This window comes from Taudactylus pleione, unplaced genomic scaffold (assembly GCF_031769625.1).
Source record: "Taudactylus pleione unplaced genomic scaffold, aTauple2 ptg000703l, whole genome shotgun sequence".
NCBI classification, from domain to species: Eukaryota; Metazoa; Chordata; class Amphibia; order Anura; family Myobatrachidae; genus Taudactylus; species Taudactylus pleione.
Genome location: NW_028285105.1, coordinates 2,858,575 through 3,002,753, shown reverse-complemented (window position 1 = coordinate 3,002,753; position 144,179 = coordinate 2,858,575). Strand labels below are relative to the sequence as shown.

General features: G+C 43.2%; 1 protein-coding gene across 1 annotated transcript; it reads right to left on the bottom strand.

Moving 5' to 3' along the window:
• Positions 1 to 26,295: 26,295 nt before the first annotated feature.
• Positions 26,296 to 132,221, bottom strand: ELOVL6 (ELOVL fatty acid elongase 6). Its single transcript, XM_088456400.1, has 4 exons — positions 131,938 to 132,221; positions 51,887 to 52,018; positions 36,236 to 36,387; positions 26,296 to 28,451 (listed from the first exon to the last, which is right to left on the bottom strand). The coding sequence occupies exons 1-4, from the start codon at positions 132,024 to 132,026 to the stop codon at positions 28,027 to 28,029; spliced, it is 798 nt and encodes a 265-aa protein (XP_088312526.1). The 5' UTR covers positions 132,027 to 132,221; the 3' UTR covers positions 26,296 to 28,026.
• Between the last annotated feature and the right edge of the window lie 11,958 nt (positions 132,222 to 144,179).

The window sequence follows — 144,179 nt, the reverse complement described above, 5'->3', positions numbered from 1 at the left end:
CTGGCAGGATGTGATGTCATATGTATATTTATACATATCACTAAGATGTCCTGCACTCACACCAATTTAATATGTTTAAAATGGGGGTGTCTCCAAGATCTTTGAGGATCGCATACTGTATATTTATCTTCATCCAACAGCATGGACTGGGGCTCTCACCACCCAATATTCAAAAATGTTGAAGCAGAAATAGCTTTATTATTGAAAAGAAACATTAATTTGCCAAAATTCCAAGTCGATAATTTGGTTCATGTCAAACCTTATCAAGAGTGGCTTACAAATATCAGCATTTGCAGTTTAGGCGACAAACAACATCTGTGGATAGAGATGAAAAACATGATGTGAGATAAATATATATTGTGACAAGAATCACATAGACTGGGTAATATCCATCAGTAGCTTTTATTGCTCACCACAGGCAGGTACAAAGGATATGGCAATTTCACGGGCAAGATGTCATACAAAGTCTTCCAATACAGCAATATTTCTTCAGTGAACTCGCAGGTCCAGAAACCCTAACACTAGTCACCCCCATGTCTATAAGCTGGGCGACTATTTCACCATCAGGCTCAGTTTCCCCAGTGTCTCTGCAGTTCTTAAACCAGCTTCTCACAGGTGTCTGTAATCAGCTGCCTTCCAGGCACTGATTGAGGCAACCCCTGAACTGGACATTTACACAATCTTCATGCCTTTGCTGTGCCAACCCTGGGAGATTTGGATATTCCACATTTACTTCATGTGGAATTATGCTGACCCTGTCACACTCCTCCCGCCTTACCTTCAACCACCCTGGTGAAGCTAAAACACTTTCAGGCAACTTATCTGCCTCGCCCACATCTATTTGTGCCATCCGTCTGGGTACACAGCTCTCTGCCATTTTACACAGTTCACCATCCTCACCCTTTTCCTCCTCCTCCTCTAGCTTCACCATAGGGTTGCTTGGAGGATCGGGCCCAACAAACTTCCTGGAAGGGGCATCAGCATTGAGGTGCTGTTTCCTCGGACGATGCTGCACCTCAAATTTAAATGGCTGCAAAGACAAAAACAAGAGAGTTACACGAGCATTCACTTCTTTGTTTGTGTGCATCCATTGTAAAGGGGCATGATCTGTAACCAACACAAACTCCCACTCCAACAAATAATATTTGAATGAGTCAACTGCCCACTTGATTGCCAAGCACTCTTGACCACAGTGGAGTACTTGCGCTCCATGGGCAGCAATTTCCGACTGAGGTAGAGGATGGGTTCCTCTGGAGTCGGTATGAAATACCGCCGGCCGCATGGCAGTGCCTGGCCGACAAAAGCAGAGTTCCTGGCAGCAGAAGCCTGACAGTGCTGGAAATCCTGATCATCGCTAAGGTAAATATAAACTAACCTAGCCTAACCCCCTAACCCTCCTTAGAAGTGCCTAACCCTAACCTCCCCCCCAAGTGCCTAACCCTAATCCCCCCTCTAAGTGCCTAAACCTAACCCCCCCCTTCCCTGCTGCCTAAACCCTAAGTCCCCCTGGGGGTGCCTAACCCTGACCCTCCCTCCCCAGCCTAACCCTAACCCTCCCGGGGGGGTGCCTAGCCCTAATTCCCCCCCAGGTGCCCTAAACCTAACCCTCCCCCCCCGCGGCTGTCCGCTTGCGGCGGCCGGCATCCGATCGATCGGGATGCCGGGCGACGGTCTCCCGGCATCGGGGAAATGTCAGGCGTCTACATCTAGATGCCCGGCATTTCACCCTCGCCGGAATATGACAGTCGGGAAGCCGACTGTCGGTATTAAAGCAGCCGGTTTCCCGATTGTATACCATTTCTCTTCCCCTTCTACCTCTCGGGAAAGTACTGCCCCCAATCTTGCACCTGAGGCATCTGTCTGCAATATAAACTGCTTTTTAAAGGTAGGAGCCTGCAAAACAGGTTCTGCACACAAGGCATGCCTTAAATCCTGCCATGCAGCTTCTGCTGCTCTAGACCACAGTATCTTGTCTGGTGACTGTTTTTTAAGACACTCAGATAATGATGCTGCCCTAGTGGCGAAATCACAAATGAATCTGTGGTAGTAACCCACTAGGCCAAGGAATGTTCTGAGCTGGGATTTACATTTGGGTTTAGGCCATGTGAGGACCGCCTCCACCTTACTGGGCTGAGGTTTTACCTGCCCTCTGCCTACAATATAGCCCAAATATTTTGCCTCCACCATTCCAATGGCACGCTTCTCAGGATTAGCAGTAAACCCATGTGCCCATAAAGATTGCAACACTGCTTCTACTCTTGGTAGGTGTGACTCCCAGTCGGGGCTAAAGATGACTATGTCATCTAGATATGCAGCAGCATATTCCTTGTAAGGTCACAGCAACCTGTTCATAGACCTCTGGAAGGTTGCCGAAGCCCCATGCAGACCAAACGGCAGCATTTTATACTGAAACAAACCTTCTGGGATAGAGAAGGCTGTTTTGGCCTTAGCTGCCTCTGTTAAAGGAATCTGCCAATACCCTTTTGTCAAATCTAGGGTGGTGAGATAATGACTGTTTGCGAAATTCTCCACTAGCTCGTCCACCCGAAGCATCGGATAGGAATCAAACTGTGACACTTTATTTCATTTGCGAAAATCATTGTAGAATCTTAAAGCACCTGAAGGCTTAGGCACTAAAACTATGGGATTATTCCATTTGCTATTTGATTCCTCTATGACCCCTAGGCACAGCATTTCCTCTACTTCCTATTTAACCGCTGCCTGCTTTGCCTCGTGTATACAGTATGGCCTCTGTTTTATTACCACCCTGGGAGGAGTAACTATATCATGCTGGATAATTTGGGATTTTCCCGGAATGGCAGAGAACAGAGAACACATCATGGTGCCGTGCTACTAAACTCACCACATCCTGTTTCTGACGGGGATTAAGGGTAACTTCAATGGTTCCCTGACATTCTGGGGTTTTCTTGACAACCAAAGAGGGCTGACCAGTGCTCTCTTTCCAGAGTTTTAACAGGTTTACATGGTAGATTTGCACTTCTTTCCTTCTATCCTCCTGTCGAACCTTATCATTAACAGGTCCAACTGTCTCTGTAATTTCATAATGACCTCGCCACTGGGCATACATTTTGCTTTCAGTGGCGGGTACCAGAACCAGTACTTTGGCCCTCATTCAGAGGCGGTCGGAGGATGCAAGCGGTCGCTCAGGAACTGGGCGGCCGCTTGCATCCTGACCGCCCGCCTCTGTTTCGGTCGTTAGGCTGTGGGTTTACACCCACAGCTCTAACAACTGCTAGGGTGATGGTCGCGATGGTCATAGACCATCGCGACCATCGGGGCTTATGACAAGACCCTAGGGTAGGGTCTCACTTGTCGTAAGTCCCGGAGAGCTTCTGGCTCTGTCAGAGCTGGAAGCTCTCCATTGACATCACTAGTGATGTCAGTGGGGCCTCCCCCAAATGGCAGGCGTTCCCATGGGAATGCCTCCGTTTGGCCTGCCACCTCCCTGGCCCGCCTTCCAAACGGGGCGAGCTGTCAATCAACATCAACAGCTCGCCCCCTTTGGAAAGAGACCTGCGACGACCGGCGCTGTCGGTTGTAGCGGGTCTCACGCATGCGCACGAAGGAGCCGGCTCCCTCGTGCGCATGCGCACCGGACAAACATCGAGGCGGCCGTGCGATCGTAGACCGTACGGCCGCCTCTGAATGAAGCCCTTTGTCTCCCGGTTTAAAAGACTGATTAACTGCGGTCACGTCATATCGATGTTTTTGCCGCTGTTGTGCCCTATCCATGTGCTTGTTCACAAGTGCCACAATTTGCCTTAAATGGCCATACAATTGGGTCACAAACTGAACAATGTTAGGCTCTTGGCATGACTGTTGTTCCCATCCTTCTTTCAACAGATCTAAAATCCCTCTAGGTTGCCTCCCATAGAGGAGTTCAAAGGGATTAAGGACCTCATTCAGAGCCGGTTGCACAGAGCGTGCGGTCGGTCTGAATGAGGGGAGGACCTCTTGAATTTTCAAGACGTCCTCCTTTGCGGTGGTAAGGCTGTAGGTTAACACCCACAGCCTTACGACTGCCTAAGGTGATGGTCGCGATGGTCAAGACCATCGCGACCATCGGGCTTACGACGAGACCCTAGGGTAGGGTCTCCCTTGTCGTAAGCCCCGGAGAGCTTTCGGCTCTGTCTGAGCCGGGAAGCTCTCCACTGACATCACTAGTGATGTCAGTGGGGCCACCCCCAAACATCACTGCCACCCCCCCGGCCCGCCTTCCAAACGGGGCGAGCTGTCAATCAACATCGACAGCTCGCCCACTTTGGATCGAGACCCGCTACGACCGGTGCTGTCGGTCACAGTGGGTCTCACGCATGCGCACGACGGCGCCATCACCGTCGTGCGCATGCTCTTTGGGGGGCCATCGACCCGGTCCGAGCGCATCGGCGCTAACGACCGGGTCTGAATGACCCCCTAAGGCCCTCATTCAGAGTCGATCGCTAGATACAAGCGGTCGCTCTGAATGACGGCGGCCGCTTGTGGTGTGAAGTGCGGCCTCCTGGTCGCTAGCTAAGCTGTGGGTTACCACCCACAGCTCTAGCGTGCGACCAGGTTGATGGCCGCGATGGTCAGGACCATCAGGGCTTGCGACGAGACCCTAAGGTTGGGTCTCGGCAAGCGCAAGCCCCAGAGAGCTTCCTTCCCTGAACAAGCAGTAAGCTCCCCACTGACATCATTGCTGATGTCAGTGGGGCCGCCCCCACTGCCCCAGCCACCTCTCCTGTCCGCCTCCCAAATGGGGCAAGCTGTCAATCACCATCGACAGCTCGCCCCCTTTGGTGCGAGACCCATAGCGACGGAGCACCCGTCGCTAGCCGGGTCTCGCGAATGCGCACGAATGAGGACGAATATATCCACTATCTTACCCGAGACTCAAGCCATGTCAGAGTATATCAAGGAAAATTTAAGTAAAGGCTTCAATCGATCTTCCACATCTCCAGCTGGGGCTGAATTTTTCTTCGCAAAAAAGAAAGATGGTGGCCTACGCCAATGTATCGATTATCGAGGTTTTAATGACATAACCATTAAGAATCGCTACCCCTTCGTCTTATAACCGAATTGTTTGATAGGGTTAAAGGAGCCAGAGTTTTCACCAAGTTCGACTTAAGAGGAGCCTATAATTTGATCCGCATTTGCCCCGGATACAAATGTTAAACAGCCTTCAACACCAGGGATGAGCATTACGAATATCTCGTTATGCCCTTTGGCCTCTGCAATGCCCCAGCTGTGTTCCAATTCTTTGTCAACTAAATTTTTTGAGATCTCCTACAAGTGTGTGGTCGTCTACTTGGACAACATCTTGATTTTTCCTCAGGACCAGAAGAGTCATTGGGATCAGGTAAAAGAAGTCTTTCTGAGAATATGGTCCAACCAACTTTTCTGCAAGCTGGAAAAAATGTCTATTCGAAGTCTCAAGTGTACCATTCTTGGGGTAAATCATCTCCGGAACAGGTCTTCAAATGGATCCCTCAAAACTACAAGCCATTCTTGATTGATCTCTCCCTTCATCCCTGAAATCCATACAGCGTTTCTTAGGCTTCGCCAACTATTATCGCAAGTTCGTGAAGGGTTTTTTCAATGTTGGTAGCACCTATCACAGCCCTCACCTGCAAAGGTGCAGATCCAACTAAATGGTCCGTCGAAGCTACTTCCGCATTTCAACTCCTTAAACAAGCATTCATCTCTGCTCCCATCTTAAAGCAACCGGATTCAACTCAGCCATTCATCCTGGAAGTGGATGCCTCCTCTGAAGGTGTCGGAGCAGTTCTCTCCCAATGATTTGAAGATGAAAAGCTTCATCCCTGCGGATTCATTTCCTGGAAGTTCTTGCCAGCAGAGAAGAACTATTCTATCGGTAACCAAGAGCTGCTCGCCATAAAACCTATGCTCGAAAGAATGGCAATATCTTTTAGAGGGGGTTTCAATTTCCAATCACTAGTTATACAGACCTGTTGGGAAAACTTTCATTGCTTCTAATCTCTGTAAGAAGTTACTTCAATGGGCACATGCTTCCTACTACTCTGGATATTTAGGTATGGATAAAACTCTTGAGTTCACCCAGCTGTCTTATTGGTGGCCTACAATGAACGCGGACGTAAGGACCTATGTCTCTTCGTGTGTCAAATGTGCTCAAAACAAGGTACCCCGACAGGCTCCTCCAGGATAACTCCAACCAATAGCCATTCCGATACAGCCATGGACGCACTTATCTATGGACTTCATTACCGACCTTCCTCCATCTCATGGTCATAATGCAATTTGGGTCATCGTGGACAAATTCTCTAAAATGGCACATTTTATACCTCTCTCTGGATTACCATCTACACCATTACTTGCTCAATTCTTCATAAAAGAAAAGTTCAGGTTACATGGCCTACCCCAAGAAATCATTTCTTACAGAGGGGTGCAATTCGTGGCAAAGTTTTGGAGGTCAAAACTAATATATTCCACTGCATACCATCCTCAAACCAATGGACAGACCGAAAGGGTCAATCAAGACCAAGAGCAATTCCTTCGCACTTCCATCTCCTCCTCTCAGGATGACTGGATTGAGCTTATCCCATGGGCTGAATTCACTCATAACAATCATTACCATACTTCCACTAAATCAACTCCTTTTTCACAGTGTTTGGTCATCATCCCCAAGTTCCAGAGTTCCCTCTACTTCCAGTTCTTGATGTGCCTGCTGCCAAGGTATCTCTCCAACAGTTCTCTAACATTTGGGAAAAAGTTTGTTTCACCATGACCAAAGCCTCAGCCCCATACAAAAGATTTGCTGATCGCAAAAGATGTGCTGTTCCAAGTTTTCAATCTGGAGATATGGTCTGGCTCTTAACTCGAAATCTCAGACTCTGAGTCCCCTCAATGAAACTGGCTCCACGTTACATTGGTCTATTTCCGATAATCAGGGTTCTAAATCCAGTTGCCTACAAGTTGAAACTGCCACCATTTCTCCATATTCCCAATTCCTTTCATATTTCTCTTCTGAAGCCACTGATCAAAAACAGATTCTCAAAGCTTCTAGTGTACAAACTCAATGAGGAGCAGAATTTGAAGTTGAAAGAAAACTAGACTCCCGTTGTCATTACAGTCCCTCATCGATTGGAAAGGATATGGTTTGGAGGAAAGAATTTGGATAAACTCTTCCGAGGTTCATGCTCCTTGCCTAGTCAAGGCGTTTCATAAACCAAGAAAGTGTCCAGTGGCCACTCATGGAAAAGGGGGTACTGTCACAGCCCACCTAAGAGACCTCAGAACCAGACGCCGCCACTTACCTCTACGGGCGCTGACTCGCTGCGCTCACCGGCTCCCATGCTGTGCTGCGGCAGCTCTGTCAGGTCCCACTGACCTTACTTCTTCACGCCGGTGCCTGCACTCTTCCTGCTGTAGCGGGGCCAGTGTTCCATGAAGTCTGGCAGCTGCTCTCCAGGGAAGATGGGCGCAGCCATCTTGGATTTGCCCATGTGACACCGCCTCCTCCAATGAAACTGCTCCTACACAGTTCTCGGCAAATCAGCTTCCTGCAGCCTCTATAAAAGGATTCCTGCTGCAGTAACAGGTGGCCAGTGCAACAGGACTCATAGCTTGCTGTGCGTGCTTCTCTCAAGTGTATTGCTGTTTCCTGAGTTAGCTTCCCTTGAGTGTTACCAGCCATCCTCCAGTCACCTGGCGTCCAGTTACCTCCCAGTCCTAATCAGAGTACCAGCTGTCCTCCATTCACCTGGACTCCAGTTACCTCCCAGTCCTAATTAGAGTACCAGCCATCCTCCATTCACCTGGAGTCCAGTTACCTCCCGGTCCTAACCGGAATTCAGTTTCCACTCGTAGGTCTCTTCTGCTAATATAGTCCTTTATGCGCAGGAACTTCATCAAACCCAGTCTCCTCCAGAGTACATCCGAGTCTAACAAAACAGATCCAAGACCCAGCCCGGAAACACAGCCTCAAATCCCTTCGACTGTGGGACATTAAATAGGGTAGGAGTAAGTCCCAATCTCGCTTTTCCTCAAACACCGCCCTTTTTATCATTTGTTTAAGGGTCTGGTTAAAGCGTTCAACAAGCCCATCTGTTTGCAGGTGGTAAACTGAGGTAGTAATCCCATCCACCTTTAACAGTAAGCACATATCTTTCATTAATTTAGAGACAAAAGGGCTACCTTGGTCCGTTAATACCTCCTTTGGTATTCCCAAGCGGGTATATAGAATCAACAATGCCCGGGCAATAGTGTTAGATTTCATGTTACGTAGTGGGATGGCCTCCGGGTACCTTGTGGCATAATCTACCACCACTAATACGTATTGATGCCCATGAGCAGATTTTTCCACCAGCCCTATCAGATCCATACCAATTCTCTCAAAAGGTACAGAAATGGCAGGGAGGGGAACCAAGTGTGTCCTAAACCCTGGCCGGGTGCTGTCTTCTGACACACTAGACATTCCTAACAATACCTTTTTACTGCTGCATGAATGCCGGGCCAGAAGAATCTTAACAGAATACGGTGGAGAGTTTTCTCCTCCCTCAAATGGGTTTTTCCAGCACTACAGTCCATCGGCTTGCCCTGCTTTGGGCAGTGCCAGCACAAATGACCGGGCTCGCCGCAGTCAAAACACACAACTGGAGGTGGGCTGTTGGCTTTAACAACTGGGACCTGGGTTCTAGGCTTGGGAACTGGCTGGAATTCCTGTTTGGCTCTGTTTAACTTCCCAAGAGTCAGGTACCATTCAATCACTACCGCTAACTCCTCAAACATTTGAGGATCTGCCTGTAGAGCCCACTGTTGCACCTCATGGTCTAGTACCAGCACAGCATGGTCCAAAGTCACCATCTCTACTAAACGCTGAGCAGAGTTCTTTTCCAGCTGCAACCACACCTTACTCAGCCTGGCTAATTTGGCCAGCTGGACCCTTGGAGCTTCAGACAAATTTAACTGCCATTCCTGAAACTCCTGAGCTTTGCTAGGTCTAGTCACTCCAATTCTGCTTAATATGGCCTTTTTCAAGTGCGGATAGAAGTTTGCCTCAGTCACGTTTAAATCAAAATATGCTCTCTGAGGTTCCCCTGTGAGACAGGGAGCAAGTCTGGCAGCCCACTCTTCCTCAGGCCATTTTAAACATGCAGCAGTACACTCAAAGGTGACCAGAAAAGCTCCAATGTATTCAGATGGAGTAAGCTTCTGTAACACCTCTTGCTCATGCCACCTTTCCTTATTTCAGTTAACTCTGCAAGTAATAACTGAATTTGAGTTTGTTGTCCTTGCATCTGTGCTTGATGCCCTGCTCCCAGAGCTTGTTGCTCTTGCATTTGTGCTTGATGCGCTGCTGCCAGAGCTTGTTGACCTGCAGCTATTTCAGCAAAACTTTTCAAAAGTTCCTCCATTTTAAACTGCTTTATCCCTTTATGGACAAACTTAGGAGGCTTTATAAATTCTCTTTTGGAAGCCAGATTCTCAACAAACTATATCAGTTGGCTTCTCTTAAAACTGCACCACATTCCCTGGCCATTGACCAATATACAGGAAATAAGCAGTTTTTATATATTGTGCACAATTTGCATATATACAGACATATTATCACTGTGAACAACTGCTGTTTTATGGCTGGCCTGCCACACTCACCCACCCAGCTGCTAATAAAGTGACTTACTCACCAAGCTGCTGCGTAGTGGGTAGCCTCCTGCAAAGCAACTCACTGCCGCTGTGGGTGGATCTGGTCACTGTGTCTGGGCTCTTGCTGCATAGCAGTATCCAGCAAGGGTCCCTGTTCGGGTGCCAAATGTGACAAGAATCAGTAGCTTTTATTGCTCACCACAGGCAGATATGGCAGTTTGACAGGCAAGATGTCATACAAAGTCTTCCAATACAGCAATATTTCTTCAGTGGATTCACATGTCCAGGAACTCTAATAGTAGTCACCCCCAGGGCTATAAGCTGGGCGACTATTTCACCATCAGGCTCAGTTTCCCCAGTGTCTCTGCAGTTCTTAAACCAGCTTTTCACAGGTGTCTGTAATCAGCTTCCTTTTCAGGCACTGACTGAGGCAACACCTGAATTGGACATTTAAACAATCCTAATGCCTTTGCTGTGCCAAACCTGGGAGCCAGCACACCATTTAAGAAATAAACATCACTTTTAATATCCCATTCAAGGGTGAAAAGCCATCATGAAAAACACTGATAAGGAAAAAAGTACTTAGCATTAGATTTCCATGCACACATAAGGGAGCCAAGCTCTGAATCCCGCCAAATAGAAGCCCCAACAGCTGTTTCGGGGAAAGCCCCAACTTCCTCAGGGGACTGCTGTGAACTGACATTCACAGAAACCAGCTAATATACCCATAGCACTTAGCATAATTAGACACACATGAGTGCTAAACTCACCTATCAACCGCGTCACCCGGCACACTCAGGGGCAGCTTTCAAAGGCAGCACAAGCCATACACAGCAGCCGCTCAACACCATGCTCCACGCTGGTGGGTGGAACTACTGTGAACATACCAGTGCTTCGGGGAAGACATCAAAGTTCCCAGTCACCAGAAGTGACGCGGCGCTGCTGTCATGTGCAAATAAACAAACTCCGTGAAACATGTAAAGCATACACAATAAAAGATACAATAGTATACCCTACATTAATCATCATATGAATAGTGAATGAAGCTAAGCTTCATGCATGACACCAAAAATATATGTATACTGGTTAGAAGAGTTAGCCTGGCTAATCACGTTTCCACAGGATACTGAATCTGTTGTCATAAAACCAAGGCAACCATCTAAACGTAATGCTAAGCCAGGATAAACACATGGATTGGTTTCTAAGCAACCGATAGTCACCATAAGGAACCTCAAATAATCAGTGTATAGATATTCATGCATTGCTTAAACGTAGGGTCATGCACATATTTCTAGAACAATTTACATAAACGAATAACAACAAGACAAAGCAGACATATTATGGAATCGGTGGAGATAATATAGGAGGCTGGGTGGACAACAGCAAATATTAATCTCTAGAGGTTTCTCAAAGTGGCCTAGCTGAACCTTAAGGTGAATAAGTATCCACAAATGAGTAAAGACAAATGAGTTCATAGGAATGGACTGAGTAAGAACTCCTCAATCAGCCCATGGGGCACCATGGTTCTGAGATGATGAATCCATCTGCACTCCTGTTGTAGGAGAAGATTGTGCCTATCACCTCCCCTTCTCATTGGGGGTACGTGATCTATAGGCATAAAGAGAAAATCCTTGATACTGTGACCATGCAGCTTAAAGTGTCTGGCGACTGGCGGTGTGTTTGGTTCAATTTTGAAAGCAGCCTTTTTAATTGTGGTAGTTTTGCCGACGTACAGCTTTTTACAAGGGCAAATGATATATGTTACAAACCGCATTTCACAGCACATCCTGTGCTTAAGATGAAATAACGTACCGTTCACTGGGTGCGTAAATGTCTTTCCTGTCTGCATGAATTTACAGTTTACGCAGCCTGCACATTTGAATGCACCACTTTGTAGCTGCAACCAATTGCTGGTTTTATTGACTCTGGGACTAATGTCCGAGCAACTAATCAGTTCTTTTAGGTTACGGCTCCTTCTGTAGCAAAACACTGGTGACTGTGCACAAAAATCTTTAAGGATCGGATCGGTTTGAACTATGTGCCAGTGCTTAAGGATGGCTTTTCTTAGAACCCCCGATGTAATAGAATAAGTGATTGCAAATACCAGTCTGGTATCGACATCCTCTTTTGAAGTTGGTCTCAATAGATCTTCTCTATTCAATCCCAGACATCTCTTATTGGAATTTTTCACTTCTCTGGGGTAAATAACCCCTATCTAGGAATTTTTGTTCCACCTGTTCAAGTGTCATCGGCAACTTATTCTTGTTGGAAGTGATCCTTACCACTCGAATAAGTTGGGAGTATGGCAAACCTCATTTAAGAGGTTGTGGATGGAAGCTCGTTGCTGACAGTAGTGTGTTCTTGTCTGTAGGTTTCCTAAAGATCTCTGTACTGAAGCCTTCCTGTCCAATCTTAATACACACATCAAGGAACTCAATTTTCTAAGTATTGCAAGTGCAAGTGAATCTAATAGATCCAGATACTTCATTCAAACCTTTAACAAATGTATTTAGTGATGCCACCCCACCAGTCCAAAGCATAAAAAGGTCATCAATGTATCTTACATAAAACTGTATAAATTTGAATTATTTGGAATCTGCCATGATGTACCTTTTTTAATAAACATACATATAAAGGTTTGCATAAGAGGGGGCCATTTTTGACCCCATTGCTGTCCCCTTTAACTGTAAATAAAAGGTGTTATTAAACATAAAATATTTTTTATGCAAAATCGATTCCATCAAAGATAAGAATTCAGTGGGTGGGCCTATATACTTTGGACTGGTGCTGACAGCATCACGTACAGCTAGCAGTCCTCCCTCATGTTCAATATTAGTGTATAAACTGGTCACGTCAAGTGTGACCGGTAGACAATCTGCAATTGGTTGACCAATTGATGACAGCTTGACCAAAAAATCTGAAGTATCCCTAATAAAGTAAGGAATGTCTTGTACTACCGGTTGTAGGTAGTAGTCTAAATATTGGGACACGCTCTGACTCAATGATCCCCTGAAGGATATAATAGGCCTACCGGGGGTTTGGGTCAGGGATTTTTGGTAAATGTACAATAGAGGAACTCTTGGGTGATCCTGCATCAGAAAACATGCCGTATGATCATCGATCCATGAGTTGGTCAACCCTAATTGGATCAATGTATCAATTTCTCTTTTAAATTGGTCAGTAGGGGCGTGAGATAATTTCTGGTAACATGTAGGGTCAGACAGCTGTCTATTAACCTCACCAATATAGTCACTATGGTCCAGGATGACTATTGCCCCACCTTTATTGGCAGGCCAAATAACAATTTCAGAATTGTCACGTAATTTACAAATGGCCATATTTTCTGATTTAGTTAAAATAGAATGGGTAATCTTAGTTTTCTGCACAACAGGAAGTGCATCTGACTTAACTAAACGAATAAACGTTTCAATAGAGGCATTGTGGTTCAGGGGATCAAACATACTTTTGATCTTAAAGGGACTTGGGTTCAGGTCCTTATTATCCTTTCTGGCAAAGAAATCTTTTAGCCTCAATTGCCTATGTAAATTTATCTGATGTCCAGGTAACACTACTATGGTCAGGAAACACGTGATGACAATGTGTTTTGGATTTTAATCCAAGGGATGATATTCACTTGAAAATACCTTAAAAAGAGGACTACATGAAGCAGTGAAATGGCATGGCATGCTGATGGCTGATATATATATATATATAAATAATGTTTGTATATGTTACTACTTGAAACCACTGATCTTCTCTTCTTCTGGACAGTTAATTCAGTCTTCAGAGGTTTCATGGCTGGTGATGTATAAACCATTAATACACCCTTGATCAGCTCCAGCATAAGATTACGTCATCCCTCCCATCCCAACACACACATCATAATTGCCTACTCTCCAGCAACAACTCCCAAATCTCAGGTGGCTCTCCCTGACTCTAGGAAGAGTCAGCAAGTCACACAGTTCCTTGCTGTCTGCCCCTGCTCACTTTCCAAGTGCAGTGGGCAGTTGAGCGATGCGATTCGCTCTGAATGGGGTCATGGTGGCCCTGCCCCCGCTTTACAATGTGAGAAATGACTTTGTATAATAGAGTTGGGGCTACAATGATGTAAGCACCGTATCATCAAATGATAGTTCAGCACGGATGGAGGTGGATGACATACAGGCTCCTTAGGCCCCACCAGGCCCAAGGCGGCTGCCTGTACTGCTTACTTCATAACCTAGCCTTGAGTATAGGTATAGCCATAGATATACAGTAGATATATATATATTAATATAGATACTAAATATACAGTATGGTGATAGAAGTGAGCTATTATACCACTTTATGATATACATGTTTTCTCCTCCTCTACCTATATCTCACTACTTGGTGATCAATCATGACAATCAAATTTGTTTCAATGCTGAAGCCATAGTGGCTGCGTTATTTACATACTGTAGGTCTTAGTGCATTTTGGTCTCCACAAAACTCAGTTGGTGATGGAGATACACGGTAACATGTAAATTATTATTCTTTAAACTATTGCTCTGGCAAATCTTTACTTCACAACTTCTCATCAGAATGAACAAACCTGGACTTCTAGTCATATGCCACAGACTGATACTTTACTGTTACAGCCATATTTCTGCATACTAGGAAACCATATAGTAGCACAAGGCTGTGGGTCCAGTGCTTATATACAGGCCATGGAAAGAAATCTGAGGTATGCAGAATAGATTACAGTAGTAGGAGCATTAGTCCTTATAATACACTAGTGCTCCTAATGAACACTGAAATGTTCCCACCATTTAAAATGTAAGAAATAACTTCAGAAATCAGAAATAAATATATATGTTTATTATTAGCATATTAGAAGCTACAGAGGTGTCCAGTGACCTGAAGCCTCAACTTTTAAAATAATCACACTCTAAACAAGTTTATTGTATGATGTGCTTCTCATATCTTTTGTTTTTTCCTTTGGAATACTTCACTATGCACCAAATATAAGGATATACTATATAAAAATGTATTAATATGTTAAAATCACTTGTAATAGATACATAAAATGGTCATTATTTACTATCAAAGTAAACAGATGACTGCAGGTCACTTGCTTTTATATCAAGTCATGGAATATCTTTAATTGGCCTAATCCCCGGGGAGCAGGCAGTGCAGGAAATCTGTTTCTCGAGACACATAATTCTAGCTTCCTCATAAACCGCAGCTATTCACTTTCCTGGTATTCCCTGGCCTGCACACTGAAAGTGCTGTCTTGGCACATCACTCTGCCTGCCAGGATCAGACAGCAAGTTGCCATTAATGATGGTGGGTAGGTGGTAAAAACATAGACAGTGTCATGGTTTTGTTCTCCTGCAAAAACTTCCCATCAATTACACTCAGATAGAAGTGTTGCAGGAAGTCACTTGTTGTGGGGGAATTGGAGTTCTCTCAATATGATTTGCTCAAGACTGAACAACTGGACATGGCTGGAACGTGTTAGAACATAAATCCAGCAGCTGCTCAACACTTGGAGGACATCATGTCTCCACCTGATGGGGATCAAATGAGTAACTTGTATAAGGAAAGTGTTGCAACTTCTGATAGAAAGTAGTATATAAACATACTGTAAATAGCCAGCAAACTGTTTACAGACAGGCTACAGAACATGGAACACAGATTGTTAATGCACCTTACCTAATGCACCTTACCTAGCCCCATACGGGTATGCTCATCCCCAACCTCCTCCTTCAGAAAGACTGGAAAATCCCAATGAACCACTTTTTCGTAATTTGCCTTAATCTATTAATTTTACTTATATTTGTTTGTTTTCTTGATAATATATTTCACATTACTTTTTACTTGAAAAAATCTTTTGTTAACCTTTAAAAATTTAATATGTAATCCAAAAACAAAGTGTAACACACTTCTATTTGGTTTTAGCTGTTGTACATGGGCAGTTTAATGTCAACAAACACGTTCTAATTTTTCAATACTATAACAAAAAAAAACATTTAAAGCAACAAAGATGAAAGTTTGGCCATTATTGAAGCCCTAATTTGTTCTGCACTTGCAGTATGGTCACCCAAATAGGCATCAGGATCAAGTGCAGGATAGATACATTCTGAGTCCTCTACTGCCCACTTCGGTAGGAATTCCTCCCTCCGAAACTCACATAGATTATGTAGGATACAGCATGCAGCCACAACGTTAGGCATAATCAAAAGGTCGACATCATTATGCTTCAAAAGACAATGCAAACGTCCTTTCAAGCATCCGAACGCATTTTCCACAACCATTCTTGCAGAGCTTAGGGTGTGAGTGTACGTAATTTGATTTTGGGACAGCTGGACGTGTTGCGTATAGCCCTTCATCAACCATCTTCTTAAAGGGTAGGCTGCATCACCAATTATATGGACCGGTACTTCCACTCCATCAACTGTTTTAGATTGAAATTTTAAAAAGAGAAAAATTGCATTCAGAATAGGACCACAATCGTCCATGAGGGGCAGACTGGTGGGCACATAAGGGGTGTTGTTGTTTGCAGGTATGGAATTTTTGTGTGCAATGGTCACTGAATCACATTCTTTAGGAAAGTTTACCTGCTGTATAAATGCTCATGATGACAGGTTACAAAAATATATGCATGAACAACAGGGCCTGCATTATAAAAAAGATTAATTAATATTTACTTACCTTTGTTGGGAAAGGCCAGCCACCTTGCTTGTCCTCTGCTAGCCCGAACATTTGGGAATTGGTACTCGAGCATCATGTGCCCGTCCAGGCCACCCTATAAAAATTGGTTTTAAGAAAGAGGCTGCCAAACTAAAATAATAAATAAAAAATGGACAGAACAGTCTTACCAATATTTATGATCCACCACAGCCTGTAAAACAATGTAGTGCCATCCTTTTCTGTTGTAATAGTCTGCATGGTTTTCATTAGGGGCAATTATAGGAATGTGGATACCATCAATTGCACCTGCGCACTGTGGATATCCACGGGCCACAAAACCATTTATTGTGTCCTGTAAACGCTGTCCTTGGGGAAGACAAATTAATCGATGGTATAGACTTTGCACCAGTGCCTGTGTGACCTGATAAACAATGTTGCACATTGTCGATATGCCCACACCAAAGAGACAGGTCAGGGTGTCATATTCACCCGGAGTAGTGTACAACCACAAGGCAATGGCTAGCCTCCTGCTTGGATCGATGGGTGTCCGTAAGTTAGTGGTCTACCTAGAAAGTGCTGGGGTAAGTAGTTTCAAAAGGTATTGGAAGGTCGGCCGCAACATTCTGAAGTGTGACTTCCACTGGACATCCTCAAAATTAAGTACACTTTGCATGAATGCTTGCCCATGCTGCCGTTCTCTAGACCAAAATCTTCGGTCGGAAGAGAGGTGGAGGTTCAAGATAGTTGTCACCGAAGCAGTTATGAGGGATCTCCTCCTACGCAGATACTGTCTCCGCAAAATATCACTTTCAGCCAAAACCTAAATAATTATAATTTTTATGTATTGGTTATCAATCATATTATCGATTCATATACCTATAAAGTAGGTAATCAAATCTGTTATATCAGTAGTTACATTTGTCCATAATGTTGGCAACATAGTCATCCACTTATGGTTACTTATGTGTTGCAGATCATTCTAGTAATTGAATGTTCACTCAATGAAACGAGTGACACATTCATATATTAGATATGCGAATCTGTCTGGGCAGTATAAATATATAGTATACATTTCACAATGACATTATGTAACAGACATGCCGCCGCCAACGCGCGAGTTTAGAATACCGGCGCATCCTGAAGGTAAGTAGCGGAGTTAGGAACTAGGGGGAGGGTTAGGGTGCGGGGGGAGGTTAGGTTTAGGCCACGGGGAAGGAGGGATAGGGTTACTTACCTAGAGCCGTCTGATTGTAACCTGGTCGGGATGCTGGCATCAGGATTATGACTGCCGAGTACCCGTCCCCTTTGAAAAATGCTGCATAGTAAACTTAAGCCAGGTACACGTCGGGTGCTGCAGATCCGTTAAACAATCTGATCCGACAGAGCAGGCCTGGTCAACCTGTGGCTCTCCAGCTGTTGTGAAACACCAAATCCTAGCATGCCTTGCCACAGTTTTACTATTAGGGAATGCTAAAACTCTGGCAAGGCATGCTGGGACTTGTAGTTTCACAACAGCTGGAGAGCCACAAGTTGGCCAGGCCTGCGACAGAGCAATTATCGGATCAGTGTGCACTGGGCAATTAGTTGCTCAGAGTGTACTTTCCTTTCATAGTTTAAATGGGATCGTCGGGAGGTCGTGAAGGGGATCATGTGTGCAGCACACGCTATTTTGTTCCCCTGATCTGACTGTTGCATTAACATTTTAAGCAATTTCTCAGCTTCAAACACTCCAGCACTCCTGTATTCACAATATACAATCAGGACGATCAGCCAATTATCAGATGATCAGTCCAATAATTGGCTCGTATGTACCCAGCGTAACTATTAGTATGACTGGGTTGATACTGTAGCTTTTATGTAAAAATCCACCGCTGTGTATAATGAAAGTACAATTAAAAATATTATTTAAAAAATGTTACCAAAGAGGAACTCTATAATTTGCATATTTGAAAGACTCGGGGGTAATTGTAATGGGGTCCGACTCTTTTCTGCGGGACAAACTCAAACCCTCTCATACATTTAAAGGTCCGAGTTTGTCCCACAATACGGCAAAATGTAATAGCCTTTATAGGTCTATGAATTAGCGGATATGTTGCTGATTACAAATGTACGGCTGTGAATATAACTGATGAAACAATAAATTGTTCGTCTGCAACTTTTACTGTTTAATAGCCATTAACACACCAAGCAGACTGACTAACAAATTAATTCACAGAAAGGATTTCTATAGAAAATTTGTCACCTAAATTTACATTGGCTGAGAGAGCCATCTGTCATGGCTCTCAACCAATCAGCGTTAAGCCCATTGAATATGGGCACAGGAAGTGAAAGATGCCACCCATCCCCCACTGCCTGACACTGCTGGCACCCCCCGCTGCCAACACCGCCAGCACCCCCTGCTGTCGACCCCCACTGACAGCATCCCCCGCTGCAAACAACCCCGCTGTCTACACTGGTGGACACCACCAGCAGCCATGCACCATCAGGACACCCACACTGAGGTCATCGCTGGCACCCCCGCTCTGCCGACACCGCCGGCACCCTGCACTGAGGACACTGCCGGCACCCCTGCACTGCTGCCCCACATACTGAGGACACCGTCAGTGACCCCACACTGCCGACACTGCCGGCACTCCCACACTGAGGACACCACAGGCACTCCTGCACTGCTGACACTGTCAGCACACATGCACTGAGGATACCGCTGGCACCCCTGCTTTTCCAACACCACCGGCACCCTGCGCTAAGGACACTGCATGCACCCCCGCACTACTGCCCCACGTATTGAGGACTTCATAAGCGACCCCGAACTGCCGCTACTCCCACACCGAGGTCATCCCTGCACAGCCGACACTGTCAGCACTCCTGCACTGAGGATGCCGCTGGCACCCCCTCTCTGCCGACACTGCCGGCACTATGCTCTCAGAACAACACCAGGGCCCCTACTCTGCCAACACTGCCACACTGCCAACACTGATGGCACTTCCGGATTGAGGACACCACTGGCACTCTCGCATTGAGGACACTGTCAGCAACCCCGCACTGCCGACACTGCTGTCACAGTAAGTGCACTATTGGTGTATCCAACACACACTGTATAACACACTGTATCTGTGTTGGAACTTGGAAGCTGAACTGTCACATGTTAGTGCCGCCCACTGTGTCGCTTAGCTTAGTTAGCCAGCTAGCTGGATGCAACCTTTTGGCCTTAACTAGATGAAAAAAATAATATTGTGAGGTGGACAAAATTGATTGGAAATGACTGGAAATAAATGTTTTCATAATAATAATGTAGGAACAAAAACAGGCCCATTTTATGTGATTTTAGCTGTTTTTATATTTTAAGAAAAAATCCAGATCCAAAACCAAAACTGAAAAACAAAACACCAAGGAAAAAAATCCAAAACTGGATTCAGATCAAAAACCAGGGGAGATCCAGATCCAAAACATGAGGGTCGGCGCACATCTCTAGTATATATATATATATATATAGAGAGAGAGAGAGAGAGAGAGAGAGAGAGAGAGAGAGAGAGAGAGAGAGAGAGATGGACATGTCTGTTTTCTAATTATTTTTAACATGAAGGGCTCTAGAGTCAGATGTAAACTGAATATGCAACTTTAGTTTTGGCTGCAAGGAGCATTTTGTTTTGTGAGCATGCACATTTTTTCTCAGCTGCAGTCTGACTTGCAACTGTGTACAACTAGGGGGCTGGAGCGTATGTGAGGTGTAGGCGGAAGCAGAGGCGGTATTGTGAAGCTTTGCCTATGGAACCTAGAAACCTTGCACTGGTCCTACCCTTTGCTACCGTTTGCCAAACCCTTGTAGCTGTAAAGACTACGCTTCTGCCTGAACCTTTGCTTCTCTTGTCCCACTAGTGTATCAGATCCTTGGACACTATTAGACCATATTTCTTGCTTACTGTATACACTGTACTTTATTTAGAATACCATTTTGCTTTGCATTTATAATTACCTGCTAATAATTATAGTTACAGCATTAAATGTCCTTGATAAATAGCATCTGCTTTGTCTGCGCTGCTTACTTGCCAAGGTTAATTCATTCTGAATTCCACCCAGAGGTTCAGCTACTGAAGTTCTTCTTAGAACATACTAGGTAGCAGTACTACCATATTCGCACGGGTATACGGTCAGGAAGCCGGCGGATGCAATGCCGACCACCGGCTTCCCGACTGCTTAATCCCAGCGAGGGTTAAATCTAGACGCCTGTCATTTTACTGATGCCAGGAGACCGGCGCCCGGCATCCCGATCGAAGGGATGCCGGGCGAGGGGCGCAGACAGCCACGGGGGGGGAGGGGGAGGGCTAAGTTTAGGGCTCCTGGGGGGAATTTAGGGTTAGGCACCCCGGGAGGTTAGGGTCAGGCTAAGGGAAGGGGGGATTAGGGTTAGGCACCCCCCTGGGGGACTTAGGTTTAGGCAGCGGGGAAGGGGGGTTAGATTTAAGCACTTAGAGGGGGAATTAGAGTTAGGCTAAAGGAGGGTTAGGGGGTAGAATTAGGTTAGTTTATACTTACCTTTAGGACGATCGGGATTTCCTCCTCTGTCAGGCTGCCGCGGCCAGCGGTAGATCATACCGAATGCTTCGCACGACAGGCAATACCAGCCTTATCTACCTTCCAATTACAGTTATGGGGCTGTTGATTTTTAACAAATGTTTACTATAATCAGCAAAGGATTCCAAAAGAGTTCAGATCTCAGAACACATCCTCTAAAATAATTCTCAGTTGGTGTCACAGGACAATGGAGCTTATTGAGACTTCTCTGATACTTGCATACCTAGCATCAAAAAGTTTAAATAAGTTCACACAGACTGTTCCTATCATAACATTTATTTAGCTAACTTCACCATTATGGTTGTACAATTATTAACACTGTTTTGGGACAACTTAAATATTATAATGCAAACAATGAATGATTGAGATCTGCCCTTGCCTAGTCTAGAGTCATGTAATATTACTTCCACAATGTCCCCTTTCTAGAGCATAATTACCACCTGCAGACTTCTCATAAAATCTAGCCAGCTCAGCATGTGCACTCCTGTATGCAGAAATCAGCATAAGCACTGTGCATCGCCATATATGGAGAAGCTAAGATATCTTTGGTGGACTAAATAAAGATCACCTTAATGTTATTGGTAGAACATTCTTTTAACAGACGGGGATCCAAACACCTTACTTATTAATCAAGAAACTGCAATACCTTGGATGAAAAATTGTACTCGGTTATTCTTCACTGATATGGTAAGGTAAGTAACTTGGTATTTAATAAGTTATTCTCCATTTGGCCCATCTTACTTACAATTGTGGTTGGACACAGGGCCGTGGGTGCACCCGCATAGCACAGAATTCATTCTGCTGCTTTTGTCAGTAGTCACATCATCAATAAATACAAGGGAACCAGTTCCATTGGCAGCCATACATGCCCACGCCATGACACTACCACCACCATGCTTCACTGATGAGGTGATATGTTTTGGATCATGAGCAGTTCCTTTCCTTCTCCATACTCTTCTCTTCCCATCACTCTGGTACAAGTTGATCTTTGTCTCATCTGTCCATAGGATGTTGTTCCAGAACTGTAATGGCTTTTTTTATATGTTGTTTGGCAAACTCTAATCTGGTCTTCCTGTTTTTGAGGCTCACCAATGGTTTACATCTTGTGGTGAACCCTCTATATTCACTCTTGTGAAGTTTTCTCTTGATTGTTGACTTTGACACATATACACCTACCTCCTGGAGAGTGTACTTGATTTGGCCAACTGTTGTGAAGGGGTTTTTCTTCACCAGGGAAATAATTCTTCTGTCATCCACCACAGTTGTTTTCCGTGGTCTTCAGGGTCTTTTGGTGTTGCTGAGCTCTCCGGTGCGTTCTTTCTTTTTAAGAATGTTCCAAACAGTTGATTTGGCCACACCTAATGTTTTTGCTATCTCTCTGATGGGTTTGTTTTGATTTTTTCAGCCTAATGATGGCTTGCTTCACTGATAGTGACAGCTCTTTGGATCTCATATTGAGTGTCGACAACAGCTACTGATTCCAAATGCAAATGTCACACCTAGAATCAACTCCAGACCTTTGACCTGCTTAATTGATAATGAAATAACGAGGGAATAGCCCACACCTGTCCAAGCTTTTGAGTTGATTCCCATTACTTTTGGCCCCTTAAAAAGTGGGAGGCACATATAGAAACCGTTGTAATTCCTACACCGTTCACCTGATTTGGATGCAATTACCCTCAAATTAAATCTGAAAGTCTGCAGTTAAAGCACATCTTGTTTGTTTCATTTCAAAGCCATTGTGGTGGTGAATAGAGGCCAAAATATGAAAATTCTGTCAATGTCCCAATATTTATGCACCTGACTGTACATGCTCATTTAGACACAACTCAGTATATGCCAGGTGTACATCAGGAGTGACATGTATGTATCCTTAAGCTCCATGATAGTGCAGAGAAAGCATAGGGATATTGTAGAGATGTGGCTTGACAGAGTTAGTAATTCATGCTAAAGTCGCATTGACGTATTTGCAAACAAAATAATAAGGTAATTAAGTATCGTATACAAAAAAGAGAATAGTGCATGAACAGTGTCATTAATAAATAATAACAAATCTCCTTTATATTTAACATATAAAGTTTAATTCTATTGTTTTCCCCTTTAATAATGAAATTGGAATCTTTTATTCGCAGGCTGAATGAAAATATAAAATTAAGTAACACAGATGTGTCCACATACATCTCTCGTCCGTGCGCTACAAGTCGCGTTACATATGATGTGTGAGCGCTGTGTGACTCGGCAGCGATGAGCGTCTTTTCAAGGAGCTTTATCCCTTCAGATGCGTCTTATTCACACAGCGATACAAATAGGGTGCACAAGCAGCTTCTTCTGATTACAATGATATGCTGCATGCCTATAGTCTGTGTGCGGGTGCATCTGCATATGAATTGCTATGTTACAGTGTCAGGGACTATGCATATAAGACGCATTTCAAGGGAAAAAGTTGCATGAAAAGGCTCTCTGCGCTACCGAGTCAAACCATAGCTAGAAGTGCTGTTTAAAGCGCAATGAGGCTAGATGTATATGGACATATCTGTAGAAACAGCCAAGTCATCTAATTTAGCAGCCATAGTACTGAATGAAGCGGGAGGAGTCATAATGCAATCGGCCAATCAGAATTGGCTAGCTAGTGCTGTTGATCATCATCATCATGTCTTGTTACACCAGTCCTCTAGCACCTGCAAGAAATACACCTCTAGACAGGGGTTTGCATTTTATGACTACAGCGTTACTGTACTTGTAAAGAAAAATGGAAAATGATGGCAATATATAAATAACTGTTAATAAATAATTGCCCATCCCTTACTTCTTCGATCCTCATTTCCAAAGGGATTGTAAGCCTAAGATGCAACTGATTCTGCTATACATTTTTGATGGACATATACATATGTAAATTAGTATTATTACAAAGAAACAGATGTTCTTCCTACTATATGAGTATCCTATCGCATACATGGCAAGTTCCTATTACTAATGTACAGAACGGCAGAAATGTGTCTGATATTAGCCTCTGCGTTATAGAGACACACATAAATATAAATATGACTGCCACAATACAGCAAAATAAGATGCTTAAATATAACTTATTTGGTCAGCTAAGAAAAAAATGACATTTTAGAAGAAATGCAAAGTGAAACACGGAAAGTAAAGGTCATTCTAGATTGGTCGGAAGTCTGACTATAATCTGAAGGCACAAGTAAGAGAGACTATTATTTGTAGCAGTAGTCCGTACTAGGAAAAAGACCAGGGGGTATATTTACGAAGTGGCAGCTTTTGCAAGTCACCGCTTCTCGGCAGCACTGAAATTAAGTGCAAAACACCATCCAATATACAGTGTACGGTAGCCGTATGCAGGTACTTATACAATTGTATTCCTACCATCAATATTGAAAGTACTGCCCTATGCCTACACATTCACGTCTGGTACTGCCACAATTCACTGAGTGTATTAAAAAGTGAAGCAACATTTTGTGTGAACATAAACAGCCAATAGCCCCTTAAATAAGCTTGGTCTGGCATTTTTAAGTTTTCTTGTGGAAAGCCAGCAACAGTACATCTACTAACAGTGCTCTGATTGAATGTTCTGTGAAGGGGTTACGTTGTGGACACTTCGCACAAATCACTGTGTTGCACCTTAATCAGGCCCTGCTTCTCCATATTTAAGTGGCAATAGACATATCATACCACAGCACCTGTAGTGTTAATTGTCACATAACCGATTACTGCAGGGTTGGAAAGTTGCTAGACGATGTACGTTCAATGTTTCACCTGTAACAGTTTTTTTTATTTTTCCTGTGGTATACTCCTTGTTGTTCCTGTGGTATGTAGTTACATGTAAGGCTGATGCGATACAATAAGCTAGTCCTGCACTGTGGGGATGCACCAGGCTGGAGAGATGCTGCCGTCTTCAACATTTGCTGGATGCCGCTGAGATTTTGTTACCAGCGGGAGTCCGGTGGCTCCTTCCGTGCTGCCAGAGGCTGGAGCTCACTCCTGAGCTCCGCCTTCCGGCACCTGAGCGCGAGGAGCTGTCGGACGGCAGCGGGTGCAGGAGCAGGGCTTCAGGTAAGTAGAGTTTTGTTTGTCTGTGTGTCATTATGTGTAAGGGGCACTACTACTGTGGGCACTGTATAAGGGGCACTACTACTGTGGGCATTATATGTAAGGGGCACTACTACTGTGTGCATTGTGTATGGGGAACTACTACTACTGTGGGCATTGTGTAAAGGGTACTACTACTACTACTGTGGGCAATGTGTAAAGGGCACTACTACAACTGTGGGCATTATGCATAAGGGGCACTACAACTGTGGGCATTATGTGTAAGAGGCAGTACTACTGTGGGCATTATGTGTAAATGGCACTACAAATGTGGGCATTGTGTGTAAGGGGCACTACTACTGTGGGCATTATGTATAAGGGGCACTACTACTGTGGACATTATGTCTATAAGAGACACTACTGTGAACATTGTGTATAACGGGCACTACTGTGTGTTGTAACGTGAATAAGGGACACTACTATGTGGTGTAATGTAAATAAGGTGCACCTACACTCCTTGGAGACTGGACAGGCTCACCCTAATCTAGAAGTCTCCCGGATATTCCTGGAGAGTAGACAATTATATTTAGAAAGCAAGTAAAGCCATTTATGTCATTATGAGAACAAAGTCAGATCTTATGGGAGACAGTCCAGAAGATATCCGTAGGTTATGATATTGGTGATGATGCTCATGCAATACTCTGCATTACATTTTTGTCTTGTATCTGATTATTATTCCATTAACACAGCACAGCATCCTAGAGTTGTGACATGAGGGTTCAGTGGTTTGTAATAGATATAAGATCATTATGGTGGCATAGTGGTTAGCATTGCTGCATCACAATGCTTTAATAATGAGTTCTCTTCCTGACCAGAACTATATCCGCATTGAATTTGTATGTTTTTCATGTGTTTGTGTGGGTTTCCTTTGGGTGTTCCATCTTCACCCCACACTCCAAAAACATACTTGTCGTTTAATTGGCTATTGATAAAAAGCACCCTAGAGTGGGTGCACTTGTGTGTTTAGACAGTAAGTATAGGGCATAATGTGAATGACAAATATCCCCTGTACAGCACTGCCTAAAGTAGTGGAAATATGGTACAGTATATAAACTATAACAATTAAAGACCAATTCCTTAATACAACTTTACTTTTCAAAAAAGCTGGAAAGTCAGAGTACAGCTGAAGGCTGTATCTTATCTTCAATCTTCACATAATCTTAAAAGACCATTTACATCCAAAACTAAATTGAGTGCATACCCTTTATACCAATACGGTTTCCAAGTCATTAGTAAAACACGCCCAAAACTTTAACATAAATGTAAACTTTATTGTTTGTTACAATAGTGAACTGCAAGTTCTTCTCATTTCATTCAGAATAACCATTCAGACAAAATGCATTATTATAACATTACATGTGTTTTTTTTATTTATTTCCCATAAACGAGACCTTTAGTAGCCTCTGCCATTTCTACCAAGAAACTAATTAAAAAAAAAAGCAGCATGAATGGCAGCACCATTAAAGCTAAAAAATGTTTTGTTTTTCTTTTAAAATCCCTTATTTTGTACTTCTTCCAGAAATGAAAGACATTTTTGAAGTAGCTAGGAAATGTGCTATATACCACAGGGTAATACAATGACTGCATGTTTCCTACAGGGTGGCAATTACAGTATGTCGTACTGTACTCTGATGCATGACAGCAGCCTCTAACCCTCAGTTTCTAATTTGCTAATATATTAAACTATCTAACTAATACAATTAAGAAGACTACATTAAAACATTTAACATCAAATTACATTAAGTGCTTCCTTGAAATACTAGGAAATTGTACACATATTTGGCTTTTCTGGACTTGGTCAGAACAGACAAAACACTTTATGATCTTCTAAAGAATATGGCTTGCAACAACATGAGCTCTCCAACCTGGTTATAGTACCATTTGCATTGTAACCTGCTTTCAATGCACGTGGACATAGAAAAATACAGGAGAATGAAGGTAAAACAAATCCCTTGGATTACGGCTTGGAACTGTTGCAGGAATTGTTATTCCCCTCTGGTGTTAAAAATTGAAAGAAAAAAAAATATATATAATAATATTTCAATTGTATCAAAGATCTGGTGTGTTGTATTTTCTATGTATACCAGAAGAGGGCCCTTAGTCATCTCTGTACTGCTTCATAAGCAAATACAAAATGCACAGTGTTACCGAACTCACGCACACAGCCCTGCAGTAGTAATCTGATAAGGAAACAGTTCACAAAAATAGAAAACATTTACTTTTAGGTATTATATATGTTTATAAACTAGGCTTTTATCATGTCACTTGGAGTGAAACATTCAAATAGCCTTTTTAAGAATATTTTCTCTCCTCCCCTTCTAGCAGGCATTTTTTTTAGTCCACAATTCGTTCCACAGAAACTAATGAGGCTTCGATACGTGTATTGTCCATGTCAGCTGTTAAATCAAAGCAGCTGTACAAGTCCGATGTCAGTCACACTAGACACAAGATCTAGCAGATATGTAGAACAAGTCTAGTATTAATACTGTAGCAACGATCTTGGGCAAGTGGTTTAATTTGCATATTAATAGGAACTGCACCTGCACACGATACACAACATTGGGGCAAGCATCCTAAATGTCAGATTTCATTTTTTACATATATTTTTTATCTTTTAATTCTCCACCGAATATATTTAATCCTTAATAAAAAAGAATTATTTTGTATTGTACTTTACACAATGTCTTGTTCACCCTCATGTATCCTTTGTAATAAACAACACTTTAGGTTGGTTTTTACCTACTGCCCAAAACAAGTCATCAGAGTTTGTATTGGAAAATACAGCAATAGTCATTCTCCGATATGACACGTTAATTTGGGATGAATGGTACAGACCAGTTTTTATCCACGTCTGTTTGCTTGACACATCTGTAGTGCCGAATGCACTGATCAGCATCACGTTTTAAGACAATAATTAAATATATTATTACAACTTCACTTTTCTCTCTAGGATCTAAGTGCTTGAGATATGGTTTTCTTTGTGCCTTTAAAAATATTTGCTTACTCCCAATTGTTTTGTGTTTTTCTTTTAATATTTGATGACCCTGAGCTATGACTTGGCATTAGGTTCCACCATTAGTCAGCCTTGGCAGCTTTCCTGGTTTTGGTGAGATAGGCTTCGAAGAAGAAATGACAGAAGAGCACAAAGTAGCTGAGGTACATGATAGAGGACCACACAATGTTTTGGACGTGGGATGGACATTGTCCCTGTTGCATCCATGAGAAGACCAGGTAATTCACCACGCAGCCAATGAGCATTTGAGTGATCTGGGATAGTGTGATCAACATGGCAAACTTTCGTGACACCCTAAAGCCAGCTGCACGCAAGGCATAGTAAGAATACATAACGGCGTGCACTCCGTAGTTCATGGTCATAAACCAACCTCCACCAGCCACCATGTCTTTATACGAGTACCACGAATAGAGCAATACTGTTATATGATGATACCAGTGAAGAAAGATGAGCTTCTGTTTTCTAAGGATAATGAATATTGTATCACCTGGAAAAATAGAAAGACAAGAAATTGTGAGTCAGCATTTAATAAATATAATATGCTGCTAATTTATATACTTCCATATTTTAAATAAAAACACATAGCAAAAGAGTATAATAGCATACATATAAAATTAAATTCACAATTCATATCGGCCAAATGAAGAAATACTACTTAAACGATTTTCACACTCATCGGGAGTCAGATTTGTACAGATACTAGGGGGTATTGTTACTAAAGTGTGGGTTCATACAAGTGGAGATGTTGCCCATAGCAACCAATCAGATTCTACTCATTTATCTAGCACCTTTTAGAAAATAATATTTAGAGTATGATTGGTTGCTATGGGCAACATCTCCACTTCTATAAACCCACACATTAGAAAATTCCACCTAGGGGTAAGTAGACATGGTGGCTACATACACTATGTAGAAAAAAGTGATTGGACACCTCCACGCAAGCGAAATGCATACCATAAATACCATTGCACATGAGTTCCAAATGGCCACTAATTGTAACACATTGTAGGAAGGCCCATGCACTTGCAGTTCTATGGAAACAAATGTTTTTATCAGGAGGACAATGCCACCTGTCATGTTTCCAGAGCGACGCTGGACTGGTATACAGAAAATTCGGTAACCCGGATGAACTGGCCAGCTCAGAGTCCAGATCTTAACCTCACTGAGAACCTCTGGGGCAAATTGGAGTGACGGGTGCGTTCTAGGCCGACTTGACCTTCTTCGGTGTCACAGTTGGTCACTGTACTTAAGGTGGAATGGCAAAACATACCACCTGCTGTTGTCCAGGAACTTGTGGACAGTTTGCCAAGAATGGTGCCCAACATTTTGTTATAGCTTCTGCAGGTGCTATGGATTTTAGTCTCCCAAGTTGACACTGAAAGTCACCTTCATTATATCCCTGTCTGACATCTTTACTAAGTCTTAAGGGGCCTATCCATTAGGCGACCTGAAAAACTGAACGACTAGCGTTCAGTCCTTCAGGTCGCCTAGGTGCGGTGCCCGCACTGAACAGCGTTCACTCAACGTCATTCAGTGCAGGAGACCGACCTCCTATCTACGAACATGTGGAACCTAACAATCGTCATCAGGTTGACGAGCATGTTCCACAGATAGTCGGCATCGGCAACGACCCAGCGTGCACGCGCATCACTGGTCCTTACCGACTATACATTAGACGACTTTCTGAACTACCAAAACCTCCTGGATCGTTTAAAAAGTCTTCTAATGGATAGGCCCCTTTAGCCCTTGAATTACAGATAATGGAACAATTAATATAAAGCCCTTTGCCATATAAGTGTTGTCTATGAAACAAACTGTTCTCTTAACTGCAGCTGGACACGAAAAGCTTAGTTCTAAAGAAAGATACTGGAGTTACAGTCAGCATGGCTACATGTATCATTTCCAAATTATTAACCCACATCATTGTTTTCAGAGAGGAACATATTAAATGATGGTTACATACAGTATATGTACTTTGGAGACACTAACTTCTGTTTCTAGGAAAAAATATTATGTATATATCTCAGTTTACCTGATTGAGACAAAAAGTATTTTGCTTAATTCCTAACTGAAATGCTCATCCTTAGCAAAAAAGTGTCTGAAAAGTGACTCATTGAGAGGGTCTACGGTCTCCCAAACCAGTAAGTAGCTTACTAAGCGACAAAGCATAACACCTGAGCACGGAGAGGAGAGGACAGGTCACTGTACATCTTGTTACACTAATAATTGTGGTGGAGGATAGCAATGTTCTCTACAGAAAATTTTTCCAGCCGGGTGGCATCAAGAGGTTAGCCCTCCCTCTGATACATACTAGGAAGTATAAATGGGTGCAAGTTAGTTAGCCCCAGTACACCCTGAGGAAGGACTTGAAAGTCAGAAACGCGTTGGTGGAGTGGGGGCTATTACCAGTTGGATTGGAACATACCTGTGTACCCTTTTTTTTTCATCTTGGGTTGACCACTAGGATTCTACCTCATTCCGGGTGGAGTGGTCTCCGGTGTGGTTGGTACTTTTCCATTCCTCCTGGGATACCTTTTTTGGGACTGTGGGCCTGATTCAGAGCCGGACGCTCTGAACGAGCGCCCGCTCTGAATCAGGGCGTTTTTTTTTTTTTGATGCGTCCTCCTGGACGCTCGCATAGCTGTGGGTTACCACCCACTGCTTATGTGAGCGTCCATGATGATGGTCGCGATGGTCAAGACCATCGCGACCATTGGGCTTGCGACGAGACCCTGCGATAGGGTCTTGCTTCCGCAAGCCCTGGAGTGAATTTGGCTCTATCAGAGCCAAAATCACTCCCACTGACATCACTAGTGATGTCAGTGGGGCCGGACCCAGACGGTAGGCGTTCCCATGGAACGCCTCCGTCTGAGCAGCCACGCCCCGGCACGCCCACCAAAGGGGGCGTGCTGTCACTCACCATCGACAGCACGCCCCCTTTGGTGCGAGTCCCCGTGCGACGGCTTTCCCGTCGCTCGCCGGGTCTCGCGCATGCGCACGACGGAGCAGCCTCCGTCGTGCGCATGCGCATTTGGGTACCATCGACCCGCTTGCGAATGAGACCCAGTGTTTATATCTGTTTTTTTTATATATGACCTCTGTTTGGTTGGCCATTTAATAATTTAAAAAAAAAAAAAAGATTTATCTAAAGATTTATCTTTCCTGGAGTTGGATTATTCCTGTCTTCTAAAGCCACTAACCGGTTGCTACGGTGTGAAAAGATACCTTTTGGGGAACGTCTATACCTGATCCCAGGTGAGTCTATTCCCAGAGGGGAACCAACACTGAGAAGCGATCGTTTTATTTGTGACTCAAGTAGATTAGAAGATATAAAGATACCCTTATGTGAAAACTATTGTCTGAGCTGGGGTGAGTGTCTTTTGAGCACATCACTCATCAAAAAGAACTGCATGATTGGAGTATAAAAATATGTGTTATTTCTCCATTCTATTTGAGATTACTATACCGTCTAGGAACGCATAAAAGAAGATGCGATTCAGGAAGGACAGCGCTCTCTGGACCACACATTTTGTTTCTTATGTGTTATATCTGAAGGAGTAGTGCTCCTGAGGGTGGACTGAGCTGCAGTCCTAGGGCGCAGGTTGTTTTGAGAATATTTGTTTTATGGCATCAAGAAGTAGCTGGGTGGGGGCCGTCGCAATAATAAAATGTTTTAAACCTTGACCTTATAATGATTTGAAATAACATTTTATATCTTAATTATTCTCCTTTTTATTAGAGGCCCAGTCGATTGATTATGAAAAAACTGCAAAGTCTGTAGGATCTCGTCCTTTTTATACAGCTCCCAGATACTGTCCCCACTTGCAGGCTCCCAAAGTGCTGGGTGGTAGGCTGTTTCTTGCCAGGTGGTGCACCCGCAAAAAACAGCCTGGGGAGAACACTGGACAGGTGTGACCACAAGTATGACATAACTGACTAACCCTCACTATTCTCTTGTACTAAGGATCATGCCAAAGAACGTTCACCCATGTGTCACTAGGAGGTGGGAAAGCCTGTGTTATTGATAATAAAGGGGTACATTGTTTGCATGTTCCATTTAATTTACTGTGGACAAAGCAAAATTATTATTTACCATAAGTTTTACAAATTATTAGTGCAAAAATCTAAATTTGTTGACCATTTACTATTATGCTTTCCAAAAGATGAGCACATTTTATTAAAAATTGTAAAGACTTTAATATGACACACCTGCAGTTTACCAAAAGTGATGATGATTATCCGTTTAGTCGACATCGACTTTCAGACACTTTATGGATCAGTGAACGCCACGCTTCTCTTTCTCTGACCGCCTCCTTCAGGTCATTTATGGGCATGTTCCTGTCAGCCTTTATTGTGTCCAGCCAACAAGTTCTTTGGCGTCCAATACCAAAAGTATTCCACTTAAATTGACACTGTGATATTACATCTGTTCTTCCCCTTCACCTAGGACAGGGGTGGGGAACCTTTTTTCTGCCAAGGGCCATTTTGATATATATAACATTATTGCTGGGCTGGTGCAGGCCACGCCCCCTCCATGTGATGTCACACTTGGACGGGGCCACAATCGCCAGTGATTACAGCAATGCCCGAAGCATTCTGAGGATTTTCCGGGGAGCTGTAAGGGCAGCGGTGTGACCATCTATAGCATCCTAAGGACACTCCAGGTGGCACTGCTGCATAGATTCTGGCTGCAGAGTGCCATTATAGGCACCCTGCTAGCCAGATGAGGCTAGCAGAAAAAAGCTCAGAGGTCCAGACCAAATGATTCCGGGGGCCTTATATGGCCACCAGGCCTGAGGTTCCCATCCCTGACCTAGGGGCACGACTATGTTCTTTGCTAATGTGACAGGACCCTCAAAACAAGACCCCACCATGTCACCACAACCATGAATGCAGAAGTTCGACTCCTGCTATGATAGTGGATGATGTCCATAGATGAAGCAAATCATCAGCACACACCTGGATGTTTCAGGGGGAAGGAAAACAGTGGCAACCGGATTGTATTTATGGACTAGTCCACCTGTGTAAGGGTCATGGGACACTGTTCTGCATATTGAGCTCTTAGGTTACACTGACGCTATGGGGCTGAATACTGAACATATTATATTGGATATTTGGGCTGTGTAATATGCTCGTCAATTTCACTGTATACATTTTTGTAATTTTAGCCCATATGATATGGATCTTATAAGGGATCTTATAAGGGAAATGTGCTGGAGGATTGTGGCAGATGATAAGGGGTGAGCTCAGATTTTACAATGTGCCCCATTGGCCTTTGGGGCTCTATTCTGAAGGAATAGAATTTGGGGTTTCTATAATTTGCCAACTTTGTGTCTAGTCCATTCTAATATGTTACAGAAAATGTCCACTATATAGATTGTAAGCTCTGCTGGGGCAGGGACTGAAGTGAATGGACTGATGTAAAGCACTGTGGAATATGTGTGCGCTATATAAATAACTGGTAATAAAAAATAAAGGAAGGGTGATGTAAGAGGTCAGATCTCCTCACCCTCCATTGTGATACATTGGATGAAATCTATAATGCGCTAGTAGAAAAGATAACTTTTATATTATCAATTTTATACCAGGAAGCAGCAGGAGGAATAATACTAATCTTATTAATTGGACGTATTACTGAATGAATAAATAAAATGTGCAGCTCAATTCTCCAATTCTTTAAAAAACGGCAGAAGTATACTATGTTTGGCTGCCAGTGACATATTATAGTATATATGCAGTATAAACAAGAGTATGTGAGGGCTTTTAATTACATTTCTTTTTTTAAAGTTAAACTGCTAATTTTAATACACTTATTAAATGCTTTCAGTAATTTTCCTGTACATTTGAAGACTAACATTAATTTAAGTGTGTAAAAAAAACCAGGAAAATTATATAAAATAACCTATAATAGGAGTCAGATAATTTTTGGTGCCAGCTCGATGTTTCAGTTTGACAAAAAAAAAAGATGCAGACCTCCTATCAAGCAGTATAGATTCACCTTCAAACCTGACATATTTGCAAATAAATGAATCCGTGGTGCAGTCAGTTTGTTAAAATAGTATTGATGTAATGTACTCTGTATTTTTGTAGTCCACTGTGACATTGTTCTGTATAAACTGATCCAGAGTAGATGCGAGTCATTACAGGTTTAAGCGGAGATTAAGTCTTTTACAGCTTATAAAGAACAGACTATGACTTGTCAGCATTACGACGGAAATAATGCAACCTCTAAATGTTCTTGGTTACAGATGTGACATTTCTTTTATATTATAATCCAGGTATACAAATTTTTATTTCTGTTGCTACATTTATTTTATTATTTATTAGTATTATTGTTTTTTATTATATCCAATGTACATGAGGCAAAACCATGCACGACTTGATACATGCCTATATGAGCAGGAATGCTGAGTTATCAACAAAAACTAATTTCAGAAATCCCTATATATTGTAAGCTTACAGCGGGGTCTGTTATTAGCCAGTTATATAAATGTTGTCATCAGTAATTATTTCTCACAATAGCCTGGCTACTGGAATATATAGTTTACAATTACTGTCAGTGAGATGGTTGACATGATTCAGTATGGTTTTGTGAATGTGGCCGGATGTCAGATCTCACCGATCTAGTGAAAGTCTTCAAGGGAGTACATATACATTGCATTATGAACACAGCTGCTCATTAGCATTTCATTAGTAATGCACTCCAATGTATGCCTTGTGTAGAACACTATTGGTAATGTACAATTTTGGTATATTGCTGACTCACTCATTATTTCATGTTATTATTATACAAACACCATGACCTAGTTATGAAGCCGTATGCTCAGTGGTGGCCATTGGCAGAAACAAGAATAGCACAGGTCTTGCTGTTATGTCAGTCGTAATATTGCTCAAATTGCTATCTAAAGCACTCTCTATAGCTTCTATCCTTTACTTCCAGTGTTGCCTGCATTTGGGGAAATAGATTTCATAATAATTTCTTTTTTTCAAAATCAAAGCTAAAGAAAAATCTTGAGTTGCTTAAAGCAGAGGCAGACAACACATTTCTCTCCCGCTGTTGTCAAACTATAATACCAGCATGCTGAGATTTGTTGTTCCACAGCAGTCAGCAATTACAGGCTGCACACCACCTTTTTAAAGGCACTACAGTGTACTTGGTTCTAGAAATAGGGAACAGAAATTGCTCTGATTTTTCTGCAGGTAATTTATAGCATACTTGCCTACACTCACGGAAGTCGCGGGAGACTCGATTTTTCAGGTAGCCCCTGCACCCCCGGAAGTGTAGGCAGATCTTGAGCCTCCTGCCCACTTCCTAGTGAAGCGGGCACGATGGGGAGTTTTAATGGGGAATTTGCGGGTCCGCAAGAAGGGGGTGGGGCTAAACATAATTTAGCCCCATTGCGTCATGTAGCCCCGCCCCCTCCTTGGGGACCCACAAATCGATGACTTTTCCGGGAAAGGGCAGGGCCTAATTACATTGACAGTTCAGCCCCGCCCCCCGAACTGGGCTGCTCCCGGAAAGGATTATTACAATGTCGCTAAGTATGTTTTATAGTCAACAGATAAAGGTATTAGGGGTATATTTACTAAAGTGCGGATTTATAGAAGTGGAAGTGTTGCCCATAGCAACCAATCAGATTCTACTTATGATTTATCTAGCACCTTCTAGATAGAATATAATAGCTAGATTCTGATTGGTTGCTATGGGTAACACTTTCACTTCTATAAAGCCACACTTTAGTAAATATACCCCTTAAGGTATGTATTTAACTGACCTTTATCTGAATGGATTCTGTTAATGGGATAGAGTCCAGTGGTTTCCAAACTTTCTTGAATAACGGCACCCTGGAGAAACGGCATTTTTTACATGGCACCCCTAGGCCAAAATTTCTTATTGAAAGATTTTGCTAAATTTATTAAACTAAGTAAATTGTGCTTACCCGCCATCCTTAGGTTCAGTTATGTGTTGGAGGACAGGGTTGTGCTCTGTTTGTCACATATTTTTTGATCACACATAATGTATTGTACCTGCCAAGTAATTATCATTTGCAGTGCACACAGTTTTATACAGCATATTATTTTACTCAGAAAACAGCTTGCAAGTAAGCAATTCAAAGCAACGGAAAGCTAAAAATAATCCACAGTGTTGTGCCTCGGGAACTAGCCAAGTGATATTAAATGGAAAACTTGTTTCAGCAATTCAAAGCACACCTGAGCATGTGCTGACTCTTTTTATTACAGTGAATGCAGAAAAGAGTGAAAGTTACTTACCCAACTCTGGTGCTTTGCTGAGTACAAATGCGTATGCCCAAAATTTGCTGACTGGGCCGTAATAGAAACTCTGGTCACAAACTGACTGCTTTAGTCCTTTGGTCATCAAAATGTACAGCATGTAAGCTCCAGTCCGGACAGCACCAAATATACTGGGGAATGAAAATAAGATAGTTCTTACAGACGTTTAAATATGTGTTCTTTTGTTATATAATAATAATAATAATAATATTATAATAATAATTTTATTTATATAGCGCTTTTCTCCGAAAGGACTCAAAGTGCTTTACATTTACAGTACAAAATACAAAATAAGCTTAAACAAGGGACATTAGTGAAATGCTTGGGTGAATAGGTGAGTCTTGAGTCTATTTTTGAAGGATTCTAGAGTGGAGGCCTCTCGAACTGTGCGGGAAAGTGAGTTCCAAAAGGTTGGAGCCACAAAACTGAAAACTCGACCCACAGACGAATTCCGTGAGATTCTAGGTACTGTTAATAGTCCTTCGTCAACGGATCGCAGTAATCGAGTGGGACAGTAAGGAATTAGAAGCTGCTTCATGTACCCTGGGCCATGGTCATGGAGGGCTTTGTAAGTTAGTAAGCCAATCTTGAAAACAGTTCGCCATCTGACAGGCAGCCAGTGAAGGGAGTAGAGAATGGGTGTTATGCGGCTGGAACGGGGCTGGTTGGTTAATAGCCTGGCAGCTGCGTTTTGTACCATCTGCAAGCGGTGTAATTCTTTTGCTGGGAGACCGAGGTAGAGGCAGTTCCATTAGTCTAGGCGTGATTATATAAATGCATGTATGACTTTAGGCAGATCTTCTGAGGGAATTAAGGGCCTGATTCAGAGCTGGACGCTATTTGCGCTCGCTCATTCAGAAAAAGGGGCTGGCTATTTAAATTGAGCGCTCGCTCTTTGCGGTCTGTTGACGCCTCTATGTGTGAGCGAGCGAACGAAACATGCGCTCGCTATTTTGTAAAGACGCCCCCTGGCCGCTCGCATCCTACGTCATCTCTGCTATTTATTAGATTAATCGAGTACATCGAAAGGCGTCTGAACTGCTCGCAGTGCTTGTGGTAGGATTTTCCTACCGCAATCATGCGAACAGTTCAGGCTAAGAGACAATCAAGTGACGTGGTCGATGACGCTTTTTTTTTTTAATTATGCACACCGTTAAAACGCCCGTTTTGACAGTTTGGCACACCTGCGGTCGGATCTCCACTCCCCGTTTTCAAGCACCTTCCCCTGTTACCACCCACAAACGCCTCATCCTGTCACTCAAATTAGTAGGCACTCGCTATTTTGCGAGCGCTTGATTTCCGAACGCACTAACTGGTTGGCGCATGCGCATTACGACCCATACGCATGCGCAGATGTGCGAACATCGCTCAGAGCGAACGAGCGGCCGCTTACGAGTGGCTCTGAATCAGGCTCTAAGTGCTTGATTCTGGCTATGTTCCTCAGATGAAAGAATGAGGATTTGATTGCGGCTTATACCTGATGTTTAAGTGTCAAGCCGCTATCCAGGATAACACCAAGATTCCGCACATGTTTAGTGTTTTGTAATTCTGAACCCCCAAGCGTAAGTCCTGTTGGTTGGCTATGCTGTAGCCCTGTCCTGTGACCTATCATAAGAACCTCTGTTTTATCAGGGTTCCGTCGCAGCCAACTGGCACTCATCCACTCCTGAAGCTCAGCTAGGCAGTCATTTAGGGTTGTTATTGGGTCCTTTGTACCTGGAGCAAAGGACAGGTACAGTTGTGTATCATCTGCATAGCAGTGGTAGACCAGGCCATGACGTCTGATCATTTCACCCAATGGTAGCATGTATACTGCAAAAAGCATGGGAGATAGTATAGAACCCTGTGGGACACCGCATGGAAGTGGCACTGGTGATGAAGAGTTTACTCTAGAAGAAACTCTTTGTGACCTGCCAGTGAGAAATTATTTGAACCATCTAAGGACTATGCCATCCAGTCCACAGAAATTTTTCAGGCGCACAATTAGAATCCCATGGTCCACAGTATCAAATGCTGCTGAGAGATCCAGAAAGATTAAGATTGAACAATCACCTCTGTCTCTTGCCATCAGAAGATCATTAAGCACACATACCAGGGCTGTTTCAGTGCTATGTCTGCTCCTAAATCCTGACTGGAATGGATCATAAATATCATGGGTAGACAGGTGGGTTTCCAGTTGCATTGCCACCACTTTCTCAATAACCTTTCCTAGAAAAGGAAGGTTTGATACTGGTCTATAGTTGGTCATGCAGTCGGGGGTCTAAATTAGGTTTTTAAGAAGTGGTCTAACAATTGCTTCCTTTAGTGGTTCTGGAAAAATGGCTGTTTGCAAAGAGGATTGAACTATTTTTGCAATTACAGGGTCAATAATGTCTATACACCCTATGAGAAGCTTGGTTGAGGCAGGGTCCAGATCACAGGTGGTGAGTCGCAACATTCTGATAATTTTAGCAATGTCTTTTACATCCATTATGTCAAAGCTGTTCCAGGGAGACAGGTGGCTTACCTTGGCAGTCTTGGTAATTTGGCACTCCTTTGATGGCACTGTGGGGATTCCAGCCCGGATGGAGGATACTGTATCTGCAAAGAATTTTGCAAACTCATTGCATCTTGACTGGGAGAGGGTTTCATCATGCTGCAGGCATGCTGGTTTGCAAAGCATCTCCACTGTACGGAAAAGCTGAGCCGGCCTATTGTTTGCTGCCTTGATCTCATTTGAAAGGAACTCTTTCTTACGGGTAATTGTTGATTGATATTGTCTAATATGTTTGATTAGTGTTAACTTATCCTCTACCAGGTTCGTCTTCCTCCATCGTCTTTCAAGTCTACGCCCCGTTTCTTGAGTTCACTAACACTATTGTCAAACCAAGGTACTTGACGGTGTGGTATGAGGGGTCGTATACACACCGGGGCAATAATATCCATTGCAGCTGTCACATCCCTGTTGTAGTAATGGACAAGGGAACAAGGATCTTCACAGGCCCCCATTACCGCAGAAAGATCTAGGTTTGCTTCAAGAGCCTGGGGAGTCATGCCCCTCTTTGGATGATACCTTTTCAACTCCATGGGTAAAGTTCTATTTTGAGGGGTTGCAACTGAGAAGTGAATTGAGTGGTGGTCTGACCATGTGACTGGGTTTATATTTAGGTCAGAGATATCTAATCCAATCTGGAAGACAAGAGTGTGACCACTTATATGAGTAGCCGAAGGAATGACTTGTGTGAGGCCCAGAGCATTCGTTGTGCACAGGAGATCTTGGCCAAGGTGTGAGAGCTCATCATCAACCCATGCATTGAAATCCCCAAGGATCAGCCATCTTTGATGTTCCAGAACTAGTCCAGCAACAATATCTGCAAATTCTTGTAGAAATATCTTTCTATCTCCAGGGGGGCGGTAAATGAGAAGTACTCTGAATCCTAATTCTGTAGAACTCCGAGCAACGATGCACTCAAATGAGTAAGTCATTTCCATTGGGTGGACCCTAAGTTTAAGTGCTTTTCTAAAGCAGATGGCCACTCCCCCTCCCCTGCGGTTAAGTCTTGGGTTGTGAATGACAGAATAATTTGTTGGAACTGCAGCTTCCAAGATAGGTGCTGCATTTTCATCTAGCCAAGTCTCTGTAATACAGGCAAGATCTGCAGATTCAGTAAGGTCAGCAATTGTGGCAGTCTTATTTCTTATAGATCTGGCATTACAAAGGACAGACCTGATTGGGCATACGGGAGGGCCTGTAGTTTTCTTTATATTGAGTGTGGGGGCTCTGGGGATGTCAGTCACAGAGCGGGAGTTTAATGATCTGTTCTTACAAGCACAGGGCCATTTGATAGGTACCACTTCTATTTGTCTCCTACAGTCAGGTCCATAAATATTGGGACATTGACAGAATTTTCAGATTTTGGCCTCTATTCACCACCACAGTGGTTTTGAAATTAAACAAACAAGATGTGCTTTAACTGCAGACTTTCAGATTTAATTTGAGGGTAATTACATCCACATCGGGTGAATGGTGTAGAAATTACAACAGTTTCAATATGTGCCTCCCACTTTTTAAGGGGCCAAAAGTAATGGGACTATCAACTCAAAAGCTATTTCATGGACAGGTGTGGGCTATTCCCTCGTTATTTCATTATCAATTAAGCAGGTAAAAGGTCTGAGTTGATTCTAGGTGTGACATTTGCATTTGGAATCAGTTGCTGTCAACTCTCAATATGAGATCCAAAGAGCTGTCACTATCCGTGAAGCAAGCCATCATTAGGCTGAAAAATCAAAACAAACCCATCAGAGAGATAGCAAAAACATTAGGTGTGGCCAAATCAACTGTTTGGAACATTCTTAAAAAGAAAGAACGCACCGGAGAGCTCAGCAACACCAAAAGACCCAGAAGACCACGGAAAACAACTGTGGTGGATGACAAAAGAATTATTTCCCTGGTGAAGAAAAACCCCTTCACAACAGTTGGCCAAATCAAGAACACTCTCCAGGAGGTACATGTATATGTGTCAAAGTCAACGATCAAGAGAAGACTTCACAAGAGTGAATATAAAGGGTTCACCACAAGAGGCAAACCATTGGTGAGCCACAAAAACAGGAAGACCATATTAGAGTTTGCCAAACAACATCTAAAAAAGCCATTACAGTTCTGGAACAACATCCTATTGACAGATGAGACAAAGATCAACTTGTACCAGAGTGATGGGAAGAGAAGAGAAGGAAAGGAACTGCTCATGATCCAAAACATACCACCTCGATATAAACGAAAAATATTCTGGTATTTACCAATACTTACTCCTCCGACGAGGTCCCGCGAAGTCCAGTGAAGTCTTCCTCCTCTGTGAGGTCCTCCGCTGGGTTGCTGTCAGCCTAATGATGACAGCAATGGCTCCTGTGTTACGCGCATGCGCACTGGTCTGTCTGTGTATGTGCATGACACATATGTGCATGACACGGGGCCCGGCAGTGTGACTGGCAGGCTTTGCTGAAGCCATAAAGTCACCACCGGGTCTCCATTGCCAGCAATAGGGACCAAATCGCTCTTGCCATCTGCCCCCCACTGGTACATATCAGCCTGTGCCTTCAGATCAGGGCAGTTTTAGGCAATGGAAGACATCCTGAGCGAACTTGCTTAAACAAACATTTCAAATCAGAGACTCTGCAGCCGACTTGGTGGGCACCTTGTAGACCTCCATGGCCCTGACTAGCTTCAAACATAGCCAAAAATCTAATCCTGGACAAACTACACCACCATGCCAAATTTGGTGGAGCTAGTACAAAACTCTGGCTGTGCATAAAGGACAAACAGACATATACACACCTTATTATATAGATATGCCCCCTTAAATGCACTGAAAGGAAAGCAGCAAAGCATCCAAAAGAAGCTTGACAGATGTATGAATAGAAATGAGTATGGATACATAGACTAGAATGGGTTTTTTAGTTGCTTTCATTATATATGCTGGAATTATGAAGATTTCTGCATTCTGCAATGCTGTTATCAAATCACTAAACAGCAGGGCCGGATTAAGGGGTGGGCGACAGGGACGGTCGTCCCGGAGCCCCCACACACGGGGGCCCACACAACTAGCGCAAGCAGGGGAGGTTTCTGACTACTAAGAAACCCCCCTGGCGGACAAATCCCCCTTACAGTGGACGAAGTAGGGGCGGAGCCAATACGACAAGCTCCGCCTCCATATTAACTGCAACTATCGGCATTACGGAGTAAGGGGGCTGGGCCTAATGATGTGAGGTGTCCGCCCCCATTACTAACTTGCAGCATAAAAATGTAAGTGTATGTGTTGTGTACTGGTTTATTATGTGTATATACAGTCAGGTCCATAAATATTGGGACATTGACAGAATTTTCAGATTTTGGCCTCTATTCAGCACCACAATGGTTTTGAAATGAAACAAACAAGATGTGCTTTAACTGCAGACTTTCAGATTTAATTTGAGGATAATTACATCCAAATCGGGTGTACGGTGTAGGAATTACAACAGTTTCAATATGTGCCTCCCACTTTTTAAGGGGCCAAAAGTAATGGGACTATCAGCTCAAAAGCTATTTCATGGACAGGTTTTCCCTCATTATTTCATTATCAATTAAGCAGGTAAAAGGTCTGGAGTTGATTCTAGGTGTGACATTTGCATTTGGAATCAGTTGCTGACAACTCTCAATATGAGATCCAAAGTGCTGTCACTATCAGTGAAGCAAGCTGTCATTAGGTTGAAAAATCAAAACAGAGAGATAGCAAAAACATTAGGTGTGGCCAAATCAACTGTTTGGAACATTCTTAAAAAAAACGCACCGGAGAGCTCAGCAACACCAAAAGACCCAGAAGACCACGGAAAACAACTGTGGTGGATGACAAAAGAATTATTTCCCTGGTGAAGAAAAACCCCTTCACAACAGTTGGCCAAATCAAGAACACTCTCCAGGAGGTACATGTATATGTGTCAAAGTTAACAATCAAGAGAAGACTTTACAAGAGTGAATATAAAGGGTTCACCACAAGATGCAAACCATTGGTGAGACAGAAAAACAGGAAGACCAGATTAGAGTTTGCCAAACAACATCTAAAAAAGCCATTACAGTTCTGGAACAATATCCTATTGACAGATGAGACAAAGATCAACTTGTACCAGAGTGATGGGAAGAGAAGAGAAGGAAAGGAACTGCTCATGATCCAAAACATACCACCTCATCAGTGAAGCATGGTGGTGGTAGTGTCATGGCGTGGGCATGTATGGCTGCCAATGGAACTGGTTCCCTTGTATTTATTGATGATGTGACTGCTGACAAAAGCAGCAGAATGAATTCTGAAGTGTTCCGGGCAATATTATATGCTCATATTCAGTCAAATGCTTCAGAACTCATTGGACGGCGCTTCACAGTACAGATGGACAATGACCCGAAGCATACTGCAAAAGCAACCAAAGAGTTTTTTAAGGCTAAAAAGTGGAATGTTATGCAATGGCCAAGTCAATCCCGTGACCTGAATCCGATTGAGCATGCATTTCACTTGATGAAGACAAAACTGAAGGGAAAATGCCCCAAGAACAAGCAGGAACTGAAGACATTTGCAGTAGGGGCCTGGTAGAGCCTGGTAGAGCATCACCCAGGATGAAATCCAGCGTCTGGTGATATCGATGTGTTCCAGACTTCAGGCTGTAATTGCCTGCAAAGGATTTGCAACAAAGTATTAAAAAGTGAAAGTTAGATTTAGGATTGTTTAGTTTGTCCCATTACTTTTGCCCCCTTAAAAAGTGGGAGGCACATATAGAAACCGTTGTAATTCCTACACCGTTCACCTGATTTGGATGCAATTACCCTCAAATTAAATCTGAAAGTCTGCAGTTAAATCACATCTTGTTTGTTTCATTTCAAAGCCATTGTGGTGGTGAATAGAGGACAAAATATGAAAATTCTGTCAATGTCCCAATATTTATGGACCTGACTGTATATATGTACATACATACATATACATCCACACACACACACACACACACACACACACACACACACACACACACACACACACAGTGCATCCGGAAAGTATTCACAGCGCTTCACTTTTTCCACATTTTGTTATGTTACAGTCGTATTCCAAAATGGAATAAATTCATTTTTGTCCTCAAAATTCTACACACAATACCCCATAATGACGTGTAAAAAGAAATCACATGTACATAAGTATTCATAGCCTTTGCTCAATACTTTGTTGATGCACATTTGGCAGCAATTACAGCCTCAAGTCTTTTTGAATATGATGCCACAAGCTTGGCACACCTATCTTTGGGCAGTTTCGCCGATTCCTCTTTGCAGCACTCAAGGACATTCACAGAGTTGCCCTGAAGCCACTCCTTTGATATCTTGGCTGTGTGCTTAGGGTCGTTGTCCTGCTGAAAGATGAACCGTCACCCCAGTTTGAGGTCAAGAGCGCTCTGGAGCAAGTTTTTAACCAGGATGTACATTGCTGCATTTATCTTTCCCTCTATCCTGACTAGTCTCCCAGTTCCTGCCGTTGAAAAACATCCCCACAGCATGATGCTGCCACCACCATACTTCACTGTAAGGATGGTATAGGCCTGGTGATGAGCGGTGCCTGGTTTCCTCCAAACATAACGCTTGGCATTCACTCCAAATAATGCCAGGTATGACTGACAGACCATTTTGTTTCTCATGGTCTGAGAGTCCTTCAGGTGCATTTTGGCAAACTCCAGGCAAGCTGCCATGTGCTTTTTACTAAGGAGTGGCTTCCGTCTGGCCACTCAACCATACAGGCCTGATTGGTGGATTGCTGCAGAGATGGTTGTCCTTCTGGAAGGTTCTCTTCTCTCCACAGAGGAATGATGTAGCTCTGACAGAGTCACCATCGGGTTCTTGGTCACCTCCTTGACTAGGGCTCTTCTCCCCTGATCGCTCAGTTTAGACGGCCGACCAACTGCAGTAAGAGTACTGGTGGGTCCGAACTTCTTCCATTTACGGATGATGGAGGCCACTGTGCTCATTGGGACCTTCAAAGCAGCAGATATTTTTCTGTACCCTTCCAAAGATTTGTGCCTCGAGACAATCCTGTCTCGGAGGTCTACAGACGATTCCTTGGACTTCATGCTTGGTTTGTGCTCTGACATGCACTGTCAAGTGTGGGACCTTATATAGACAGGTGTATGCCTTTCAAAATCATGTTTAATCAACTGAATTTACGGCAGGTAGACTCCAATTAAGCTGTAGGAACATCTCAAGGATGATCAGTGGAAACAGGATGCACCTGAGTTCAATTTTGAGCTTCATGGCAAAGGTTGTGAATACATATGTACATGTGATTTCTTAAGTTTTTTTTTAATTTAATTTGCAAAAATCTCAAAAAGACTTTTTACACGTTGTGATTATGGGGTGTAGAATTTTGAGGACAAAAATGTATTTATTCCATTTTGGAATATGGCTGTAACATAACAAAATGTGGAAAAAATGAAGCACTGTGAATACTTTCCGGATGCACTGTAAATATATATATATATAGCAAAAGTTTTAGGCAGGTGTGGAAAAAATGCTGCAAAATAAGATTGCTTACAAAAATAGAAGTGTTAATAGTTTATTTTTATCTATTAACAAATTGCAAAGTGAATGAACGGAAGAGAAATCTAAATCAATATTGGTCTGACCACCCTTTGCCTTCAAACCTGCATAAATTCTTCAATTCTTCTAGGTACACATGCACACAGTTTTTGAAGGAACTCGGCAAGGAGTTTGTTTCAAACATCTTGAAGACTAACCACAGATGTTCTGTGGATGTAGGCTTGCTCAAATCCTTCTGTCTCTTCATGTAATCCCAGACAGACTCGATGATGTTGAGATCAGGCTCTGTGGGACCATATAATCACTTCCAGGACTCTTTGTTCTTCTTTACGCTGAAGATAATTCTTAATGACTTTGGCTGTATGTTTGGGGTTGTTGTCCTGCAGACGCCTCCCTGATGGTATTGCATGATGGATAAGTACGTGCCTGTATTTCTCAGCATTGAGTATACCATTAATCCTGACCAAATCTCCAACTCCCCAACTCCATTGGCATATGACATAATGTCCTGGGACAAAATGTATTTTCCATATTTTAAAGGCCCTTTTGTGTCTTCATTTCTAAATACTAATATATATATATATATATATATATATATATATATATATATCTCCAAAGTAAGGCCACACTCACATCTTCATTAGATTCATCAGCCACTGGGGTGTCTTCCCAAATCCACTCAAGTTGATGCGAATGTAGGAAAGTTCAACAAATGGGGCACTCACCAGTTTCTTCTTGCACATAAAAAGCTGCTATTAATTACTCACATTTTTGCAAAAGTAGTACAGTGCTCAAACGTTTTTCATCAGGAGGCACAAAGCAGCATGCAGATAAAACCAAACACCTACAGTAATTGCAAATACGCGCTATAGCGCATATTTTACCCGCAAATGAGGACCAGGGACTCACTTTTGCATAATGGATGGGTCCCTTGGGTCGCGCTTGGCTGCGGCCAATCCCCAGGCTCCTGATTACATGATTGATGGCCCGGCTGCAGGAGGTGGAGCAAGCTCTTTGGCGCCTTTTCTTGATGCAGCGGTCCCCGGCACCTGGTGTGAAGACTGCCCTTGTACCTGTCCTGGCCCCCGCGTGAGTCCCGCCCCCGGCATGAGGACAGCCCTAGCCCCTTCGTGAGCCCCGGCATAAGGACAGCCACGGCCACCGGCATGAGGACAGCCCTTGCATCAAGGCTGTTGTGGCCCTTGGCCCCTGCGTGAAGACTGCCATGGCACCCAGCCCCCAGCATTAAGAAGGCACCCTGTATTCAGAAGGCAGACCAGGCAAGACACTGCACGGAGGATAGACAGGTAAGTGTAAAGTGGGTAGGGGTTACATAGGTGCGGTGGGGGTTTGTTAGGTGTGATGGTCTAGGGGTGCTGCAGAGAATAACACTCTGTATGTGGCTGGCAGGCAGGGGAGGGGGGGGGGTTCCTGAAGATAGTCCACAGGACTGTCATTTTACTGTTATTCATCAGCACCATCTCCTTGCCCCCCATTACTATCTCAACATCTATGTACACTTAACCCCCCTTGCTACGTTAACTGCCACATGCCTTTACCCCCTTCCTCCCAACTGCTCCCTGCTTCAATCCCCAGCTCTACCCCAACTGCTGCCTGCGTTTAACCCCCTCTATCCCAACTGTTACCTGTCTCCCAGCACTCTCATCTGCCATCTGCACTTAGGCCCTGATTCAGAGCCGGACGCTCTGACAGAGCGCTCGCTCTGAATCAGGGCCATCCCTCTTAATTTTTAGAGCGGCCTCCTGGCCGCTCATATAGCTGTGGGTGACCACCCACAGCTATAGTGAGCGGCCAGGAAGATGGTTGCGATGTTCAAGACCATTGGGCTTGTGACGAGACCCTTGTGGTAGGGTCTCGTGCAGCAAGCCCTGGAGTGCTTTCGGCTCTATCAGAGCCGAGAGCACTCCCACTGACATCACTTGTGATGTCAGTGGGGCCGGCCCCAGACGGTAGGTGTTCCCATGGGAACGCCTCCGTCTGGGCAGCCACGCCCCCGGCACGCCCACCATCGACAGCACGCCACCCCTTTGTAGCGAGACCGTGAGCGACGGCTTGCCCGTCGCTATCCGGGTCTCGCGCATGCGCACGACAGAGCCGCCTCCGTCGTGCGCATGCGCACTGGGCCAACATCGACCCGTTTGCGAGCGCTCAGCGCTCTCGAGTGGGTCTGAATCAGGCCCTTAGTCCCCTCTACCCCAACTGCAACTGCCCCCAGCACTACCCAAGCTGCCACCTGACCCTAGCACTGTTCCAACTGCTGCCTGCCCTCACCCACTTCTCTGCCCCCATGTCAATGTAATTATAGGCATTATCTGTACTGTAATATGAGTTTGACTTTGTTGTATGTGTAGGGCATGTGGTCTGATGCTTTATGGCGAGCTCAAAAGCATAATATGTGATGGGACCAAGAATCAGTGGAGTAGGACCCCAATTTTTTTAAGTTAGGGGATCCACAATTTTTTTCACTGAGCGGGATCACTGTAATATACTGTATATATAAATATATATATTATTATTATTAAATTTTATTTCTAAAGGCGCCACAAGTGGTCCACAGCGCCGTACATACAGTAAAGGGTACACAGAACATTACATTACAATACAGAAACCAAAATATAAACAGAACACAAGTAACAATTAGCAACACAATTCTCCAGACACAGCTCTGAAGGTGAAGGCTGTCATAGAAGTGCTAGAGAAGAAGGCTGTGAGACAGTTGGGAGGTGGACCCTGCTCTTAGGAGCTTACAATGTAGGGGAGAGGGGAAACGGACAGATGACATGAGGCATGAGTGTGTAGAGGGGGACCTGAGTGCAGGAAGTAGGCAAGGTAGAGATGGCTGAGGCAGGAGGGACAGAGACCTGGTAACATGGTTATGTGATGGAAGGGTATGCTTTGATGAACAGGTGGGTTTTCAGTGCACGTTTGAAGCTCTGCAAGGTCGGGGAGAGCCTGATCGAGCAAGGGAGCTCATTCCAGTGGAGGGGGGCTGCACAGGCAAAATCTTGGATACGCGCATGAGATGAAGTAACCAGGGTGGAGGAGAGGTAACAGTATTTGGCAGGCCGAGGTGAGCGGGAGGGAGTATGTAAGGAGATGAGGTTGGAGATGTAGGGAGCAGTGGAGTTAGAAAGGGCCTTGTATGTGACGGTGAGGAGTTTGAAGAGGATTATGTAGGGGAATTAGATCCAGTGCAGGTTTTGGCAGAGGAAGCTAAGTCTAGCTGCAGCACTGAGAACAGACTGGAGGGGGGCAAGATGGCAATGTGGGAGGCCAGTAAGGAGAAGGTTGCAGTAGTCAAGCCGAGAAATGATTAGTGAATGAATAATCAGTTTGGTAGCATTCTGGGAGAGGAAAGGCCTAATGCCTTATAATATAATATGCATATACACATAATTGTTTTTCTATAGCTCCACCCCCAGTAGCTCCACCCAGTTCCGGAACCTATTTTTCCAGGAAAATAGCCCTGTAAATTCCACAGAGATATGTAAAGTCCATTATAAAGAAAGAAAGATAATAGGCAATAATGCAAAACACAGAAGAAGACAAAAAAACACTTGTTGGGGACACCACCAAGAGGCCTAGTCTAGCCTATAGCAAATCTGAGAGTTACTGGCTTTCATGGGAGAGATTGTTTATGATAGCTACTGTAAAGTCAGAGTACCATTGTTGAATACGTTTCATATGAAATCACACTTATTGTGCCAGAAGATATAGCCTGATGAATCCAAAATTGTTATTTTTGGCCTGTGCACTGTATTTGGCACAAGCCTAACACTGTACATCATCCCAATCTATCTCAACTCAAGCATAATGGTGGGAACAAAATGCTATGGTGTTAAATTCCTGTTTCAGGAACATGTCTAAAAAGATGGAATAAGTAAATCCAGCTGCAGTCTAGAAGAGATCTGTGGCTCGTTATACCAGTAATATTATTTCAGCAGGACAGTAGAGAAATATATAACTTGGAAAGGCTTAATAGCAATAATATATTAAAAAAAAAAAAACCCATACACACAAAATAAAAATCAATGCTGTGGCCCAGATCTCAGTCCCACAGAGAATCTACCGTTCGCTAACAGACTACATTCATCCTGATTGAATTCAAATGCTAATGCAAAGAATTAGTGATAACTGCAATGTCTAGAGATGTGCAAAACTTGGTGACGACTTGCTCAAATAGACTTTGTGCAGTGTTCAGTCTGTTGCTGAATGCAGATCAGAGGCTAGATGTTGAATGGTTTTAATTTTTCAATGTGTATGTGGCCACTGAGCACAAACCTAGCATTAAATGTAACGCAGTTACACCATATTTGATATTTTTGTGTACAGGAAGTGGTAAACAAATAATTGTGATCCAATGTATTCCAATTTAGAAAGATCAGATTACTGTTGATGAAGAATAATAGTAAGTATGTTATTTATATAGCACTTTTCTCCTAATAGGACACAAAGTACTTTACATTTGCATTCAAACACAAAATACAAAATAAGCTTAACATCAAAGAGAAATATTAGCGAATGGACATGCATGAGTAAACAGGGAAGTCTTGAGTCTGTTTTTGAAGGATTGAGTGGAGGCCCCTCGAACTGTGTGAGGAAGCGAGTTCCCTGGAATCGGAGCCTCAAATTTAAATGCTTGACTCTATGATGAATTCAGGAAGATTCTAGGTACTGCTAATAGTCCTTCATCTACAGATCACAGTAAGGAATTAGAAGTTGCTTCAGGTACCTTGGGCCCTGGTTATGTAGGGCATTGAAAGTCAGTAAGCCAATCTTCAAACAGATTCTCAATCTTACAGGCAGCTAGTGAATAGAGTAAAGAATGGGTGTTATGTGGCTAGGATGGGACTTGTTGGTTAATAGCCGGCAGCTGCATATTGTATCAGCTGCAAGTGGTGACATTTCTTTTGCAGGGAGACCCAGGTAGAGGGCATGGCAGTAGTCTAAGCATGATGATACAAATGCATGTATAACTTTAAGAAGATCTTCTGAGGAATTAAGTGCTTGATTCTAGTTATGTTCCTTAGATGAAAGACTGAGGAATTGATTATGGCTGATAACTGATGTATAAGTGTCAAGCTGCTATACAGGACAATACCAAGATTCCGTACATGTTCCATATTTTGTAATTCTGAACCCCCAATCGTAAGTCCAGTTGGTTTGCTATGCTGTAGTCTTGTATTTTGATGGTGAGCTCCTATCATAAGGACCTCTGTATTATCAAGATTCAGTCAAAGCCAACTGGCACTCATGCACTTTTGAAGCTCAGCTAGATAGCCAGTTAAGTTTGTTATTGGGTCCTCAGTACCCAGAGCAAAGGACAAGTGTATCATCTGCATAGTAGTGGTAGACCAGGCGATGATGTCTGATTATTTCACCCAGTGGTATCATGTATACTGCAAAAGCTTGGGAGATAGTATAGAACCCTGTGGAACACCACATGACAGTGGCACTGGTGACGATGAGTGTACTCCAGAAGAAACTCTCTGTGACCTTTGATTTGAACCAGCCATGGACTGTGCCATCCAGTCTATATAAATTTTTCAGGCGCTCAATCAGAATCCCATGGTCCACGGTGTCAAATGCTGCAGAGAGATCCAGAAGAATTATGACTGAACAGTCACCTCTGTCTCTTGCCATCAGAAGATCATAAGCACACATACCAGGGCTGTTTCCATGCTATGCCTGTTGTATACTATACCAGCCTTATTCACAAACAGAAAGTGGTAAGACTGCCGATACAAAACAATACAGTATGTGTTTGAAGCATCTGGTATGGAATTAGATTGCTGAAAGCTTTAAAATTAAAACATAGAGCAAAAATCAGAGTAGTTTAAGCTTAGTTCCCACTCTTACGTTACCCCCAAGTAGGTGTATTTGCCTTATATTAGATCAGTCTCCCTCCAATCCATGCAGATATCCTTAAAATGTCTCATAAGGATTTTTACAGTTCTGTGTTTAGTACAAACACAACTACTTATGTTTAATTCACTTAATTTTGCTATGTCCAAAATCACAATTACCAGAATAAATTACTTTTATAATATATGTCAAGTTTTAAAAACCTATTTAATTTGTCTAAATCAGGACACACTAAAAGAGCAATTGAACTAGAAGTAATGATCACTAAGTTCCTTCGGAAACTAACGCAACCTCGCGGATGCCGATATCAGGAATTTTCCCTTGCACCCTATACAGGGCGGATATAAGGCATCTCCAAAATATGGTTTTATGCAGAGGTGCATCTAACCCCACTAAGGTCATACAGTAAAGCTGACGTTTTATAGATCTACATTCTGTGAGTGGGACCTGTTTCTTTAATTATGTATGGGTAGGCCAACAGGTCAGACAATATTTAAAAATATTTTACTAAATACACAATAAAAAAACAAGTTTCCTCCCATGGATTCATAACATGTTCTATATGTTTCTACAGTATCCATATTATTAACTGGACTTCTCACGATTATTTGTGGTAATGAAAACAACTGCCAGAAAACTGGGGCAGTAAATATTTGATGTCATTGTCCTACCTGAAAACGGCAAGGCTGAGAGACCACAAGACAAGGGGCTTCCTTAGCTCAAACTTTTCCCGTTGCTTCATTAAGTGTCGACCACCAAATATGAAGGCGGCGTATAGTGCTGAAAATAGAAAGGATTTCTTCCTGGAAGAGAAAACAAATTAATTGTATTTTATTTACCTAAGCTTTAGTAAATGAACAAGCTACAAAAACAGAAAAAATTATATTGAACACGTCACTACATAAATATAGCTACGAAGACAGTTTCAAAAACTTTTCATTTGGTATAGAATACATTTTCCACCTATATTTTACTGTAAGCACAATAAAACTTGTCAATTTCTACATTATATCCAGTGAAACGAAACATACTGTCACTTATCTTTTAGTTAAAATATACAAACCTCATACCGCAATTGTTGTGATATTTTAGAATGTAAAATGGCCAGAGCGTATCAGAAAGTCAAACATGTGTGAACCCTCAAAGTCAGGTCACACGTGTGCAGATACATACAGAACTGGCTGTTGTGCTGTCAGTCAGTATCACGGGGTGGATCAGAAAATTATCAGCTGTCCTGGTGAAATATTTTAGTAAATTACGGGGTTAAAAACTCTTTGCTAGCTCTGTATATTTATAAAAATTTCTGTCATTCACACAGCAACACTCCATAGTTGCAAAAAAAAGCCATTTTTAACTGATCCTTTATTTTGCAGGGAACATGGTAAGGCAGGAGCATAATTCTCAGTACACAAATTGCAGATTACAATAGGTATATCAGTACATTTTTGCGGCACCTGATCAATCAATAGGCTGATCAGACTCTAGCCTAAGGTGTTGGAATATGTAGGGCATCAGTGGTACCTCCTCCTCTTCTACCCTACTGGGGCACAACCTGAGTATTCCAGCACAAGTTTGAGATGCTCCCACTTCCTGCACCTTCCAGCATTGTGCCGCTGCCAGTGTAGGCAAGCAAGGAGGAAGCAACTGGACTACAAATAAGCTTTATATCGCTTAGGATGGAGCTCTAATGCTAGGAAAGTGTCACAGATGTTTGAGGACTTGGACCCGGAGTGGAGTCAGGGAGCGGATTTAAGAACAGACTTCTGATATTGGAAGGATGCTGGCTTGAGAGGAGTACTGCTCATGAGTGGCCTATTTGGCAGAGAGTGACTCAGATGGTAGTGTACCCAGGAAGGCACATGGGTACCGACAATAGGTAACTGGATAGCCGGGGGGGGGACGACACTGACGTCTTGGGCCTTAGCAGGGGTCCCAACAGGAAGCGAAAGTCAGGAATAACGTTGCACTAGCATAGAAAGGACTGCAGGTCAGCCCTTAAATACCCGGAGGAAGTGCATGATGGTTGCTAGGACTCCTGAGATGCTCTGCCTGGATTGGTTGGAATGTGTCACATGATGAAATCCAAGATGGCAGCGCCCATGTCGCAGTGCAGCGATGTCAAACCTGACCCACACTCACCACAAGCACTCAGGACAGTGTGCCTCCAGAACCCCCTGCAGCGCAGATCTCCTAGTGCCCGCATCTGCGCCAGTGGGACCCCGCCATAGCGTCCGGACAGGTAAGGTCCACTGGCCCCAAGCACACAAACCCCTGGTTGTGACAGAAAGAGTTTGGTAATACTTACAGAGTTGTGCTGTGTTGGTACCTAAAGAGGGCGTTTTAAAGAGAACCCAAAACTGCAGCGGGTGGGGGTGGCATTGTATTTTCATCACACTTGAATACAAGGTAATCTAATTAAAAGTAAAATATATTTGAATATCACTGCTTGGTAGTGAGCACAATGCTGAAAGGTGCTGGATTTATTCCTATCTATGTGTATTTAGACACACACCTTTGCACCAGCCGTTGCCTGAAGATGGCCCAGGAATGAAGTGGTGTGTGTCACAGACAGACCATCTGCCACAAAAATAATTACTACTGTTCTCAGAACCAATCATTGCAGAAGGAAGTACAGTGGGACATCAATTCCCTATAGGCTGGCAGTATTGCGTTTAGCAATAGACGAGATAATGGGAGGGAGAATATGTATAGTAGTATACACTATAATTCTTTTATATTAATACTTGATATATACCTGTCCTGCATGAATGTTTTTATAATGATATCTGTGGCATTTTATTTGCTCGTGGCTTTTACCTGTGTTTGCCAAATGACATTCAGCTAAAGGCCATATAATCAGGATCACCCCCACTCTTCACAAATGGCTGAATGCCAATTCTATTCTTGTTACAAGCGGTTATCTAAATAAGACTATTATATGTTTTTACTATTATTAGTTATGGCTACAAATGAATTTTCTATGTACATACATAGAAAAGAACTAGCGCCCAAGTCTACGTTTCTTGCAGTTAACCTTAAAAGACTTTTGAGAATGTACTGTACGGTACCTCACATGGGAATAAGTGGAGGAACCGGTATGACTGGACCACCCCACCTTTAATTTACACTTTAATAAGGTTTAAGAATACATCATATCAGTTTTCCATACTGTCTGATGCTTGTCTAAATATGAAGGAGAAAATAAATCATTTTCAGCCACTTCCTAACCCTCTGCGACTCCAAGTTATTGCTTTAAGTTAGAGATGAGCAAAATGCTGCAGAAAATATTCACCCTATTCTGAAGGGATGTAGTCAGGAAGCCGGCGGTCTAAATGCCGACCGCTGACTCCCCGACTGTGAAAGCTCGCAGGGGACTAAAGATAGGCACTAACGCAGGGTTAGGGTTAGGGGGGGGGAGAGGAGTAGAGATAGCCTACTTACCTCCCCTGTCAGGATTTTTATCTGCCGGCCTTCGGGATTTCTACTGCGCTGCCAGCTAGAGAGGAGGGGGCCTCCTCCTCTCTTAATACACCCCTGACTTCATGTATGAGTAATATATACAAAATGTACAGTAGACTATAGTCCATCTGTTGTTTCACATTACGGCAAGGATGGGTATAATGATCAGCATGAGATAAGAAAACCTAAGGTAAAAGGGGTATGCAGTCGGGAAGCTGGTGGACCTAATCCTGACAGCCGGCTTAGGTTAGGGTTAGGCTAGGGGAAGGGGGGGTTAGGCACCCCCGGGGGGGTACTTAGGGTTAGGCACCCCCCCGGGAGGTTAGGTTAGGCTAGGGGAAGGGGGGGGTTAGGGTTAGGCACCCCCGGGGGGGATTTAGGGTTAGGAACCCCCCCGGGGGACTTAGGTGTAGGCGGCGGGGAAGGGGGGGTTAGGTTTAGGCACTTAGAGGGGGGATTAGGGTTAGGCACTTGGGGGGAAGGTTAGGGTTAGGCACCCTAAAGGAGAGTTAGGGTTAGGGAGGGGGAATAGGTTAGTGAATACTTACCTGGGGACGATCAGGATTTTCATCCTGTTCGGGCTGCCGCTGTCGGGATTTGAACCGCCAGCCAGGGGTCCGCCGGTAAATCATACAGATTCCGGTAAAAGGTAGGGAAGCAGGATTAGGGAGGGATAAGACTTGGGCAGTATGTAAAACCAAAAACTAGTTTTGTATATATAGACATCGTAAGGATAACATGAACAAGGAGGATTTCAGAAGTGATATGTCCAGCTGGAAGCAAGTAAACATGACCCACATGTTAAGATGTAAATTTTAAGCCTCTTTACTAAATATATGCAGTGTCAGTTTCTTGGCAGTCCTCTGTATGCAGCCGATTAGGCACTTGGCAATAATACTGAGCTAAGTGAGGTGCCAATAGTGCTGCTTGTCAAAATGATAACAGCTGTACTCTTGGTTCATTAATAAAAGTGCAACTGGAGATATGAAGACAGACAACATAGATTATTCAAGGCTAAAACATCACAGCAGGTCAGAAGTCAAAAGATAGACACAGTTATACTAATAGTTGATAGCCAAAACAAAATATAGTCTGCTTTTACAGAATTAATTTGTTAAAACCTATAACTGTCTATCTGCTCATCTGATACAAGTCATTTCTACTTCTGTGTTTCCCAGTTCCTTTAGAAGCTTTCATGTCTAACTGTAGGATTGTTTTAATAACAAATATGGCATTAATAAATGCCGCTATGCCTACAATAAGTGGCGGTATGTATCACATTCAAAATGCGATGCTTGATAATACATCCCGCCCTGGTTCCGGACCACATATACAGCCATCTAGCAACTTGTTACAGCAAAGATGCCGGTTGGGCACCTCTGTTTTTCACACAGTGAGGGGTTTCCCCCTCTTCCTTACCTTAAATGCTTATAGTTAGAGGAACAGGACCTACAGAAGCATACAGTGTTTGACCTTCTCTACATGTCAATGATTGCATAAAGGTCTGGGTTCCAATCAACATTTTCATCACAGTGATGCACACAGTGGTACCAGCATTTGTGATTTAGGAGACACTAATAGCTCTAAAGCTTTATGCCAGATTTGCGTACCCCCACGGTCACATGCGATATCGTGTGATTAGCCGTGTTATACATATTGATAAAGGACGGAACAATGATCGTTCCGTCGTTCATTAAATCTTTTTAAGTGTTTACCGGCAATCATGCGATGTCCAGGGTGAAGGCAAATCGCTCCTGAACATTGGCACGATTGCTAGTCGTTCATGTGTGTACCCACCCTGGGAAAAGGTACATACTTCAATATTTTTTATGGGCAAGGACATAATAGGAACATAATTCCAATAAATGTTTCATGCTGCTATGAAAATCTGAATAAACTTTAAGATCAAACATGTTTTCGGCATACATTTAGATTGCCGAGCTGCCGGGCCAAAAGCAGGAAAGGCTATATGATGCAGAAATAACCCAGGGACACCTGTCGGTTGGCAGTGCCTAAATATGCTTGTTGTGCATCCTGTGGACACAAAGCTGAATGAATATATGAAATCTTGATATTTCCAATCTTCTACACTTCACCTAAAATAAAATTTCAGTTGCCAATTTAATTACTGTTGTTCTTGTAGCAGAAAAATAAAAGCAAATTAAATACATTTGGAAGGTATTTTGTAAACTTAATTATGAGGCTATTTAATCAAGACATAATTACATACTCTTCCAGAATGCCAGAATGCCTGTATATTGAGGAGCTCTGCCAGACCCCTGAGAGAGTAGACCAACCTCCCGCATCCACCCACTTTTTGTGGCTGGAGGACACAATTCGGAGTGAATAGTGTCATTGTGTTTCCGCCCTCTGCTGCACAATGTTTTGAGTTGTGCCATGTACAGCGGGTGGCAGGGACGTGATGGTTCAGTCCACATCAGCCTATGCTCACATACATCACCCAGCTGAGCCTCCCCCTCCAGCATCTCCTAGGGGGCCTGAGAAAAAAAGTCAGCGAAAATGATATAACATGATGCAAAAATGTTTTGTACCTATTACCATGGCTGGCGCCACCATTAGGCAGAGTTAGGCAGCTACCTAGGGGCGACGGCAGCTGGAGGGCGCCGCTGAGTCTACCAGGAATAAAATAACACTGGCCGGCAGCGACCGCGGGTCCTAACTGCAGCCGCCGTCAGCTCCACTGTAACCCTGCCCATGTCTGCTGGGCTGGCGGTCTATCTAGCGCTGGCAACAATAGCACAGCAGCACTGCTGGTCACATGACTGACGTGTGCAGCTGCTGTGATGCCATCAGCACAGCGCAGGCTCTCTCTCCTCTCCTCCCCTTCCATACACAAGCGGAGCGAGCTGTGCTGTTTCCCCCTCCCCTGTGTGAGTCAGACTGGCTGCTGAAATTCAGAGGAGGTCTGAGGATGCCTTCATGCATGGATTCCTGCTGTCAGGAGCAGTAAATCAGGTACAAGTAATTAGCATTGCAGGCACATGGGGTGGAAATCCAGGGAAGGTCGGGTGCGGAGAGGGCTATGTAAGGGGAAAACATGGTATATACAGTATATATATATATAGGTTTTTTATTAAATGTTTTTGGTGCCTCTCCTGCAATCATATGACTTGTTACCACAACCAAACAAGGAAAACAAGAGGAAAATAAGAGGAGCTCTTTCTAAATTGCTCACTATGGACCACTATTATTACTATTATTATTTTAAATACTTTATTGATTATTCTTTTAAACACATAATTGATTTCCCCTAAATTAGGATCCTGATAAGTAAGCAAAACAATGGAAAATAGTCACTGACCGGTGTTCAGCATATCATTATCTGCATATTTTAAAATATTTTATTTATTACTTTTATTATATGTATGGGGTAGGGATAAAATTATAATCGGGAAGCACCCATAAAAAGTGGTAAATAAGATGTTCTAAAATATACTTTTATATCCTGAACAGGTTGCAGTTCACTTATTCCTTTTCTTTTGCACATTCTTTATCTATAATCATTTGTGCACTTTACTTACCAGCATCGCAATTTAGGGTAAATTAACTAATTATGTGTTTTAAGGGACATTCAATAAAGTATGAATATTTAAATTTATATTAGTGGTTCATACTGATCTAACTAGATAGAACTCTTCTTGTTTCTTTGGTTGGGGCAATACGGTATGTAAGTAAAATCTGCGGGGTAAACATGGTGAGCAGGAGGGCATGTGAAATGTTGGCGGGCAGATGTACATGTGATGGATGAGCTAGTGTGCTCAGTGGCATGTCAGAGACAAGTTGGGCAGAGGGGTATGTGAGATAAAAGCAGGTAGGTAGCACATGGCATGTGATGAAAGTAGTGAAAGTGGTCTTGAACGAAAGTACGGGTAGTAAGCTGAAGCACTGCCTAGGGTGCCAAGGAACCTTGCACTGGTCCTGCCTATTAAATATACTAAGACAAAAAATTCAGTTAATGGAATAAAAAATCCTTTCAACACCATTACATAGACTTACATTATATTCTTTTCTCTAATATAAAAGAAAAATGATTATTTTTACCGTAACCTGTTGCGGTTGAGCTGAAGATTAGACGGTTTAGAAGCTTGAATATGTTAGTGGTTAAAATTTCCCGGGTACTTACTTATTTAGTAATGTGATAATGGCGTGGCTCAGTCAGCTGTGTTGAAACACCGTCACTCTTAGAAAGCAGTGGATCAAAACCATTTTCCAGAAACAGAAAGGCCAACTGCCAAGAGACAAAACCACTGGCGGATAATCAATCTCTCCCCATTAACAGGCTGATCTGACAGCAGAGTAAATTAAAGAACCACAGACCTGGAATTAGCAGAAACAAAGATAACCTCTCTTATCCGAGCAGCTAGAAAGCTAGTTTCTTTCTGTTGCAGGCGTTCTTCTAATATAAGAGATTGACATATACACCTAATAGGGCCTGATTGAGAGACGTACACTAATTTTGCAGCAGCTGTGTCTTTGTATGCAGCAGTTGCGCGAAAATATGCAAAATATGCAGGAGGCATCTTAATTAAAAAGACACCAACTGCCGACTTCTCTGATCCGATGCTGCGTCCGAAGAAGCAGCATCGGATCTACTGCGTGAACATCGGACATCTGAGTAATACTCAGGTCACTCAGGATGTCCGGCAAAATTATGCATGCCCACAAAACGGGGCAGACACACCCACGTTTTCTGGAACGCTCTCCTTCGCAGCCCCCTAATGCCAGCAGCATGTCAATCATGTTACAGCTTTTGGGGCACTGCAAACAATGAGCTGAACTGCACATTCGCAATGCGGTTCCTGCTCATTAACAACAAAGACGTACATAAATATCGGATTCCCAAATCTCTGAATCAGGCTCAAAGGGACAAATATAATAGGGTGAGAGTTTAGAAAATGTGAGAGTTTTCTCACACTTTTTAAACTCAGCCAATGTAATAGTCAGAGAACAAAGCAACAGAGCAAACTCGCATGTTTTGCAGACTCAAAAAACTCTCACGATGTAAAATCTCATCCAGATGTTTTCCCATTTTGAAGATAAAACTCAACCAATGTTTGAGATTACTGCTAAACTCTAACATTTTCTAAACTCTCACCCTATTACATTTGGCCCATAGTGTGCAAGACATAGTTTAAATTTACTATTAATACATTTGATCATAATTGCAGAACTAACACACTGTAAAATAGGAGTCAGCTATAGTGTAACGGTGGCAAATCCATACTTGCTGTCTTACTGGCTGCACCCTCTGGGAGAAGGTAGCCAGGCTGGCTCAGCGGGAGGAGGGGGATGTCATCGCAAAGTGGGTGGGCCGTTGATCGTAATTGTTGCGATTACCGGCATTGTGAAGCTGGGCGGGGCTAAGATGACGCGATTCAGCGCAAATCCCATCATCTGCCCCCTGGATCACCTCCTTGGCTCAATAAGTGGGCTGCAGCGAGGGGCTCTGGGAGACTTGCTTAATCTTCTGGACAGCTGGCAGTGCCACTTGATTTACTATATAAGTACAGTAAATATGGTGTGGAAAAAAAGTCCTTGTGATTATTACCCGTGCGTTTCAATTTTAAATATAGATAATTACTCTAAAGGTGCATAGACACGGTCAGATCTGTAAGATGAATGATGAACGATTTTTACCAACGATTGAAAAATTTCAGACTATTAAAATGAATGAAATCGTCAAAATCTGACTGCAAACACAGATGATGTCAGATATCGTTATCTGAAACGCGGGAACGCACATCGTTCATCATTGCAGGCCCACATGTCAGATTTTCTTTCAGATATGAATGATTGAACGATTTTTAAAATCGTTATCGTTCAGATCTGACACAAAATCTGACCGTGTGTATGTACCATAACTGGTGTTAGCTGATTTGCCACTAACTGATTCAAAATTAGTAATCCAAGTGTAAAGCTTCTACTAAGCCCCAGAAAGTGGATCCTCATTAAAATGCAGACTCTTGCTGGAATCTTGCTGCACTTGCTGGAATCTATGGGGTAGCATATGTTAAGTTAACCCATGTTTACTGCAAGGGGAAAATGCTGATTAGTTGAATAGTTCTGGGGCATACATGCCTACTTTTAAAGGCTCCTCTTCAGGAGAAGCCGGAGATGAGACGCAGCAGACCACTTTAGGGGACGGGCCGAGCTCTTACGTCAAAATGCTGCGAATCGCGCGTTTGGGAGGGGGAGGAGCAAAAATTATTCCATTCGCATCATTTTAGCCTCGCTCTCTGCCTACGGACTGGCAATTTCCGGGTATTATCTCACCATACTGCCCACTTCACTGCGAAGTGGGCAGTATGCGGGAGATACAGCCACTCTTCCAGCACCTTCTGGTAGAGTAGCCAAGTATGCTCTGGGCATGAAACCCGGAGCTATTCCCCGTGCAGCAAACCCCCTAATTGATTCCCCCCTTCTCGGGTGGGGTAAAAATTGTGATGGGAGTGATGGGGCAAACAAGAGACTACTCGCCCCAGAGTCCCTAGCTCCATGTTTTTCACTGGCTTCCAGGTGTAGCTGTCACTTTTTGTATGTATTATTAATATTATTATCTATTTACATAGTGGCACCAATTACTGTATGCAATACACTGTACTGAGAATAGTTGGAATTCACGTCAGTCCCTGGCCAAATGTTTCAGAAACATTTCAAATATTTTTCTTATTTGTTCCCTTTTTTGTGCTTGGTAAGAGGCGTGCAATGGGCCACATGTTACCCTCAGTACACAAAGATGGATATTTTCTTTTTGGAATTTGGGATGAATGGAGAAAATTGGTCATAGGATAAGGAATTTATAGCTGCCACCTAATGATAAGTCTTCTTTACGGAGCTGTCCATTCTTCCAACTCTACTTCTCTTGGAGCAGAATATACAACTGTATGTAAGCTTATATTCTGACTTTCTCCTTTTCTTTTATTTGTATTGTTTATATATGTCATCTTATCACTAATTGTTTTTTATTATCTGTAAGCATTGTTCTTTTTTTGTATATTTAGGAGAGGTTTACTGCTTAGCCCTTTAAATACCAGTGTGTGAAGCATTAATCTTTTAGCTATCAGAATAAAGTGTGCTAGTGTGTAATTAAGTCAAAGGCTTCCTACTGGCCTTACACATGGATGGTGGAAGTGAGTGACTGTGTAGCCTATGGTAGGTGAGTGCAAGATTGAGTGCTGGATACCTGAGTAAACTTTCCAGTCACAAGTGCGCAAAGTGCGATTTGAGACAGGTAGTCTAGTCAGGAGCAATTTCCTGACAAGAGAACAGTGATATATTGTGGATGATAGGTTGTCTAATTGGGGAATCGGCGAGCCTGGTTCCCTGACATAAACCCATTTAATTTATTGAAGGAAAAACAGACAAAAAACGATCCAAATGACTGACTTTAGAACAATGGCTCACTATTGGGGGTAAATTTACGAAAGTGAGAGTTTTTAGAAGTGAGTTTTAAAAGTGATGTTGCCAATAGCAACCAATCAGATTCTAGCTATTATCTTCTAGAAGGTGCTAGTTAAATGTTAAGCAGAATCTGTTGGTTGCTATGGGCAACATCACTTTTAAAGCTCACTTCTAAAAACTCTCACTTTAGTAAATTTACCCCTAGGTGTTTTTTTCAGTGTCAAAATTACAAACCCTGTATTTACTATACGCCGCAAAGCCAATGGCAAACCTGCCCAAATAATAGACCTGCCTGTGGCGGACAAGTTTATGTGAAGCACTGCACAGATCACTATGATCTGTACAGGCTTACAGGGGTATTCAATATGGGAGCGAAAACTATATCTATACTAATATTGCACCTATGACGTCATTATCGCAGGTTTTAGTTTTACACCGTATTCAATTTCAAAGACTTTTCGCAGGTTCGAAAAGTCTTTGATAAAAAACGGGGATAACTTTTCACCAGTGAATAGGTGTCGAAAAAAAGTGCAGAATTGGGGTTTAGGGCTGCAGGCATAAAAAAATAGCCTGCACCCCTGGGAATGACATTTAAAAAAGAACTGTGTCAAAAAAAGTTTAAAAAAAAAATAGGGACACCCCAAAAAATTAATTAAAAAATTGGGGTGAAAAAAAAAATTGGAAAAAATTGTTTAACAATAGGGAAATAGGTTCAGGGCTATTCTGCAAGTATGCGGCAGGTGTTTTCTAGAATTGATTTATAGCGGCAGGTGCACAATTGCAGAATTTTTAAAAACTTACTTTAGGGCCATCAAAATATGCTAGTACCCATTTTCATGTACCCCAAATTTGATGGGACCACTTAAAAAAATGAAAAAAATAACCTAAGTGCTCTTCTGCATCACTTCTTCAATGTCGGGAAAAAAGCACCTGCCGCAGCTGTTTAAATCCCCGACTTTCATTTGCAGGCTAAAACGGGGGGACCCATAGTGATCCCCCATGTTTTTACAACTTTAGGGGGGTCCTACAATTTTTTTAAGGAAAATTTTGTAACTTTACACAAATCCCACTTCGCAGGCTCCCGTTTTAGTTAGTTTCATATTGAATATGGGGATAATATATGAAACTAACGAAAAGGGGACCTGGCGAAGTGGGATTTGCGTAAAGTTACGAAATTTTCCTTAAAAAAATTGTAGGACCCCCCTAAAGTTGTAAAAACATGGGGGATCACTATGGGTACCCCCGTTTTAGCCTGTAAATGAAAATGAATACACACTAGCAGGGGCGTCTTAAGAGAGGAGGGGGCCCGTGTGCATTCCCCGTCCAGGGCCCCCTCCTCTCTCACCGTCGTCCGGCAGCCAACTGAAGCGGCTGGCCAGCCACCGCAGCATCAGTAGACTCTGGGCAATAGAGTGTGCCCAGAGTCTACTGCGCAAGCGCAAATCGCCAGGGGCATGGCGCGGCCACCATTTTCCCGCCAATATCCTCACTGCGCACGCGCAAAACGCCGGAAACGGTGGCCATTTTCCGGCATTTTGAGCAACGCTGAGACACCCGACGCGGGACCTCGGAGAGGTAAGTTTTAGATAATATAAGTGCAGGGTGTGCAGTGTGGGCACCCCTGGACCAGGGGGCCCGTGTGCAACGAGCATCCATTATAGATAAGCCCCTGCACACTAGGCAGGTTAGAGCTAGGTAGCACGATAATACACATTGTGCACTGAACATATATTTTTAAAATATGCATTCAAGGTCTACATTAGTTTCAAAGGTTTAGCACTGGGTTTACTATACAATTGGCTCTCAAACTGAGGGCCTGATTCAGAGCCGGACGCTCTGACAAGAGTGCTCGCTCTGAATCAGGGCCCTCCTACCTAAAATTGGAGCGGCCTTCTGGCCGCTCGCATAGCTGTGAGTGACCACCCACAGCTTATGCGAGCGGCCAAAAAGATGGTCGCGATGGTCAAAACCATCGCGACCATCGGGCTTGCGACGAGACCCTGTGGTAAGGTCTCGCTGCCGCAAGCCCAGGAGTGCTTTCGGCTCTATCAGAGCCAAGAGCACTCCCACTGACATCACTAGTGATGTCAGTGGGGCCGGACCCAGACGGTAAGCGTTCCCATGGGAACGCCTCCGTCTGGGCAGCAACGCCCCCGGCACACCCACCAAAGGGGGCATGCTGTCACTCACCATCGACAGCACGCGCCCTTTGGTGCGAGACCCATAGCGACGGCTGGCCGTCGCTATGCGGGTCTCGCGCATGCGCACGACGGAGCTCCCTCCATCGTGCGCATGCGCACTAGGGCACCATCAACCCGCTTGTGAGTGCTCAGCGCTCGCGAGCGGGTCTGAATCAGGCCCTCAGTCCTCAGGACCCCACACAGTGCACGTTTTCCAGGTCACCCAGTACTGACACATTTTAAAAGATACACAGGTGGTGATAATTATATCACTTGAGATTCTGTGAGGAGACCTGGAAAACATTCACTGTTTGGGGTCCCGAGGACCGAGTTTGAGAAACTGATGGCCAAATTGCTGTAGGATCTGCTGCGGAATAGGGGGTTGAAATCTGACAGGTATCTACCACTGCATAGTAAATCATTTTTTTTAATGGTTTTCAATCTGACAGCAATCCCATCCTTTAGTAAATTTACCACCTGAATACTCATGTAAAGTATGAACATGAGTTCACTGGTATTTTCTGCACAACTAGTACAAGCTACATATTTGGAAACAAGTTTTCAACAGCAAAGCTATGAGACTGCTTTTTCTTTAATGTTAAATTCAAAATAATGCAACACTGACTTCTAATGCTATAAGAGAAATAAAAAGTTATTACATTTTGTGCTGGTTTCTTATCAAATGCTGCATTATTCATGGGTTTCTTATCTTATACTTTAATGCTATATGCTCCTAGGTATCCATAATATCTTAGCTCAGATCTCCGGCTGCAGTCAGCTCCTTGAATCAATGTCCTGATGAATGACTCCCTTCCCATGCTCCATCTACCTGTACTGCATTTTTCATATATAATCTCATCAGTCGAAGACACATCTTCCTGCTATATTTAAACTTATCAGGAAAACGGGTCTTGCATACAATGTCCAAAAATGTCTATAAAGTTACCTGAACATTTCAGCTTCTATCTCCAAAACAAATGGTCGTTATGATTCTTTCTGGTTCTAAATTATTAAAAAAAAAAAATATTTAAAAAATATTTCGGAAAAAATTTACTATGAAAGGGCAATTTTTCTCTGCGTGTCTTTTTCCGTTACATTAAAAAGACTTTTAAAAGGTCATTTCACTTGGCAATTTCAAACATAAAAGGATGAATTAAGTTGTTATTTAGACGGATATTCATTTTGTAATAGAAAAAAATATATAAAATATAGTCTATTTTAACAGTATGATAGAAAGGTGCTTTAGTGGTGATGGGACAAGATATTTTGTTACAGTGCACCATTCATTGCATTAAAGGCTGTATATGTAATGGAAGGGCAATATGAACATTAAAGGTGCCTACACACTGGGCGATATTACTGAGCGATTGCACGATTACGACATAGTAATCGTGCAATCGCTCAGTAATCGTGCACAAATCGTGCACTTTTATGTCAGAAACGACCAGAGATGTGCGCTCCCGCTGGTCGTTTCCGACATTGTCCATCGCCTGAACATGCAGCACAATCTGCCGATAACAACAGATTGGCATGTTCAGGAATGATGGACAGTGCCTGCACTGTACGATTGATCGTTTACTGCAGACACTACAGGGGATCAGGAACGATGGTACGATTACGATGTCGTAATCGTACTTTCTTTCCTGATCGCCCAATGTGTACGCACCTTAAGACAGATCACAAACATCTAAGAACATTTATGTTCACCGAACTTGTTGAAACCAGACACAGATAATTCATACATTGCATAACTGTAACAAAGGGACAAAATTTTACATTTTATTTTGTTAGGTCATTATGAATGGGGTCCTGAAAGGCACAAGTGGTGTTTTCACATCTGTTTTTTTTTTTTTTTACCCCTGATTACTAAATGGAATGAAGAGGGCCTATCAAATTGGATTAAGTGTCTAATAAATAGGTAAACAAGTGGTGAGGCGGAGTGTTGATTTAATAAAGGATTTTCTTTTACAGTGTGTGTCCTGTCTTTACTATGTTTTAATATTTTTCTACAGATAGCCTACTAGTGCCAGCGGGCAGTTGATGCCCGGGCATACTGGCACTTTTGGTTGTCCAAGTGCCATCATGCCCTGGCAACCTTGCTGGGTTCAGTAGCTCACCTGGAAAAAAAACAGTATTATTTAAGCTATCATTTATACATTACCTCCCAACACAAAGCCTATGTGGTATGTACACATTTGTTTGTGCGGGTCTCACTCCCATTTGGAGACCAACCCTGATGCAAAATGGCCTAGGACTAGTGGAACCATTACATAAAAAAGACTTTTAAAAGGTCATTTAACTTGGCAATTTCAAAAATAAAAGGATGAATTAAGTTGTTATTTGGACACACTTAAAATTGACCTAGAAGAACGAATATTCATTACATATTATAAAATAATAATACAAAAATAATCTATACATAGTATAATATAAAGTCCCTGGCAGACGTCTTTATTTTGTATCAAGAACCACTTGACGGCTTGTGATGCAATTTTCACTATTCTATAGAGCATTTGTCAAGGAAGGTTTAGGTGTATGAAACATTAATGTATGACAAAAGGGAGCCGAGCAGTGACGAGTTTAGTGAAGCAAGTCAATTAAAGAACAGGCGTCCGAGCGTTTCTGGGCTTACGCTGCCTAAACCGTTAATGATATATCACAATGATGGACTTTATTTTATACCATGTCGAGATTGATACATATTATTCAATTTCTCCAGAAAAATTGATGTAAGCCATTTACTGATACAACATTTCAGTTTCTCCCTTTTTTACCGTTCCTATGTCATTTATGTGAAAAACGATTCTTTAGTTTCAAACAATTCCAATTCCTGGTAAGAGTTTGCTTTGGTATGACAACCATGACAATAAATTGAGCACAGGGACAGACACTAATACCCCTTTTACACCAAAATCCCGGGTCCGACCCTGGAATGTGAACACTGGTCAATCCCGGGTCGAACTCAGCTTCAGACCCCGTTTACACTGCAATTCGACCCGGGTTATTCCCGGGTTTGCCCCGTTTACACTGAACCCGGGTAATCCCTGCTTTTCTCTATAGAAGTCATTAAAAATGGTCTGTTTTAAGGTCTGACAAAGATGGTCACAAAAGGCAACAAAAGAGAGGGGTGGGGACTGCTTACAGCATTGCTACAGGTTGCTGTTCTGGCTGTGGCAGGCTGTGTATCAGCCTGCGTTTGTGGCTGCTGGTCAGGCTGCAGTTCTGGCTATGGCAGGCTGTGTGCCTGCCTGCTTTTGTGGCTGCTGGTCAGGCTGCTGTGGTGCAGAAGGTTAGGCAGGCAAGCGATGGCTTCATGTGCGTCTCTCTGACAAATTACATCATCTGCCAGTTCCCCAGAAGCTCCAATCAGCATCTTTCGGAGCTAGCCGGGTCAAATAAGCAGGGTAGCACCCGCTTACACTGCCTCATGACCCGGGAACAACCCGTTTTCAACCCTGCTCTCAACCCGAACAAGATTGTCCGGTAAATCGACCCAGGTTATTTTTTTGGGAGCCGTTCACACAGAGCCTCAACCCGGATCGACCTGGCAATAACCCGGGTTATTTGTTTGGTGTAAAAGGGGTATTAAAGTGGAGACTGTGTTTCTCATAAACAACTTTATGAGGCCATTTTGCGTGTCACGTCAAAACTTAATCTTTTCATATTGACATCAGGGAAGGCAATCTTATAAGACTATTGCCGTAAATTAAAAATGATTCCCGTGCGTGCACCATTCATTGCATTAAAGGCATCTGTATACGTAATGGACAGAAAACAGCATACCTCCCAACTGTCCTGCTTTTCTGCCGTTCCTGTGAGGCCACACCCACTTTTTGGGGACGAATCTCATTCTCATTCTGACAATGTTGGGAGGTATGCAACATGACTATTAAGCCAGATCACAAACATCACAAATATCTATGAACAATTGTATTCATAGAACTTTTTGAAACCAGACACAGTAGATAATTCATACATCACACAACTGTAACAAAGGGCCAACATTTTACAATTTGATTTCATTAAGTCATTAGTGATCTGGTCCCGAAATGGACAAGTAGTGTTATCACATGTGTTTATTTTGACCAGTACCCTTGATTTCCTACATGGAATATAGTGGACCTATCTAATTGGATTAAGTGGCTAATAAATGGGTAAAGAGGGGTAAGGGAGTGTTTATTTAATAAAGGATTTTTTTCTACGGTGTGTCCTGTCGTTATTTTAATATTTTTCTACAAATGGCCTACAGGTGCTAGCAAGCCTTGGATGTACAGGCATGCTGGCACTTATTTTTCTCCAAGTGCCATCATGCCCTGGCAACCTTGCTGAGTTCAGTAGTTTACATTATTTAATACACATTTTACACAACACACAAAAGAATATGTATCACTATTCTAAGAAGATACTGTATACATTACCCATGATTTTGAAGTATCAGTGTGGAGCATATCTATTTTTATGGCTACTCTCCTTTAACTAGAATTTAAGTGGAAATCTCATAGAATAACTTGGCATTCAGTGTTACAATACATAAATTATATTAAATATTCAACTTCTCATATCATACATGGGGGAAATAAAATTAGGGTTGTTAACGGGTGTGAAAAAGGGAGGTAGCCTTGGCATTTATCGCCTGATGCTATTCAGTTAGCCTCCCTTTTCCACCTGAGTGCAGTTAACGCCACTTAAGTCATATAGTCTGTGATAAGTTCGCGGAGCTATGGGTTTACTGGGTCCTTTACACCCGTTAATTGCACAGTTATTGGAGATCTCTTTTCAGGCACCTGTTCAGTTAAATGAATTCCCCCCTTAGACATCTATGTATACAGAGATAAATTAGCAAGCAGATTAGTCCACACCGCCCCCATCGTTTTATTATTCATTTCTTACAGTTTTCCATAGTAGTTTCATTCCGTTTACAAGTTATTTTAAGTTAATGAAAATGCCTTTACAAAAGACAAACATGACATCAGATAGATATATTATATTATTATCTTTTAATCTTAATGCATTAGAAACTTTCCACAGCACCATAGAAAGATCACACATAATGATACAGTGTAAATTGACAGATCTACAAACAACATAAAACAATAAAATAACAAACTAGTTAGAATGAGGGTACAGGGCAACTCGCTATCGTTTTTTTATATTATCTTTTATTTAAGGATTCACATACACAATACAGTGAAACATAGGGGTCAATCTAATTAGCCGCAATGATCTTGTAGATTTGAGTCATCAAGGCAACAACGGATGGGGCTGCATGCAAAATTGTGCGAATTCGGGCTCAGTGCGGGCTGCGAGATGCGGTGCCGTTGACAGTGTTTTAATGCCGTGCCAAAGGCAACTCTCACTCTTCGCTGACAATTAGATTGACCTTATATCCATGACAGAAAATAAGAAGCTATAGTGACCATGCTCACTGAGGACCCAAAATATTCAAATACAACAAAACACAGTACAAAACAGACAAATATACAAAGGAAGAGGGAGGGAAATAGAAAAGGGAAGGATGGGAGGTGGGGGTGTCAGGTCTAAATCAGACTAAATACTTTTTAACCATAAAACATGTCAAAGGAAGGTCAGTAAGGTCTTGTATTTGGCAGGCTCTTTAAACCTCCAACAAGTAAAACCAGGTGGAGGGAATTGTAGAGAGGTAGCCTGTTGCTGACAGTGAGATCTCATCCATGACTGTGTACATGACTAATCTAATTAACCAGTCTTTAATTGATGGAGCAGTAGTTGATCTTCAATCAACTGGTATCACCACCTTTGCGGCATTGTTCATGTGTCACAAAAGCGACTTCTATTTGGAAATAAGCATTGTAATTATATTCATGATCCAAAATTCAGGGTTATCAGGAACACTGGGCCTGATTCAGAGACAAACGGTAATGCAATCGCATCTGCTCTCTCTCATGATTCTCAGTTGCTAAAATATGCGAATGTCATCAGAAGCACATCCGAGAATAGGGACACCCACTGCTGCCTTCTCATATCTGTCCGACCACGTACAACAGAGTAAACATCAGTACTATCGACGCACAGCAGGCAGTAACGCAGCATGTAAGGCAAACACTGCAACTCTCCTGACACGCAGATCGCTCGCAGATCACTCTCATGCTGCGCTGTAGAATGCAATGGCTAAATTATGCATGCCCATGAAATGGCATTTAAACGGCCAGACATGCCTGCGTTCTTCTAACCACCAGCCCCGTTACCACCCCCAAACGCTGACTACCTGTCTGTCACTTTGCGAGTGGTTCCTCTGTGTGAACGTAATCGCATTACAATCACTGTGTGTGCACAGTGCGGAGTTCACGCATGCGCATTAACAATCGCTCGCTCAGCGAAAATATCAGTATTCCATCTGTCTCTGAATCAGGCTTTCTGTCCTCCACAATATCTTTAACCAGTTGTATAAGCTGGTTCCATAAGGAAGTCAAACTTCTGTGAAAATCCTGATGGGGGTCCAAATAAATTCTCCATTCAAACACAAGTAGGCTGGAATTTCCAAAGAGGGCTAGATGTCCCATTACAGGTGCCCGGAGGTCCTTATAATGAAGTAACTGCTGACAAAGATGGTCATCTGACATGTTTTACTACAGTCAATAGTGCTTATATATATATATATATATATATATATATATATATATATATTGTGATGAGAGGGGTGGTATCTCACCTGAATTGCCCACATTCGTGTGGGATCAGCTCCCTACAAGGGAGGCTGGAGTGAAGCCTATACAGTTTGCAAGAGCAAGGGAGGTGGAATTCCAGGTTTTCACAGTTACATAGACCCAGCTTGAATAATCACTGGAGCACTTAGGCCACGCCTAACGCGTTTTTCTTCATAACACTTCGTCAGAGCCCTCTGACGAAGTCTTCTGATGAAACGCATTAGAAGATGGCCTAAGCGACGCAACGTTTCTCGCCCAGTGAGCCTTCCTGCAGTCTTGGTCTGTGGACACTCTGGCACGCTGCCCTTCCGAGTGTCAGTGTGGTTTTGTACTCCAGGAGATACCAGACAGACGGTTGGTGATTGCCTGCATGTTTGTGATATATGTCATGTGGTAATCAGCCCACAGTGTTTTTTTATATGGTACGAGTCCATTAGTTTATGTGAGGGACAACAATACCCTAATTTTGCAATAAAACTCTTTTAAGCACTATGGAGTGCCCCCTTCTATGTGTTTACTTCTAGATTCTGCTGGTACTCGGGGATTCTGGACTAAGAAGGGGAGCAGCGGTCTATAAATTTAAGGACCTTGGTGTGGTACACCTATTAACCATATGGTGTGATGACCCATTGTAAACACTCACTGTGACATTCGGACTTGGACATTAAGCGCCTATCTTTTTTCATTATATATACTAACAGAGGGAGACATACACTTCATTGGACTGAACAGAGTTTTACCACTTGCTTGGCACTGGGTCTCATCGTTTTTACACATTGGGAGTATATGATACGTCTTCATATTTAAAAGGAATCTGGTTACATTTATCGGTTGAGAAACATTCATCTAATTGTTCCAGTAATATCGTTATAAGAACTACTTGGCTTCTAAGAACCGTCATAAGAATTTCTCCCTATCAAAGGATGGAAAATAAGCTTATAGCACCAGTTCCATATCATCGAGTGTTTATTCAGACCAGTTCCATTTTTGTATTTACCCCTGATGAAGTCCCGTATGTAGACGAAACACGTAGTGTCATCGCTTTGAAAAACCTGCACCTACCACATGAGAGGTCCACCTAAGAGCTCACACCCGTAAGGGTGTAGGTGGCAGATAACATCTATTCTTCTGTACTGGGGCAGGTTTACTAAAAGTTGTTTTATGCAATTTATGTATTGATTTGTATTATAAATTGTTTTATATATATTTACCTCTGTTGAAATACCAATAATAAAATATTCAGGTATAAGAATTATTGGCTGCCATAGGGCTTTTATTTTGTGAATTATATCCAAAACATAAACAAATGGTGATTTGAAGACTAACTAGAAGGTTGTGTTTGACCAACAGCTAATATTGCAATAAATCCCCCTAAGTGGTGGAAATTTCTTCTATTCAATTAATATTCAAAGTTGTAGCGCACCAAAGGTAGGTCCTCTACTAGCAGAGGGTCCACCTAATTGGTGCAGCTGGACCAGTATAAGCACAATATAAGGGTTCATTTTGTATATAAAATTTAATAAACGCTGTTTTACATTTATCTATTTTAGGCCCCAGAGGCTGTTATGTCGTTCTTCTTGTGGAGACTATGGCCCTCATTCAGAGTCGATCGCTAGATACAAGCGGTCGCTCTGAATGAGGGCGGCGCTTGTGATGTGAAGTGCAGCCTCCTGGTCGCTAGCTAAGCTGTGAGTTACCACCCACAGCTCTAGCGAGCGACCAGGTTGAGGACCATCGCGACCATCGGGGCTTGCGACGAGACCCTAAGGTTGGGTCTCGGCAAGTGCAAGCCCCAGGGAGCTTCCTGCTCTGATCGAGCAGGAAGCTCCCCACTGACATCACTGGCACACGCGTAGTAACATAAGAAAATGCTCAACTTTTTCAGCTTTGTGTCCAACTCAGAATCAGTATGAATAGACAAAGAGCTAGTAGTAAAAGTAGATAAAGTACTCATAAAATTGTACTAAAGGGCAGGCTGGCATATACGAGTAATGTATGGTGTAGATTAGGAAACAGAATATTGATCATACCTGGGGAAGGATATGCAGTCCTAGATATGTTGGTCAAACAAAAAGTCTCATATGACATCTAGTAAATTTTTCCAGGGTTAAAAGCGGAAATTGTCTCACCCCACTGAGTTTTTAAAGATACCTTAAAATACCTTGTAGATCTAGGGATGTGCTACTAACCTGATTACAAAGCTTCCACAGGCAGTAATATTCATACTCATGCTTGAGCAAAAAAGGTCAATATTTTAAAAATAGAATTACTATATCAGTAGTTAGGAACAGGATGTGGCCAATGATAAGAAGGTAGACCTACTTGAGATACTATAGCAGATACTTCAGTCATACCCAGAGGTTGACTCTTTATTTTAATTCACAAGACTTCTCATATACTGTATCCAGCACACTATGGGGTTTATGTATCAAGCAGTGACAAGAGTAGAGAAGTGGACAAGTCTAGAAGTTGCCCATAGCAACCCCTCAGCTCCTACCGAGTATTTTATAGACTGTACTTGATAAATACTACTTCAAACCTGATTGGTTGCTATGGGCAACTTCTCTACTGGTCCGCTTCTCCACACTTTTCACTGCTTAATACATAAACCCCAATATCATATGACATCTGATATCCTCTTCTGAATGTATTTAGATACATGAGACCTCATGTAGATATAGGATGTTTCCAAATCAGATAGATATATTCTAGACAGTTCTAGTAGAAAACAAGTATTTGTACAGGGTGCGGGGAGGGGGGGTTAGGTTTAGGCACCCCTGGGAGGAGGTTAGGGTTAGGCTCACCCCGGGAGGGTTAGGTTTAAGTTGCGGGGAGGGGGGTTTGGTTTAGGCACCCTCGGGGGGAGGTCACAGTTAGGCACCACCGGGGGAGGTTAGGGTTAGACACCACTAAGGGGGAGTTGGGGGGGGTGGAGAGGGGAGTGTTAGGGTACTTACCAGCCCCAGTCGGGATTTTCAGGGCTTGCGGCATCTGGATTTTGTCAGACGGCTTCCCAGCCCGTATTGTATATAGCCCTCAGACTTGTATAGGAGTGGTTTCATGCTTATCATATATTGGTACACTGACCAGCATAACAGCCTCGTGCCAACGATACACTACCTGTGACTGTACCAGCAGAACAGCCGCATGCTTGCAAGTCCTATAAACTCCCATACAATTATTTGTGCTCAGCATCACAGTCTTACAAACTTCCACTATAGCTGCTCACCACAGTACTATGTCAGTCATATGTAACCTATATCCAGCATCAGAGTCTAATACCCACTGTATGCGGCCTTTTCCCAGTATAGAATCCTATCTACCAGTCCTATTCCAACCATTGTCTGCCTTAAAAAAAACAGAAAATTAATTATTAAAAGGATACAAAAACACTGATGGTCGCTGCCAGGGGATGTAGTCATAATACTGCCTCAAGAATCCCGATGGTCATCACAATACCGACTCCAGAATTCCGACAGTCAGTATTAGAGTTAGGCACTATGGGGATGGTTAGGCTACGGGAAGGTACGGTACAGCTGCCGAATGGGACAGTTAGGGTTTGGCTGGAAAAAGGGGATGGTTAGGGTGATGCTACAGGAGGGGTGGTTTAGGATTTGAATACTCACAACGGGATTCCAGAGCCAGTATCCTGACCGTCGGGATTCAGACCACTGGGACATCAAACCCAACCCGCCACCAGGGTCTCTGTATTCAATGTCCTAACTGTAAGCCCTTTATCTTGCTAATTTTATATAATTTTTATATACATTTATGATGGCATCCTTGTTATAAGTCCATATACTTTTTTTCTATTTTAATGGTTTTAAGAAAGTGTCTTATCATTTGTATTATTAATTATCAAAAGAATATTTATCAGCAGATATCAGATATCAACAATAATGAGTTTAACTCATTGAGTTCAGCAGCTCAATAGAGATTCCAGTATATCTTCTAAGCTGGTCCTTTTTGAGATGTTCCAATGGTAAATATGTCAGCAGTACTATTAGTACTCAGTAATTTTATTTGCTATAACTGTTGATATGTTACTGTGTATTACTACTACCAGTGAGATTCTCTAAATACATATTACTTTTATGCAAAATATAGGTATAGGTATCCTTCTGGAGGTTTTGGGGCCACTTGTCCATCCACTGTAGTGGAGGCAATTATGGTAAAAAAAGTAATGACAATTCAACATGGGTCATTCAATCCAAATTCTAAAATACCCTGAAATGAAGTTATGTCATGTTGTGATGTAAGATTATTCAAATCATTAGTAAAGTTTTGCATTGAAAATGTAGCACAAGCTAAAGATGTTATTTATATAGCAGGCCTGGCAACTTTTTACAGTGTGATCACGGTGAATTCATAGGAAGCTAAATATATAAGCAGTAGCGCTTAGTCCTGTCTCTAAAGTCTATAAGTATTGTTATATTAAGTTGATAGAATATACATATATTAAAGGTATAAAAATCTAAATTTAATAACAGACAGGCAATCAATAAATTAATCGATTATGACCACAGAAAAACAAATAAAATAATTAGTTAATTACCCAATCAAACAAATAAGTACAAAATAATTCATGATTAAAAAACATTGACAAACCACAGTAAAAAAGGAACCTCAGTGGAAACAAAATAGCAGCATAATCTGATACTTCTTGTTATTAAAATAACGTTCCTTTAGCAACAATTCAATAAATGTCTGAGATAGCTCCCTTCTGGAGGTAAATAGTATCAACCACAAATAATAGCTGTTAAAAAAGTATCTCTGTCCTCCTAATATTGGAAACAGGGAGATAGGAAGCACAAACTCCACCGCAGTTGAAATGTGACAATAGGATATTCGTGACTGTTGAATAAACCTGTGTTCATAGGTTTCCGTATGGACTCAGGGCCTGATTCAGACCCGCTCACGAGCGCACAGCGCTCGCAAGCGGGTCGATGGTCCCCCACTGTGCATGCCGGCGCGCGCAAGACCCGGCCAGCGACGGCAGCTCCGTCGCTACGGGTCTCGCACCAAAGGGGGCGGCTGTTGATTTTGATTGACAGCTCCCCCCGTTTTGGAGGCGGGCAGGGGGGGAGGCACCACTGACATTACCAGTGATGTCAGTGGTGAGCTTCTGGCTCTATTTAGAGCCGGAAAGCTCACTGGGGCTTGTGGGAACGAGACCCTACCACAAGGGTCTCGTCCCGCCTCCTCCTCCCTGTGCCACCTTCTTCTCCTCCCCATACAGCCTCATTTTTCTGAGTTGTACGATGTTGTGGCAGGGATGGCGCCTCCATTCAGTGGAGTACTGCAGCTGACCCATCTGGACGATTTGGGGCATATTCAATTAGCCGCGAAAAGTAGGCTAAGTTTCGCCTGCCTGACTCTCTGCCTACATCGTGTGTTTTTGGAGAAAAGACTTTGCGTGCGTGTGGCTGCTTTTCGCCCTATTCAATTCCAAAGGACGCAAAAACGGGACCTGGCGAAACTCAAAAAAGAGAAAAGTGCTATAAGATTTGGGGAAATCAGCCTGACACCCCCCAAAAGATGCACTAACATTGGGGATCACTATGGATACCCCTAAATAGCCCTCCTGGAGGTATTTGGGGTACTCAAATGCTCTCAAAAGCTTCTAATTAGCGTATTTGCATAAGTTGTGAATAGCATTTAGTAGTTTTTTTGGGAAAAAATAACTTGTCTCAGCAAATTTGAGGTACATGATAATGGGTGCTAGCATATTTTAAAGTTACTAATGTGAAGTTTTAAAAAACTTACAAAATCCACCTGCCGCAACAACCTGCAATCTTAAAAACACCTGGGGCATACTTGGGTCCCACCCTGGAGTCTATTTCACTAGTTTTTAAGTAAGTCCCCCAACTTTGTACTATTTCGCCCATAAAATGAAAGTACTTGTTTGGGGTGTTCTTAAATATTTTTTTATCTTTTTTGACACAGTTTATCTTTGGGGGACTGTCCCAAGGGTGCAGGGTGGTTCCTGCAAGTTTGCACCCCAAAACCCCAATTCTGCACATTTTTCCGCCTAGTTTCATAGGCAAATCTTTTTCGCCTATTCCAATGCATTGACTTTCCGCACAGGCGAAAAGTCTTTGGAACTGAATACGGGGACAAGTTTTCGCCTGGAGAAATGACGTCACCGGCGAAAACTTTTAGCTGAAAACGGCTTATCGCGGCTAATTGAATACGCCCCTTTGTTGGGTTGTTACAGATGAGTTAATGGGTGTCCTGGGGATAATTAGTAATGATGATGTATAATCCATTTAGCATACTAGGATGGGCACTAGGGTTCACTGATCCCTGTGCAAAACCTGCCCCACAGTGCATGGAGGACAATGTACTCATCACATATAGTATGGTTTTTTTTATCCCATGATCTATAACCCACTTATTTGAAATGCTTATATGTCTTAAAGGGCCAGTTTGGCATAGGGATTAATCCCTATTCTAAGGTTCATTGTACTATATTTACTACAGATTTATGTACTGCGAGCTTTAATTATCACTAAATATGACTGACATTATATTATGCCGCCTTTTTTTTTTTTTAACAAGGTGACTTCAGTTAAGTACACCTGGGTGATGTCTCTGGTATTTGCTACTGACATGTGTCCCCTGATGATAATGGCCTGAAATCTGTAAAATAATATGGTTGTAACTCTATTACGCTTTTGGCCACACACCCTGTCTGGGAACTGAAAAATAAAAAGTATTAACCAGGGCCATAACAAGGGGTGTGTGACATGTGCTGTCGCACAGAGTGGAGGACCATGGGAGCAGTACCATTGCTGCCTCACGGCCTTTGCTACTGGCTAGCAGAGTCTGAAACGCACCCTATAGCCAGTATCACTGCTGCACTGCCGCCCAGAACATCCTTTGGACTCTCCAGAGAGGTATCCTGCAGTCTGTGCAGCTGCTCGGGCAGTGCTGTACTTCCCAGTGCTAGTGGCCCCAAACTCCTCTGAGCAATGACATTCGCTCAGGGGCCAGGGCTGGTACAGGACATCTGGCCACCCACAGCCACTCTACCCCTCCCTACAGCTTCATCCTCATTTCCACATATACTCCCTTCCTACTCATTTCGATCTGCCAATGACTGCCGTCTCACTTCCTTATCGATTACATATTCACACTCCCACCTTAAGGAATTGTCCCATGTTGCTCCCAACTTCAGAATACCCTGTCTCACCCAAATAGACTTTCACAAAGCCTCCAAGATTTAAACATGCCCTTGAGATTCATCTTTTAATTCAAGATCACCACCGTTCCTTCCAAATCACCAGACTCTGCAATCCCCAGCTCTGCTCACCTCTAGCTAATCATGCCGCCCATATCCTTTTTAGGATGTAAGCTTTTGCAACCAAGGACCTCTCTCCTGTCTTCTCCTCAATGAAATCTTGTGATTTGCATTTTGTAATTACAGTCAGGTGCATAAATATTGGGACATTGACAGAATTTTCATATTTTGGCCACTATTCACCACCACAATGGCTTTGAAATGAAACAAACAAGATTTAATTTGAGGGTAATTACATCCAAATCAGGTGAACGGTGTAGGAATTACAACGGTTTCTATATGTGCCTCCCACTTTTTAAGGGGCCAAAAGTAATGGGAATCAACTCAAAAGCTATTTCATGGACAGGTGTGGGCTATTCCCTCATATTCAGTCAAATGCTTCAGAACTCATTGGACGGCGCTTCACAGTGCAGATGGACAATGACCCGAAGCATACTGCAAAAGCAACCAAAGAGTTTTTAAGGCTAAAAAGTGGAATGTTATGCAATGGCCAAGTCAATCCCCTGACCTGAATCCGATTGAGCATGCATTTCACTTGATAAAGATAAAACTGAAGGGAAAATGCCCCAAGAACAAGCAGGAACTGAAGACATTTGCAGTAGAGGCCTGGCAGAGCATCACCAGGGATGAAACGCAGCATCTGGTGCTTTCTATGCATTCCAGACTTCAGGCTGTAATTGCCTGCAAAGGATTTGCAACAAAGTATTAAAAAGTGAAAGTTAGATTTAGGATTGTTTAGTTTGTCCCATTACTTTTGGCCCCTTAAAAAGTGGGAGGCACATATAGAAACCGTTGTAATTCCTACACCGTTCACCTGATTTGGATGTAATTACCCTCAAATTAAATCTGAAAGTCTGCAGTTAAAGCACATCTTGTTTGTTTCATTTCACAGCAATTGTGGTGGTGAATAGAGGCCAAAATATGAAAATTCTGTCAATGTCCCAATATTTATGCACCTGACTGTATGTGTAACATTACCTGTAACTATCTAATGTACTTATATAATTTTATATCATGGTCTATTGTTCTATACCATATTTTCGGCACAACTGAACCATGGTTGTGCCATCTACAGGGCAAAAAATTTAAATAGTGGAATAACTATCTCTCTTATACTTAGTAAAATATTGGGATGTATTGCCTGTACAAGTCAAAGTTATATGTATTTATTATATAATTGAACAAGTAAAAAATTAAAGAAAACAAAGTCCTGCGAAAACATACAATAAAGTATTGCTGCAAAGTCTTTAGACTTTATCCACACATTATACCACAGATACTTATTTAGCTTCCTTTTATGTAGCCCATTATGTTAAGCTGAAACTCCAATATTCATCTTATTACAATGAAAACTGGATGTCTGGTAGGTTTATTCATCTCATTAAGAAATCCAGACCATGTACTTTAGTCATTACACCGGACATGGTCACATTGTATGATTAGTATCAATCCTTGCTTTTACATCTGCACCATAGCAACATTATATTCTAAACAATATGGTCATCAGTTTTTCTTTATATCCAGCATTTGAACAAGAGAACAACAACATACATACATAGCATATAATCATAAACAACAGTGTAGATACAAATCCCATTATTAGTAATTCATGATTTTATTGTCTGTCTTGCTTGTAAACACTAAAAGAATATCTCGCTTCCACGGTTATGCACAGCAAATTAGCCTTGTCAGTTTGAATGTCAAGATGCTGCATAAGTAATAGGATTCCAGTGTGTTATTAGCATATACTGTATTCTTAAGTAAGTAAGCTACCATGCAGCAGAGAGCGGAGACATATGCAACATTTTCAAAAGATGAATACTCCCCTCATTCTGTAGATGGGCACAGGTTTCTCAGGTGTAATTTAGTATTACGTGCGGAATACCATCTATCATTTATGTTCCACCCAGGATTCTCCCTTACCATACGCCATCCAAATCATAGACACAGGGCCTGATTCACAATTGGATGCTATTGCTGGCACGGATGTGGCTTTGGGCGTAATTGCAGCGGAAATAATATGCAAATGCTAGTTTCAGCCTTCCCCGCTTGTGTACTAACGTGCACCAGACAGTGCAAGCCCAGAGACACCCACTTTCAATGCCCGTGTCGTATTACTCTGCCGGTTGTTCCAAACTCTCCACCATCGGCACACCATCCACACTTGCTGCAGCCTATGGCTGGCGCAGTGTCTCCTTCTGTAGCTCCAACTACACATGGCCTATGCATTTGTGAACGTTCACTAACAGGCATGTGGTATTATCATAAGACGCCCATTTTTTGCATTCACTTCAGGACACCTCCCAGTTACCACCTAGGATTTGCCTCTATACGCAACAGCAGACTCTGCGTACACTCAGAGGAACACATGCGTCATAGGGTTTCCAGGACTTTTTGTAGAAAATAATCGCTTAACTGCGCAAACACCTGCATTGCGTCCACCTTTTAATCAGGCCCATGGTCACCATTCTAGCTCTAATTAAAAACACGCTGAATTGGATGAAATGTATATTTAAATTGCAAGCGTAAAATGTGCCACAACAAAAAGTCGCATTTTGCTTAGCTAGCAGGGCTGGCTGAATACACAAAGGCAACGCATGAGCCTGGATTACTACAGGAAATAGTAGTAGTGGTAGTAGCAGTAAATGCTACAGTTACAGTACACAATTCATACATAATATAGTCCTTCTCTGTCTGGACAGTGTTCTGAATAAATTATAAGGTATCAATTACAATGTGAACGAAATTTAAATCAAATACAAAATGAAAGTAAATTCGAATCAATACAAACATCCGCTGCAATACCCTTTAACGACTCAAATGGGAATTTGCTTTCTTGCTAAGGTCTTTTCACTGTTATATACTGTATCACTGTTTTTGCAACCATAGAAGAGGTAACACAATACAAAAAAGAGGTCACAGAAACCACATTACTAAACTAATAATATCACTGAGAGGGTATCTGATGCACTCAGCCAATCAGAAGCAGAACTTGTACATATGTGTTTTTCCTGTGGTAGTATGAATGCATTTTTCATGAACATGTTCTTTCTGTACTTTTACCCATGCACGCACGGATGTGGAAGAAATTTTGGTGGACATACACTGAAGAAAAGAAAGCAGCTTGCAGGAATAAAATATGGCAAATTGTTTTTACACCAAACTCTATAGAGTCTCAGGGGCAAATTTACTAAGAATCGTGTCTAGTCGAGATTGCCCGAGTAGAAATTTGATTTGCATCGCTGAAATTTGGGTGATTTTTGCCTGCTTACACTCTTAAATTTACCAAGAATTGGGATTTGCTGAAAATCGTGTTTTCCTATGGTGTATGTGATCGCGATTTCTCTGCCAAGTTCCCTGAGTCTGACCACAAGCCTAACTCACCCGAACAAGCAGCCTGAACATATTGACAGCCATAAGGGACAGCCAATCAGCGGCCACTAACTGTAGAGCAGCCTTTGCTGGCGGGCCTGGCCAATGACATAAACCCGGCGGTCTCTGTCATTACCTGGGGTAGACATGTCCAAAATGGTCAGCGTACCTAAAATTTTTGTTTTGACAAGACCCGTGGACCTGGACAATGGGACAGATCTGACGCCAGGAGGTAGGTGAGAATTGGGTTTGTTTCTCACAGGCAAACCATGGGATTCCTACTGGACAAGGGGACTGAACATCAGTATAAACCTAGGGTGCTCGGGAGAGGGGGGACCTCTTTATTGGGGGGTTCCCCACCTCCCCCGAGATCCCCGGCTTGGGCTGACTAGCTTGAGGTGATAATGCATTGGCCGGTGAAACCCGGTGAAAGGGTCCCCTGGCTGTGGCATTACACCCCGGCTAGATTTCAGTCTGGTGCTGGTTTAAAAAACAGGGGGAAGCCCAAGCCATTCTTCCCCCTATTTTTAAAACCAGGACTGGCCCTGTGCTGGTTCATAAAATACGGGGGAACCCTACACATTTTTTCCCTGTCTTTTCAGAACCAGGACTGGCTCAGGAGCCTGAGGCTGGTTATGCTTTTGAGGAAGGGAACCCTACGTAATTATTTTTTTTTTTAACATTAACCCTTTAGACAGTAATTACAGGTAGAAACATACATAGATCACACTGATCTGTGTATGTTTCTGCCAAACTCGCAGCTCAGGGGGTAGTCTATTTAAAACTTCTATTTAGGACAGATTTTGCTCAAATTACACTTGTGATTATAATTATGATTCTTGGTAAATTCCTGAATTGTATTCTTAGCTATGAAAAGTATTTGCGAGTTTGGCCGATGGTGTATTGATTCGTGATTGCATTCTCACTCGAGATTTTCTGTCTAAATAGAGAAATCTTTCCCGAGTTTGCCTTTAGTAAATTTCCGAGTTGGTGAAAATGCTTAAACTCACCTGAGATTGCAATCTCTACCAGGCACGAATCTTAGTAAATTTACTCCTTAGAGTGGAACGGTAAAGAAAAAAATGGAAACTTTTGGTATCTCCGAAATAGACTGTACAGTTGCGTAATTTGCTGATCAAAGACTAACTTCATTTTAAAGGGTTTGTATAGCATAAAACTTCTTAAGATGTCATCTGTAAAAATATTGTAAACTAGAAAGACTCAAGTTCTGGACCTCAAATGTTTAATATTCAATATCAGTTTTAAGTAAAAAGTACAGTTGATCCTATTATTGTTCCTTGGTGTTTATAAGCTTTGCTAGAACCATTCTGTAAACAACAACCAATTTCCAGTACCCAAACTTCCCCTCAGGGGTGTGGAGTTGGTACACCTAACCTTCAGCTCCTACTCCATTGCACATGGTAAATGCATAGTAATGTATATTAATTAGTAATACGAAACTGATAGTAGTAAAATGATAGCGCAACGCATTTTCATTTCACTACGTAAAGGCTACTTAGATTGAGTGAGCATAAAATATATATTTGAATAAAATTTCCATTAAAACCATTAGGTTTGCGTACAACTCTGAATCAGGCCTAATGAAAGCAATTACAACATTCATGTAGGCAAATGCTTATTCGAGTTGTGAATTGCTATAGATGAAATTAGCTTTTTATAGATAATGCATAGCACATTGTGTTCCAGATCTTTGTTAAATAGAAAAGTTAATTATGAAATAAAAATGTTTTCTGTGTGCAAAGCACACTATTTTCACATGCACAAAGATAAGTCTTGAGAAAGTGTCATACAGATCATCAAACTATCAAAAGACGAAAACAAACCAGAAAGAACAGATCAGCAACACTGTGTGAAGTTTGTGAACTAATCATTTACAAGTTCTATTTTTCAGCTGCATTGCACTTTTAAATTGCAAAAGCACCAAGGTCCACTAACAGCATGTTCATTCTCACATCTCCTGCGCAGCAGTCTGTACCAGCAGCACCTATTCATCATATCTGGGTTTGAATTCCTGCAGGGACTAATTACTGAGCCATATGGGTAATCAAACCAAGAGGTAAAACTTATAACTTTCTGAGATTTTTATGTTCTGTCAGAAGGGTGTGGTATGACTAGTCGACTTTAAGGATGTCGACATGGACGTTAGGACGACAACCAAAATGTTGACATACAATTAGGTCAACATGGTTAAAATGTTGACACATTCCGAATGTCAACACCAGAATGTCGACATATAGGTTTTTTCTTATTTTAGCCTAATCGAAACAATCAACAAAAAAACATAAGTGGACATTCTGGTGTCGACATTTTAAGTTTTGAGCTTCTGAACATGACATTTTAAATATGTCGACCTAATTGTATGTCAAAATATTGGTTGTCGACCTAAGGAACATGTCAACATTCTGATCCTGTCGACATTCTGAATGTTGACCTACTGACCTGATACCCTTACAGGCCATTCTATAATAATACCAATAAAAAAGTGCAGATACAAATTAGGAAATGTGTTCCTTATTCTAATGCATGTTTACCATTGTCTTATTAGAATAAAGGTAACTAAATGCAATTTTATATTCTGTTCAAGATATAAGACATTTTAATAGCAAAAGAAGTATATCATCAATTCAAGTAATAATTTACCCAGGACAATTAGATTTGCTACAAAACAACCAAATTGGTTTCCTTATTTGTTCTAGTTACAGCCCCTTATGTAGGATGCACTTCCTAGCCTTTGTACAATTTCTTTGTCACGTTGGAGGAAAAAAACTGTGCCCTCACTACAATAAATTTGCTATAGAAGTTATAGTATACACGCAGTAATTGTTATTCAGAAGTCCTGTGGATTGACTAACAAATATTGTAGTTTGATTGTTCTACAGTCTACACAGTTGTCAATGTTCTCTGGCGTGACATAAGGATGAGTATCCTATGATAAACTCAAGGGACATGGCTATCCCTTACCCTTACATTAGTATAATAGGGAACCAATCTATGTGACGGTAGAATACTGTAGACTGGCAAAGAACACTATTTGTGGTATGCTGCAAATGAAAATCGATTTCGATTATTTTAGAACACTAAGCCACTATTATAAAAAAATTTATTTATAACTATACAATTTATATTTGTCTAATGTGTGAATTCTTTTTTCACTAGTGCTACCTGTATATAATATTGCTTTAGTGAAGCCTGAACTGCCCTATCTATGGCACACAACCACATTGGACCTGATTCTGAATCGGACGCAATGCTGATATTCGCACAAACGGTTGATGCTTTTCAACTGTGCATGCGTCTAAGTCACTAAAAAGTTGCACCACGCATGTGTCCCACGGTGTGTACGCTCAGAGTACTTGCCTACTCTCCCAGAATGTCGGGAGGCTCCTGGCCACCGGAAAATGCAGGAAAGTCTCCTGGCTGGCCACCTACTCTTGCCCCCCCCCCACACACACACATACACCCAAAGGGGGGGGGGGGTGACATGATTTGTGCTGAATTGCTTCATCAATATCCCACCCCTTCTTCACAATGTCGGTAATCTCGGCATTGTGTAGCAGCGACATGGCCACAATGATGTGATGATGTGGTCATGCCCCTCATTCCGCCCCTAATGCCGGTTAATGTCCCTTGCTCCACTCTCCCATGCCGCACCACACCTCCCAATATGTTGGCCTGGCTGCCCTCCTCCTGGCAGAGACAGCCTCAATGTCGGCATGTATGGATTTCAACGCAGTTTCAGAAATGTACTGGAAATGGTAAGTGTTTTGTTAGCTGTTATAGCTCTATGCTATAGATTTAAAATATATTAGCTGTATGTGGTGTATCCTGTGCAACTATTGTCTTCATTCTAGGACCCTGCACCTGTCACAACCCGTGCAGTTCCTCTATCCTGCCTGGGGTGTCGCTCTCTGCTCTGATGTTTCTAGCACCCTCAACGGATGCAACAAACTGCTGAGATTCAACAGTTTGTGTGCTAGATGGACCAGAGCCGAGTGACACCCCAGGCAGGATAAGAGGAACTGCACGGGTTGTGACAGGTGCAGGGTGCTACAATGAAGACTGCAACTAGCAGTAGCTACGCAATTGCAGCCCCCATTAGTCTAAAGGCCCCCAAACCTGGTGCAATATGCACCTTGTGATGCGACTTGCGATCCAACGGCCAACATATCGGGCAGTCCCCACACACGGAGCAATCGGATGACCTACCGCCTGATATACCAGCACCCCCCTTCCCCACCCGCATAGTGCTGCATGGGATCGTACATTGCATCCCCAGATCAAGTGAACATGTAGTAAGATCTGGAGGTGCGATGTATGACCCCACAAGAGCATGCACTGGCCGATATCATACCCACACACAGTACGTTATGTCAGCAATATCGTACCAATCCGTTGGATCGGCTGCTATATTGCACCATGTATGGGGGTCTAATAAGGTAGGAGCTGCCACTGGTGACAAATATGTGACTAGCTACTTTTGTATAACCAACATAAGTTCTTATTTATTGGTTGATCTGAGGTTTTTAAAATTGTTGAGTAGTCACTTAAGCCCTGATACATTCCAAAAATAATGGAGCCTTCAAGGCACATGGTGATATTTATTATCATTGTTCTTTTATTTATATGGTCCCACAAGGAGTCCACAGTGCCGTACAGTGAATACATTGAATTTTAATTCAGTAGCAGTACATTTACACATTTATTATATAATTCAGAGACCAAGGGTAGATTTACTAAAGACAAGTGGTGGTGTTGTCCATAACAACCAATCAGATCAAGTCTATCATTTTCTAGAATGCAATAGAGAAATGATAGCTAGAATCTGTTTGGTTGCTATGGTCAACAACTCCATTTTTAATTTTTCGAAACTTTAGTACAGGTGAAAATCTACCCCAAAAAGAGTGGAATATTTGGCGGAGGAGAAAATGGTCCATAGTATCAAAGGCAGCAGACAGCTAGAGATAAATAACCCCTGGATTTTGCAAGCAAAAAATAATTTGCGACCTTAATAAAAGTAGTTTCAGTGGAGTCAAGAGAGTGAAAAAAACAGATTGAAGTGGGTCTACAGTTGGTTGGAAGAGAGGATTGTTGAGAAGTTGTGAAAGACAAGCCCCTCAAGGATTTTGATGGCAAAGGGGAGAAGAGAAATAGGGCAATGTTAGAGGGAGATTCTGGGTCAAGTTAGGTTTTTTTGAGAATTGGTAAGATGAGGAAGGAGGGATGGTACTGGTTGAGAGGGACAGGTTGAAGTGGTGAGCAAGACAGCAGGCATCGACATATGGGAAATGTAGGAGAGAGGAGATCACTCTTTCAAACTATGGTGTTGATGTATAAAGCAGTGGAAAGAGTGGAGAAGTCGCCCATAGCAACCAATCAGCATCTACAGTACCTACATTTTTTTAGAATGTACTTGATAAATGATACCTCAAATCTGATTGCTTGCTACGAGCAACTTCTCCACTGGTTTACTTCTCCACTCTTTTCACTACTTGATAAATCAACCTGTATGTCCCCCATAGAAGCTATTGTCTGGTGATCAGGGTGATCATCAGTCAATGACCCCTACACTGCAGAAAAATAATTGAACTAGCTATTGTGTAGTGATCACCTGTGAATCCCACCCCATGCTGAGGGCAGATCTGCCAGTTTTGATCAGCATTTAGAGATAAACTATTCACAGTCGTGCCACTGTCATGATTTATTAATTCAAGATCTTTTAAGCTCTTCTGTAACATCTGTAACATCGCAATATTGTTATTCTCAGACTTGTATCTTTATTGATTGCATATCTATGGCCACTTCCATGTGGTTACGAAAAGTTTTCCTCGCGGATCTGCCTAATTTTATTTTCTGTGGAATCGCCATTTTGGACAATTTGCTGGTGTAATGGGCCTGATTCAGTGTACTAATGCAGCAGGAGGCATCTGAGGAAAAAAATATGAGATATGGTAAGAACTAACCTTTGTTATCTCTATTTCTACGAAGTCCATAGGGTTCCACAGGATACTTTGGGGTATAGGTGTGACGTCAGTCATCGGGCACCATAGAGTTAAGCTTTCAGCCTCCCAGGATGCACTAGGGTCCCCCTCCTATACCCCGCCCCAGAGCCAAGGCACCTCAGTTAGTTACCAAGCCATAGGCCGGAGGAGGAGAAGGAAGAGAGAGAAAGAAGATCTGGATACACACAAGAATCACACTCTCACCAGAGGGAGACAGAAAAACCGGTGACCAGAACAAAGCCCATCTGCAGCACAGGTGCGACAGGGCGGGAGTCCTGTGGAACCCTACAGACTTCGTAGAAATAGAGATAACAAAGGTAAGTTCTTACCATATCTCATATTTTCTACTTCAGGGTCCATAGGGTATCCACAGGACACCTTGGGGATGTCCCAAAGCAGTATCCTTTAAAGGTGGGGATGCTCCTGTGCTGAAAGGAGAATCCGCCGCCCGAAGGAAGCATCCTGAGAGGCGAAGGTGTCAAACCTGTAATACCTCACGAAGGTATGGACAGAGGACCACGTAGCAGCCTTGCAGATCTGGACTGCAGAGGCACCACGTCGAGCTGCCCACGAATGACCCACAGACCTAGTGGAATGAGCTTTCACAGAAGGAGGAACCGGCAGGCCTTCATGAAGATAAGCTTCAGAAATAGTCATACGGATCCAGGCTGCCAAAGTTTGCTTTGAAGCAGGCCAACCCTTTTTATGGAAGCCATAGAGGACAAACAAGGCGTCCGACTTCCTAAACGAAGAAGTGCGGTCAACATAAGTCCTTAAGGCCCGCACAACATCCAAAGTGGCCTCACCCACTGAAAGACCAGGTGAGTTAAAGGCCGGAACAACTATTTCCTCGTTAACATGAAACTGGGAAACAACTTTGGGAAGAAATTCGGAGCACTGCCCTGTTCCCATGAAAAATTAAGAAAGGGGGTCTACAAGAAAGAGCCCCTAAATCAGAAACACGTCTGGCCGAAGCTATGGCCAGAAGGAAAACAGTCTTAGCTGTTAGCCATTTAAGATCCACTGAGCCCAGTTGTTCAAACGGCGGTCCCTGGAGAGCCCTCAGGACCACAGCCAAATCCCAAGGCGCCACAGGTGGAACAAAGGGCGGCTGAATGCGGAGAACACCTTGCATAAAGGTGCGCACATCCGGGATTGTAGCAATCCTACGGTGAAACCAGACAGACAGGGCCAAAACCTGTACTTTCAAAGAAGCAAGGCGAAGCCCATGATCTAGTCCCGCTTGTAGGAAGGCGTATCCGAGACAGACGAAACTCCCGCGGTGCATAACCTCTCGGTCGACACCACTGGAAGAACGTATGCCACACGCGATGGTATATCCTCGCTGAAGACGGTTTCCGAGCTCGTAACATGGTACGCACTACAGAGCTGGAAAACCCCCTGGACCTCAACATGGCTGTCTCAACAGCAACGCCGTCAAAGACAGCCAAGTCAGGTCCAGGTGAAGACAAGGACCCTGTGACAGAAGGTCCGGTCGTAGCGGCAACCGCAGAGGACTGTCCACGGACAGACCCTGAAGGTCTGAGAACCAGTGCCGTCTGGGCCACGCGGGAGCTATCAACAGGAGCGTCCCTCCTTCCTGTTTGAATTTCCGGATTACCCGTGGAAGAAGGGAAACCGGAGGAAACAGGTAAGCGAACCAGAACGTCCACCGGACGGACAAAGCATCCACCAGAGACGCCTCTTCGTCTCTTGTGCGAGACCCGTACACCGGCAACTTGTTGTTGTGCCGGGACGCCGTGAGGTCGATCTCTGGAAGACCCCACTTGTTCACCAGCAGTTGAAAAACGTCCGGGTGCAGGGACCATTCCCCTGGATGAACGTCCTGGCGACTTAGAAAGTCCGCCTCCCAATTTAGCACTCCCGGGATGAAGACAGCTGATATGGCCGGCAGATTGCGCTCCGCCCATACCAGGATCCGAGACACCTCTACGAGAGCCATCCGACTTCTGGTTCCTCCTTGCCGGTTTATGTAGGCCACGGTGGTAGCGTTGTCCGACTGGACCTGCACTGGGCGACCCGGGAGAACCCGATGTGCCTGCTGGAGAGCATTGAAGACCGCACGGAGTTCCAAGATATTTATTGGAAGTTCCGCTTCTGTCGGAGTCCACCTGCCCTGGAACAAGTGTGGACCCGAAACTGCTCCCCAGCCCCGAAGACTGGCGTCCGTTGTCAACAGGACCCAATTTGGTACCCAGAACGGACATCCCTTGCTGAGATGGGTCGTCTGCAACCACCAGGCAAGGGACAGGCGAATCTCCGGGGTGAGCACTATCGTCTGGGACTTCAGAGACTGAGGCAGCCCGTTCCACTTGGACAGGATCAGGTGCTGCAGAGGTCTGGAGTGAAACTGGGCATATTCCACCATGTCGAACACCGACACCATGGAGCCCAGTAACCTCATCGCCGAGTGTAGAGACACCCGGCGGCTGTGCAGACAACTGCGCACCCTCGACTGTAAAGCAGAGATCTTTTCCCCCGTCACAAAGATCCTTTGCTGTCCCGAGTCCAATAAGGCTCCAAGGTGCAGAATCCGCCGAGACGGGATTAGAGTGGACTTCTGCCGGTTTATTAACCAGCCGTGCCGTTGCAATAGCGCAATGGTCAGGTCCAAGTGGCGCAGAAGGAGCTCCGGAGATCCTGCCACTAATAAAAGGTCGTCCAAGTACGGCAACATGCGGACTCCCTGCAGCCGCAGAGAAGTCGCCATGACCGTCATCACCTTGGTGAACACACGCGGTGCTGTCGCCAGGCCAAAAGGCAACGCCCGAAACTGAAAGTGGTCGCTGCGGATTGCAAACCGGAGGAACTGTTGATGGCGCAAAAGAATAGGGACATGCAGGTAAGCGTCCTGTATGTCCAATGACACCATGTAGTCCCCAGGTTCCAGCGCCAGAATGATGGACCGTAGGGTCTCCATCCGAAACTTCGGCACCCGCAAAGACTTGTTGAGAGCTTTGAGGTTGAGAATCGGACGATACGACCCATTGGGTTTCTGCACCAAAAATAGATTGGAATAGAAACCCTGGCCCCTCTGGGAGAATGGAACAGGCACTATAACTCCAGCCTGGAGCATAGTGTGCAAGACCTTCCGCAGCTCCGTGGCCTTGTTCCGGTCTGATGGTAGACCCGTGGTGAAAAATCGAGCCGGGGGTCTGTGCCGGAAAGAGAGGGCGTACCCGTGGGAGACCACCTCGAGAACCCAAGTGTCTGTCGTGGTGACCGACCAACACTGGGCGAACTGCAGCAGGCGGCCTCCCACTTTGGGATCCCCCAAAGGGAGGCCCGGACCGTCAGGCCGCAGGCTTGTCATCAGCCTGATCAGCCAGACAGTCGGAATCAAAAGACGCCTCTAATGAATCTGCCCAGCGCTCCATCGCTCTGGCAACCCAGCAAATGGCCATAGCCGGCCGCGCTGCCCCCCCGCAAGGGAATAAGCGGACTACAGGCAGATCTCCACCTTGCGGTCTGTAGCATCCTTAAGGGAGGACATGGATGACATCGGCAATGTGGCACTACGGACAAGACGGGTCACGTGAGAATCCACCTGTGGAGGGGATTCCCACTTAGCAAAATAATTATCCGCGAACGGATAAGCCACCGCCAGGCGCCTCTGCGGCTGGTATCGCTTGCCAGGCTGTTTCCACGCCTCCTCTAAATGGTCCACTAACTGACCCGAAAGAGGAAAGACTGTGGCGTCACCCTTCACATCCTTAAAAAAGGCATACTTGGATTTAGCCGCTGGGGGAACTTCGTCCTCAATCACCAAGGCTGTGCGGACTGCCCGAATAAGTCCAGGAATATACACCTTGGACCTAGCGTCAGCGTCCTTAGTATGGAGAGGTTCCTGATCGTAAGGATCCAGAATCTCCCCATCATCAGACGTCCCTTCGTCATCCTCATAAGGAGCCGACAGAGACGCCACCGGCCGTTTATGTGGCCGCATCACAGCCTCCCCCTGCAACACATCCGACAAGTGCTGTACAGAACTCGTCAGGGAGTTAACCCACGCCGGCTCCTGAGAAACCGGGAGAGGGGAAATAGGGAGACTGCGGGGTACCACCAATTGTCTTGGGAAACCCTGCATGGGTGACGACACCACTGACTGCTGGGACAAACCCATCGGAGTAAACGCGGGCTGCGGAGCTAACTGGCCCACTAAGGTTGTAAGCGCTTGAGCGAAACAAGCCCAGGGCGGCTCCTGTACCGGTGCTGTAACCGTAATAGGCCGCGCCATTGACAAACACTGCCGGCAGAGGCCCTCCGCGCTACCCTACCCTCCGCTAAAGGTACTTTACACGTAGTACACTGTAGCCGGAGAGGAAAATCACTTTCAGACATGATGGTACAAAGTATGTGACCCCTCTCACCAATTGTTTTTTAAAGAGGCGAGAGACCACCCTGCAGCACCGCACCGCAAGGGCTTAGCAGAAAGAACAGGGATAGTAATAAAGCTGACAGTCAGAATAGAAGATACAGGCAGCAGCGCTAGCACAGTCACATACAATGCAAAGAAAATCAATTCCTGCACTAACCAGCGCTGATCAATCAACTACGCAGACACAGAGTCTGGTAGGACACAGCGCTGCATACACAGACCTGACCACAGCGGAGGAGAGGTATGCGGGGGGACCCAGACCACGATGCCCCCGTCCAGGCTTCCAGCAGCGTTCACCATGCGTCCACGATGCTTCAGGAAGATGGCCGCCGAGGAGCAGAGAGGAGGCTGGCCTGGGGGAGGAGCGCTGCCACAGGGCCAGTCGGCAATGTGCAGAGAGGGCTGTGTGCAGCGGGGGAGGCGCCGGCTGTGAGACAGGGAAGGCGCGCTCCCCTGGCATGCATTTAACCCCCGGGACGCCGCAGCGCTACCGCTCTGCTGCGGTCCGCTGTTCCAGGGGGGTAGTAGAAGCGCAGGTTACATACCTGGCTCCACGCTGCAGCCAGTCCCCAGGGAGCCCCCTGCCTGGGGACTCTGAACCATGTAACAGAGGGGACCCACCGCGGGACCCCGCTGCTTACCTTGCTGTCCCCCTTGATTCCGGCCATGGTCCGGAACATCTGGGGTCACCGCTAGCTGTGACCCCAGATGCTCACCAGCATCCCCAGATCGGTACCGGCGTTCTGGTACCGGCGGGGGTGTAGGGAAGACAGCATGGACGTCAGGACTGACTGTCCATGCTGTACATCCAGATGTGCAGCCACAGCTGCATGCAGGAAAACTTCAGGGGCACTTCTTAGCCCCCACTCCAACAGGTGCACCCGACTCCGGCTGGGCACCAAACTAAACTGAGGTGCCTTGGCTCGGGGGCGGGGTATAGGAGGGGGACCCTAGTGCATCCTGGGAGGCTGAAAGCTTAACTCTATGGTGCCCGATGACTGACGTCACACCTATACCCCAAGGTATCCTGTGGATACCCTATGGACCCTGAAGTAGAAAGACGCCTCCATACTGCATTGTAGAACCGTGTGCTGCATCCTAAGATGCAGCATCGGATCATCTGCGAGACCATCGGCAATCTGAGTAACCCTGAGGCTACTCAGATTGTCCCTCGCAACTTCATAGCCGAGGCCAGAAAGTCTGCGGCCTCTGCACTTCCAGAAAAAGTGGATGACATGCTCCCATTTTACATAACGGAGTCCGGCACCGCCCCCACCCCGGCTCCAAAAATGGGACGACGATGCAGGACCCGTTCTGCACATGCAGTGCAACATTAGAGATGTACGCAAGCTATTGGGTTTGCGTACATCTCTGAATGAGGCCCAATGTAAGCTGTTACATCTCAAAATTGCTATACAGGTTGAGTCTCCCATATCCACAATGCTTGGGACCAGGGGTATTTTGGATATCGGAATATTCTGTATTTTGGAATATTTGCATACTATAATGAAATATCTTGGGTATAGGACCCAAAACTAAACACAGAATGCATTTATGCTCTATATACACCTTATACACATAACCTGCTTGTCATTTTATACAATATTTGTAATAATTTTGAGCATCAAAAAAAGTTTGTGTACATACATGAAATTAATTTATGTTTCATATACACCTTATACACACAGCCTATAGGTCATTTTATACTGTATTTTAATGATTTTGTGCTTAAAAAAAAGTTTTTGTACATTGAACCATCAGAAAGCAAAGGTTTCGCATTCTCAGTCATACTAAAAATATTCCGTAATTCGGAATATTCCGTAATTCGGAATATTTGGATATGGGAGACTCAACCTGTACTTGGTTCTGGGTTCTTGTACAAATTTATATTTCTTACATTGGCTACCTTCTTTTGTGGTTTAAGAAAATATTTCATATATTTGCTTGCTCTCACAGTTTTGACAGCACCATCAGAAAAATGAACCCATTCATTTCATTCTCATGTTTATGGTGGGGAGTTTTTTTGTTCATCAACTTGCTGTCTTATTTTGTATGTAGGAGCAGAAACAGGAGTTTTTATTGTTGTTTAAAAAAAAAAAAAAAAAACAAGGAAGACCTTCAGGAATCAGAAGTCATGAGCTCATGGAGCTGCAGGACTCAATGTGTTCTGTGTCTGTTAAGAAATCAATTATGGATGGTTATAAATAACTGTTAAAACTTTCATCTTTGGTACACCAAGGGGCATATTCAATTCCAGGCAAAAAGTCCCGTACTTTTCGCATGCCGCACTTTATGCTTACTTTGCGTGTTTTAGCCGTGGAAACTTATCGTGCTCGCCCCCCAATTCCAAAGGACGCGAAAATGCATCCCGGCGAAACTCAAACAGGCGAAAAGTGCTGTCAGTTTTGGGGAAATCAGCCTGACACCCCACAAAATATGCACTAACATTGGGGATCACTATAGATGTCTCCGATTAGCCCCCATGGGGCTATTTGGGGTACTTGAGTGCTTTCAATTGCCTCTATATAGCATCTTTGCATAAGTGGTGAAGAATAGCATTTAGCAGGTTTTTTTTTTAGAAAATAACTAGTCCCATCAAATTTGGGGTACATAAAAATGGGTGCAAACATGGTTAAAAATCGCTAAAGTGAAGTTTTATAAAATGTAAAAAACGCACCTTCACCAAGCACCTGCAATCAAAAAAACCACCTCCCCCATACTTGCAGAGCCCCCAAAAGCTTATTTTGCTACTTTTTAAGTTTGTACCCCAACTTTGAACTTTTTTGCCCCTTTTTCAAAATAATTTTTTGGGGTGTTCCTCATTTTTTTTTTAGGATTTTTTTGACGCAGTTAACCTTTGGGGGGCTGTCCCAAGGGTGCAGGGTGGTTTCCCCACCATTGCACCCCAAAACCGCAATTATGCACTTTTTTTCGACGCCTATTCATAGGCGAATCTATTTTGCCTATTACATTGCATTGCGTTTTCGCGACGGTGAAAACTGTTTGGTATTGAATACGGAGGAAACTGTCACACTGTTGAAAAGTCGCAATTGGCGATACTTTTCCGCGTATTCGGACTTCGCACGGCTAATTTTTTTGCTAGCTCATATATGGATGGCCACCACAACATCCTACAACATCTACCGGTCCTTGCTATATCCGTAATATATCTGTCAATGCCTACACATTATGAACTTGAATAATCCAATAAAACCAGGATTTGCTTGTGTCAGTAGAATATTACAATACAATCTATAGTAGAAGATGACTATGACTAGTGGACCTACAGTACAAGAGGCAGTAGTTCGGCCTGTGAAGGTCTTGTGGCAAATCTGCTCAATATACCTGACTCTTGGCACCAAACTATTTACCTAAAAGGGTATGCAGTCTAAGTCGACATTCAGAATGTCGTCGTGGTCTGAATGTCAACATTAACAATGACTTCACTGACATAATGTCGACCTTGCTGGAATGTCCACATCCGGTTTTAGGATTAGGCTGTAATTAAGGTCAGGGTTAGATGACAAATGAAATGAAATCCCACTGTCCCACTTTACTAGAAGATGACTATGACTAGTGGACCTACAGTACAAGAGGCAGTATTTCAGCCTGTGTGGCAAATCTGCTCAATATACAGTACCTGATTCTTGGCACCAAACTATTTACCTAAAGCAGGGGTTTCCAACCTTTGGCCCTCCACCTGCTGTGGAACTACACATCCCAGCATGCCCTGCCACCGTTTTGATATAACAGCATGCTAAAACTGTGGCAGGGCATCCTGGGATGGTATACAATCGGGAAGCCAGCTGCTGGAATCCCGACAGCCGGCTTCCCGACTGCTTTATCCCGCCGTGGGATAAATGACCGGTATCTATATCTAGACGCTGCTCATTTCCCCAATGCCGGGAGACAGGCGCCCGGCATCCCGATGCCGGGCACCGCGAGAGGACAGCTGCGGGGGGGGGAGGGTTAGGTTTAGGACACCCAGGGGAGACTTAGGGTTAGGCACCCCCCTGGGAGGGTTAGAATAGGGGGAGGGAGGGTTAGGGTTAGGCACCCCCGGGGGGGACTTAGGGTTAGGCACCCCCCCGGGGGACTTAGGTTTAGGCAGTGGGGAAGGGGGGATTAGGGTTAGGCACTTAGAGGGGGGATTAGGGTTAGGCACAGGGGGAAGGTTAGGGTTAGGCACCCCTAAGGAGGGTTAGGGGGGTTAGGTTAGATTAGTTCATACTTACCTTACTACGATAGGGATTTCCAGTGCTGTCGGGCTTCCGCTGCCGGGCTCTGCTGCTTTGTCGAGCTGCCGCTGCCGGGATTTTAACTCCCGGCCATGCGGCAGCCAGGATATCATACCGATTCCCCTGGGATCTGTAGTTCCACAGCAGCTGGAGGGCCAAAGGTTGAAGACCCATGACCTAAAGGGTATGCAGTCATAGTCGACATTCAGAATGACTTCACTGATATAATGTTGACCTTGCTGGAATGTCAACATCCGGTTTTAGGATTAGGCTGTAATTAAGGTCAGGGTTTGATGACAAGAGAAATTAAATCCAACTGTCGACATTATGGCATTCACTATGTCTATCAAAATCTTGATCACTAGTAATAGAGCAGCAGCCAATTTGGTAACCAGTAAAAAAGCAATTCTTAAGATGTCTACCACACACCGTGGAGATAACCAGTTTGTGGACTGGACCATATGCAAAGCATACATTTGCTAGAGGCATTACAGTGGCTTACAAATATAAGCTACAGAGGGAATGGGTATGTAATGCCGGCTATCTGGATGCCACCTGTCACAATACCGACAGTGGCATCCCGATGGTTGGTATCCCGACAGGGGTCGGGTAAGTATACTTAACCCCCCCAACCCTCCCTTCTTTTAGCCTAACCCTAACGCTCCCCACTCCGCACCCTAACCCTCCCCCCATAGTGCCTAAACCTACCCCCAACGGTGCCTGACCCTAACCCTCCCCCCTAGGGATGTCTAACCCTAACCTCCCCCCCTCAAACCTAACGCTAACCCCGCCGACTGCCTTAATCCTAACCCTCCTAACCCCTGCGGCTAACAGGACGGGTGTCCCGGACTTACCTTGTTCGCCCTCCTGGATTCCGGCTTCGGCATTAAGATAGGCATCGGTATTTTGACGCCTATCTTAACTCCATTGTCAGGATTTCAACGTCGGCAAAAGAGAAGCCACTACAGAGTCAGGGATATTATTAGTTGAGCCCATAAATGACTGCCCCCACCGTATGTAGGTAGCAGGTCAACATTAAAGGCAGTACCTGTTTTTCACGGAATGTAATATTTCACAGCAGGGTGACTGGACATTTTGGCATTCACAATGCAAACACATTTATCAAACATTTATTATAAACTGTTAGAGTGACAACATATTACACACTAATGTACAGTAGTGGAGATAAAGACATATGACATAAATATTTTAACTTCGGAGACAAAAAGAAAGTAGGTTCCTGCTTGCTAAAGTTTTCTGCTAAATGTATAAACAGCCCATAAAAGTCTTACAATGAAACTCTAAAAAGAAAGATTGGTAAAAAAAAAGAGACAAAGAAGCATGAGAGGTCCATGTCCCTTAAAAAAGAAACTACGAGTTTCATTTATGGTGTAGGCAGATCGGTCAATAATTAGCAATATTTATCTGCCATGAAATTATTGGAGACTTTAGTGAAAGCCACACTGAACAAAATGCAAAGGTTGAACCTGACTGGGAAGGGTCTAGCAGGGAGTGAGTGCAAAGATAGGGAGTTAAAGAAATCTGGATGCACAGAGGAGGCTAGATACCAGGTAATTTGCTGGAGAAGAAGATTTTACAATCAATAAAATGGATACATGTCTGATAGAAAAGTCAAAGATACCAGATGAGAGTTTGAAAGTTTCAGTTAGATAAAGCCGCGTACCCACTTGCCGATTAAAGTGTGATTGAACGATTATGCCTTCGTAATCGCTCAATCGCTCATTAATCGTGCATAAATCGGGCAGTATAATGTCAAAACGACCAGTGATGTGTGCTCCCGCTAGTCATTTCCGACATCAATCATCTCCTGAACATGACGGTCAATCTGCCTGTAACGACAGATTGGCCATGTTCGGGGATGAGGGAGGGTGCCTTGCACTACAGGGGATGAGGAACGACTGTACTATTACAATGCTGTAATCGTACTGTCGTTACCCCATCAGCAAGTGGATACTCACCTTAAGAAATGAGCAGTGGCTATAATAAACCAGCATGATATGTAATGGTGGGCGAAATCCGAGTGGCTGATCTAGAATCTTGGGAGAACTTTCCGATAATAAGAAGGTTTGTATTGCATCTTGCGAGAGAAGACAAGTATGGTATATAATATAACAAGCATATATATAAGTTATGCTTTTTTGCTTTAAAATGTCTGTACTGAAGAAGACTTAACAAGTACATTCTATTAAATTATAGCTAGAAGCTGATGGTTACTATGGACAAGTTCTCCACCTGATCTCTTTAGACGGTTTGATACAGTATATCCCTCCCTGATGTATTCTAAAAAAAACTTCCACCCCAGCATTATTTCTACCAGCATGTCTTCATCTAAAGAACCCACAGTGGGTGTGTAGTGAGGGTGTGGAAGAAGGGTGGCTCCTTGGTACAAAATATTACGTCAGGGTGGATTGTTCTCTCTAAATTTTGGCAACATGTAAATAGCTTTTTCAGGTGTTTTCTGCAATGTAATGAACTTCTAAACATTGGCAATCTATTCAGTGATAGAGGAATCGGACAGTAGACATTTAAAAAATAAAAAAATAAAGACAATCGCGGAGCAGGGAACAAGATACTAGTAAAAACTCTGCCAAGTCTTATTCATGTTGTTGTAGTTTGTTTCTGCTTGCCTGGAAAAGAAAATGTTACAATCAATAATGTAAAGGAGCATGTTGATGAACAAAATGTGCCATGTTCACTGTGTGTAGTGCCTACATCCGCAGAAACCTGACCTACACACAAAGACCCCAGGAGAAAGAAGCCTCACGGATCCTCATTCGTTGTTGCTCTTTAAAGGGCATTGAGCATTATGAAGGGAATGCCAGTAGGGATTCCATGTATACTATCAGAATAATTAGAATTGTAGCATGTACTTAGCACAGAAAATGTTTACACTGACTAGCACATTTCACTGCTCCGATAGATCACTGATCTTTCTGAAGTTAGGGCTGTTATTCTTACACTAGTAGCAGTTCCCCCAGAATGAAGCAGTGACTGCAATCTGAAAAGCTGTGTCACTAACAAATAGGTGTTCTCATTTTGCAATAAAAAAAAAAATGACAACAGATGCTGATAGCTGGTAATTAACACAATGTTGGAATTTTGCTGATGTTGATAAACCCTGTCCATTGCTGGCAGACCTCCACTGCAAGCCAGTTAGTACAAATATCTAGTACATCTACGTGATTTGATTAATAGCTCACATTTATTGCTAAACATGAAAAAATTAGAGCTTTTACAGGCCACGAATTGCAGCCCTGAACACCAAGGGGCCTATTTATCAAGGGTTATTTGTTTATAAAATTATGGAGAAACCGCAGTTTCTGCATAATTTTATGAATTATTGCTATGTACTAATAGCCGAATTAAGATTTCACAGAAATCTCGTGCAATAGGCTCATTAGCTGCAGATCGCAGTTCCATTATTATCAATGTACCAAACTCCTAATGTACCCCTATGTACCAAACTCCGAAAAGTAGAGCTTTTTAGAGATTGTCAATGTTAATTTACACCATCTCCACATGGTGTAAACTGTTTAAAGCCTATGGAAGCCTATGGAGAGACCTTCCTATCGCTCATCACACTCCTGCAGCCTCCGGCTGGCAGCAGACACTGACATTGTGCAGTGTCAGCTTCCCCCTGAGAAGTCAAATGCCAGGGATGTAACTCGCAGGGACATTGGTTATTGCTACCTCTATCCCTGCAGGTTAAGTTTAGTACATTGCGGGGATATTTCCATTCAAAATTAAAATATATTTTGCGATACAGATTGTTAATAATTGTGGCAGCGCCCCAAATAGTAATGCATAGGCCCGAAAAATTTTAAAACTTGCATGCAATAGCAGTCTTTAGTGTGGTCTTGTTCATCTTTTTTATTTCAATATAATTTTATCATGACCTTGAAAGGAAAGCTGTTCAACTCTTAGGGACCCATTTTATCCACAGCACTTTAATATGGTTCCGTTAAAGAAGAGGTGTAGCATGTTTGGTACTATGGGCCTGACTCAGACCCGCTCGCGATCGCACAGCACCTGGCCGCTCGCTAAAAGCTGTGGGTGGTCACCCACAGCTTAGCGAGCGGCCAGGAGGCCGTCTTTAAAAAAAAACAGGGATGCCCTGATTCAGAGCGAGCGCTCTCTTAATTAGGCCCTATGTCTTCCTGGAACGAACACTTGAAATGAGATTCCTGAAATAACCTCTTGGAAACATTTGATAATACGATTGCAAATAACTGACCATTCTTAGCAATATCAGAGCAGTCCACAGGTTTTTTTCCCGTTGTTATACAGTAGGTTTCTAAAGAAGTCCAGTTATTTATAAACCGTTAAAAGGTCACAACAGTGTTTTTCTGAGTTCTCAACTTGTGATTTTATGTAGAAGGCCTATTTCAGGCTTTATGAGTTATTCCAGAACGTGGTACTGTACTGCTCAATAATATTAATGGGAATATATTTAAGTGCAACACATAACTCCATAAATTATATTTACAAATCATCTTTTTATGCAACATAAAGAGGAGAGTTTAGGTATTCACAGAGATCATTGATTTCTATGGTACACTTTACAACTATCTATTGAGTGCTCATACAATGATCCTCTTGGTCATCTCCCCATTTCATGCATTAACAGCATGTGAACACAATACAGAGGAAACATGATCGCTTGTGCATGTGGAATTAAGTCCTCTAATCTTACATGGTTCTACTGCACAGTATTCAGTAACAGTGTTCTGCAAGATCGGGAATTTCTTTACTGGATTTTCATAATGTTTACCAAATTACTTCTGAGAGGAACATGTAGAATGACAACTAGGCAACCTGTCTAAAGGCCCCCATACTTCAGCAATCGATTGTGGCAATTCTGTGTTTTGCAGATGATTGTGTAAAAATCTGCAATGTACAGTATGGGGCTCACAGATTGCAGAATTCAACCAAGAAGAGATTGGAATTGTTAAATCAGGTTGTCCAACATGTTGGATTCAGAGAACAATTGGGGCTGTAGATTGCTAGTGTATGATAACAATCAGCAGATTTGCAGACCGTTACTAGTAAAATGATGGGCCTTTCAAGATTGGAAGATCTGTATTTGCTAAAATTGATCTGCAAATCACTGAAAAAGATCTGTATGTATGGGCGCAGATTGCTAGATTGGGAAATCCTAAAATCGGCAACGAATCTTCAAATTGATCAATTGTGGTTTTCTGATTGCTGATGTGTCCACATACATCTATCCTCTGTGCGCTACAAGTCACGCCACACATAACGCAGGCGCTCCATGTGACTTGGTAGCGCTGCGCGTCTTTTAATGCAACTTTTTACCTTCAAATGTGTCTTATTCGCATAGCAAACATTTATCACAATCGGCTTCTGCTGATTAAAATTATATGCAGCATGTCTATGTTCTCTGTGCGTCTGCGGGTGTATCTGAATATAAAATGCCATGTTACAGTGTTACAGCTGCTGACACTGTAATGTATTGTTTCACATGCAGTTACACCCGCAGTCGCTCACAGAACATAGACATGTTACATATCATTTTAATCAGCAGAAACTGCTTGTGCTAAATAAGAACTTATTTAAAGGTAAAATGTTGAACGAAAATACATTCGGCACTACCGAGTCACGCCACAGCATGGTACGACTAGAAGGGCTGTTTAGCTTACAAAGAGGCTAGATGTACTGTATGTGGACACATCTGTATGGGGGCCTTAAGCGTGAAGGTGGGTGGATTCTACACAGCTGAGGAACCATATGCAAATGAGCCAAATTCACACATAATGGAAGCTCTACCATGCAAAGTAGCAAAATAAAATGTTAAAGATTACAAAATAAAATACCCTGCTCATTTTGAATCCCAATAAATAGATTGTGCCAATAAATATAAGACTATGGGCAACTCTCATGACAAATTCAGGAGAACCTCCTTGTAGTCGAAAATTTGTAGTTAACAATGGTCGCGAGTTGCCAACATTCAGACCGTTCCTATATAGCCAACAAAGATGCACAGGAAAATCTGTAATGTTATTCTACAATAAATATCCTCAATGTGCACATTTGTGCAAACCACTGAGAACTAAATCACCCCCTACAGTAATTATATAACAACATGTTCTAATCTAAAATTTGATCCACTCCATTAACACTAGCATCTCTAGTTAAACAGGTCCTGATTTACAGTTGCACACAAGTCCGTTTTGCAGATGGATCTTGCGCGCTGATAGTGATGACTGCTACTTTCACAAGCAGATGCTACGGTTGATGCAGCCAACTTTGTATACAGGCGAACATCTGAGCATGCAATGCAGCCACATGTGTGACCGACGTACGTGCAGCTCTAAAATCAGGTCACATTGTGCTGACATACACAGCATCATTACGGTGGAAAGCAAAGAGCATACCATACTTGCCAACTCTCCCTAATTGTCAGGGACACTCCCTGAAATAGTAGCAATCTCCCTGACTCCGTGAGGAGTCTAGAAATCTCCCCGATTGCACCTTGCCCCCAAAATGACTGTTACATAAAAAAATAGAGCTATATACATTCAAATGGGATCATTCGAATAATTTCCCTGCATTGGGTATAAGGCACAATGATCCCTTTAGCTACATGCATTTTCTGAAAAGTATCAGTATGTTTTCATCAACAAGTGGATCTTAATAACTGCTTTGGGGCTCTTTTACGTTTGGATATAAATCAATTTCATGGCACACCTCTCAGATGTAGCAGTACACGCCCACTTTACCGCCGCACTCACAATCTCCATGAAATGCTTTTTCAAAAGTAGACAAGTATGCAGCATACTCTAGCAAAAACGCTACTGAAAAGCTTTAGGGTTCAGTTATGAAAACTTCTGAGCCTCAGGCAAAATTCACTTATATCCAGGGTGACATGCAATGTGAACATTTCAATCTTCAACCAATCCCAAAAGAAGACGGACTTGTGCAGCAGGCAATTTTCTCCCAAGATACCTGATTATCCTATATTGAAGTACCCAGAGGAAATACACACACACACACACATCAGAGAACATTCAAACTTCAGCCAGATATTGCCCTGGAATCAAACCTATTGCCACGGCACTGTGCGGCAACAATGCTAAACACAATGCCACTGTGTCAACCAATTCTTGAGACTTTATTGGTTATATAGGACCAGGTTGGTCAAGAGCAGTGATGGGCTTGGGTACTGGAAGAGGAAATCAAGAAGGCGTAGCCATGCCCCCTCCCAAATATTATTTGAAAAAGTACAATACGGTTTGCAGTGCCGCACACTGTGAAGGGTAGTAGATTTGTCCCCCTTGGCAAGGTGACAGTTCCGGAGTGGAGGGGCCGTGGGTATAATCAGTGCGATCAGTGTGTGCTGGGCTGGGGAGGGAGTCTGCAACCAACCTTGACCCCTCCAGCCCAGGCAAGTAGTGCCCGCTTCCCCCCCTCTCAGCGGCAATGTAACAACCACTACTATTCAGAGAGAGAGCCTTTGCTATGTATCCTACTGTTTACAAGACAAATGTTGAAAGCACCACTTTTATGGTTCAGCTTTCTCGTAGTTGTTTAAATTGTGCCTATTGCAAAAGGAACGTATGTTATACAAATAGTTTTAGGGCATGATTCTGAGTTGAGAGTAAAGCAAATAATAGCAAGTAACTGAGCACCTGGACCCTACTTGCCTACTCTCCAAGAATGGCTGAGAGGTTCCCAAAAATCAGTCAGAAGAGTGAAGTGTGCGGTACAGGTGGACGATCATGACCTCGTTCACCACATCACAATGCCGGTAATCGCAGCATTGTCTTACGGGGTCAGGGCCACAATGATGCCAAGATGCCTAGTTAATTGGTCTTTTTTGCTTTACTTCCACCTCTGAATCAAGCAAGGTGTTGTCTCTGCCATACTGATTCCAGTCAAGACCATAATCCCAACAGTATGATGTACTGCCTCAAATGATGTCACACTAGCAACTATGGAATGCTACTAATGCATTCCATATGCTGTGAGAAGATTATCACAACGCCATAAGTATGACATTAATCAAATACAAAGATAAAACAAACAAACAAACAAAATAAAAATAAATAAATAATAATAATAATAATAGGGTTAGCGTGCCTCTAAGTAATAGTTCTTAACAACAGAACACAGCACATTATCCCCCTGTAGTGTACTAAATGAGTACCATCCTGCAGAGGGAAGAATAGCCAATTAAAACTCTACAATGACTATAGAATTGATGGCTAGACCATAGACAATTCACTGGTTCTCTAAAGAGTACACCCACAACTATTACACTTATTTTATTAATTTATAACTTATTACATTAATTTATGCCTGGTCTTAAATATGAAAGCTTAATTTGCCATTTTATTATTTACGACCTCACATAAGTTTCACTGAACACCTACTCAGAGGTACTTTGCTGTGACATTTACTCCACAAGGGAAAGAACTACAAACAGATATGTCTGCCGACCCCCCTGTTTTGGTTTTGGATCTGTATCTCCTCGTGTTTTGGATCTGGATTGGTTTTGACAAAACCGCCCCTTGCGTTTTTTGTTTTTGGTTTTGGATCTGTATTTTTTATAAAAAAAATTATAAAAACAGCTAAGATCACATAATTTGGGCTTTTGTTTGTTCCTACAGTATTATTAACCTCAGTAACATTAATTTCCACTTGTTTCCAGTCAATTTTGACCACAATAACATTAATTTCCACTTGTTTCCAGTCAATTTTGACCACTTCATAGCTCACAATATTATTTTAATCCAGTTTAGGCTCAAAATTTGCACCAAGCTAGCTGGCTGACTAAGCTAAGTGGCAGCAGTGGGCGGCACAAACATGTGGCAGTTCAACTTCCAACATGGCACATCAGGAAACAAATGTTTTTATTATTCAAGAGGCCTGAGGGAGTTGGAGTATGTATGTAGTTGAAGGCAGGGACAGGAAGGGTTGATTGGTAGTAAATTTAATTTAATTTTTTGATTCCGAAGTAAATTTTATGAGGCAGAAGGGGAGGGGAGGCATTTACAAAAAATATTTTACTCATTCACATCAGTTCTTGCCCCAGAAGAATCCTTGAGCGCCATGCCTGCTGCTGGGAGTGGATTTTCATCCCAGAAGGGATGAAGAAGTTGTTTCTTTCTTCCCAACGGACACAGATCTGAAGAGATGTAAAGAGCTGCTGGTAAGAAAATTGTCAGCTCAAGTGGCACATGATGCAGCGATGGCTTCTCCTTCAGTTTCTCCAGCAAGTGCATCTGCCGAGAAAACACTAAACTTTCAAAACACCCACTGGTGATGCAGATACGTCAACACAACCAAGTTTTAACTTTTGACATCTGGTCGGGTCAGAATTGCCTACAATTAATGACACCTCTACCGTGACTCCATCTCATATGGTCACCATTCAAAAAACTGGTTGGACTATTTAAAAGTTTTTAATGATAGCATCCAAATAGGCATGTCAGACAGTCCGTTTGACTACTGGCAGGAAAAAAAAGGTAATATGGAGGCCTTGCACAAACTGGCTTTGCTTTACTTGAGCTGCCCACCCACCAGTGTGTACTTAAAAAGAGTTTTCAGTATAGCCGGGAACCTTGTCAGTGATCGGCCTATGAGGCTACTTCCCCAAAATGTGGAAAAGATGATGCCCATCAAAATGAACTACAAATTCTACGAGAATTACCGTCAAGTACGTGCAAAAATTACAGAGGCACCTGTAATCGGAGGATTCCAGTGCAAACAAATGAATATTGTGTGAAGATGATGTATACACTGATGAGGGTGAGCAATCGGATGATGATGATGGTGACAACATCTTGCCTCTGTAAAGCCAGTTTGTGCACGTAGAGATCATTGCAAGCAATGTCTGCTGCCCATTAGTACCTTGCTTCCTGGGGGCCCAAACAAACCAATCGCTTCATGATTGCGGATATTGTTGATGAAGGTGTTGGTGGTGAAGATGGCAGGTGCTTGGATCTAGCAGAAAGAAGGGAGCTAGCTGACACTGGACTGCTTGTTGTTACTTTTTTAGCCAAAAGTTTTTGAATTTGTATTTGGGTTAAAATAATTCCACACCCAAGATGTGGCTTTTCTGGTCTTATACCCAGGCATCACCCCAGCCTATAACCCCAGTTTATATAATTACCCCAGCTTATACCATCACCCCAGATTATACCAGCACCCAAGCCTATATCGTCACCCCATCCTGTGTTGTGCATAAATTACAGCTGCGCTCCCTGTTAGATTGGGAATTCTTTGTCCACTTCAGTGGATGCGAGCTCCATTTTAGTCCATATCACCACACCCCCTACACATCTTCTGACTTGGGCTATAGAAGGAGCATCTGCACTCTAGAATACCGTTGCATGGAGTTGCCCCTCCATGCAACTGTATTTTTCCATTGCACGGAGGGGCATTTTTTAAACCATATCCAAATTTCTGTACCCTTGTAGACTCCAATTAAGCTGTAGGAACATCTCAAGGATGATCAGTGGAAACAGTATGCACTTGAGCTCAATTTTGAGCTTCATGGCAAAGGCTGTGAATGCTTATGTACATGTGTTTTCTCAGTTTTTGTTTTTCTTTTAATTAAATTTGCAAAAATCTCAAAATAACTTTTTACACAAAGTCATTATGGGGTATTGTGTGTAGAATTTAGAGGCCAAAAATGAATTTATTCCATTTTGGAATAAGGCTGTAACATAACAAAATGTGGAAAAAGTGAAGCGCTGTGAATACTCTCCGGATGCACTGTATATATATATATGGCAATGGACTGGCACTCCTAAAAAAACTCAAATGACTGCTGCCGGTGTTTAGATGTAGTTTATCCCAGGGGTCTAAATGAAAATATTTCATCTACGTGTTTTTTGTAATGAAAGCAAAAGCCCTGGTTTACAAGGTTGCTTGGGTATCCTTTAGACCACCGAGTATTTGGCTCTCAGATGTCCGATAACATATATAAAAGAATGAGGGACTAGACTGTTGTCATATTGTTCCTGATTAGGTCTCGAGGGGCATTGTGAACTTAGACTATATATTAGATATGGCCTTGTGATACTGTTAGGTATTTATGATATTTATTCAGTAGTACAGCAACAACATTTGTCAATGATAATGTAAGGCAGCTATATACTTTGTTTGATATGTACGTATCTATGTTTATGCACGTAGGGGTTACTTAGGTATCCATGGTGATGGTGACAACGCGAACCCACGCTGACCGCGTGATGACGTCATCTGCTGGCGCCGCCGGACGGGTGTGCAGTCCCAGTTCCGGGGGAGCGGCTTTACACGAGGTGCAGCAAAATGTATTTAAGGTATGTCTTTTTACTATGTATGTTATCTTGAAAAAAGTTCTCATTGAACTGAAACGTTGATCTATACTTACCGGCTCTTGTCTTTATTGAAATATGCCACAAGTGCCGCACTCTGCTTGTTATATATATATATATATATATATATATATATATATAAAAACATTTTTCCAGAATAATCTGCACACACTTCAGTATAGCATGATTGCTGGAGTGCAACATCAAAATTCAGTCTGGGTAAAAAATCCTCAGACAAAAAATATATTGTAATAGGGGGGTGCACTCACCAGACTTCAGTCAATTCATTGGATTAATATCTTTATTCCATAATAAAAGATTGAACGTTTCGGTCCTCTTTGGAGGTCCAAAGAGGATCGAAACGTCGGATCTTTTATTTTTTTATTATGGATAAAGCTATTAATCCAATGAAATGACTGCAGTCTGGTGAGTGCACCCCCATATTACTAAAGTTTTATGTGCGAAACAAGCTCGGACCTTCTCGAACATTTAAAGTTCTGAGTTTGTACCACAGCTCAGGAAATAGCCTGAGAACTTGTGAGTTCGTTGCGACTTTCATTACAAGGTCTGAGTTATACAGAAGCCTTCACAGATCAGCGAGATCCGTGAAGGTTTCTGTGTGTAAAAAACTTGTAAAATGTAAAAAAAAAAAAAAAAAAGACGACGTGGGGTTCCCCCTACAAGCACAGCCAGCACCGGGTTTTTCTGAGGCAGTCCTGGTTGTGAAAATCCAGGGGGAAAAAAGTTAGGGTTCCCCTGTATTTTCAACAACCAGCACCGGGCTCAGTGAGCTGGTCCTTGTTGTGGAAATCCAGGGGACAAAATGAGTAGGGGTCCCCTGTATTTTTCATATTCAGCACTGGACTCTTTCTACTGGGGGTGTAATGCCGTAGCTGGGGTTCCATTTCACCTGGTCCCCCGGCCAAAGCATTCACACCTGACTGTTAGTCACCCAAGATGGGGGATCCCTGGGGAGGTGGGCACCTCCAAATATAGGCACCCCAGGCCTGGGCTTATAGAACGGAGCTATCCACGGCACCCCTGGGCTCGTGTAATGGTGGTTTATTTTTTTCCGAAAATGTGTATGTCTACATGGACCAAAGAGAACCGGAGCCAAGGGTTAGGTGAGTATGGATTTTTTTTTTAACAGGTGTTGTGGATGCTACTGAACAAGTGTATGTGAATGGCTACAAGGATTATAGGTGAGTATGCGTGAGTGTGAGTGTATATGTATGTTTTAATAAAAGATGTCCCAGTGAGCACCTCAGCTGGCCGCACTAATCAGCTGACCGGGTCATTAACGGAGCTCACCGATCATGGATCCTGGAAAGCTATTTCTTATTTATTTTCTATTACAAACATCTATTTTTTTTATGAACGCAGCAAGTGTACAATCTGGCACAAGCTGGATGGTCGTCTCCACATTCTGCACTGCCTTACTGGGCATGTGCAGAGTGTGCCCCTGCAGGAGAAGGCTTTCACTTTTGTGAATGACTGATGTGGTCATATCACCTGGACAGAGATTTATTGCAAGCTCTGTCCAGGCATTTAATACATTCATGCAATATTTCCAAATATAGCAATGCAAGTTTAGGCTAGATTATCGCATCACAACCGCATTTTATTTGCGGATTGTGATAAATAAGCCCATTAGAATGTTTTTATATGCACTTTATCAACATACTCTTCTTGGAGCCCCGGCGTAAACCCTGCTACTAAGCGTTTTTTTCCTCCTAATGCTAATGCTAACAGGGAGTTCAGGTATTATGTGCTTCGCAGGTCCCACATTAAAAGGGTGACATCATCTCAACTTTCTCCTGTTTGTTAAACTGAGCAGACTCCGGCATCCGTATAGCATGCTATAGGAAAACGCAAAACTGCAAAAATAGAGAAATCACAGCAGAAATCTGTGATTTCTCTGCTGTATCCCTCTTCTAAAATAGGAGGAATCATTAATAACCACTTTCTTAGGCAAAAAAGTCAGAGATACGGGTTACCACCGCTTCATAAACCAACCTCTAAGAAACCAGATAAAATAAGGTGAGAAATTGTTTTCTATGACAAAGTAGCAATAAAACAAGTGCAGGAAGCATGCAACAAACATAAATGTAGGACATGTGCCACAGTATATTGATCTCTTATCTGAATAATGTTCTAGATATGCATACTGACTGCTCATTAATTGCACAAAAAAACAAAATATGTAGATGAGTGCTAAAAATAAAGGTAAAGCATAATAAGCATAAAACATGAATTAATGTTTAGAATCTTTTTAGACTATAGGTGGAAATGGGGTTGCAGCAGTATAAAGTCCCAATGGTAACCGCAAAAAAGGTTACCATCGGGACTTTATACTGCTGCAACCCCGCTTCCACATACAGTCTAAAAAGACTATAAAAATTAATTCATGTTTTATGTTTATTATGCTTTACCTTTATTTTTAGCACTCATCTACATATTTTAATTTATCTGTTTCTGAATTGAGCTGCTGCCTAAACCACAAGCGCAGCACACATTACTTTTATAGCACAAAAAACAAAGCTCAAAACTTTTGTTAATTAGGAGGCAATTCAATTGAGTGCGATGTGAATAGAGTCGGTCAGGGGTTCCTTGAGCTATTCAATTGACCGTGCTGTTAAGTCCGACTAAAGAACATTGGGGTAGATGTATGAAGCCTAGAAGCTGTATCAGCGCATGTTATGTGCGCTGATACCACTTCTCCCCGATGTATGATCGGGGGTCTGGGCGGTAAATGACAGGGGCGCTATGCGCCCCTGTCATTATCAGCGCTGCAGCGCTGGGCGGCAGGGCCATGTACGAACGGTCATACCGCATGACCGTTCGGCTGGCTGTAGTTGTCGTTATCGACAGCTACAGCCTGGCGCTAGCCTATACCCACAGCAGGGACAGCGCTGTCCCTGCTGGGGCTGCTGCCGGCTCCGGGGCTGCACGTGGGGATCTCGCGATACTTGCAAGATCCCGCGCATGCTCAGTGGAGCCGGCCGGGACAGAGACACAGCGCATCAGCTAGGCTGATACGCTGCTGTCTCTAGCGGGTAGCGCCGGAGGGGGGAGTTAACGCTCCCCCTCTCCGGCCGATGAGATGTTCTTACAACTCATCGGTAGTGCCTCCTGCTTCGCCTCGGTAAAGAGGCGAAGTGGGAAGCGTTATAGTGGCACGTTAAGTGCCGCTATCATACATCTACTCCATTGTCTAGTGTGTACCGACCTCGTTAATGACGGGTCCCGGCAGGGTGCCGGCATCGGCAAATGCATACACACTTGCCAATGCCGGGAGTGACGGCATGACAGTGGGGGCGTGCATCGTCAGTGACAGTGGACGATGTGTCCGATATGTCGTCCGATGCACCAGATAGGACGACATATCGCCTAGTGTGTACCCGGCATAAAGGAGGGAAGGTACACAGAAGGTTGCGAGCAGAAATCCGACTAAAGTGCCAGCCACGATGCTGTTTTTCAGCTTAGCTCGGCGCTAACAGCATCGCAGCTGGCACATAAGTTGGAAAATGCCGGTTAGCGAGCCTAAACACTCCGCTTAAGGTGCGCTGCCTGGCATCTCCCGACTGAGTGCCGGACGCAAGGGGGACAATTGAGTAGCTCTGGGAACTCCTTCCCGTCACTACTCACATCACATTTAATTGAATTCCCCCCATACAATTTTAATGATTAATAAGAATTATAGTGGTTTAAAATTACTTGGACTGTATATATACATATATGTACATATACATATACAGTACACATACAGATGTATTCTCATACATTTTTGCTGCAGTCGTGCCAAACAGCCTCTCTTGGTGAACCGGGTCTTGTGCAACTCTGCTGGCGCCAGTCGTCTTTTTCGCGTCTTCTTCCTGAAAATGTGTTATTCGCAATGTGATGTGACTAGGACACACCGGAAGACTGTGCTGATTAATTTGATACGTGACACTTCTGTGTGCGACTCAATCTGAATCTGTATACAAAATGCTACAATGCAGCGACCACGGCTCTTTTCCGCACCAAGTGCTTCATATACAGTCTCAGACGCACACAGATATACAAGTGTCACATATCAAATTAGTCAGCACAGTCTCCTGTTGCGTCTTAGTCACATCACATTGCAACTAAGATGCATTTTCGGGTGAAAACATTGCCCGGCATTAGAATAGACGCACGGAAACTGGTGGCTTGTTCACGTCAGGCATCTCACATCATAAGGTGTATTGATGCTAGACGTACGAGGACACATCTGTATATATATATATATATATATATATATATATACATACAAACACACATTCATACATATATACATACATTTATATACATATATAGGCATATATATATATATATATACACACACACTCATATATATATATATATATATATATACATACATACACACACACAGATACTGTAGTTAGATAGAAAGACATATATATGCTGAAATCTCAGCAGTTTCATAATCCCACACACTATTACATTTGGCCCTAAAACCCCAAATTAAGAGTAAGGGGCTACTCAGGCAGCACCATTGAAGATTAACAGTCTGGGGGCTCTGGTCTTGATTCCACATAATTTCTCCGCAGCAATAATTTGTCTGTCATGTTTGCCATGTAAATATGACTCACAATGTACTGTATAAAAGCATAACTATAAGAGAGATGACAAGCCTGAGGTCAGTAAATATACTTTGAAGTGTAGGTTATAACGATGTGTCTGTTAATCATGCTTCTGGTGGTGGGTGAGTGAAAAGTTTCTCGAGTATGTGATTTCAGACAGACAGACTCCCTCCTCTATGACGTGTGCCTGCATGGATTTTTTTCCAGCAGTCAGCATACAGCTACTGCATTCCTATTGGTGTTCTCAGTGTCAGCAGACATCAGAAGATAATAGTCATTGGTCATACAATTACAACTGGTGCTGCAGCTGCAAGCCTGTACTGTGCACAAAGGCGAGGCTAAATAAGAATAAAACGTCCACTCAAATTCCATTACCTTTCTATTACGGTTAAAAATGATGTGCCTTACATTCCAACACATGTTTATCAGGAAACGTTACAGTACAACCAATACCGTATACTGACAATTAACCACACATGTATAGTACATGCATCATAGAAAGGTACAACCACAATCTTTCTATACAACACCACCACCTTTATAATAGGTAGAAGTCTAAAAATAGATTGCATATGCGCGAGATGCATGCCGACAAGTTAGTTGAAAGAAAAATTCTTATTAAAATTGCAGAAAAAACCTGAATTTAAGTTACACATTAACCAAGGTCAAACACATATACCCAGACTAGGTTTTCATAACGTCTATATAAAGGGTGCATTAACCTGTTCTATTTAGCAATAGTTTTGATTGACACAATACAAATATACATTTGACAATGTACTTGTTTGCTTTACACCAGATTACATTGTTGTTTGGTACTTTTGAGTCCAGCAAATAAAATGAACAGTTTGTGAATTATGTACTAGTCCACATCTGTCGGTGCATTCCGTTAAAACACACCTTGTACACACCCATGAAAGTCCACCTGTCACCATGAATTATTTAACACACACACACACACATACACACACACACACATACACACACACACACACATACACACACACACACTGTTTAGGTATTTTAGTTTATCTGCTTCCTCCCTTTTCTTTTTCATACCACTAGAATCTGTTTGCAAATGAAAGGGAAGCGTGCTTGTAAGAACTTTAAAAATAAAGATAACCCGGTCACTGTGATTTGGGTTGAATGTATTTCAAGTTAAAAATGATGTCGAGTGACCCAGCAATCCAACCCAGGTAACTTGCAGGGTTTAACACGGGAATGACCCATGAAAACCTGCAGTGTAAATGGCGCAATCTGGGTCACGAAGACCTGGATCGTGCCGCATGCCTACCGATTGGCCAGCTTCAGTGCCACTTGGAGATTACATCATCTCCAAGCATCCACTTCAACGCTGGAAAAGCCGGGTCTCGGCAGACCCGGCTACAGTGTGAACAGTGCCAACTCGGGAATATCCTGGGTCGGCGCTGGCTAAATTCCGGGTCTGATCCGATTTGGAACCCTGTTCCAACCTTCGGGTCAGACCTGGAATTTAGGTATAAAAGCGGTATAATGGGCAAAATGCTTATAGTTTTTAAAAATCCTCCATCCTCAACAATTTATGCAGTCAGGTGTATTAGATTAGGTGGATTTTATTACACCGATACACAAATGTGTACACAATAATAATAATAATAATGTTGCATTTTAATTTATCCCAGGAAGATAGAGAGCACTGGTTGGCACATGCCAAGTAATTTGTCTCTGAGGGAAGTGTCTGTCTATGCAGCTTGGCTTTCCAGAACTGTAAATGGAAATGGTTATTTAAGAGTATGGTTTAAAAAAAAACTAAATAGACACCCCTAAACCTGTGATGTCATACCTAGGGGGCGGGGCCGCTGGCTCTAGCAAGTGGATCACTGCCTGCAGCATCCTAAGGCCTCTCTGGACAGCCTCACATGCTGCCTGCCCAAAGTGTCCAAGCCCTACAGCGTTGCTAATGGCTACAAGGTGCTGTTACAGGAACCCTGCAAGCTACATGCAAGTGCCATGGGGTAGAGACAGCGACCACAGCTGTGCTTTTTCTTAAAGGAAAAATAAAAACTTTGTATGACAACATTTCCAAAGTCTCTTTTCAGTCTACCAGGAAAGAAAAATGGGGCATAGGTGGTGGATGCTCTCATTATATGAATCTCAAGGCGACATCAATAGAGACCTTTTTCAGATGTGCAGAAGTGAATGGGGAAAAGAACCGTGATACATTCCATTTGCATTATATTTCAGGTTCCAATCCTGCTAGGACACAGGAAAAAGACATCTACAGATGTGTCCACATACATTTAGCCTCCTTGCGCTTTAAACAGCCCTTATAGTCGCACCATGCCGTAGCGCGGCTCGGTAGTGCCAATCGAGTTTTGTCCTTAAATGCGTCTTATTGTCATTAATAGTACGCACAGGCAGCTCCTGCTGATTAAAATGATATTCGGCATGCCTATATTCTGTGTGTGACTGCGACTGTATCTGCATGTGAAATGCTACGTTACAGTGTCACAGCCGGTGCGACACTGTAACGTAGCATTTCGCATGCGTATATAACTGCAGTCACAAACAGAATATAGGCATGCCACATATCATTTTAATAAGTAGAAGCTGCTTGTGCACTCGCTTTGAGAATAAGACGCATTTTAAAGAAAAAAGTTGCACGAAAAGACGCTCAGCGCTCACAGGGGATAAGATATATGTGGACGGTATGCAATCGGGAAGCCGGCTGACTTTATACCGATAGCCGGCTTCCCGACTGTCATATCCTGGCGAGGGTGAAATGACCGGTGTCTAGATATAGACGCTGGTCATTTTACCGACGCCGGGAGACCGGCATCCCGATCGAAGTGATGCCGGCGCCGTTGCGGACAGCCACGGGAGGGAGAGTGTTAGGTTTAGGGCTCCCGGGTTGGACTTATGGTTAGGCACTCCCCCGGGAGGTTAGGGTTAGGCTAGGGGGAGGGAGGGTTAGGGTTAGGCACCCCCAGGGGGGACATAGGGTTAGGTACCTCCCTGGGGGACTTAGGTTTAGGCGGCGGGGAAGGGGGGGTTAGGTTTAGGCACTTAGAGGGGGGATTAGGGTTAGGCACTGGGTGGAAGGTTAGGGTTAGGCACCCCTAAGGAGGGTTAGGTTAGTTCATACTTACCTGGGGATGATTGGTATTTTCAGCCATGTCGGCCTGCCGCTGTCGGGATTTGAACTGCCGGACTTGTGTACTCGTATGTACTGCATGTGGACACATCTGTAATTTGGACCTTTGTCTACTCTAGACTATCTGTAGTAATTTAATGCAATGGTGGATCTAGGTTTTTCGTTTGGGGGAGGGGGCTGTTTTGGGGGCCCGGGCGTTTCTGGGTTCTGTAGCTGCCACTTTCTTTGGTGCAGTCCCTCATCTTCGGTGCTGCCGTAGCTTCTTACTTAGGACCTGATTGAGTACGGATCGCAACTGCGATCACGGCTGCAATTACGTACGCAGTCTGACTGCGATGATATGATAATACACTGTGATTGCTATGCTGTTGCAGCACAACATAAGGGTGCCCATCTTACCTTACACACATCTGTAATACCTTGCAAGTGTGTTAAAAAATCGCCAACATCGAGTACAATCGGAGCCTGATGCACTCTTGTACAAGGTCTGACCTTACTCAGGAATTGCTACCTTTGTCGCACACAGTGAGTACACAAGTTGCGTATGGCATCACGGTACACAATTTATGCACGCCCTTCTAACAGCGTTCAAACGCCCTGGCACGTCTGCGTTGCGGCGACCCCCCCCCCCCCGCCCGTCATCTTCCCTAGATGGTACTTCCTATCAATCAATCTGCGAAGGGTCTGCATAGTCTTTGCGATCGCATTTCCGATTGCAGTGGCTGGTACGCGCACTGCAATATGTAGGCATGCGTAGAACGCAACAATCGGCCGATTGCATGCGTAATTGCGGTTGCGATCCTTGCTGAATTAGGCCCTTAGTGTGGATTAATATGGTGTTTAGCTTTGATGACATATTCCAGCATCTCACCACCAGCCCATTGTAAACATGAATGGCATAGTTGGAATATTCACAGTTAACAACTGGTAGCTGGTGCCTCTCCATGTCAGCTTCAGGCAATACGGTAACTATTACAACACCGATGGCCTGATTCAGAGAGGGATGCAGTTGCAGATGCGACTGCATATTTTTACGCAGCTGTGACTACGTCTTTATGCTAATTTTTCAGCCTCAGTCTTCCTACTGAGACGCCCACCGGGATGCCCTGTGCATGTGTCACGATGATTACTGCCAGGGGACGCAGATCAAAAATGCACGGAGATTCATACAATTTTGATGGACGATTCTGGGTGGTAACTGGGGACAGCAGTTGGAGGTCGCAACAGTGTGTCGCAGTTCCACTGACACTGGCAACCATGGTCCCTCGGACATTCTGCCCCTGTCTTAGGCCATCGGTTTAGGCATTAAAATACGATGCCAAATATGCATCCTCTATTGCCTCTGAATCATTTCCTCAGTGTACTGAAGCCCTAGGCAACCAATTAGGTTTACCTATTGGTAGCATCAGCACTGGGCAGTTTAGCAACTCTCTCTTAAAGTAACAGAGGGCCTGATTCAGAGATGTAAACTATTCCGATGTTTATGCAGTTGAGCGATTATCAGCAATCTGCGCATGCATCTAACTCACACTGCGTATGCATCAAGGCACAATACCGTAGTCGCTTGCAGCTACAATTTACTAGAGCAGTGGTTCTCAAACTCGGTCCTCAGGACCCCATACAGTTTACGTTTTCCAGCAGGTGCACAGGTGTACTCATTACTCACTGACACATTTTAAAAGATCCACAGGTGAAGCTAATTATTTAACTTGTGATTCTGGAAGGAGACCTGGAAAACATGCACTGTTTGGGGTCCTGAGGACCGAGTTTGAGAACCTGTGTACTAGAGTGATTGGCAGTCAGGGAGCGTTTGTAGGATGTAACAGGGAGTGACAGAAAAGTACACAGGTGTGACCATTTTCGGGGCGTGTCAGAGCCTGCGTCTGTGATCCCATAGCGTTCCCGCTAGGCTGTTTTAGTGGGGCGCTGCGCCCTGCCCATTTTGGCTGTGCCCCACTAAAACAGCCTGCGGATGCTGTCCCCGCCCACGGGCAGAAGTGTCCCACGGGTGGAGAAAACTGCAGTATAGCGATAACCGCCTGTGAATAGATGCGAATGCGCCCGGCATCTATTCACAGAGAATGGAGAGCTTGGGGGCAGTGCGGCATGTCCCAAGAGTGATGAAAAGGGGGCACATCTTAAAGACACGTCCCCTTTTCTCATGGCCACACATCCTTTTCGGGCGCTCACGCCGGAATGCCCTTTCTCTAGGTCAGGCACTCTGCCGCGTCGAACCTAGAGTGAACACTAAATACTAATAGGTCTCAGTAAGGTAGCACCTTTTATTGTGTTTAAATTAGGATGTGCAGCTCAGCCCCCCTTTTTCCTGTGTATGTGTCTATTTAAGGTCCACTTGAAGGTGAGACCCCTTCTCCTGGGCTGGCACTCCTCCTACTTGCCCCAGGTGATTTTAATTAGTATTGATCCTGTGCATTGCAGTACACACATGTAATGGGCACTATTACAGATAAGTCCCAGATAAATGTATACAATGTGTCAGTATTAGGAATGATAGGGACCCACCTGATGAGGTCACCTTGACGTGGTAGGTGGGCAAACAACTTTGGCCAAACATGTACTAAGAACCTTATTAGAAAACCATGTAAATGAATAGTTTATTATATATATATATATATATATATATATTGATATTCAGCATTCTTAGTGCTTAGAGTGTGCATCTGCATTTCTCCCCCTTTTTTCTGCTGTGAACACTAATCCCATAAGCAGTGAAAGTGGCTCCGGCTTCACACGGTCATTCTGCGCGACCATAGGGCTACTCAGAAGTCTGATTATCAATTGATCTGCCACAGATGCTGCGTCTTTGTATGCGGATGCTTGGACAAAGCCGTAGGAGGCATCTCAATATATTCCTCAGCGTGTGACATTTGTATATTTTCGCACAGCGGCTGCATACAGAATTGCAGCTGCAATGGCATTAGAATGTACAGTATGCATAACACTGGATATACACCCATACATACTGTATGCACACATACTGTACAGTACATATGCTTTATACACACTGACATCGATACTTAATACACACTATACTGCAGTATATACAACACACTGAAGCTGATAAATTAGGTGTGGTATATTTTGTCGACTTTCATCATGTCAACAGTGATAGTGATGACATGTCAACCGGAATCAGAATGTCAATAAAACATTCCTTGTGGTCCAGCTGTTACTTACCTTACTCGGCAGGTCCAGCGGTGATGTCATCATGGCTTTGACTGATCCTGTGGTGAGTAACGTCCCTAATAGTAATCCAAACTCTCCCCATAGGGCCTAACCCTAAATCTCTCCTCCCCTATCCTAATCCTAACTCTCCCCTCCCACAGCCTAAATTTAACTGTCAACATCACAATTGAAATATCCCCAGTAACACCTGCACTACAGTACAACATATCTGATGTGAACCATGTGTTACCAACAACATATGTATCTGCCTGCTCCTCCGCTCCCCTCTCTGTTCGCTGATCCGTACAGCTACACCACCCACTCTGTGCAGCTCAGCCTCCCCGCTGTCCATAGGAGGGGCAGCACGGGCCCTGTCTCTCACTGCGCATACATTTTGGAGGTCAGACAGACCTTGGCAAATTATTATATGATGATGTTATCCAGTCTCACCAGTATTCTAGTATTCCCACCTGTTATCTAACAGAACAATATATGAGGGCTGATTGAAAAGTAATGAAACTGCCTTTGTTTCCGCTGCTTATTGTGAAGCTGATACATCGATGTGTCTGAACCTGTGGTTGGACTGCCGTAGTCTTCTTTGTTTGGTTACAGCGAGTGGAAGATCTTCGTACGTTTCGTCATGGCGGATGAGGAAGACGTGTCTGTGAGATTACGTCAGAGATGTGTGATTGAATTTTGTGTTAAACTTGGAAAAAGCAGAATAAAATGTTACGGCAAACATACTGTATGGTGGAGAAACAATTAGCCGTGCTGCAGTACTTCGGTGGTGGAAGCACTTCTAAGAGGGTAATACGCGAGCAATTGGCGAAGTGTGTCAACATTGCCAAAGCTGCAGAGATGTTGCAAAATGACAGAAAGTCAACTTTACTCAAACTTTCGGCTTCATTTGGCATCTCATTCGAACGAGTTCAGCAGATTGTGACAAAGGAACTGAAAATGCATCGCATGTGTGCCAGGTGGGTACCCAGAAATCTCACAGCAGAGCAGATGTGACGATGAGGTGAATCGTGCAAGAAAACTGTTTGAATGTCGGAGAGGATACCCGGTTTCCTGACATCGATTGTGACGTGAATCGTGGATTCGTCATTATGATCCGGAATTCAAACATCAGTCCAGTGTATGGAAATATTTCCACTTTTTCCAGGTTTAACACAAAATTCAATCACACATCTCTGACATAATCTCACTGACACGTCTTCCTCATCCGTCATGAAGACTACGGCAGTCCAACCACAGGTTCAGACACATCGATGTATAAGCTCTCACAATAACCAGTATAGTGTTGCCACAACTACCTATGGGACAGAAAAACAGAGGCAGTTTCATTACTTTTCAATCAGCCCTCGGATCTAATAGGGTCACGCTTATACATCTTGTGGGCGCGTAGAATATCACATGACATCTGTGTGTATAGCCCTCAAGTTGCAGAGCTCCTGCTGGGACACATTATGATTAATTGTCGCACATTTACGAATTTATGATTCAATTGCCCCTCTTAAGCCACAGTACCACTCACTTACTGAAACACACAGTACTAGCAACTGAGTTAATTTCTAGGGAGAGGGAAGATCATAAGCTGGATAATTTTACACTCTATTTTGATGTAGATGTGGATGGAGCTACAACGAGGACCAGAACTAGTAGCATAGGCCGGTTTCTTGGTTGTAAAAAGTCATATCATAATTACAATTCCTAAGAACTTTGGAAATCAACTCTATGGGGCTTATGTAACAGGCTGCAAGCTGCAGCCGCTGCGGGAGCTCCTGCAAGTCTTCCCGTATTTTTAAAGCAGCAATCATTTTAAAGGCAAAACCAGCTTGGTTTTGCCTTTAAAATGACTGCCGCTTTAAAAATACGGGAAGTCTCGCAGGCGTTGTCTCAGCGGCCGCAGCTCGCAACTTATTACATAAGCCCCTATATACCAAAATGAATTATTTTATCTCACCAACAAAGTATGTACAAAGACAACACTTAGAAAATATAAGTACAAGGTTATAAAATATAACTTGAAAAGAAAGTATGTATTGTAACTAAATAAAATACTGTACAGTAAGAAATACTCTACGTGCAGTAGCCACGTATGCAATGTTTTCATCATAACAATGAAATTCAGAACAAAAGTTGCTCAAGCAGACTACCAGCAATGACCTATGTGCTGAATCCATGTGTTTCATCTTATCAGTTATCTAATTCAGCTCAGACTATCAAGTAATATAGCCCGTTTATCAAAGGATAACCAGGACATGATATTGTATGCAATGAGCCCAGGGCTGGTGCTAGGTTTCTAGGCACCCAGTGCCGTTCCATGCTGCCCTATCACTACTGCCCTCCTCCTCCGTCCCTTCCCTCCCCGCTACCTCCCCCTGAGCTTATACGGGGGGGTGGAGGGCGGTGTTCTTTCGGAGTCGGTCCCTGGTGTCCTTGTGCGGCCACACACATGGATCGTGCCTCTAGCCGGCTCAGATTGGCCCTGATTTTCAGTTGGCAGCAAAGCAGAAAAGTGCAAGTAACTGTGCATCTTGGTAAAGCCATGCGGGTGGGGCAGATGTAAAATATGCAGAGAGATTAAGATTTGGGAGGGGTGCGTCCAAACTGTAATCTAAATCGTAGTGTAAAAATAAAGCTGTCCAGGATTTGTGGGCTACTCCAAAAATATACTGGTAGGTTAATTGGTTCCCAACAAAATTACCCCTAGTGTGTATGTATGTGCATGTTGTAGGGAATATAGAATGTAAGCTCCACTGGGGCAGAGACTGATGTGAATTGCCAAATATTCTCTCTGTAAAGCGCTGCGGAATATGTGTGCGCTATATAAATAACTGATAATAAATAAATAAATAAATAAATAATACATGCAACAGCAGCCAGTGCAAACTTTTTTTTTGCTTTGCACCCAACTTAGAATCAGGCCCTATATATGGAACCTACATACATTCAGTGGCCACTTTATTACTATTATTATTTCAAGTGCTGGGTAGGACGTCATTTTACCCCTCAAAACAGCCTAATCTTTCTGTGACTGGATTCAAAAAGGTGCTGGAAACATTCTTTAGAGATTCATGCCGACATGATAACATCACATGGTTGAAGATTTGTTGGTTGCACGTTTATGCTGCAAATCTCCCATTTCACCTTGTCCCCATGGTGCTATATTGGATTGAGATTTGTTAACTGTTGAGGCAATTGGAGAACACTGAACTCGTCATATTATTGGAACCAGCTTGGGATGACGAGTGCTGTATTACGTGGCATGATATCCTGCCAGAAGTAGTTATTAAAAAATGGGCAGACTTAACAGGCAGCAAGGTCAGAAACATTACTGAGGTAGACTGCTGATTTAAATTATGTTCAATTTATTAATTGGCCTAATGTGTGCCAAGAAAACATTCCCCACACCATTACACCACCATCAGCCTGAACTGTTGACACCAAGCAGGATGGATCTATGGAAACACATTGTTTACATCAAATTCCGGCCCTACCATCTTCATGTGCATTCACCACTTTTGAAATGTTTGGCTATTTAACTTACTGTTGCCTTCCTGACAGATTGAACCAGACTACCATTCTCCCCTGACCTATTTTATGAACAAAACATTTTCAGCTACAGAATGGCCATTCACTGGATGTGTTTTTGTTTTGTATACCACTGTCTCTAAACTCTACAGACTGTTATTTGCGCAAATCTCTGAAGAGCAGATGTTTCAACAATGTGACCCAACAATTAAACCTCTTGACTACGTCTGCACGTGTCAGGTTGAAGTCATAAGATTGACTGAATAGATAGTTGCATTAACAAGCAGGTTATAGTGGCCACTGACTGCTTGTTCAGGACCGGCGCTAGGCTTCTCTGTGCCAAGCGCCGTCCTGTGGTGCTTCACCGCTCCCCTTCCTTCCCACTAAGCGTTTACCCAATAACGCCAATGAAAGGGTGGGGTGCAGGCTTTTCCGCCGGAGCCAGCCAATGGTGAGCTCAGGCAGGGCTGCACCCTTTAGGCTATGGCGCTCCACATGACGGCCCTGCTAGCCCGTGCCTAGAGCCACCACTGGGTATGTTATTCCAATTCCCTTCAAATATGCCAATTATCTATCCATATTTCAAAGTACTCTTACAGCAAATGGAAAATACTTGACTAAAATTTCTCAAAGGTGGAATCTGTACTAAAAACATAGCAATGGATTCAAACATTTGTGTTTATGTGGGATCATTTGCAAAATGCACTAAGCCCTAGCACAGTGGCACCCTAGAGTATCAGCATTGTTTTCACGGCATCCCTAAGCCAAAAGTTTATTGAGAAATTCAGAAAAAAAATGTAGTAAAGTGGTAATTTGAAGTAAATTGTGCTTACCGGTCATCCTTAGGGTCAGTTATGTAGTGGGGGACAGGTTTGCGCTTCTGTTTGTCCACATATTTACATTACATTAACCATAAATAATTTTATTTGGTGCTGGACCACCAACCTGAGGCACCCCTGCAAATGTCCCAAGGCACCCCAGGGTGCCACGGCGCACAGTTTGAGAACGACTTCCCTAGCAACCAATCAAGCTTAGTTTCATTGTGTTACTTTCTCATGATAGAATTGCTGATTTGCTTGTTATGGTTTTAGTGCTAATTTGCTTTATTAGTAAATAATCCTCTCGTCGTGCTCATGCGCGAGACCCGGATAGCGACGGGCAAGCCGTTGCTCCGAGTCTCGCACCAAAGGGGGCGTGCTGTCGATGTTGAGTGACAGCATGCCCCCTTTGGTGGGCGTGCCGGGGGAGTGGCTGCCCAGACGGAGGCGTTCCCATGAGAACGCCTACCGTCTGGGGGCGGCCCCACTGACATCACAAGTGATGTCAGTGGGAGAGCTTTCGGCTCTGTTTGAGCTGAAAGCTCTCTGGGGCTTGCGGCAACGAGACCCTACCAAAAGGGTCCTTCTCCCTGCCCGCTCGCTATAGCTATGCGAGCAGCGAGGAGGCTGTTCTAAAAAAAAAAAAAAGACCGGCCCTGATTCAGAGCGAGCGCTCTGTCAGAGAGACCGGCTCTGAATCAGGGCCTCTGTTTGTTGTAGATGCCCACGTGACGTTTGGGAATGTAATAACAATTTGACATTAACCAATGTTGTGCAATAAGTAGTTGCCAATAGTCCTGGGATTTATTGCATATGAGTTTATATGTGTCCTGGGCTCAGCTTCTGAAGTTTTTATGTGCATTTGTCATGCACAGGTTTGTATTACAATGCTCCATGCATTATTCCTTTCTGTTGATATCTATAATAGTTTGCACAGAAGGTTAATAATGTTTGTTATTTCATTTTTGTTTACATTTAATTAGCATTTTTAAAACAATAAAACCAAACCAATAATAGCAGATTAATCACACTTAAGTCCATTGTTACACCATTGTTATCAGTGCCAAACGGGTTGAGTACTGGATGCCGGCGCTCGGTCAGAATACCAAAGCCGGCATCCCGACATGGCGAGGATACCGACACCTGTTGGTCAGTATCCTAACCCTCCCCACTGCTTGATGCTAACCTCCCCCTAGTGCCTAAACCTAACCTCCCCCCGCACCCTAAACCTAACCCTCCCCCCTTAGTGCCTAACCCTAACCCTCCCCCTAACCTCTAACCCTAAACCTCCCCTAATCCCAGTACTTACCGTCAGGGAGTTGGCAGTCGGGATGCCAGTGCCGGGATTCTGACAGGTGTTGGCATTTTGGCGCCAGTATTCTAAGCGCCAGCATCCCGTCTGTCGGTATTACGACCGAATCCCGTGCCAAACAATTGCCTATTAAAGTACAGATTCAGCAATTTAATACATTTCACATAGTAATGGCGCAGTGTGGACTGATCCACGTGGCTATCAGGCATCTCAAAGCATGTAGCATTAGAGTTCAACTATAAAGAACTGATCAGTGAAATCTCTATTGGATTATAATCATTTATAGTTTGGAAAGTCATTGATGATATAATTTCACTGATGTCTGTATTATTATTGCTTTGTAGCGTGACATATTATTACTAATTTTACTCTCTCTCATTCATCCATATTTTTGAGGTTGTGAAAGTATTTGTATGACCGCACTATCCCCTTGTGTCTATTTTTTTCACAGATGCAGCATAAGTTAATGTTTTAGAAATAAAAAACAATAATAAGTTATTTCTATTTTTTATTAACATTTTACAGTCTCCCTTTATCATCATTGTTGTTGCATCCTATCTTGCACTGTGGTCATGTAATACTTCTCCTTTGTTTTATTTGTTTCTTGTTACTAAATCAGATATTTACATAAACGAGCTGTTTGGGCAAATCACGATGTTTTGAGATCTGTGCATGCGGAAATCTTTCGTTTGCAGTTCCCCAAAAGCCGCAGTGACTGTGAGCGTTCTAGAAAACGACGGTGTGTCAGCTCCATTTTCTGGGCGTGGTGAAGCCAGTGGTTGCGTCCTTGGACACCCTAAATAACCTGAGTGAGGTTTACTCAGATGTCCGATGTTCACACAGTTTGATCCGATGCTGCTTCTTCGGATGCAGCTGCGGATTACAGAAGCCGGCAGAAGGCGTCCTGTTACACAAGAAACTTCCTGCAGCATTCGAATATTTTAGCACAACCGCCACGTCGCTATGTTAATAGCGTCCATCTCTGAATCAGTCCCTATATTTTGATATACTCTCAGGAGAATACACAACATTTATAATGTGCCACATATATATTTGTTGTGGCTATTCTTGAGGTGTTGGAACAATCATAATGATTTTTGAAAATGAACGTGTTAATAATTCCTAGTAGGCAGACGTAGGGCCGGATTCAATAGCCGAGGTAAGTAACAGCAGGCTAATTGGTCGGTCGGGGCTATTCAATTACATCCCACAGGCTGCACTTAACGCGGATTTCTGTTAAAGTCTGAGGTAGGCTCGAACAGAAATCAGCAGTAATTGTTCTTATCGCGGTTGTCATGAACGTGTTAACCCATAGCTCCGGGTACTTTTCTTGGAATCTATGGGTTAATGCTGCAATTTTACCATGTCAGGAAAAGAGTTTGTAATTGAATATGCTCGGGCGTAAAAGTAGAGGCTACCACCCTTTTTCTCATGCGGTAAATTACCTCGGCTAATTGAATCCAGCCCTTATGGTATTTTACTTATAAAATTAATACTCTCTGCCCAAATGGAGCAACTTTATGGCAGGTTCAAAAATACAAGCATATAGGAGACAGGTTCTTCAGAAAATAAGAAATGCAGATCATACGACCACATGTTATGAAAACAAGTAAGTGTAAAGTATATCTTATGAACAAACATGTCTAGAGAAGAGTGTCCTTGGAGTTAATGACACCTGAAAATATGCACTTACCTATACGGTATGTTACTGGGCCCAGGTGTGTGTGTATGTATATATTATAATAATAATATTAATACGAGACGCACAATCATGAAGTATGTCCTTGCAAATATTAATGAAAACATTCAACAGCATTATAAATGTTATCGCTTGATCAGGGTTGTCTTTGATGCACAGGGTGTGATCCTGGTCATGCTTTAAGTTCTACAATGCTATTGAATTTCATGAATGTAAATGTTTTTAATCCTTTATTAAAATATTTGTGAAAAGACATTCACCATTGTGCGCCCCCCCTATTCTTTTCTTTAGCCTGGAGTGGAATGGGCTAATGAAGGGAGTGGCATATCTTTGTAAGATCGGAGCTCCCTGCTACTGCTAAAGGTGCATGCACACACAACGATTTTTTGAACGATTATCGTTAACGATATCGTTTATCATTCAATCGTTGAAAAAATCGTTCACTTTCTAAGTTAAAACGATGAACGATTATCACGTTTGTAGTTCAGTCAGACTGACCAACTCAACGATTTTCATTAAGGGAATATGCAAAAATCGTTTGTAGTTCAAAAAAATCGTTCAGAAGATTGTTCATAAAATCGTTCATAAAATCGTTGGTAACAAAATCGTTGTGTGTGTATGCAGCTTTACACTTTGGACCAATACAACATATATTTTTACATATACAGTGCATCCGGAAAGTATTCACAGCGCTTCACTTTTTCCACATTTTGTTATGTTCCGGCCTTATTCCAAAATGGAATAAATTCATTTTACATGTTGTCATTATGGGGTATTGTGTGGAGAATTTTGAGGACAAAAAAGAATTTATTACATTTTGGAATAAGGCTGTGACATAACAAAATATGGAAAAAGTAAAACGCTGTGAATACTTTCCGGATGCACTGTTCATGGAGGGGTTTAAATAGCATAATTTGGCCATTAAGGACATGTCAGTTTTCAGGTGAATTCCTCTAAAAAGCTCAATAATAGGTTAAATAATATGAGACATGTATCTAGAGGTGTTGTATTGAATGGAGGGAGAGGGGTTCTACAATATTGAGATAAAAGCTAAAAAAATTTTTTTCCAACTTTTTACAAACTTGCATATAAATACAGAAAAATTACTATACAGACATTTTCCTGTACCCCTAAATCCTGGAAAGACTGCAATTTGCTGTTAAACGCTTGCTGTAATTTTTCATACATTAATAAAAAAGTGCAAATATCAGCTATTTGACACCTTTTAAGAACCTCCAGTACTTTCCTTATGGCCACTAACAACCTGCTTTATGGTCCTGCTGTCTCAGTTGTCACTTTTTCGAGTTCAATATGATTTCCCCACTTTTTCATGCACTTCTCCCAGATCACATTTTGTAGAAAAGTTGTGCAACCTGGCAGCGAGTCCTGCGAATTGGCATTTCTAATTAAGAGCCGTATTCAATTAGGCTGCGATAACCCGTTTTCGGCAAAACTTTTTTTGCCGATGGCGTAATTTTCGCCGATTCCACTTATCCCCGTATTCAATTTGTCCGACTTTTCGCCGGTGCGAAAAGTTTGCGCCTTGTAACCAGCGGAAAATTTTCACCAATGGATACCCGGCAGAAAAAAGTGCAGAATTGGGTTTTGGGGTGCAAAATTGCGACAACCCCCTTAAACCCTTTTACACCCCCCTTCATGCTAACTGCGTCAAAAAACGCAAAAAACCCCACAAAAGACACCCCAAAAAAGCACTTAGAAAAAGTGGGTGAAAAAAATCAAAGTGGGGGTACAAATTAAAAAACTAGCGAAATAGCCTTTGGGGGGGTCTGCAAGTATGAGGGAGGTGTTTTTTGGATTGCTGGTGTTTGCTGAAGGTGCGTTTTTGGTGCTTTTTAATGCTTTACTTTAGCAACCTTAAAATATGCTTGCACCCATTTTCATGTACCCCAAATTTGATGGGACTACTTATTTTCCAAAAACAGAATGGCTAAATGCTATTCTTCACCACTGTCATCAAAGACGCTTAATAGCGCCTATTGAGACCATTCAAAGACCCCAAATACCTTCAGCAGGGCTAATCTGGGGTACCCATAGTGAACCCCCATGTCAGAGCATCTTTTGGGTGGTGTCAGGCTGATTTCCCCAAAAACGACAGGACTTTTTGCCGATTTCATTTTCGCCGGGTCCCGTTTTCGCCAATTTGGAATTGAATACGGGGATACGCGGACGAGACGTTTTTACCGACAAAACCTCCAATGACAGCGAAAAGTCCTGCCTCTGACTTTTCGCTCCTAATTGAATACTGGCCTAAGTCTCTCATTTCTTGGGTGCACACATTTGTGCGGTGTATGCGACTTTCATGAAACAAACTTGCTCGAAATGAAATTGACCCCTAGGTATTGTGTGTTTGATTCTCTGTTGCATGCCAGCATCTAAGAATTTTTAGCTGGGTTGCATACGCATCATAATAAACTTATAAGCAATTCTAATCCATTCACTGTAGTCATGTGTAATTGCAATGGCATTGCGTGCTAATTGTTTAGCAATCATGACAGGAATCCTAGGGATTTCATCAGTTAGGAATTCAGAAACCTGTCCTGTCTGCTCACACGTGCACATTGTTTATACAGTGCCCGTGCATTATGCTACCAGATCTCACTTGTTTAGTAGTTATTATAAACTTGCAAACCTTATAACATGTAGAAAAGTCAGTCTGTAAAAATGGTTATGCTGGGTGACCTCGGTCAGGTTACTGGTAAGTGGAATCAGAACTGTTTAGGTTGGCTGATGCTATTTATCTCAACGGAAATGGTTGGATCATATAATATATTCACACTTATTTAATTAAGGCAAACCAGAAAATGAAGAGAGATTAATAGATTTATTTAGACTTTAACACTGTTCCCAGTCACACTAAAGCAATTCTGGTGCCATAACACCGTATTCATCACCTTGACAGAGGAATCACTAGGAGATGGCAGAGTCAGTGTTCCCCATTCATTTTATCCTGAGTATCATCACTTTCGAACACTGCGGTTTCCTGTACAGAAAACCGGGGTTCTAATTTGTGCATCTAATGTCGCCTTTATACACTCCCAACTGCCATCGGCTTGCAGTTACACCTGCAAAAAGACCTGATCTGGAGTAATATAGCCAAATGTACATTTTATAAAAGCTCTGACCATAAGGTGAATAAACTAATTTCATCTGTACAGCAATTACTGAGTTAGTAGTTGAACTTTATGGATTTTAGAACTTTCCCACTGCTGAAATTTTACATTTATCTCTAGACTTCTTGTACATGACCAGTTGGACTGATTGATAGCAAATTATAATAACAGAAAAATGTATATAGTTTAAAAATAAAAACACTAGGGATCATGTGAAAAAGGCTTTAAAAGTATGTTAAAATAATGTTAAATATTGGCTGAGGGTAAACAAACACATTAAATAAGTACATCCACCTGTTATGTTAAATTATATTTGTAAGTTCAATACGATAGTAATTAATAATACATTTAAAATATATGATTCTTTTTTAACATTCAAGACAGGGATTTCTTGGTAGAAATATACACACCTTAATTTGTGCAAGGGATAAGTTTTCAAATGCCAGAGTGTATTGGCAAACATTTGCCATTATAGGTATCAAAGAACACTGAATAAAAATAAATGGTATGTACTTGCTGTGTGTCAGCTTTCAATGTGTTGACTGGAAATAAAGCAGTAAATCAGAACTTGCCGAAATAGTGATCAACTATTGGACAAAGCATAGAGGCAGCTTGTTACGTCTGTAGTCTGACAGTTGTTTAAAATGTCATTAATATAACTCAAGCACTTGTCAATGTTGTAAATTGTTAGTGCACCAGTGCTGCATCCACCTTTTGTTCAACACAGTATAATGTTTCACAGACGGATGTTAAACCAATAATTAATAAGTACCACAGTAGAATAATCTCCAATGTATAGGAGAAAGTGTGCATTAGAAAAGACAATTACATTTTGTGGGTTTCTCTCCATGGGGGCGATTCCATTCAATGCGATGTTGAATAGCCGCGGAAGGGAGCTCCCGAAGCTATTCCATACACCGCGCAGTTTGAGTGCGCTAAGGATTTTTTCTCGCACCCCCCTGGGGATGCGAGGAGAAATCCGACCAAAATGCCGGGCGCGCAGCTGTTTCTCTGCTTAGCGCGGCTCTAACAGCCGCACGCCCGGCACTTTGGTCAGAGAATGCCGGTTAACGCACCTTAACAAGGGTGTTAAGGCGCGATAACCGGCATTCTCCGGCCGCACAGCGCACTGAATTGAATAGCTCCGGGAGCTCGCTCCCTGCGCTATTCAATTCGCGTTGAATTGAAGTACCCCCCATAAGGTTTAAGTTGTCAACAGGGGTGTAACTAGGTATTTGAAGACCAAATAGCAAAAGTTTGTAATGGCCCCTATGTACCACCCAATGGTGAAATATTTATATAACACAAGTAACTTTGACAAGTAAGATGGGCCCCATAGCAGCTGCACGTCTTTCACCTATGGTAGAGTTACGCCAATGGTTGTAGAATATGGCAACAACTCAAATCAATGAAGGTCTACAGGGAACACAATTCAGACAGAAATACACATCTTTGAATACAATGAAGAATGCTGCTATCATATAAAAATACATATATACTATTTATTTTTAAAGCATGACGCACCCTTGATTTTACAGTAATTGTTACAGAACCCGAGCAATCTGCTGCTGTCCAATAATACCTACTTCCTGCCCAGGTTGCATACTATACACACACAATTGGCCTATCTGCAATCTATTGTCTTGTTAAACAGCATTTTTGGCATTGCAAATTAATAAACTGTTGCAATAAGTAAATTCTAGCCAGCTGACTTCTGGCAATAGTTCATTGCTTGAAAATGATCCTTAAAAAAAAGAAAAAAAAAACACTTTAAGGTGAATATAAACGAAGTGGAATCGGCTTGTTCAATTAATTAATGAAGTTCTAATACATTACTCATGTCTAAGCCCTAGTGAGACTATGAAATCCAAGTCCAACTACTGCTGAAAGCTGAGCATCTTATTCTTTTGTCATAGACCCATTAGATTAGCAGTAAGTAACACGTGCTGCATGTTTGCATGTACAGCACAGTGCCTGGGAACAGCAGCAAGAGGAGGGACACACAGGACTGTAAGAAGCATCACTTTACTCCTGATTTCGGAATTGCTGTCTGCAGACCTGTAGCCTACAGACAGTACGATTTATGTTACTCCATAGAGTACAGCAATATAATATATATATACAGTGCTTTTTTGTGGTGGTACTCTTCCACTTTTAGCCTCAAATGAATCCAGCCAGCATCAGCCAAGGGATGGAAAGCACTGGAGGTGCATGCTGGACACTGATTTCTGTGCCTGGCATAACTAGTTCCACAAAGTAATACAACAATGTTACACATTCACTATTACTGTACACAATACTAAATGTTAGTAAATGTACAGCATACTGTCAGAAAAGACCCAGTCCATTGAGCAGGGCATCCTTTTTTGTTGCTGTTCTGGCAGTTTAGTGGTTAATGGTATTAGCTTATTAGAGCTTAGGCCCTTTCAGACTGTATGGTCCTCCGGCTAGCGGGCACACAGCTCTCAGCCACCCTAGGGCAGCACTAGGCTAGTGGGCTGCATATCAGACATGCATAGAGACAACAAACCGTGCAGTAACATAGTGCTTCCATTCATTGTATAAATCCAAGGGCCCCTGGTACACCAATATGCAATTTGCACCCTTCAGCTGCCAGAAAGGCCTGCAATCATTTCATGGACAGAGTTACCATTCAGGGATGGATGGATGAATGAAATGAATGAAGTGAGGGCTTATATGCAATACAGATAGAATATGCATGTGCTTTAGATTGGGAAATATACAGGGAAGGGACATCATTGCATTTCACTGCTACTACATGAGGCATTTGTATGAATGTGTGGGAGATCGCTCACAGGAACAAGAAAACACTAATAAACAGCATATAGCCTGCACCTACCAGTTCTCCTGCATCCACTGTATCGCTTCATTTTCGTTAAATTGCTTCTCGAATTCATATTCTTGCAAAGTCAACACTGACATGTTCATTGGGGCGACCTGCTGTGTGATACCTGGGGAGGAGAATGTACTGGGTCCCTCCGGAGTCTGTCTGTCCCTTATCAGTGTGTGCCTCTCACACACACACCTCCTTTTTAATCCCCTTCCTTGGGTGTATATGTGCCTCTAACTGTACCCTTGATTTAGCATTGCCCTATCCTCCTCCCGGGTCACAGGCTCTCCTCCTCCTTTCTTCTGCATCCACCCTGACAGCACTGCAGCGCTGCGGTCCTAAAGCCTCCTCTTATCTCTACATGATCACCTGACACCCACACATCTCCATGTACACTTTATTTCACCATAAAACAACGCGCATATCCTCTCATGTCAGTCAGACAGTACGTGTATTGCTTTCAGTTAGTAATCAAAATAGGACAATAGGTCATTTCCAGATCAGGACCTTGTTTAAAAAAAACCACATATGCTTCACGCCAAGCAATCCAATAGTAAATGATTGTATTAGTTTGTGCTGTAATGAAAATTCTATTTTCTTATAGCAGCATTGTCTTTTGATTTGAAGATCTTCACTGAACTAATTGTTCATTTCACCTTTGTGAAGTCTGGAGAACTACACTTATAAAACAGTTCTTCGTATGGCTCGTTCCAGTTGCGTATCTATAATAGGTGCACTGAGGATGCACACAGGCCCGTGGGTGGATGGGGGCCCTGCTCCACACAGCCTGCACCAAGTAGAGATTTTCTAGTGTGTCCGTATCTTTTCGGGAATGAATTTGCCACCGCACAGACAGTTATTGGGGGGCCTGTTACGCGGTGGGGAGCCTGCTGCACACAGGCCCCTCCATCTCTTAAAATGTCCCTGGCCTCTTTGTCCTGTAGAACAACTTTTTTTTTTATTTGGCCCCCTTTGAAAGAGGTACTGAAATAGGTGTGAGTGGAAGGACCAATAGCTTAAATCTTCTCACCTATATTGGTGAGTGCGATCACACTTCCTCTGCCCTGCTTAGAGGGTCAGTCGACCAGGATGCAAAGCTGAAGTGGGACGCAAGGACATTGGACAAGGGGGTGTCAATCTTCTTTCTTGCCCCAGGCATTAACATTTTTGCTTTCAGTTCTAGGTATCTATTTATAAAGCCCATTTTTCATAAGATTATGTAGAACCAGCAGTGTCTGCATAATTTTATGTATTTCCACTATGTACTAACAGCTTAATTCAGGAGGTATCGCAGAAATCTCCTACAAAAGGCACTTTAGCGCTGCAGACTGCAGTCCCTATTATTATCAATGTGGACTAAGAGCTGACCTCTATGTACCAAACTCCTAAAAGCTAAGCGTTTTGGAGATTGGCCCCATTGGTTTACTCCATCTTCAATTCAATTAGGAGTTTGAGAAAGTAAGTTTGTTTAATGAAGCTTACATACAATGCGTGAATGTGCGCACCCGAGAAATGAGAGATTCAATTATGCCAATTTGCAGTAGTTACGCCGAAGTTGCAAGACTTTTTTTTACAAAAAGCGATCTGAGAGAATAGGGAAATCATCCTGGACTACAAACAGTGACAACTGAGATACCGTAGCAGGACCATATACAAGACTGTTAGTGACCATAAGGAAAGTAGTGGAGGTTTTTAAACAGTGTCAAATGGCAATTTGTTTACTTTATATTAATGGTTGAAAAGCAAATGTTTTACAGCAAATGAAAGTCTTTCCAGCATTTTGGGATACAGAAAAATGTCTGTGTAGTAATTTCAATGTGTTTTTATACTAGTTTGTAAAAAGCCAGAATAAACACTTTTACTCCCATCTGCAAGCTCAAAAAACCCCTCTCCCATCAACACAACACCTCCACATACCTGTCACACAACACTTACACCTCCACATACCTGTCCCACATAATTTAACTCATTATTCAGCTTTTTAGAGAAATTCACCTGAAAACTTATGTATCTTTATTGGCCAAATTATGCAATGTAAACGCCTCCAAGTGCATGATTATTTATAGGAAGGGGTGTACCGGAGGTTCTGCACTGCCCCGTCATTTTTACCTAACAATAAAAAAAATATTCTAATTTGCAGTGGAAAATCAATGCTTGAAGTTGAATTGCAAATGTAATTTGCAGTGCGAGTTCACCATTAGAACAGCTAACAAAACCCAACTCATGCATAATTGATTTGACCCCAGAGGTCAAATCGATCTAAAACAATGTTGTGTTTCTGGGGCTAAATCATACATTTACTAACAGACAATTTTTGATCTTTTTTTTTTGTATTGTTAGTAAATGTGTGATTTAGCCCCAGAAACATAACATTGCAATCCCTCCCCAACCCCCCCCCCAAAGAAAAAAAAAAACATTTCAAAGAAGCGAAGGCCGCAGACTGTGAGGGCTGTACAGCTTTAATAGACTGCACAGCCTCTGCACCACATGGGTCTTTAAGTTAAAACACTGGACATTACACCTCCTCCTCCGTGTGGTGCAGGAGCTGTGCAGCCTATTACTATAACCCTACACAGCCCCGGACAGTCCACAGCCACCGCTTAGGTAAGATGGAGAGGAGAGGTGGGGGGGGCGGTAGCAAGGTATGCAATCGGGAAGCCGACTGCCTAAATACCGGCAGCCGGTACCCGACTGTCATATCCCGGCAAGGGTGAAATGCCGGGCGTCTAGATGTAGACTCCCGGCATTTACCCGACGCCGGAAAGAACGGCGCCCGACATCCTGATCATAGGGATGCCGGGCGCCGCGAACGGACAGCCGCGGGGCGGGAGGGTTAGGTTTAGGGCTCCCGGGGGGGACTTAGGGTTAGGCACCCCCCGGGAGGGTTAGGGTTAGGCTAGGGGGAGGGAGGGTTAAGGTTAGGCACCCCGGGGGGGACTTAGGATTAGGCACCCCCCCGGGGAACTTAGGTTTAGGCAGCAGGGAAGGGGGTGGTTAGGGTTAGGCACTTAGAGGGGGGATTAGGGTTAGGCACTTGGGGGGGAGGTTAGGGTTAGTCACCCCTAAGGAGGGTTAGGGTTAGGGGGGTTAGGTTAGGTTAGACAATACTTACCTATCCACGATCGGGATTTCCAGCGCTGTCGGGCTTCCGCTGCCGGGATCTCTGCTGATGTCGATACCGATTCCGGTAGCAGCCCTGGAATGATTTTGTGTTGCCCACCCCTAACATAAAACCGTTCCAATGCGCCTGTGCCAAAGTAAGTAGAGGCAGGGACGGTAACCATCCTCCCGGTAAAATAATTGCACACTGCAAATGATGTATCAAAATCTGGAAAATCATATAAAATTATAAGAAGCAGTCCAGTATCAGCTACCAGCAGCATGGATAGATACCAGCACATGTAATTTCCATCTCTAACACCTTCATCATGAACCTCCTAATTAATAACTGGAGGTAGCCCTGCAACCAATTTGCAAAGACAAACCAACTCGTTCTCTATCCTAGATTACCAAGAAGAATCTTTACGCACTAGGGCTGCTGCTGCTACTGCTGAATCTTCATCACAAAAGGAGACCAAGAAGATGTGTAGTTTAAAAAAAAATTGCAAAAGGAACTAAGGGGTATATGTTCTAAGCCTTGGAGAGAGATAAAGTGGATGGAGATAAAGTAGCAAGCAAGCAGCTCCTACCTGTCATTTTTCAAACAGCCTGTAAAGTGATGGATTGGAACTGATTGGTTGGTATCTCTATCCACTTTATCTCTCTCCAAGGCTCCCCTATTTGAATTTTGGACTGCGCTGCAGCCCCAGTTCTGGAGCCACCACTGCTTAGTACATAGACCCCTTAGTATAACTACTGCCATTCTGTTGCATAGCAGGTCACTGAAACCATGATGGCTATGTTAGCATTAAATCTGAATTTAATATCTGTCATCAAACAAGCTGTACTGATCAAACTAAAGATTACATGACTGTGACAACTCACTGGGTGGGTGTATCACCTTGAATAGCAGCAGTATCTAACACACAATGCCAGCTCATTCACAAGCAGGCAACTCTCTGTATCACTGGCTTCACTAAGAGGCATACTGGTGTTATTCTGTTTGAAAAACTCAGGGATGTGATAGCAAAATGGCTTACAACGCTAAAACTCTCCTCATTGTCATTTCCGATAACACAACATTGTATGAGCATTACAACTGGGTGAATATGAACACGTACCAAGTTTTGCGCACACAATAAACTTGGTGGTTCAGAATTTCTTGAAAAAATGACAGGTCTCTGCAGGAGATGTTGGCTGTGGCCCATAACATTTGTGGGCAATTTTAGCAGTCAGCAACTACGTGTAGAACATTGCAGCAGCTGCAAGAACAATTTTATTTGCCATGCCACCAACTGTAGCAAGAAGTAGTATCCAGGTGGATTTCTAACCTTTATATGCCTCAGTGATTGGAGGAACAGCAATAACCCAGCCAAACGTACACATCAACTCATGACATAAGGAGAGGAGGAATAAGTTACCTACTTACTGTAGCACACTGTAGAATACTTGTGGATTTATGCAAGTTACTGAAGCCACTTGAAATTGTAACCAATTAACTGAGTTGAGACACTCAGTTAAAATCAGGAAAAGCAGCTAGAGAAGCGGAAGGAGGAGATGAAATGAAGCAATTTCGCTAAGTATGTTGAACTTGTAGATCAAGTTCTTTATTTGCATCACCATGATTCAAGGGTTTGCAACATCTTGCAATTGGTTCAATACAAATTGGTATCCATACATGATCCTAGATTTAACTCCTATGCAATGTCTTTCTTTTCAACTGACGTAAATCTTAAGAGCTCCTTCCAAGCTCAAGTGGCACATAACACCTCTCCTGCTTCAGTTTCTCCTACAAATGCTGCTGTCAAGAAAAACTAACCTTTTCCAAGAGACCTACTGGTGGTGATGATGATGAGTCAACTCAGTGCACTAGATGAAACATTATGACATCTGGTCAGACTTAAAAGAAATTAACTATACATTTTATGATTAAGACATTTACTCACCAATTAAAACAAACACAGACTTCTATAACAGTGGATTCCAGTGGGGGTGAGCTAATATTGTGTGATGATGATATTAACAACAGTGATGAGGATAACATCTTTCAACTGTTAGGATAACAACACTGTTAGCCACCGTAGGCTCATTGGTAGCTTGGTTTAACCAAATCACCAATATGTTTTCTCTTGTGGGGGCCCAACAAACTAAGCACTTCAGTCACAAATGTGGCAGTCCCTATCGCTGAAGTGCTTTTTTTTATTAACTGTGCATGTCCTATCATAAGGGTAGGTGGTAGGGCCCAAGGACAATTCCATTGTGCACCACTTTTTATTATGGGCTTATCTAAGATTCTGTGTGTTTGACAGGCAGCATATATTAGTGTCTTTACTGGGCGTTGATGTGCTGTATGTTGCAAGACCATCCATCAACAGTTTTTCATCCAGGCATATAGGCTCTGTTTCCCTCAGCTTTTCCACAGATACAGAGTAGTATCATTCTCCTTATCATCATTTATTGTGTGTGTTTGACAGGCATCATTTAATTGACTATTACGAGTACAGATAATTCAAGTTGCTCATTTCAGCTTTTCCTCCTTTAGTAGATGTTTAACTATCAGCTCCAGCTTCTCAACTCTCTTCTACAAGTCACGGCAGCAACATATATCTCATTCTGGAAAGCCACTTGTGTTGATGTTATCTTGCCACAGACATTGATGTTATATATCTTGTATTTTGTATCTTGTATTTTGTATCTTGTATCTGTATGATTTGATTTGACTGGGCCTGTGATTTCCTGATTGGATTCACTGTGTTTGTAAAATCACATGTGGATGCTTGTTTCCTAATAGTTATTTTCACATCACCAAATACTTATGTACTCCACCTCCAATCACTTGTATTGACCTGAGGTCTGTAATTTGCTGTTTGGAGAAGTATGTTGGTAATAAATTATATTTCATACTAGACTTGTTTTTTTATGTTATTAGTTTTTGATCAATGAATATATTCTATTCGGTCATATATTTTATTAAACTGTCATCCTGTCCGCTCACTGCTGTGCCACTATGTTTCATAGATGCGCTATATTCTTTTAAACTACCATGTGTGTGTGCCTCTGCTCTTTTGCTCAGTTTAGCCAGCCAGCTCGCTGCAGCCTTTGGCCAATATTGGTGAAAACAATATTGTGAGCTGTGAGGTGGTCAACATTGACTGCAAATGACTGGAAATTAATGATATTGGTGTAAATAATACTGTAGGAACAAAAGCAGGTCCAAATTACATGTAGCAGTTTTTATAAATTTTTAAAGAGATCCAGATTCAAAACCAAAACATTTGAGAGTGGTTTTGTCAAAACCAAAGCATGAAACAGATTTAGAACCAAAACCAAAGAGGGGTCTGCGACAATTTCTAATGAAAAGTCGACAGGTTCTGAATGCAGAGAGTCAGAATATCAACATGGACTTTAGGTTGACAAGCAATATGGCGACATTCAAAAATGTTGACATGGTTTTAATGTTGACATGTTAATATTGTTGACATTTTGCATGTTGATACTAGAATGTCGACATACAGTTTTTTCTTATTTTAGCCTAAACCTAACCCTTACCCTAATCTAACCCTAAAAAGTAGCAATAAATCATATGTCAACATTATGAACTTATTGGCATTTTACCCATGTTGACATTTTTGCATGTCAACTTATTGCTTGTCTACCTAAAGTCCATTTCTACATTATCATGCCTTCAGCATAGGGTTTGTTATGTTGCACTATTTCACATTAGCAGCCCCACCTAGTGGTTAGGACAGCAGCAGTTTAAATCTTATCCATTTTGTCCTTCTTAGCATGCCTTAGCAGTCTAGCAATGCATTCTGGGCTAAAGGAGCTGTAAGCAGCCATTTTCCTTTTCACATGGTCCCAGACAGTCATCATTACATTTGCTCAACCTGGTACAGCATCCGATGGTGAGTTCTAAGCTTCAACTGTGCCATCATATTGTAGATCTGCTTAGTCAGTAATGCATGTTAGCTGTACTATGTGACATTGCAGCCTGTACTTTGCATACTGTATGTTTCATGTTTGCATATCCCATGTTATGTATATGTTTGCCTTGCATTCCCATGTGCATATAGTAATTGTTTTTCATTGCTTGTTTACAGTTTTACCATTACTTATCATTATCATCGCACACATGCGCACTTGTTTATATGCATCGATCTGTGTACATCCACGCAAGTTCCTCTATCGAATAATGAACTCAATTCTTCAGATCACATCTGACTGGATTATTGGAAGATAGAGTATTGGTTATGCTGGCTGCTCCAAATTTGTCAGACACTTAGTGCGGGGCAGTACAGTAAAACATCGGGCTCCCAGCGTGTGATGCATATATCTGACTTCGTCAGCAACATTTTCTGTCAGCAAGTGGGACACATACTGACTCACAGATCTGTTACACTGCCAGCCAGAGCCACCTGCATATTACAGCACAAGAGTTTCTATACAGTCTAACCGTGGCAGCTCACAATAGGAGTACTGCCATTGACTACACAGGAATTTCATACTGTCAGTACAGCCACCTGCATATGGCAAGACAACAGTCCCTGCACAGTCAAACAGTCTAACAACAGTCCCAAGACCCTGACTACTCAGAGACCTGCTACAGTGTCAGCTCAGTTATCTGCACATTACAATACAGCAGCCTCTACACAGTCAAGCATTTCCGTTCCATCATCATGTCACAGAAAACGATATCTTCATACAAAACAAGGTCCCAAGTCTCTAGTTCCTCCAAATCTTTATCTGTCAGCAATGCAGCCATAATGGCACGCACAAAAGCGGAAGCTGCAAAAGTGCGGGCCACCTTTGCTGAACAAGAGATGCAATTGAAAATAGAAAAATCACGTTTAGAAGCAGAGAAAAGAATAGAGAGATCACGTCAGGATGCAGAAAGATCATGTCTGGATGCAGAAAGAGGAATAGAGAAATCACGTCGGGAAGCAGAAAGATCACGTCTGGATACAGAAAGAGATACGGATTAAGACCACCTAGAAGCAATTAGTGAGAAGCTCACTGCAGAGAAGGAAGCGGCAGCTGCCATGGCTGAAGCAGATTTCTTAGAGTCTGTAGAACTTCTTAATATAAGGAGGATCAATGTGCTTGACGCAGAGCTTGGATCGCAGAATTCATCGCAACGCACATCAGAATATGTAAATCAAGCATCCAAAATGGAGAGCAAACCTCAATCAGTACAAAGCTTGCATTCAGATTTTGTCAGTGAAACAAGCCAAACACACTATGCAGCGCCCCCACTGGTCAACAGTGAACTGCAAACTTGCAAACAAGAGAATTCTAGACACAGGGAACCCATGAGGGACAACCTTCCCCCACACCAGGTGTCTGAATCTGCAAACTACAGCAAAGGCACAACTACCCGCACACAAAAGTGGTATGATACAAGCCAACAGGAACTAATGCATCCGAATACTTGAATAAGTTTGAGGATAGATAAGCACCCTGTTTGATATGTAATTTTGTTAGGTAAGTTAAGGGTTAAAAGCTGGAGGGGGGTGCGGTTAGTTATTGGTCATTTGAGGAGTATAAGCCTATGGTAGGATTTCTGGGAGGGCTTAGAGGTCCCATATAAATAGTCTGGGGAAGGGAGCCATCTTCCTCTTTCCAGTTTATTCAACCAGGCTGGCTAAGTGTCATTTATATATTATATTTAATCTGCCTGTCTTTCCCTTGCCCATCTGCATTTTACACCTCATTTATCTACCCTTTTCTTACACCCTCTCTAGCTCCTGTCAGTATTTCTTTTATTGTTTATCTATTTTGCTTCCTTTTAGACTCTGTTCCACATTTTCCTCCTCCCTCCCCTGCTTTTGTGTTCATCCATCCCCTGTCCCCTGCCAGTATCTTCTCAGCCATGCCCAGCCGTTCAGCCGCCCCCCACCCCCCGCCCGCCGCCTTATGGAAGCTCCCAGGCCTCTCGCCCTGCGGCCCCCTCGTCCCCTTCCAGTACCCCCCTCAGTTACTCCCAGGCCCCGCCGTTCAGCCAACGCCCTCCCCCCCACCGCCTCTCACCACAGTGGCTTCCTTTTAGCGGGGCGCGCCCTGCTATAGGCCGCGACCACGCTCCTGTCTGCGCTCCCGCACATGGCCCAGATCATGGCCGTCTGGCTCTCTGGTCGGTGCCGCGAGTAACTCAGGTGGCCACAGCCCCCCGTCCCAGCACCGCAGATCACGGCCAGCCCGCTCCCTGCGCCGGCGGTTGGCCCCGACCACAGGGTCACGGCAGCCATTTTATATATTTTCGGCCTACGCAGGGATCCCTGCTTGGTCCTGTTCCCCCCTTCATCTGCCCCCTCTGCTCCAGGAGCAGGGCCCCCCCCAGCACTCCCCGCTGTTCTTTAGTAACAGGGTTTTCCAAGGCCCCAGGTGCCCCACCCAGCAATCTTTCCCCTGTTGCTTGCCGGCACCCAGGGGCGGGAGTTATACCCCTTCGCCCCGTTTCTGGCTCAGCAGTAGGACAGGTCCCCATATTTATACACCACCACACTACACGCAGAATGCCCTTGAAATATACTGCCCCTTACCAACCTGCCCCTTCCGTGTACCATCGTGTACCGTGTACCCCCTGCTGCAACTCCAGACCCTAACCCCCTTTTACAAGGTTTTTGCACCTTCCTATCAGGTTTTTTCACCCCTTTTCCCTGCCTCATGCCCCCGCACCTGCATATTCCCAAACTACACATATGCTGCAACCCCCCCTTCTGTCCCCCCTGCCTTCCCCGCAATCTGCCCACGCCCCCCACTGTCACCCATTGCCCCCCCTGTCCCCCATTCCGCAGGCACAGTTGCTGTGCGGTCCAATTCACCAGTTACTGTTTCAAGCCCCCAGGTAGGAGTTTCTGATCTTTCCAGTCGCGTTATCGGGGTCCAGCAGATGGATGATGCAGTGGTATCAGCGAGTCAAATCGTGGTGGGCGCACCATGCAGCGAGGGACAGTTGGTGAACGCTCAGGAGGAAATGTCTGGTCCTTCGGCGGCAATTTCTGGTGAGCATGGTTTTTCTACATTTCGCAGCGCACATTTATCTTCCACTGATTCTAGCGATTCTTCGAGTTCATCTGATAGGCCGCGCAATCTCAAGCGTTACTTTGCGCAAAAAAATAAAATAAAATAAATAAATAATAATAATAAATAAATAAATAAAAATTAAGGCAAAGCGGGGGAGCCATAAGAGGTCTAACACAGTGTCGGCAACTAAGGTGCCGGATGCATCGGGAGATTAGGTTCACTGCGCGAATATGGCTATCCTTAAGGGTTTAAGTTCTAAATTTAGGGAGCAGATCAAGAAGAGTAAATTTGTGCATATGTTTGCGGTTGCGGATTACGCAAGTAGGTCTTTGGATCGGACTTAGTCAGCTGGGGTAGTTGCGGAGGCGACATGTCGTTCTTACCAGAATTCGGTGGCGCGTGTATATGTTTTTGCGGCACGCCCCTTAAATCCAGGCCTGGGGAGTATTATGAATGTGCTAAAATACATGCACATGGTACACGGCTTAAACTAGTCAGCTAAAAGGTACCGCTTGGCGGCAATACGACGCATTTAGGACACAGCAGGAGGGGGTGGCAGTATTTTAATTCGGTTTCAAGGACGTCGAGGTTTGGCTTGCAGTCAATCAACTGCCTAACGCGCCTGCAGATTCCTCGGCTGGTCTGAAGCAGCCTTTTCTGATCCGCCCTGGATCTGCGGGCATCAGTTGCGTGCCGTGCTGCGCGTGTAATAACACGCAGCATCATGAGGGGCAGGCTGTGGATATTGGCATATCTGCATCCTCTGCGGGAGTGGTCACCCAGCCAAGATGTGCAGGGGGTCTGCGGCGCAGGAACAGGTTGAGGAGAATAGGGCAACGAGCATCGCGGAGGTGTTCAATGAAGCGCCGTTTCTGAGTAATTTGGGAGTTTTGAGGAGTTGGTTGGGTCGTTATCCCCTTGGGGAGGAAGCAGCCTTTTTTTGGTGGGGCAAGGTTTTGGCGTGGGTTGGTGTTTACCTTTGACATGGGCGATATCTGGGTTTTCTAGGAAGATTCTGAAATCAGCGCATGTCCATCTGGAAGTCGTAAGGTGTACGGTGGAGGCGGAGGCCAGGTTAGGGCGCATGTGCGGCCACCTTTTTGCATCCCCCCCCCTTTTCTGAAAGTTTAGGTGCACCGCCTTTAAGTCGGCACTGTAGAGGGAACCGAGTAGATTTGGGTTGATACAGCATCTCTCTTGCCCAGATAGAAGGGTTGGGCTCCCACGCATGATGCCCATCAGATTGTCATGTCGTTTGCCAATCTGTTTATAAAAAAAAACAAAAACGCCCTGGAGATAGTACAAGGTTTCGGGGGGAGGGCTCTACTAGCTAAGGCGGATATAGAATCCGCTTTACGGCTGTTGCCCATTCACCCCGAGTCCTTTAGATGTGTGGGAATTAAAGTAGTAGAGCTCTATTACGTAGACTGATGTCTGTCGATGGGCTGTTTCATTTCATATACTTTTCGAGGGTTTAGTTACTTTTTTGCTTGCCGGCCTTGTTCGTCGTTAGTAAGGTCTACTTATGCGCATATATTACTTGGATGTAGAACCCGATACCTCGATAGGGTTATGCCACTTGTCTATGGAGAGGGCGTGGCATTTCGGGGGAGTTGCTAGAAGCGTTCATTTCGGTAAAGAAGGTTTAGTTAATGTAGTTGCAATCGCTATTGGGTCCCCTCGGTTTCGCGTTTAGAGTCATACCTAGGAGTTGTTTTTTTTTTTTTCAGCAGATGGCTAGGAGGAACCTCAGCGGGGGTTAGGAAGCCTCATAACCTCATTCTGCATCTCTTTGGAGCTGAGTGAGGTTCTGCGTTTTTGGTTGGTTGTTTATGTGCGAATTCAATGGCGTAAAGATATGGCCTCCGGCATCTGTAGCCAATTTGAACTTCAACTGTTTACAGATGTGTCCGGTTCCTTAAGTTTTGGTGCATTTTGTAAGGGTGTGGTGCATGGAGCCCGGGCCGGTTACTTATGGGTTTCAGGGCCTAAACAAGAACATCCTTCTTTTAGAGAGTGTTCCCAATGGTAGGTAGCTGTAGGAGAGCAAGATTTGCAATAGGCGAATTCCCTTTTGGATAACTTAAGCGTGGTGTAGGTCGGTGCTAATCAGGGACGGACTTAGATCC

Bases quoted from the DNA above. Each gene is read 5' to 3' on its own strand.
- ELOVL6 (XM_088456400.1), bottom strand. From the start codon at position 132,026: ATGAACATGTCAGTGTTGACTTTGCAAGAATATGAATTCGAGAAGCAA. The intron at 36,388-51,886 runs GTAGGACAATGA...TTCATTCCCCAG, and splicing joins CTCAGCCTTGCCGTTTTCAG to TATATTTGGTGCTGTCCGGA. The intron at 28,452-36,235 runs GTAAGTAACTTT...CTATTTTTCCAG, and splicing joins CAGCAAAGCACCAGAGTTGG to GTGATACAATATTCATTATC.